This window comes from Anarhichas minor, unplaced genomic scaffold, assembly GCF_050575085.1.
Source record: "Anarhichas minor isolate MPS153535 unplaced genomic scaffold, ASM5057508v1 ptg000136l, whole genome shotgun sequence".
Classification (NCBI taxonomy): domain Eukaryota; kingdom Metazoa; phylum Chordata; class Actinopteri; order Perciformes; family Anarhichadidae; genus Anarhichas; species Anarhichas minor.
The window spans coordinates 2,840,828-2,971,256 of NW_027466582.1; the positions used below are offsets into that span (position 1 = coordinate 2,840,828).

At 43.1% G+C, this 130,429-nt stretch overlaps 1 protein-coding gene across 1 annotated transcript; it reads left to right on the forward strand.

Annotated features, from left to right (window-relative positions):
* Positions 1–1,586: 1,586 nt before the first annotated feature.
* Positions 1,587–102,799, forward strand: plcb1l (phospholipase C beta 1-like). The gene is made up of 32 exons (XM_076083928.1): positions 1,587–1,846; positions 6,211–6,288; positions 27,492–27,560; positions 53,757–53,897; positions 54,184–54,263; positions 56,542–56,595; positions 58,280–58,355; positions 60,757–60,857; positions 61,655–61,821; positions 67,412–67,558; positions 68,703–68,860; positions 71,447–71,529; positions 71,814–71,898; positions 75,751–75,925; positions 77,633–77,703; positions 78,304–78,400; positions 78,549–78,633; positions 79,728–79,852; positions 80,010–80,164; positions 80,318–80,482; positions 80,650–80,749; positions 80,963–81,067; positions 81,166–81,281; positions 83,287–83,425; positions 83,767–83,820; positions 84,555–84,774; positions 86,196–86,295; positions 87,495–87,571; positions 87,694–87,783; positions 87,918–87,975; positions 88,198–88,284; positions 99,946–102,799. Exons 1-32 carry the CDS (start codon positions 1,748–1,750, stop codon positions 100,168–100,170), a joined length of 3,582 nt encoding a protein of 1,193 aa, XP_075940043.1. The 5' UTR covers positions 1,587–1,747; the 3' UTR covers positions 100,171–102,799.
* Positions 102,800–130,429: the final 27,630 nt, after the last annotated feature.

The window sequence follows — 130,429 nt, forward strand, 5'->3', positions numbered from 1 at the left end:
CTCTCTCTCTCTCTCTCTCTCTCAGACACACTTGTATCCCTCTCTCCCTTTCCGGAGCTGCCACCCGACTATGACTCTATTCAGGGCCTGATCCCCAAACTGTCACTGTTCAATCATTAATGACAGGAGGCAAGCTCAAACCAAGTACTGTTACGTCTGACATGAAAAGTGCCAGCCAGACTTTGATGGGTTTGACATGTCTGTCGGTCAGGGCCGGCCGGTGACTGACCACAGACGGACACAGAGCGGAAACCGCTCGGAGGACTCGAATAGGCCTGCAGTCTCCTTTTTAGAAATAAACAGTGTGGGTGGTACAAAGCCCAGAGGGGCTCTATGTTTTATTTAATAAGAAAGTTAAACTTAAAAAAAAGTCCCAACGGCGGTGACGCACTCTTGACTCACAGAACTTTGAAGAAGTTTAGTCATGAAGAAGTAATACGGCCCACAGCCATGTGTGGGCACTGAAGCAGAAACCAGTGTCCATTCTAGCTGATGGGTTTGGACTGATTTCTTAAATTAAAGAAGCACCTGTTTCCGCCCATATGCAATTATGAATAATACTTCTTATTTGCCGTCTGATGACGATGGATAAATTGCATTTACATGATGCCAGGAACATAGCCAGGATTTTACAATAATATGGTGCTGCTTGCAAATTTTCAAAATACATGTTTGACTTGCATGCATGTATTTTTTTTTTACTATTCGATTATTCCATTATATTTTATGTAAATATCCCCCCACATTGCCTGAATATTTCAAAGCCTTTTTTTTTAAAGAAAACAAGAATACAATTCTGTTGGAAAAATATGAAATCCCTTTATTTTACATGAATGAAATCGAGTCCACTGCTACACTTACATTCTCCTCTCACTGCAACATAAAAAACGCTATATCCACATAATGATACATTTCTTGTGAGTTGAAATCTCGAAATGTTATACTAATCGATTGTTTTTGCCTAAAACCGTCAAAGTTCTTGTTGAGTCGAAATATCAGAATCAGCCTTAATATCCCAACACAGGAAACCTGTTGCCAATGGTCCTCTGCACCTAAAGGTGAAATCACAATGAGATATTTCTCATCCTACAGAGCAGATCACAAGTTCCATGTGAGGCTTTTTCAATAACAGCACCCAAACGCAACATTATAAAATATTCCAAGGAGAAAAATAATACCTAGCAATCTTACAGAATGCATTAATAATAATCTCCCAAATCAACAATAACCAAACATCACTGTTGCATGCACCTGCTTTGAGTATATTGTCACTTACAAGTTTTTTTTTCTCCACACCCTCTCATCTGCCTCAAAACTGTGGGGCCAATTTATTGTCATCATCTTGCCTCGGACGCACGGAGGCGCTAGATCACTTCAAGCATCGATCCTGTCCCTGCATTGACTTGTACAATGAGAAACCAGACGTGTAACTCATTGAGATGCCCCCCTCCTTCTCTCTCTCTTCCTCTCCCTCCTTCTCTTTCTCTCCTCGACTATGTTTTAGCCGCATGTCGCTCAGTCAGTGAGTGGCCCCGGTCCGCTGCGCCTGCGTCCGCCTCCACAGCTCTCCAAAGCCGAGACGCCAATGCGGGCATGACATACTGGCTGCAGCAGAGTGGGCTTCCGTCAGCCTGCTTTTAAGCAGATTACAAAAAAAAGGAGAAGAACAGAAAACAAAAGAAGAGTAGAAGAGGGTGTAGTGACTCATTTCTAGCCCTGCCGCGCGTCGAGAACAGCAGACGAGTCAATGGCAGGGGCACAGCCTGGAGTCCACGCGCTGCAGCTCAAGCCAGTGTCCGTGCCCGAGAGCCTCAGAAAGGGCAACAAATTTATGAAATGGGATGATGTAAGTAACGGCGAGAGAGGCCGGCAGTCAGCCTTTTCTTTTCTGTTCTTTGCATGCATATACCACTAGAATGCATCACACAGTGTATATGCTATACTCATGCAACAGTAAGCAGCGGGTTTAATGGTCAGGACGCTGCGCTGCCTGCATTTGTCTTAGCGGTTAATGGTACAAAGAATTGCAACGGTGTCTACTGACATGTGCTTTGTTTACATTTCCTAAATGTATGTGTGCGCGCGAGAGAGAGGTTGCGTGTTTGCCAGTGTTTGTGTGTGAGAATGCGCGCGCTGCTCATTAAATAAGGTTAAATATTTGAATTCCCCCCCCCTTCACTGGAAACGGTTTTTTTAATCAATTAACTGAAATTAATTGGCTCAACCAGATGTCAGAGTAACCAGCGGGCACGAGTTTGATCGTGCTTTTCTTCTTTTTGTTGTTTCGTTGTGTTGTCATTCGTCCGTACTACCGGCTGTCTAGACGTAGTGAAATGACCTTGATTCAAATTGATTGCACGCTCCTGTTGAGTGGTGGGCGAGAACATAACAGTAGTAGCCTTCTATGACGCACTGCACCTTCCCCAAACAACAACCAACGCATGCCTCCAGCTGTTGCACTTAAAATTGAATTGTCAACTGAGTGACCTTATTGTTTGTTATATTGTTTTATTTGTAATCTCCCGTGCTGTAACTATAATAGCTCTCTGTATTGTGTAAATGACTTTCTGTGATATGTGTTTCACACCTTTCCCGAAGCCCGTCTCATTTGAATGGCATTCCTCTGGTTTCTACAAAACCTTCACGCTGCATTATGGTGCGAGCGTTTGAATATGAGCACAGCATTGATTGCTTTCATTCTGGGAGACGGGTTACTGTTTTTCCCTCGCTGAGGATGCAAAGCTGGAACTGCTGTTTTTTTTTGTCTTGTGTGAAAGTATACAGGAGAATCAAATCTCATTAAAAGATCACATTGGATGCAACTCACACATGGTGATCAGCGTAGGCATTCAGGCGTTGGTAATAGGCCGTGCTGTTCGTTGTGTGACATTTTGAAATATAGCTTCACGAGTTCATCTTGACAAACACACAGTGAAATAGTCCTTATTCACAGAGCTCAGGTGATGCAAGCACAGCACAGATGGCACCAGTGAATGCGTGTTATAAGAGTGTGAATGTGGTCAGTGCAGATGGTAGAGAGGAAATTATGCACACTTGAAAACCTACCACTCTGTCAATCATCAATCTTATGCGCGGATAAGAGAACTTGAGTATTTCAGTAGTAATTACCAGTGAGCACTCGGCCCTTCAGCTCTCTGGTTGGTATGTTGTGAGAGGGGGGTGTGTGGGTCTGTTTCCCCTAACAGCCATGTTTGTGTACCGTAAATTTGTGCATGTGGGCCCGTGTCCAGAACCAAATGCCCACCAGGCCTTTCCTGTGAAAACACACCCCGTCGAACACAGACGTGTGCACAGATACTTTCCCATGCACTCCTTCCTGCCTCTTTCCTCTCTCCTTATCATTTCATGGAAAGAATCACAGAGGAGGACTGCGAGGGATGAAGCTATAATACATCGTCAGTGAGAAAAGGATTGAATTAAATCACTTTCTTCTTATCTCGGCCGTGGTTGTTCGTTCTCCACTCTAACCTCTCCCGACAGAAAATTGTACAAGCAATTCCAGCATTTGAATGCGTATGAGCAGAGGGAATGTTTGTTTTGTTTGTTTCAGCAAAAATGATAGATTTATATCTCACTGCTGGATAATATCTGGAGGCAGACAATGTGTTGCAGTTTGTTTACTGTGTAATGGGGGGGGGGGGGGGGGGGGGGGGCTTCAGACATGAGCAGACTGTCTGAAGCTCTGCAGACTCCAGCACAGGCTGCCTGCTCGCTGGCTGTTGAAACAGAATAGAGGAGCAATCAGACAACCTCTCGAAATGTTTGTGAGATCCTTCGAAGTCCCAGACCTCCCTAAACTCCCTCACACAGACGCCACTTGCAGACAGCTGGCTGCTGCTGTGGCTCATGAAAATGCCTGGTTGGGGTTTAACCGATTCTATACCTGTGTTTAAAAAAGTAAGCAAATAAATATACAGATATAAATGCACTCAATGTACTTTATCTATAAAATGGTATTGGATACCAGATCGGCATGTTGTCACTGATACCCAATCCAGCTATTTGAGTCAGTATCAGACCGGTACATGATATCAGCATCGGTTTATCTCTGATCGTATTATTTGTCAGTCAGTTCAAATGGCACATTTTGCACCAATGAGTGTCTAGTGCTGCTTGCTCGTAAGAAAGAGAAGAGGATAGGTGGACATCCAAAGCTTTTAGGAAAAACACCTTCTGTCTGACAGATCACTGACAGCGACTGGAAAGATGTGAAGGATGATGCTGGGTCCATGTAAACAGAGAGTTCTTGTAAGCTTATGTTTGTATGAGGCCATTTCGGTGTACTGCGTATTGAATGGGATATTATCGGGCTCCACAGGGGAGCCTAATATCCCTTAAAAGTAGTAGAATATGTCATTAGCATAAAAAGCCTAAATCTGCTGCGCTCAAATCTCCCCTCTAATAGACCCCCTCAGGTGATAGCTAATGGTACGAACTCTTCCCTTAAAGGATACGCAGCGTCTCCTGCCTGGGATCGGCTCCCTCAGAGTGTTTGTACTTTTGCAAGTCAGTGACTAATCTCATCTTAATTCAGCAAAAAAGCAGGCCGCTGCCGTCTAATGTCTTCCCATTAATGACAAATCCTCAATGTAGTCGGATGACAATAAAAAGCATGAGCTTCACCACTCCGGAGGTGGTAATCTCAGCAAATCGCTCCCAACTGTAATCCACAGTGTTATAAGTACATGTGTTTTTCCGTGAATATGCAGACCCATGAGAGATCTTAGCTAAGAGTCCATAATGGCTTAATGTGTTTGTGGTGGTGACCATGGAGAGTTAGGACATTAAGAAAGAAGCTGGTGAAAATAACTTCTCTCACATCATTAGGCAGATTCCCAGCGCTCTCAAACCCATTTCTCTCTGACATCACAGACGATCCATCAATTGCCACATCTTCCCCACAGAAGACGATCTGACTCATTATCATTTTATGAAGTTTCCCACGAGTACGTGATGTCTTCATGGAGGCTGGGAAAGCGATATTAATGTGTCAGAGCTAAATTGAAGAAATGGATTGGAACTGGAGTGAGAGATCAGAGATTTGGCGCTGCAGTTGGTTTGTGCAGTACGGTGTGTGAGTATGCTGCGTGCGTTCAGTGCGACGAGGTGATGCTTTTGTCGTTCAGTCTAGCCTGCGGAGATTGTGCCATCATGTGAACGGAACCAAAACGATTCCTCTCCAGTCTCCTCATAGATTTTCGTTGGAGTGATGGGTTGTCATAGCGAACGTCCCTATCGCCAAAACTCTCCCGATGTCGTTCCAGCATCCAAAGAGTCGCTTGTTGACTCTCCGCTCGCTTGCTCCCGTTTCTTTCTCTTTCTCTCCTTTTGGCAATTTCTCCGTGGGTTCACAAAGGGCCGTGTTTCAGCGTTGGTCTATCTGGGAGCCGGAAATGATTTCAGAGCACTAATAAGTCTGCTGCACCTCAACACAGACTCCTCCGCTGCAAGCCAGCTCCCAGCTCAACCCTTTCATGATATCCTACACTCCAAGTCACACAGGGTCACACCCAGATAGACCATTAGCTCCCTCTCCCAATGCTGCGAAAGAGACATCATTAGAAGCCTCATAAAGACACACTTTGAAGATTTTCTTGCTCTGTGCGGCAAATGCGGTTTTCATCTCTCTGATCTCACAGCCGTGGCTGATTGAGGAGGACAATATGCTACTGTTGTGCTGAACCACGGCTGCTGTGGACACACACACACACACACAAAAGCAAAGGCTCTTTCTTTTTATAGAAGCCTCCAATAATATCTGGCGTTGCCATGTATCCCTCAGGGTCAAACTGTGCTGTGCATGTGTGTGTGTGTGTGTGTGAGGCTTGGAGCCGTCTGTATGTGGGAGCTGTGGGAAAGCATTTGTCTGCTACTAGAGGGGGAAAATGGGAACATCAGGTGTGAAACAACCTGTAGTTCATGATTTCAGGTGTCTCAAATGAACACACACACACACACACACACACACACACACCTGGCTCCATGCACCCTAGAAGGACATGATTGTGTTTTTTATGTAATTTGAGATTCTGGTATGCATGTGGTATTACAAGAAATTGGCTGTTAATTGGCTTACACAGAGAATTTTCTGCACTCTTGTAAGCATGCACTCTTGTAAAAACACCGACTCAGACACACACACACACACACACATTGACTCCAGATGTCTTTTTCTTTGTTTTCATCCAGGATTCTACAACTGTGACCCCGGTGACTCTAACAGTCGACCCCAAAGGTTACTTCTTGTATTGGACCGACCAGAACAAGGTGAGACTCTGCACGATAACTCAACTGTTTTTCGGCTTTGAAGCTTGCAACCGTCAAGCTCACCTGAAACTCTTTTTGCAGTCTTAACTTTTGAACTCAAAGATGAAAGTCAAACCAAGAAGCCCACATTTAAACAGTTTATACTCCTTTAAGTCCAGAAACTTATGAAGGAAGCAATTTCTTTTTTCTTTTTACGTCTCAGTTTTGAAATGTTAACCACAAATTAGCACGTGTGCTCAAAGTGGTGAATGAATGAGGAAGTTTGTGTTTTTCCGCAGTGCCTGAATGCTCTTAGTGGGTGGAGAAGGAAGTAAAGCCCGGACTCAATTCAATTATAAGAAGCTTTGGTGTCCACCAAGTTGTTCACACCCTGATGATTGGCGAGGGGAAAGCACTAGTTTAGAAACAAATACGATAGATACAATATCTAATCCTGCTTCACAATGTGGGTCAGCTGTCGGAGAATTGTAGTGTATTTGAATTGTGTTGCTCTGAAATGTTAGAGCTGCTATATCACCACAGCATTTGTTCACAGACAGTCGCTTGAAACTGTCCAGCTTCATCACGTACTACAGAATTGTCATCGCACCATCACTCACAACCATGGCAACACCGTTACAATTCTGTGCTGGTTTAAGGTTTAGAGGACGAGCGTCTTCCACTTAGCTTGTCGCAGGTTGCCATTTTTGAATTTGTGCTTGGTTACACTGACCCAGCTTTCATTCATGATCTTAGTAGCACACCAGGTAGGGAGGTTCTCAGTTTTAAAGAGCAGCGCTGGAAACCCCCCCCCCCCCCCCCCCCCCACAGAAATCTGAACTGCTGCACCTGCAGTGCTTAACTCGACACCTGTGAGAATATTCCACCGAGCATTGTGTTTTTTCTTTTCCTGCCCAGTTATGTCAAAGACTTTCGTACTTACCAGGTACAAGGACATTTAAGATACCAGATGCTATCAGGCTCTGTAACCATGTCAATCACGTGACTTCCTCTCAGTTTAACCTTGAATGTGTGAGCACAATTTGTAGAGGCGGTTCCGGTTTGGTGAAGTTGTCGTTTACTCTGTGTTATTGTACGGACAGCTTCAGTACAAGTCTGCCTGTCCAGCGCCTCTGTTAACATGCAGTGTGGCTCCATACAGGTGGACGGGCGTATCGTGTTAGTCTGTATCAGCAAAGGCAGTTAGAGGTAGACTAATTAATAGCTACCATTGATTTAATGTTTTCCTAGATGAGGATATTTCACTGCAGCCCTACCAGAGCACACACAGAAGTGCTGACCGAGACTTTACCTCTGTACACCTACTGTAAATGAATACGTTGTATGTGGAAAGAGAAGGGATGTCTTCGAGGCCTATATACAGTTCTACTTAACATCCAATAAGGAAAGACTTCCATGTCTGGAAAGAGAGAGACAGACAGACAGAATGATGAGCCTTTCCGTATGTGTGTGTTTACGTGTGTCGGTCCGGCACGCAAACTTGTCCCCTTTTCCGCAGAATGCGTCATTTTGAATCCAAAATAGGGAGTTTTTGAATTTGGGGGGAGGAAATTGAACTTAAGAAGCAGCGTCTGCTCTGCACCGCTGAAAAAAAACGCAAGTTCCGCCCGCAACCTTACTAGCCGCACGCCGTTAGCAACATACGCTGAGGTCAGCACAACAAGCCGAGTGGCATGCGAGTCAGTCGCACGTAAGGCGAGCGCAAATCAAGCGGCAACCTCCGCTGCTGAAAAATGAAGCCAAGTTCCTCAAATGGCTACTTGAGGCCGGGTCCAAAAGCGAGTCCATCCCCATTGGCCCTCATGTTATTCATTAACCATGCTCTTCAGCTTTATAGCGTCTTGTGACCTGTAGCCTTTTGTGATTGTGTTCAGTGTTTGTTCAGTGTTTTTCAAAGTATTTGAAATGTTCCTTATTTTTATCATGAAAATGATTTACCAAGTCCCCAGCAGGAGGATTGTGTCTCTGACACTTCCACTATCTATTAGTAAAGATTGTCAGTATGCAGCCACATATGTTAATATGAAAGTGACAAGAATCTTGACTTATTTTTGTTTGATGATGTCGCCTTTAAAGTTGATAAAGAATGTAAGTACAACTATTCGTGTTATTCTTATTCTAAAACATAGCTGGATAGTTAAGATGAGTATTTTAGACAAATAAGACTCCTTCATTACTAGTAGCATACATTATGAAGGGGAAATGTTTTATTTTTTATTCATAAATTGGTGCCTTTGCCAGGGATGGAAATGATCGTCACACAGCACGCATCCTTGTCACCTTCTTCACCCCTGATGAGTTTGCATGCCTGGTGGGTGTCTGTTCTGTCTCTCAGCATTCAGCGCGGTCCGGCCGCACACATAATAACTCAAATTGATAACAAGCACTGCACTGACAAAACTCTATTTGGGCATAAAGAAAGGCTCTCGCGGCATTCCTCTGTGCCACAGTCGACTCAAAAGTGCGTTTGTATGTTTAAAAAGACGTCTTGTCTCGTGTTCCCGCTCTTGATGGTATTGCACATCTGCTCAGCAGACCAATTTAAACAAGCTGTGAAGCTGTGTCCAGTCGTTATGTGTGTGTTTGTTAGAGACTCCTGATGCCTGGTGGCCTGCGGAGTAAAAGCATTCCTCGGATTCTTCAGAAGCACAGCAGAACTGTACTCTGTGCCCGCTGCGCAAGCTTTCAAACACATGTTGTCACTGATGGGTACAGTTTTAACTTTTGACTGTATTTATTAGTTTTACCTTTTTCTAAAGGCTTTGAACCAGGACTCATACTTGAGAGTTAAAAACCTTATACAATACAAAAAGTGCAGCAAATCAACTTTTATTTTTTTCTGCCAATGGATATTCGCTGAATAAAGTTAGAGTCACATTAATGCGCGCGGGAGGGAAAGGTGCAGACAGATAAAAGATGGAACAATGGACTATCGCATTTAAATTTAAAGACCAAGCTGTGGGCAATGGCAACACTTACAACATACAGTTAAAAAACAACTGAACTTCATGAAATGTGAGGCTGCACAAACAACAGTAAGCTGAGGCTGACATTACTGTTCTATGGCCAGATGTGGCTTCAGCTAACATTAGCCAAGAGCTAAGCTTTTAGCATTAATCGGCATTGTCTAACATCGGTTACTTTACACAGTGTGTTGGCGTGTGTGACTGAAACACTGAGACAGAGAGAGGGGAAGGGTGATGGAAGGACATTTCTGCTAATCCCAAAGTCATTTTTCTGATCCAGCTGTGGAGTCCAGCCATGTTTTAAGGTCAGAAACGCAAAGTTCACTTTTGACAGCAGTGATGTCAGATCTGTTTAGCCGCGTTGTTCTTCGCCTTTTCTTCCCCACTGGCCTTTTAGCTGATGACTCGAGACTCATTCCTCTCGTTTCATATTGATGCCTTTTGTTGCAGTCACAGTAAGTCGTGCTGGCAACGCGGCCTCAACTTCAAACACATAGTATTCTGGGGAAGACTTGTCAGAAAATGCAAAAAAAAAAGCGGCCCAGGAGACGAGCTAAGACACCCTGGATTCAGAGATAAGCCGAATTTGATTTTTCGCTTCCTTCCTTCTACTAGTGGACGTTTGCCAAGACAGGAGTTTGAGCAACGCTGCTCAAGATAGTCGATGTAGTCTGATATAGTTGAAGGGTATTGCACAATCACTCCCTTTTCCTCTGAGGATGAAAACAGGTGCAAGCTGTGTAGATTACTCTGTGAGCTCTGTCTCCATTGCTATGTAAACTCCTGCAGTCATAACTCTCCCGTGTTTGTATGTGTTTGCTTCAGAGTCCATTTGTCCGACTTTTTGTGTCTCGGCATGCTCTCTCCTTCACCTTCAAAGACACACACACACACACACACACATAGCGTACAAACACCCTCACGGATAGATATAGGAAAATCTGACAGCAACAATAATTCTGATGAAGGGCCTGACAGCCACGATGATGCTTATGATAATAATAACAACATCAGTAACAATGACAGAATGACAAAAACGTGTTTAAACTCCGTTGTAAATGAATACCACGCTGTAACCTTTTTGGTCAACATGTTCCTACTTTAGAAATACATGAACCAAAGTGTCATAAATGTTGGAGGGAGGTCAATACGTATGATGGATTATCACTGTGAAGTAAGCTAAATTTGACGCCTTTGCTGCAGCTGTTATATAACCCTTATGTGAGGAAAGGTACAGCACACACTTAAGAACAGGCAACTTGAATATACTTCCTTGGGATCCTTTTGCAATAACACTTCCTTTTGGAGCTTTGCAACAGTGACTTTGTAATGGGCAATTACATGGCTTTTGTCAAACTGTGCTGGTGACGGATTAGCAAATTTGCACAGCTTCTATTTTCAGAGAACGGCTGTTTGGCTTCTACTCACAAAAAATTTCCTCAGAAATATTTTGCCTCTGAGTAACTTGATCACTAAGTCACCATTTCCAGCCACCGCCCTGGTTCACTACTTTACATATAGCAGTCACGGTGCCATGGTAACTAGAGATCCGCCTGAGGTATTCAGACCCAGCTCATTTGACCACATTTACATACATGTATATGTCATGCTTCAAGCAACTCACCATGCACCCAACACGCACACATGAACAACGCGCCCATTCACCCACACACAGTCACACGAGTGGGCACCTACACCGGCATACCAACATTCCTGCAATGTTCCAACCAGGAACAGGTGCATCTTTCGCAGGTTAAAAATAATCTTTGCTCCGGTTGGTTCAGCCTGCTTTCAAGGGGAGGAGCCATTCCGCACCGAGAGGTGGACCGACTCAGTCAAATTACCGGTCCTTTGGTTTAGTTGCCATGGTTGCCAATGCGACAGCGCACACCTTGGAAATGTCACATTTTCCTTTTTCGGCCCCCGCTCTTATTCTGGAAAATGTTGGCACTTTGAAACTGATATCATTGTTTCCTTCTGTGTGTGTGTGTGTGTGTGTGTGTGTGTGTGTGTGTGTGTGTGTGTGTGTGTGTGTGTGTGTGTGTGTGTGTGTGTGTGTGTGTGTGTTCTCCTGAGCAGGCTGTGGTTATAACAAAAGGTTAAATGATTTCTCTCAGGAGATTTATGTTTCAGCAGTGTGCCAATTTCAGGACATTCGCCGGACAAGCACTCAGCATATGGCATTGAATGATGTTTGGAGGTGAAAGACAGTTCACCTGGCCTGCATCGAGTGTGTGTGGGGCATTTCTGAATCGAAATAATCCAGAGCATGTGTAAGGCTGTCTTTAGGATCATCTTAAACCAAATACACACACACACACATACACCCTCTTCTCTCCGCTCTGTCATAGCGAAGTTCACACATCGGTTTCCCCCAACACAGCAGTTTTGTGTGATTACCGAGGCTGCTGCTCGTCCACCTCCGTCAGCACTATGTAGTGGTGAGAGACAGGCCATAAATCTGCAGCCAATCTACTGAAAGTGAATTGTGACCTCTGCCAAGTTATAGCGCGGCACGCAACAGGCTCTATTTCATCCGAACCAACGGTGAGAAACGGAGACAGAGGGAACACGGACAAAAAGAGAGAGAGAGAGAGAGAGAGAGAGAGAGAGAGAGAGAGAGACAAGAAGAAGAACAAGAAGAGGACGATGATCACGATGAAGAAAAGGACTTATGTCACGTGCCCTTTGTCAGCTGTGTTATGGTATCACTTCATTTACCAATAGACCATTTTTTTGCTTTGCTAGAAAGCTGTAAGGAGTCACTTTAATGCCACATTAGCATTTTTGTGACATCATTTAGGCTGACATTTCATTTTGATTGGCTTTTAGGACATTGGACCTATTGTGATGTAAAATTGCTATGTCGTTGTTAAAAATAGCCAACGCAACACACCTACAGTAATAAGTGGCTCCTAGAATGATGGGTTTGGAAACTTGTCATTGATAAACTATTATACTTTAAGAATCCATAATAATTTAAGAATCCATAATTCCATCATTTTTATACAGTGGCATTACTACAGTGGAAGTTACTCAAGTTTCACTCTGTGTGCAGAGTCTGCAAGTATACCTGTCATTTCAGTTATTTCTTTCTTCATAGCAGCACTGTTTTATAACTGCAAGTCACGGCCGATTCGGTCAAGATCTGCACTGCAGTCACAAACGCTGGCAAGGTCTCGTTTCATTTTGACTTGACAGATCTGCTGTCGGGTTGCATCCAAATGATGGACAATATTCGGGTCACAGAGTGAGTCTGAAGACTTCTGATGAGCTCTGGAGCAATGCACAGGTGATTCAACATGCATTTCAGAGGACGAGTGAAAACTCATAGTTGGTTAACTAGCACTACCGGGAACAGTACAAGGTACTCTGACAATCTCGTGCTTTTAAAAAAAAAAAAAGAAGCTTTTTGCTGAAGTTTGTCCCCAATAAAGTAAAATTGCAAAGATAAGGTGTTCTTACAGTACCATTCCCTACAGTAGATACTTTATCAGCCACACAGAGAGGGCTATGCTTTGCAATCAATCCTGAATAGTTCAAGCTTACAGCAAAAGGTCAGGGCAGGGTTATTGGCAGTAGATGTAGTTGTTTATGTAGTCTTTATGGATGTTATTTATTGATTTTTGTCAGCGTTGTCACTGCAGCGCTTAAATATTATGACAGTTAAGTTAGCCACTGCTGTTTGGGAACCGCAAATGTTTCCTACAACAAAGTGTAAAACAAAGATGACTTTTTTATTTCCATCTTTCACTTTTTATTAGGTGGCATGAACAACATCTTGGCTCAGAGCACCCCGACCCGAAAACACGAGAATGTAAACCGTCGATCTGCATCGCGGGACAGAGCCTCAATGTAGAAAGAACAGTGGCCTGCGTATGTGTGGACTTGTGGCGTGGCGTGGTGGAGTGAATCAGTCTTTATCAGAGCTGAGAGTCAAAAGCAGAAAAGTGTTAAAAAGAAGAACAGCGTTGCCAAACTCTAGCAGTTCCTGAGTGACTTCAGAAGGCTTTGTTTGCGCTTGAGTTGGTCTTCTTTTTCTCTTTGAATTCCGATTAGGACTTCTTTTCCACTGCCCTGTGCTGGTCTACGGGTAGAAGAATACACAGAGTAACGCTGAGGGGGAGGAGGGACACGGTTCTGTTCATTTCCTCTCCCGAACAACTGGAGTCCGCACACAAAACCGCAGATCCGGAAGGAGGAGTTTTCTTTGGCTGATTAAAGGGCTCAGTCGTTGCCAACGCTGTTCAGTGTGAATCTCAGCGCCTCCGCTGAGTCTGCCAGGGTAACGGAGGTGACTTAGTGATGGCAGCGGCTCTGGCTGGCCGGCTCAGACGCCCTGGATTCAAGTGATAAGCTAAACAATCACATGGCTCGAAACTGAGGTTAGGCAGCAGCAACTGAAGGATAAGAGTCACATCCCACAGTCAGTCGTAATCTGTAGTGATGCAGAGGTTCTGCAAAACATGTAACAAGATCATTGTGTGTGTATTAAGCTCTCACGTTGTGTTTGTGCTGAAGCACTTCACTGCTGAAAAGTGGGGTAAAAGAAAATGGTTCTTGAGTTTTTAATTGGAAGGCACTTCCATATTACTTTATAAGATAATAGTTTAACGGCTGTAATGTCCGTAGCATTATCACAGCCTGTAAACTAGCACAAAATATATGCTCAGCTCAATATTCTGGATTTATATTGTGCATTTTGATGGCACACTGTTGTAAAATGTGACTGAAGGAAATTAGACTATTAGAGAAATAAAAAGTACTCCAGTAAATCTAATTACAGTGACATCATAAGCAGGCAATCATCTGTAAAATGTTTATATTAGACATTGATGATATAATGACTTCATAACTAAATAAATCATATAAAATACGTATTGTTAGACTCAGTGCTTGTGTCCAGTACAACGTACCGCCAACAGACAACAGCACATGTTGGCCCAATCAGGAGTGAGCTCCGTGTGACTGAGCAGTTTAAAATATGACGGCAGAGCGAAGAGGATGATTAAGCTTCTCGTGGTCTCACGGGTCCAGGTATTTATAACGTTCATGCCGGCCTATTTCTAGGCGGCTTATTCAAAAGCGATTTCTACTCTGTTGAATCATTTTATTTGACACAGTTCACACAGAATGCTGCTCGGCATTGAGTGCCTGGCATTTGTATGACGGAGGTGTTTGCACGCAGTCACAGGAGTAAAAAGAAAGAGAGTGACGTACCTAGAATGAGGAGGACTCAAACAGTTACACTGCCTTTGCTCTTTAGCTGTCTTATTCTACTCGCTTGAACATTGTCAAGGAAGAAAAAAAAACCTCTCCTCCATCAAGCGTAAAAGATTTAAGGCTGCCTTTCAAAGAAAGGGCTTAATGAAATTTTGATGTGGAGCACTGAGATGTATATGGTTAGCGGTGATGCCGGTAAATTGACTTTATCTCTGCTCAATAGACTGAAAGGTCTGCTTCACTCTCACTCACTCTGCTTTTTGTTCAGTTCCGTCTCCGTCTCGTCTGTGCTCGTGTCTGCCTTTCTTGGCGCACTCTGTCATTACTCTCTGTGGACGCGCTGATTACCTCGTCATTATTGCCGGCCAGGTGCGTTTATTGGTTTCTGTGGAATAATAAGACGGCGTGCTCTGAGGGTAGCCACCCCCTATTTCACACCAGTCATTTTATTGTCTCGATGAGATGACAGTCTGAAGCGACTGTTGTTAAAAGCTCATTAATAGATCACCTTTTGCCGAGTGCCCACCAGATTGCTCTTTCTGATACCAAGCAATAAAACTGTAACATTCATATTGTTCACTTGCGTCATCCTCTTCATCTGCCACTGGGAGTGGTTCCATGGCCGGCAGTAAATAAGCCGAGCAAAACGTGAAGCTTTACCACCAAATGTCAGAAGTAGGGCCTCTGTAGCTTAACAGGCCTCCGGGCAGCGGATTTCGCTGGACTGTGGACTTGTCATTGTGACACAGCCATGATTTGAATAGATTTAAATGTGCAACGGAGGCCAGGCTGCTGCTGCAGCTGTCAGTTAGATATTTGCATGGCTGCGACAGTTCTGAGCTGTTGGTTGAGCTCTGCATCACAGCACACAGTTGAATCAGTCAGCGTCAGCTTGTTTATGCTTGTTTTTTTTTCTTCTTCTTCTCTTCACCGGTCTGGCAGTGCCAACAAGCTGAACCAGTAAAGGCTGCTTGTAGTGCACAAACAAATCATGTCAGAGTTGGACCAACCACAACGACCATTGAACTTGTCCTCGCCTCTAATGTCTTATATTGCGGGAACTCTGACTTCCCCTCGTGGCACCATTGCTTTCTCCTATTCGTTATTAACTCTATTGCCAATGATTTCACACTTGAGTGTTTCCCAGTTAGATGTGGGCTGGACATCGACTGTTATGGGCACAGTCAATAAGATGTGTAGATCAGCGGGAGAGCTGCATGTTGCAGTGGGATGACCTGACATTTGGATCGTGGGGTCAGAACTCAGAGGTTACAGTCGGTCACAGTACGTTATAGATCTCTGATAACTCTTTCACAGAGTAAGATAAAGTGCTAGCCGTCACAGGGTCAGAAGGCATGAATTCAATCTTTGCGCTGCCAGTTTTAATTATGTGATATCGATTACAGTAGAGAATTCATGGGAGAGACATTTAAACACCGATGCTTCTGGTGAGCTGATATTCAACATTTGTGAGGGCCGCGTTTCACGAGTCAACTGGTAAACAGAGACGCCGACTGACTCTGTAGACTTTCTTCTTCCGTTCCCGTCCTTCCACTTCAAATGCGAAACCCGGCCCAGTTGCCATGACAATCCAATCCCTGCAGCTTGTGTTTTTTTTTACGCTACAAAAGTACTCAAAAAGCCCCCTGCTGCTGCGATTTGACTGCCATCGCTGCACCAAGCCAGGTGGCTGCTTTCCTCGGGGAGCCCTTTCAAATAAATGCATTCAGCCAAAAGACTTTGAAGTCCCACTGCAGACAAGCTCTCAGTAAGAGAACACACTTCCTTCCTGTCTCGTCCCAGGCTTTGACGGGGAAGCTTAGCCCGAGCACAACCCTCGTGTTGCAGTGTAAACGCTGCAGAATAAATAAATACACATTACTGTACCTGACAATCCTCAGTCCAACTCATTTAAACTCCAAATACAGAATGCCACAGAGGTTTGGTTGTCAAATTGAGGGACTAGAGTGAAATCTTCAAAATGTGTGACCAAATGGCGTTACTGAAAGCTTGTCAGCTGAAACCAAAGAAACACTCTTGACTTTTCGTATTGTATCCAATCCCAGGTTTAAAGGATGAGACAAGCACTCATTTAAACAAACATGTGCACGCTCACACCTTGATTCAGAGGCATGCTAGAGAGAGAATATACCTCACTTTTGTTCAGCAGTTTAATTCACGTAGAGTTTTGTGTTCAGTGTGGTTCAGAAGTTCATCCGGTGATGAATCTCCCCCATTCTCTCTCTCCTCTCTTTCATCTCCACCGTCGCTGAGAACAGAGAGGTGAGAACTGAAATTAAAAGAGTATTGAAGACAAAATTGCACGTCTTAAATTATTCCTTTCTCCTCTGAGGAATGATGTAAAATTGACAAAAGGTGAAGTTCGCTTTGATGGCGAATTCATGATGAAGAGGGAGAATACTAAGTGTTCGGTCTCTCAATTCAGCTATATATAATTCATAATAATAATTCAACCATGTGATGCTTGAGATAGAAAATATGATTTATTATTTGAGAGTCAAATGAAATAAAATGTTTGTACCTCAAAGGACACACATGCGCCATGTTTGCTTGATTTGGAGGCAGCTTTATCTAGACTGCTTGCTTTTGTCAGTGCTACTTTCTCTCTAGGGCTGTCGCAATAACCACGACATTGCGATACCGCGCTATTGACAAGCCAACCGCAGCGGATGGAAAGCAACCGCCACAATGAGATGAGACGTCTATTCTGCGCTGAGCGCTGCACATTTCGTGTTTTTTTTTCTGCTTTGGGTAAATTGCTGCGCTCGTCGCAGTCACTTCTTACTCAGCCTTCCGATCGCGGTGGAGGAACCAAACGTCATGTCGGCTAAAAGTGGTGAATGACGACAACAGTGGAGGAGGAATGAATACACGCAGACGAGCTGGTCTGTCCTCTTTCCCCACGTGTTTCGGCCTTCCCATCATCCAGAGCAAGGACTCTACCTTGTGATGACATTTTCACTTCTGCAGAAATTCCATATCATAGCAACCCATAGCAACAGGTATTTAACTTGTTATCAAACTGTCATCTTTGTCATTTAAAGCATATTTATACAGTACTAAAATATGGAGAGATGAGGCAGTTATATAGCTTATTTCCCTGTTGAGATCATTACTACCACGGGGGGAAATTCCTTCTTCACTGTCAGTGTGTAGATTATTGAACTAAGAGACTTCCAGAAGCCCGCGAGTTGCAGGATGCTAATAGAAAAATCACAAATCGGCTTTCATGTCTGAGGGTTAGAGTGTAGATCAACATGATGAGCCTCACTCTTTTCTTTTCCCACAGCAGATTTAATAACTATGTGTCATGCTCATTCACTCTCATAACACTGCACATAGCACTCTGCATTAATTCATTAACCCTATTAATATATAACGAGCTGTCATTTGTCTTTCTTTCCCCTTCTCCCCTCTGTCTCTCTCTTCCCTCGCCCCCCTGATGTTTCAAGCTGGTTTTTCCGTATTCAGTAAAAGCCCTCGATGCATTTTATTTAATTCATTTTGCTGGAGAAATGAGGCCAGTGGATAGCTCTCACTCAAGTCCCATTTGCTAATGCTAATAAGGCAATTAAAGGCATTTTTGCTTTCGAGCAATTTCCAGTGCTTCCTGCGGATGAAAGGAATGACCAATTGCTGAAATGGGCGACTGGTAAGAAGAGGTTTTTAACTCCGTTTCAAAGAGAGACACAGAGTGGTCAATAGGATAGTGAGTAACGATAATCACAGAGAGCAAAGACTTGTCTTGTTCGTCATTTACAATTTACATCTTGTGTTCACTCTCAACTTTGTTGATCACTGAGATACGGAGTAATCGTGATCATTTAAAAGGGACATCGTTCCCACCAGCTCGGGGGCTTCTGTGTTTTCATGCCGTCCTGCTGCTTTTCATTTTAAGATGGATTCCAGAAAGCTTTACGGCGATGAACTCATTACGGCCTTAAGTGTAGATGATTAACATCTCTATACGGACACACGTTCAAACTAAATAAAAGTTAGAAAAGAAACAAACAAAGAAATCCTGTCAAAACCAAATCAAGTGCAAGAAAGGACCCTTGCCTCAACAAAAAGCTGTTACATTTTGAACCACAACCCTCTGTGAAAGACTCAATATTTTCCACTATCACAGCATTGTGCGAGTCTTTACAGTGCAGACATCACCTGTCACCTCAATCTGCTTTGACGGGTAAACAGAGCGTCGGGGTGAATTTAGAAAGTTTTCTGCTCAGGAATCATTATTTTGTCCATCCTCGAATTTCCCCTCAGACTCCTCTCTTCCTCCCGCTGCTCCATTTCCGCTCGAGCAGCTAAGTGTGTCACAAATGTGGGTCAGTCGCCTTTTCTTTCCCCAATAAAGTCACTTCAATTTGGTGGAATGACAAGAAGGTATCAAATTTAAACAGCTTGGATGGGCTCTGGGGCAAGACGAGAAGCGCAGCAGTCTGCCATAAAATACCAGCTCCTCTCCGAGAGCCTTCCGAGAGAGAGTTACATGACGGGAGGGAGACGAAGAGGCAACACCTCGCCCATTAGAAGAGAGGGACATGGAGAATTAGTCTTCATCAGTACATTAGCAGTCAAGCTGGAACCAGGGGGGCAGTGAAACCTTTTACACAGCTTCTCTCCGCAGCCCCGTTGGGCTCTGCTGACGCCCGTATTGTCTGTGCATCTGTGATTTCAGGACCTGTTGACTAACACACATGATTGCCTGTGGTTTCTTTGACACTTTAGAGTAGCAGCAGCTGACCGATACATCGACTAATAGTAGAGGCTGATTCATGTGCCGTTGCTCTCCAGGGATGCTGCCATTACTGCAGTTGAAATAAACGCAATTTGACTGACAGTGAAAGCATATAGATGTTTGGGTCGACCAGTTGGCAATCACCTCCTCAGACAGAAAAATCTTTTGTTGCTAATGATCATACCCTGAATGCCTTCATTGCGAGGTTCCGTCCAGCTGATCCTCTTCTCATGACGCCAACGTTGAACTGAGCTGTGCGTTTGGTTTCACTTCCTTTATGTTAACAAAACCAGTTAGAAATGTTAGTTGGATGGTAGAAACCAGACTAAATTATATGAGGATGAGGGTTATCAGTCATCGTCCATCACGGTCCAACACGTCACTTTCACGTGTCCGTGTCCCTACTGTCCTCTACGCTCTGGCACCACACTAAGTAAAACCTTCCCTTGTCAAAAATGACAAATGAGAACCTGCGACCATGTCACTTGCAATCCATATATTCTTACATTTTAACCATATGAATCATTCATTTAAAATCCGAAACATGTAACATGTAGACGTGAACGTAATTTGCTTGAAAGAGACTTTGCACACGTTTAAAAAAAGCTTTTTACTGTTTACACTGCTGTTTCGGTAAACCGTATTTATTAAAGTTATTAGTTTCATACTTACGCCAGCGTCCTGTCCTCTACTCTCCCTCCTTTTCCTGTATTTGCTGTTCACTTACTGATCAAACTGCTGTAGTTAGAGACAGAAGAGACGTGTGGAGAGAGGAGGAAGGATAACCAGAGGGAGTCCGAGGAAGGATGTTGGAGGAGAAGAGACACAGAGAGACAGAGAGCTTTGCCTGCTGAGAGAAAGTTAAAAAAAATAGGCATTTCTCTTAGCTGTCCGATTTGTCCTGACTTCAAAAGGCCCATGGATTGCACTTAGGAGGTGTCTAAATGAGGTGATGTGAAAGATGAGAGCCAGAGCTGCACTGTATGTGCCACTGGCAGTGGTTCTCAAAGGACTACAGTATAGAGAACCTCTTCACAAGCACACACACGGACACGCTGATCACTTTCAGCCCGTAGATCTGAAAACAGAGACATGGTGTTGTTGCACGAAAAATAAGATTCATTGGAATAAAAACAATATGTGACATTGAAAAGTTGTGCGTGTTTACAAGTGAATCATAGTCTGTAGTGTTTGTGTCCTGTCTGGCCTTTAATTACCTAATTAATCCTTTCTGGGGATTTATTGCAGAAGTTTGTGTATAGTATGTTTATGCATTCCTTCAAGTGTGTTGAAATGGCACAAGGACCCTGATCTCAGATGTTCCTCTGCAGCAGCTATGAGCCGTCCACAGTGTGCCTGAGGGAAGCCACACAGACTGAAAATGGTGTGGAGGAGGAAGGGGCGGAAGAACGTGGTGGAGGGGGATCAGACAAGACAAGATGTGAACTGTCATCCGTCAACACGGGAGCTGCTGTCAAGAAGATGGTCGGTGAGCGTGGCGGGAGGGCAGGGTGAGGAGGAGCGGAGGAGGCAGATGTCCATGGAGAGGACAGCTGAGACGGAGTGAGAGGATAGGCACATCTCCAAGACGGCGGAGGCAGGGACGTACAAGAGAGGACTGGAGTGAGCGAGGAAAGGGGGAAGCAGAAAACAATCCGGCCAGAAGCACAACAAAGACGGAGTGAGAGAGAACATCAGAGGATGATGGACAGATGAGGGAAGCGGCTTTGCTTTCTCTGTCATCCCACTGGGTTGTGCCATCTATCAGCGAGGAGTACACTCCCTGCAGTGTCCTCCTCACCGCGCTCCATCCGTCACCGTGCATGCGGGTGTGTGTCCGCACGTGTGTGTCCAACATTTGACTGGTCTCGCATGCTCCAAGGGAAAAATTTGTGACCAGCGTGAGCCGAAGAGTCGGTCACATCATCGCTCTCAGTCCCCCGAGTGTTTATGGTGGTTGAACAGGGCAGACACTGCAAATTGATGATAGAGAGGAGTTGGGAGTTGTGTGTGTGTGTGTGTGTGTGTGTGTGCACAAGTTTGAGTGTGTACGTCTATAGAGTTATGTTTGTGAGAGTGTGCTTTACCTGATGTGTGAATGTGCACGTGATGTATAGAACAAAGCTTCCTGCGGCCTTTATCTCCGCGCTGGTTGTTTTGTGGAGCGTGGCGGTGGCTGATAGCCACTATCAGCCACCGCCACGCTCCTCCATGGCTCGGCCTCAATGTTTTTTCCCACATAACCAATCCTCCCTCACACCTTCCTTGCTGCCTCTTCTCCTTTCTTCCCTCTGACCTCTAATCTCTGCGTCCTCTCCCCATCTGTCTGACCATGAGACTCAAAGTGGTTACATACATATCTATGACTGAATTCAAATTTGTATGACTTAACTCTACATGTATTTCTAACTGTCCTCATTCAACCCACTGAAAGAGGCACATGGAGATTCATGTTTATGTGCGTTGTTACTTGACAATGAGGTTATGGTGGAATCTGTGAATCTAAATCCATAAAGATCGATTTTTTTTAATTGCATTTCTAGACGTGCCTAGCGAATAAAGTTACGTTATACTGATTCTGACTCGACACATAACGTAAAGATCTTTTAAGGTGCGAGGAAATACATTCTGAAAGCAAAGCCTTTAATCTCTCCAGCTTGCTTGCATATTATCCTCACGACATTACCTGCTAGCGTTTGGGGAAGATCTCCACCTACGTTTAAAAAAACCTGCATTAAGCCCGTGAAGGCTTGGCTCAGCAGTCTGCGCTGTAGCTGGTGTCCAGGAGGGTAAACATGCAATTTTACCACAAAGTAATGGGACTGCTGAACCTGATTAGTTGAATACACAAGACAAAATAAAGAAATGACTGGTTGCAGCAAAACCTCTTTAAAAGGTGAGCCTACAAAAGGAAGTCGAGTCTGGAAAGACGTGTGTGGCTGAGGGGTGACTGCCCCTGCTAAAGGTGACAAGTGGATGGAGAACACAAGTGACACACTCAGAACTACAAAATAAGTGACTCTTTCTATGATGATAATAATAATTATAATACAATAATAGGGGACTAATCTCTATTGAGAACAGATAGCGGAAACAAGCGTCAGTTGCAGCCCCGACGGCAACCCATATTTAATGCTTTAGAGTGCTAAAGTGCGAAAGTCTTTTCACTTTCACTCATGTCACCAATCTCCAACTGCATTCACATCTTTTAAATGTCAGAGTAAAATTGGGGGCAGATGAAACTGGAGTCAAGCATGTCTCAACTTTGAGACAAGCTAAAAAAAAATAAATAGAAACAGTGTTGCTCCCACATTGTGGCTGGTGCTAGGGACGCCTGGCTGAGATCTCTGCATCCGCACCTCACATTTGTCAAAAGAGGACTTTACCCTTTTGAAAGCCCAGATTGTGCAGCGGCGAAGGTTACAGTGATGTCAAGGTGGCGACAGCGGGTGAAAGACTGGCAGGAACAGACGCTCCTGTTTTAACAGAATTTACGGTGGAGCTGTGGGAACTGTTTTCAAAGTGTCCAACACACCTGCTGATATGCAGAAGAAACTGCGTAGAGTAATTAAACTAAAGAAAACAAGTTTGATGTGCACATAAGCACGAGAGCTTCTGTGGTGATTTCATAATGATGACAAAACGGATACCTGCTGCCTTCAGATGGCTGTACAAATAATCACCAGTGTAAAAAGAAAGGCCTTTAGTATCATACTAAGACACACCAGAGAAAACAAGTGTTGATATTCACATGCTGAAAAGAACCCTACCCAACGCCTGCAAGCTGTTTCTATTGCCATGTTTAATCCAAGGCGGCCTATGAGTGCAGAAGATTGCTTTTACCTTTATATAACCAGTAGCCGTTGAGAGTTTGAGGAAAAATAAGGTGCGGTAAATGCTCTTTCAGTGCATTTCATTCACACTGTCGGTTGCTTATGACAGAGCTTTGATTTGTTTTGAAGATTTCATTGCATTTTTATGATGTTGCAGAGGAGGAGAGGGAAGAGAGAAAAACTGGAGACATGGAACAGAGTGGACGGATGAAAAACAGAGTGAATGAGTTGCTCAGTCTGAATAGGCCCTTGGGCGGCCTCATGGCAATGCCAGACTCTCCAATTTGGCTCAAGGCTTTTGTCGCATGCCATACCTCATTTCTCTCCTGCTTCTGCTGTCATTCTCCACTTCATAGCATGTATTAAAGCATTTAATCCAAGGAAAAAGGAAATGATTTACCACGTCATGGGGCCTCCTGTGAGATACTACATCATCTTAGACTACTGATAGGACAGGAGGCGGTCAATCAGAACCTCAGTGCAATGTCTTTACACACATATATGTGCAGAAATGTGTAAACAAAATGTCCCCACAGTCATCCTCCTCCTTGTTTTGTCTGAATGTTTGCATCTCTCTTTGCATCTCTTTAGTCAGCCTCTTTCAGGTTTGTAATCTAATCACAGTGGGGCTGTTATAGAGTCGTTCCACAGGAACCAGAGGACGGGAGCGGCAGAGCGGATGCAGCTCTCAACCGAGTTTAAGCACAGCTCTCCACGAACCATTTTCCCTCGTAACGGGACGTGTTTCCTGGCAGCCGAGAGTCGCTGGAGGGCCACTCACAGGGACGGGCACAGCACCTGTCTGGCTTTAGTGTGTTTTGTTCCGCATGAACATGATTAGGTTGACTCGTCCGTGCCCAGAGTCCTCTGACCCTGAGTCAGTGGGCCTTTGAAAACTCTTGTGCATAAAGAATGCAGCAGTTATTATGCAATAGTCTCATATAGCTCTGCATCACATAAAACCCCAAAAGTCCTCATTGCATTCTAGGTTGTGTATGTTGGTGTGTGTGTGTGTGTGTGTGTGTAGACGGAGCCGAGGCTCCCAAAGAGTCCTGGCATACATACTGTATTTATGAGAGCTTATTTTGGTCCGTGAGATGGCATGGAGGGGTGAGGGGCCACCCTGACATGTTATACCAGTACAGTCTGTGTGACCTCATGACACAAACCAGCAGCTTGTCAGCAGTCCTGTAAGCAAACCACATCTGACTGGCCAGCAACGGGATTCCAGACATTAACATGCATTGCAGTAGATGAAACATGACGCAATGGAATCGACCATTAAAAGCTTGTTGGCGGATTGATGTTTTGTTTGATCTCTGTCCTTCTGCTTCTTCTTTATTCAAATAGGTAAAATTCTACTATCGTGGAATATATATTTTTTTGTTATAATTATAATTATAGAGCACTCTTGACAATGTGACCCTTCCATGGTACACCATACATAACAGTCCGGGCTCAAAACATCTCCCCCTTCATTTTTCATTTGCTCTGTGCGTGTTCACCCCCCCCCCCCCCCCTTCCTGCCTTCACTTTCTTCGCTTCTTGTCTCCGTTGCTCAGCAGAGGCCCTGAGCCCTGCGGAGTGCACATCCATTTTGAACCCGGAGGCTGTCAGGCATGCTGTTGGTAAATGAGCAAGCTAACCTGTGGCTTTCAGTCTCCCCACTTCCACTTATCCTTTTCCCCGTCTCTACTTCCCATTCCATGTTTCCCTAACCCTCTCCCTTGCTTCTCACACCGGCACCTCCCTCCCTCCTCTGCAAGCCCCATCGTCGATATATTCAAAGCACCGTGGAACAGACCTTTTCCCAGTTAGCCTCGAGTCAAGTTTTGTTTTCAAATTAAAGGAAAACAAAGAGTAGTCCAACACAGGAACATAGTTTATTTATATTAGATGTAGAGCCTGAAGCAGAGGTGTATTTGACAACAGAATGACTCACACAGATCAATGATGAATTTCCTGCAAAGTTTTATACAAACACCGCCCTCCTTACTTGCTACTCGGAAAAAGGAATGGGTTTAACTTCAAAAGAGAGACAGCATGTTGCAGATGTTGCGTGAACAGCGGCTACACAGCAGGTATAGACAATCAGGCACAGAAAACAGAGCCCAGGGCCAGCGTATGTTAAGCATGTTCATTACTTTTCGGTACTTTCTCTCCTGCTGGCCCTGCTTGTTTCCTGGACGTGCCGTGGATCTTAATAGGCTTTGGATCCCCTGCTCGCTGTTATGATGCACACAGAAATGCCCAGAGAGAGGGAGGGAAATAAGGGAAAGGAGGCGCAAGATGCAGGGTCATAAATAAAGACAGAAATGAACAGATAAAGAACACGTGTCAGTGGAACAGGAGAAATAATGGCTGGACTGCCTGACTGAAAGAACTTTTAATTGACTAACTGTGCAGTGTCTGCACATATAAATACAAGACTGTATTAATAAAAACGTCACTGGCATCAACTTTAGTGTACTTCTGCACAACGAGCAAGCCTGCGCACACAAACGCTGACACGTGCCTTTTGGATGTCACGGTAATAGCTACACGTGTATAGTCTTAGTCGCACACTGTGTAAGCAGCTTGTCACCCAAACAGGCAGTTTGCTTTACCTTTAATGGGCCGGCTCTATAGGTTAAACAATGACGCTGAACCAGCCTAGAGCTGTGTTAGCTATGCAGGGCTGGAGGGCACTAAAGAGGACCCCATCAGCGAGCGGCTTCCTGTAGCCCCTCTGTTCCACCAGGGCCCCCATGCGGAGCCCCGTCTCTCCAGAGAGACTTCAAAGGCAGGCATTTGCAGACCTGATGTAGGCGTTAACCTTTGACTCAGAGGCTCTCTCTGTGCAAACAGGGACAGCCTAATTGACGCTATGCACTGCAGAAAATGAATAACTTGTCCTCGTGGATTGCAGCCATAGAATAGAATGCTTTAATTTCCGCCTCTTACAGTTTATGGAGACAGACAGTGGCTGTGCATCTACCGTAGCAAAGTGGCCACATTTTTTTAACGACCTCTATTTACCAAGAGTTTGCATCTAGAAATGCTGCTGTATATGACGTTCTGATTCCTTGGCTTAAATATGCCCTCAACGTATCCTCATACAACAGTTCGTATGATATTTATTATTTACTTGTGTGTTTTCCAAAGAAAGTCCAGCAACACGTGTCATTACATGCATATAGTCTTTTCAAAATAAACTTCCGTCTTCACAAGAAGCAACTCTAGGTTTAGCTAGCAACAAAACTACTCGGTCTAGGAACAAGTGCAATCATTTTTGAAGGTATATCTACAAACACTGTATGAGAACAACCTGCCTGGCTGCCTCTCAGAGAGGTGGGGAGATAATCCAGACTGATAAAGGGGTGTGGTGACTGAAAAAAACCATAGCAGGGGTCTTCTGCATGGACAGACGGAGGAGTTGACGGATGCATACCTGTGATGTGTCTCCAGGTTGCCATTCCTGAACTTGGCATACAGGAGGGGAGATAAGTTCAGATCACTAACAGGAAGTTGTTCCGAGTCACATGTTGTGACTGTGATTTTATAAAATGAATTCTGTAGCTTAAGAAGAAGGAAGGGAAGTTAAAAGAAGCTTTTCCCTGTGCACATTGCCTCATGGTGTCAATATTTCAGGGCTCTTATTTTGAATTTTGTCCAACTTTTCCTCGGCATCACTTCGGTGCCATAGTGAAATATTGGAGCTGTAAGACGGAACAAGAAGCTCTGACATGGCTTTCCACACTGCCAAATCAATAATGAATCAGAGGTGGAGCCATGGTTTCCATTTTCTGAAAATACTGAATACTTCCCTTTTTGGTTAAATGATGGTGTTTTCAAGGCTGTCTTCATTAGGGTCCCATCTTATGTGTCTTTGCCAGTCGACCACCACTCACTCACACAGCCGACTGCATCCAAGCGGTGGCGCGGTGTTGTGGCAGAGCAGCAGAACATTATGTATGTGTGGAGCGTTTTGCCAACAGTGATTCCAGTGGCGTGCTGCCTCGTGTATACGAGTTCATGAGGAAATTCAGATCCAGAACCTGTGTGTGCTCAGTTTGTGTGCTGAGTCATCAGTCAAAATGGGAACTTTACACGTTTGTCCTAATTTTGTGAGCAACACTACAATGAAGCTTCTGTAGGCCAGCGTGTCATTGGGGTTGCATCTATCTAAACTGAACGACTCCCAAATGTGTGTCCCGAAACACACACACACACACACACACACACACATACACACACACACACACACACACACACACACACACACACACACACAGGGTTGCTAGAATGTTTTCCTCCAGCCTGGATCCCAAACAGCTCCCTTGGGCTCTGAATGTCTTTGTGTCCCAAACTGCCATTGAAACCTTTGAATTGGTTGACATTGATACTGAATTAGCTGTTTTTCTTCTTTTTTTTTTACAGGATACGGATCTACTGGATATAGCGTACATAAAAGATGCCAGAAATGGAAAGTGCACCAAAATGCCAAAGGTAAGCCTGCAATTAACTGAAGTTATTTGCTTGCCCAGCCCAGAGTACTTGAATATGTTTATGTCTCTGTGCCATCCCATTCGCTTGACTGCAAAATCTAGTGAATGTCTTCAAATTTAGCACAAAGGATGAACTGATTAGAATTTGGTGGTCAAAAAAACACATTTTTGGCCATAACTCAATAATTCATATGCTTATAATCAAGATTTCTGATAAGATAAAATGACAAAGTGAACCTTACTGGTTGGTGGAGAGATACTACTGTGAGATAGTGATTCTAGTTCTTCCACACACTATTATGTGTTCAATCAACAACACTATTCACTATTGTTCTTGTTTTGGTCCCTTGAGGCTCTGGAAACACAACGAGCTGTGTACCGAGAAGACAGAGGAGGTCTTTTTTTGAGCGATGATATGCTTTGTAAGTGTTTATTTTTGCACAGAAATGAAAGCCATGAGTGGGTGTGAGCCCGACCACGAACTGTCTGCATCCATCTAGCCGTGAACTCGGTTACAGACTGGATTGTTTGAGGTGGTTGTATTGGTTGAGACTTGTATGTTCACAAACGGGTGTAGTTGTTTGTATGGGAGGTGGAGTTAGTGTAGTTGTCTTTCATACAACCTTGAGATCTTCATATTCTGCATTGATGTGACTTGTGGTTGATATGTATCGTGTGCGGCTCTATGGATGGTGTTCACAATTCATCTGCATGCATTGTATACAGTTCTCAGACAGTGATGTGAAGACAAACGCGAGGAAGTGAAGCTCAAATGACAATTAAGTTTGACAAACATGATTTGAATTCAAACCCACACAGTACATGGATGGTTTCCACTTGCCGGGGTATCCAAATTGCTATTTCACAGCTCATTAAAAGGTTTTTGATTGTGAGTGATGAGAGAAGAATTTGTACACATATTTCTTTTTTAATCTGGCACGCTGCAAACTGTCGAATGAATTTGGCACATTCTGGTGCCGTAACTTGCCAAGCAATGATTAGAACAATAACCTGCATTCTTTTCCACTTTCTCTTCATATATACCTGCTTAATGACAAAATTCCACATATCTGTTGGACCTATTTAGTCTCGTGAGGAGCTGCTGTTACATAGCAGCGGCGGTCTTCATCGTTTTGACTCAGTGCAGCGGGAGAAGCGAGTGGGGGTCACGCACTGCTGCTCTGTCGGGGGAGTGAGTAATGATGGAATGAGTACAATAACACAGAGAGGATTCATGCATTTCTAAACAGCTTACAGAGTGATGCTACCCAGGGAGAAGACATGGCCACGTGACAGGTAAGATGGTCGAAGCATTGGAAATCCATTACTGGGTGATGGAGCGGCGATGCACCCTGGGCATTGTAATGGCAGCACCAGTGAGACACATTGTCTGAAGAGTTGATGGGATGAGGAGAGGAAAGAGGAGAGGAAAGGGGAGAGGTAGGGGCAGAGGGATGGAGAGACTGGGGATGAGAGGAGAGAAAGCAGAGAGAGCAGTGGGGAGGATTTTATGTAAGGTCTGCAGAAGGATGAGAGGAAGGACACAGAGATGTTCAAAGGAAGACGTCACGCGAGAAGCACAGATAATACCAGACAGCACTCGCTGTAAGTGGACAGCGCTTTTCAAGGCTTGCTTCTCAAGTAGTTCTCCTTCACACGTTTTAAGGATCTTGCCTGAATGGTGAAGGTTGTTTTTTTTTTTAAACAATCGCTGTGCTGTTAACTTCCCCTAGTCAAACAAAAATCTTTTTAAATGATGGTGATGGTTATGCAGAACACAAAATACTGATTTAGACAAGTACAGAAATCTGAATAATAATAATGATAATTTCATTTCTATGTAACGATACATATCGAGACATAGCATGTTTTCTAGGAGGTCAATAAATAAAGAGTCCGTATGAAGTTACCACATGTTTTGTTATTCTTTTGTGTGATTTAATTACTTGTATTTTCTCATTTAATTAAGAATTATAATCAGATTTTCTGAAACATTTTGTTAGATATGTGCTTTATTTCAATCAATTAAGATGATGTAATTGTGTATCACGATATCTCGATATGTGATTACTCACAATATTATTCCATTGAAAGATGATAAGAACCATATGGAATTATTGCCGAGCTCTAATTGAAACATTTTAAACAAATTTGAATCCACCCAAGTTAAAGATGCTTCCTTCCAATGCATGTTACTGAAATTGGGAGCAGATTGAAAGAGTAAAATCTTTTTCCAGTCAGCATTTCAAGTTTGAATGTAATAGTTTTCAAGACATACTGCACATACTATGTTTTACCGTCTTGTTGTTGCGTCTGTTGATTTTATATTTATATGCTCTCTCCTCTTTCGCTCAAGAGCTCCCTTGGCTGCGCTCATTCATTCATGCAAATTGCTGGAAACCAACACACTCACCGAGACGAGACGTAGACGTTGAACTCGTGATGACATGACGGTAAAAAGCTTCAGAAGTGCTTTTATTGTGACACTCAAGAGTCCCGCGTCTAAGCCCAATGTTGTCAGGCTCCGATGCAATCATCCTCAACAGACTGGAAATGGGCTCCAGATGGAAAGGCTCTTTTGGCTTGCCTCTTTTGAGCTCTTGTTTCCACTACAGCTCAAGTTACTTCATATTGTCTTTGAGCGCCATATCGGAATTTCTGTCTGAACGCCATTAAGGTTTCCGAGCCCGCTGCTGTGTTCATCGGCTCGTCACAGCGTGTGGGCGGCATGTCTGCCCTCTGATGAACTTATGCCACCCTGCCCACGGGCTCCTGCTCCTCAGTTGTGATTCATACATTTTCACTGTCAAGACAGACACACACACACACACACACTAAACACAAATACATTCGATGGAGACGAACGCTCACTACCACTTGCACATTGCTGTGATGTACATACTGAACACACAAACACATGCTGAGTAGAACAACGGAGCACGGTACCAGTGGCCTTTGTTCTGCTGTGCTCACAATGATGGTGCTAACTAGCATGTGTCCACCCCATCACAGCTCAGGCTGACTCGATTGGCCGCATGTCAGAATGACAACCTTTGTGTGACGGATGGATCCAGAAATAAACCACACACCCTTAGGTCCGCAGCGCTAATATTCATCCACTTCATATAGACCCAAATAGCTGGCAGATTTGCCATATTCAACGCAGAGAATGGAGGGCACGACGCGTGCCTCAAATTTTGTATGGTTCTTTTCACATGCATGGATATCATGGAGTATTCAAATGGGTAGCAGAGCAGGTTTAACCACAAGGTTGCCGGTTTGATCTTATGCAAACCCATCTTATGCAAAAATGCACAAGATAAAATTTAATATTTGTGAATAAATGTTTTGCAGTTTGAATAAAGAAAACTGCTGGGCATTAGCAAGCTTTCAAAGGACATTTTAGTGAGAATTTTACACGACAAATAATTATACATTCTATGACTATAGAACCCCCCTGAAAATACGCTTTTGATGCTTTCAGGGGGTCTGAGGTGTCAATCAAAGGGTCTCAGACCCCTCGTATTTTGCACACTGTGTATGAACATTAATTTGTTTTTTTCTTTTACTTTGTGCACATCAAGTATTTAGCATTATTTAGTAATATTTTTTTTCTCAAATTATTAGTTTCAAAAAGGCACATTGCTTCTCGAAATGTAAATTGTTGGACAAAGAAAGGAACATCATAACAATCTACTTTTCAGTCCTAAATAGGACAAAGGTTTAATCAATCTCAAAAAACCTAAAAAGTACACAGCTGGTCCGTGGAGACACATGCAGTAGATATTATTCATTTCAGAACCACCTGAAATTTCATGAATGTTAGCTGTCCATTGGTATTTGTTAGGCACCTTAATACTGTCTTTATAAGGCTCAAATTTATTTCAAACATTTAAAGGGAAAGTGTCCTATTTCTAGTTAAATACAAACTGGTGATGGACATTAACGTGGCGCCAAACAGTTTTCAAGTTCAAAATGAAAGAGAAAACATATGATTTACATGCCAGATCATTGGTTTACTTCATACATGTGTATGGAATGTATGTGAGCATGTATGTATTTATACGTTCAATACATTTGGGGGGAAATGTGATGTGTCCAAACAGCCTCTGGTCACCGTACCAGACCCAACTGTTTCAAACCATTCATTCATATTGTCTCTTCATTAAATCTGCAGATTAGCTTGTTCCTCCCTCTCCTCAGCACCAACCAAACAAATAAAGTCACATCTGCAATCTCTCCATTACTGCACGTTAAATCAATCACAGACAACATGTTTTAAAACATATGTTGTGGTCTGATAATTCAGATATCCTTATCTTACCCCAGCCGGAGTCTGCCATATTCGAGGTGAATCATTCTGCCGTCCGCGTGTTCAATTAGACATGAGCATCACGTAGCTCATCCATCCCATGATGCATAGGATCAGGCTGAGGTGCTGCTGACTGACTGAGTGTAGCAAAAATGGCTGTATAGACTCTTGCATGCTCACGCACAGACACAGAGGGGCTGTTCTCAAAATAGCATTTTCTGGTCACAGTATTGGTGGATTTCATGCACACAAAGGCATGCTTGCTGTTGGAGGTTAAATTAATCAAAATCAACTGAGAGGGGAACAAAGGATAGTTAACAAAGGGGCATGTTATCAGCAAAGAAACACATGGAAATCTCCAAAAACAAACCACAATCCTGCTGCTACAGTATTCAGTTAAAATACAAAATGAGTGATATGGGTAATTTTAAAAGATGGACAATTCATCCTAGGTGCTTAACTTCAACAGCAACTGTTGATTTGAAAAACGGTATTCTTATTTGGCTTGACAGTGAATAAAAATGTAATGAATGAAGTGAGGTCGGCAGCAGAATCAAGGCTACGATATTTATTTCCTCCAGAGGTATCTGTTCCTTCAGACTTTCATTGTGAGGCGAGAGGAAGGGTCCGCCAGCTCTGTTGCAGTCTAAGCTCGCAGCAGAGAGGACTGCTGCTAAATGCAGAGCAGCTTGCGTGTCCCCAGCAGTGTAACAGGATCTGGGAGAGGCCAGCAGGCCATCATCACCACCGCTCTGTCTGGCCAACAAAGTCGGCTAAAGCTCCGTCTCCCCCAGCGGTAAGTGCTAAACACCTCCTCCGAGTGCACAGCGAGCTACTGTGGGGTTTAGATGTGCCCCGTATCCAATGCGCATTCAGAGCGGCTGTGTTGTGACAGTGTTTACAGAGGTGGTTGCATAGTTCAGACAGTAAACACAAACCTGTTCAGACAGTATCAATTCATTTTTTGGAAAATGCGGAGCGGTGCCTTTCTTTTCTTTAGTTACAAATCAGAAAAAAAGACCCAGATCGTCACTTACAGCTTCAGCAAATGTGAAAATAAATGAATATTAACATCTTTAAATGTAATAGTACAAGCGAGGAAGGCTTTTTTTTTAATCTTGCATTCTTTTTTGTTGAGCGGCACGAAGGCTCTCGCTGTGGCAGTGCTTGTTTCCATCATCTATGCTGTCCGGTGTGTATCGATGAAGGATGGGGTCACAGCGTGTGCTCCGGCTGCAACAATCACAGCCCTTCGAGTTTATCGATGTAACAGTGGGCAAGGGCCTTTGTCTGACCATGGACACAGCTACACTCCCGCGTGACAAGACGAATAGCTGAGAAAGCATGGAAATACTATGTAACATGAATTCGGTGACCAGTCGACTGTGCGCTTGTGAAGAACGCTGTCAAAGGAAGTGTCTGCAGCCGTAACGAACTGAGTGGCAGCCGGTCAAGATATACGACCTCTGCTGATATGTGGAACGTTCCTCAACAGTCCGCCGTAGCAGGGGAGATTCCTTTAGAAGCAATAAAATCTCCAAACATAGCCTCATAACAGCTCTGATGAGTATGCAGGTGCATCTGCCGCTGGTGGCATATTGTACATTGCGATACGCAAGTCCAGTTGAGCCGCGTATCAGCTTATCACAGAGCCGGTGCTTTATTTGTGTGTGTGTGTGCGTGGAGCATGATAATACCTGTGCTACGTAGAGGTGTTATTTTCACTGTGTTTCAATGACGATGTGTGCGTGAGTAATATATATGCAAAAAAACATCGTCTGAAAAGCAATTGAAACCTCGGTCTCACCTGCTGCACAACTACACAGTCCCCTGTAGTCAAAGAGAAAAAGCACTTGATCCCTGCTTACTGGCTGACATGCAGGGATCAGTGCTATGAGATTTACTCCGACGGATGTTTGGCAGCACGTCTGGCTCTCGCTGATTGCCCGTAGACTAGTGTCACGTATCAGTGTGTTGAAATAGTGGACTTGAGACCATTAGGGTTTGGTAGCATATTAATGATCAAATCCTTAAGAATAGCAATTGGGCAAAACGAGCACTGATGGTTTGAGAGATGAGCAGCTGAATGTAAAAGGAAACTGTGGGAGGACAATCAATGATAATGAGTCTCCACCAAGGCCTTTGTCTCAGAGAGGCTGAGAGACACATAGTGTGTGTGTGTGTGTGCGTGTGTGTGTGTGTGTGTGTTCAGGAGACACATAGAGATTGAAGGCATAATATCTCTGGCTTTTGTACTACAGTAGAGCAGAGCGGAAATTTTCTATATGCATATCAGTAAACTGATGTCATTTTCTGAACTTACCGGACTGTTCTGGCTGTCTTATTATTTGTCTTATTATTCGCCTTCTACCCACTTAGTCATTATGTCAACACATTGCTGATTATTTATCAAAAATCCAATTTTGTAAAAGCACCAATCGTCCAGATCGTAATATTGATTTCAAGGTATTTCATAAAAAACATATGAATGAATAACCATGAATAGGAGCGGGTATCCTGGACATTTTGAACAAGATAGTATTCAGATTTGAAAGGTGAATTTTGCTCAAAGAAATAACTTTAACAAGTAATAAATTCACTTTTACAGTTGTTATGGATTGGTGCTGTGGACACATTTAAGTCTGTGACAAAAAAAAAAAAAAGTTTACTGCCAAACAATAGTTATGACAATGACATGACTTATGTTAGCTATTTTCTTCTATTTCAAAGCTAAAGGCAATCAAGACTTTATGAAATGTCTATGCTGAAGACGAATGTGACACTTTTATAGTTTATTTTCATAAAAGATGCTCATGGGGTGGAATAGAATAAATAAAGACAATAATTGAATGGAAAAAAGGGTGCTGTTTGTATGTGGTAAATGTAAATGAATGGAAGTGTGGCTCGTCTTTCCTCCCCAGCGGGCTCAGAGACACATCAGTGCACAGAGGCATGACTGAACTGTCTGTCAGTTGACAGGGTCTGGAGAGAGAACTCCCACACACTCCCATTTTAGATTCACGCACTCATACACACACAACAAGCAAGCAAGCACACAGCATCATACTCATGACACTCTGTCTTATGGCCATCACTGAAATAAACATGCCATCACCGTAGGCCGTGTATAAGATGTTGTCACCGTTTCGAGGCCACGAGTTCGGCATTTTGGCTGTCGCCATCTTGTTTTTTGCGACCAGTCATGATGACAATGTTTACTGAGGTAATAAATCAAGTGAGAAGTAGAGTCATTTTCTCATAGACTTCCATGCAATCTGACCTATTTTCCAACCAGAGGTGTCGCCCCCTGATGGCCATTACAAAGAAGGCAAGCTTAAGGCACTTTCGCTTCACTTCTTAGACCCGTAGGTTGCTGCAATATCCTCTCTCTTGCTCTCTTTTTAGTCAATCAGACACTTTAGTCAATTCAGTGCAGCACCAATATGTGCAGAAGAGATTGGATACCAATCCCGTTGCTCCTAACTAGGGTTTTCATCAGGGGGATTAGCCGCAGGGCAAATGGCAGTTTGCAGTAAGAGGTGATTAAAGTAAACGGGTATATGGACTCATTGATTTTTATAAAAGAAAATTACAGCACCATTTGTCATCAGTCAAAGACAAGCAATTGATCAGCGTCACGCATCGATGTAATCTCCAGGCGAGCAGCAGCAGCTTCAAGGATTGAAAAAAGGCGCAGCAGAGAGAGAAAACCAAAAAGAAGCAAAGAGAAGGTAAGCATGATGGACACTGATGGGTTTAGGTTTGATTCTTTAGTCAATTACTTAGGTTATCCCTGCACACAGATGAATTCCCCCAGTGTGAAGCTGGCCATCTCATTACCGCTCATGGAGGAATCGAAGGCGATGCTCCCTCTCTCTCTTTGGCCTACCTCAGAAATGGCTTCCTGTTCCCAGCTAACGTGAGACCGGAGCTGCTGGATGAGGATGACTGAGGAAAAGAATGACTGAATGAATGAACAGATGAAATAGAGACTGTGATAAACAAAGCGGCCTGTGTCGCAAAGGGGAGAGTTACCCAAGCGCGTCCGGAGATGGCTATCTTGGTGAAAAGGCCAGAGGTAGCACAATGGCGCACCTGTGCAGGTAAAGTTCCTTTAGTAGATCCCCAGCTAGAATGTCTCAAACAATTTACTCAGGAAAAGCTTATTCTTCCTTCTTCTTTTGTATTATTTTAGCTTGGTAATGGTAAGAACTAAAAACAACATGGGAGTGAAGTCTGCTTTATGTTTCAGCCAAAACAAATAAGAATCATTTTTCACCCTTAGCGTCACAAACAAGCTGTTGCATCCAATAATATAGGACATTCACAGGGTTCTGTTATTGAATTTGGTGAAGTCAACTCTGTGCGCTGCACGTTGTATCAAAGAAATTCAAACAGAAGACTATTGGTTAGATGGAATCACAAAGTCTCATTGAATCACAAAGCAATTCAGACGCATGGCAACAGGAGAGGAAGACAAAAACAAAAGCAGTATATAACAAAACAATGGCAGAAGTATTGCAATTGACTTATCTAAAAAAGGACAACAATGTAATGTTTATATACCAATATAAAGGTTGCGTTGAAGGAGGTTTGAGATGTATGACTGGGAGAAGAAATTATTAGATATTATCACAACTGAGCTGCTAGTAGCTTTACTGGAATCAGAAAGTGTGACATTTTGTTAACACGCTTTCATGTCATGGCCCACATGTGTTTATATCAACGGATTTTAAAAGGAGACATGGTTATATTTCTTTCATACAATTAAGTTAAATCAGTTTGTGCTTTAAACTTGCATTCTTTCTAATAGCCATCCTCTTGTTGTAAAAATAAGTCAGATTGGTCTGGTTGCACAGAAAAACAAGATGGCGACGGCTGCAAAACAGTAGTTTACAAACCAATGGGTGAGATCACGGTCACTACTTTCGCTTCTTATATTTACAGTCCATTGGAGTGACAGAAACCAAATCTTTCAACCATTTATCCATTCATTATTTAAACAGTTAATGTCTTATTTTTAGCTAGCTATTTGAACTATTTATCCATTACTTTTAATTAATTATTTCAAATGTGTATCTACTATTTTTAGTTATGGGGGCATAACACAAGATTGACAGCATTTAAATAACCTCTCAACGGCTCTCATCATGGCAACAGCTGAGCCGCGGCTCATAGCTAACGGTGCTAACAGCGCTAAGGAGAAACTCAGATAACAACACAAACAGAGGGAAAACGACTTCATTCTCTGCTCAGGTAGACATTACTCCACTATATCTTTGCTTTAGGCTAATCTTTAAATATTTATCCGCTAACTATCTCTGTGCTAGCCTTCTAACTTGGTTTCATGCACCCTCAATGGCTTTAAGGTTGACTGTGTTTACTGTGCAGGTGGCGTATTGTAGCCGGTGGCAAGATAAAAGGTACATTTACTAAATACAAGTATCAGATCGATCTGACTAGCAGCCATGAATCTTGACTGTAGCTCGTTTAGCCTGCCACTGCCAGGTGACTAAAGTCTACAATCAGTGGCTCTTAGCAGCACTACTATCAACTGCGCTCTGTCTGGATTTAGCTGTTCTTCAATGCAGAACAATCAATCAGTGTGAATATATGGGACTGGTTGCTCTTTTCAGCCATCAATAGGATCCCAATAATCACTTAGCATCCAGATATTTGACTACACTGGGTATAGACCGATTCTTATTTAGCTTTATTCACAGGCCCTGATTGGTTTGTTGGTTTTTAGTTTGAAATGAGGCGTAAGTGATATCAGTCTTCTCAAATAGCGCCGTCTGTACATCAGGAAATTATCTAGCATATAAGTACAATAACATTGACTGGACAAAGAATGGAATTAACTTTCAGTAGAGACATTCGGGGGCCCCCGCACACACACACACATGCACACACATGCACACCAACATACAGTACATCGCCCACCTTGCTGATGAGCATGAAATATGAGGGGTTATGACCAGTCTGATGGGTCTGTTGCTGTGGAAACCATAAGGAGGAGAGGACGAAGATAGAGCTAACAAGGGCAGGAGAGGGCTCCCTGACACACGGTAACTTTACGTTTGACAGGAGAGCATAGGAGCGATCGCATGAGCCACTAATTAAGTCCCCTCTCACCTAGAAACGTTCACACCTCTTCTCTTCTTTCCAGTCTGTTTTGGCTGATATGTCTCCGTCAGTCTAGGGAGTTTGTTTAACTGCAGTAATTGGAGCAGCGTTTGCTGAGATCTGTCAGCGGTTCCAGACGAGTGATTGTCAAAGTGATTGAGGGACGAGAATTTAAAAACTCACAAGTTGTTTTTTTTCTGCTCGACTGAACACTTGATTCAGTTTCAGTACGAATCAAACTTCTCCAAAACACAGTCTATGGCAGCATCTGCTCTCCATCAAACCCAGCAACTGTGACGCTTGCTTGCTTTTCTGTGGACCTTTAAATGTTCACGAAATAGTACGCTGTTAGACGGACTGGGGGATACGTTTGGGAGCAAACGTCTCAAATGACTCATAACTTTAATTGGAAACTATAATCTTTGCTTATGATCAGGAATGCTAATGAAGCAGCGTTAACAGTCATTGATAGTTTCCGAACTGTAGATATCTTATTTTTGAAACCTGACTCTGCAATTGGATAGTTAATAAACATCCAGACAAGCCTGCCGGCAGAAGGAGGTTTCTCCCCTTTCCTTTCTAATTTGTTCGGATTTAATTGGGTTGATCAATATCTCATCCAAGTTTCCCCGCCATACTGTTATCATCCATCTATTCATAACGGATACGCGGTGAATGGATGCTTTGAGGATGGATGAGATGAGAAAGCAGCTCTTGGGAATTGTGTTGATTGCCGCCTCGGTCACACTAGTCAGCTCCTAACACCATTAATCACGTAGGTGAGACCGTGGGGACGTATAGCGCCCATGAGATGTGTTCTGCTGTATGTATAAACATGTGTATTTAAGGGACCTTTTCATTGCCGAGACATAAAGAGACAGGTGACCTTTCTCCCTCCCTCCAAAGATCCCTTCCAAGCACACACGCACGCCCAATCCTTAATTGGTTTTCGATAGTAAATCTCAGGAGGGTCAGTAAAGGAAATGGCTGATTCTTAATGTTGCCGCTCCAGAGACCACAGAGCTCTCACAAACTATTTGCCGGAGCAAATGGAGATGGAAGCCACGTTCACTTTTTTTCTTCACCCTCACTTGTTTTTCTCCATTAAATGACGACGGGACAAACTGAGTTTGGCTCCAATCACCTGGGAGACTCGGGGTCTTTATTCTTCTTGAATGATTTCACTTTCTGTGCATTTGTTTGCACAGGAAGTTGTGTTACATTTGTTGGAGCCATTTGTTTGGCCACTTCCATTCTGGACACCACATGGTTTTTGTAGTTGACAGACTGCAGGCTCTGTTTCACAAGTGTAACACTTACCAGAGATGCTCTCAGGAAAAACATGTCTACTTAACACGTATTGTAGCCTCGCGCAGTTTAATACATCCTATTAATTTAAAAGCAAGTGTAAATGATGATGTCAGTAGAATAAGCCAGCAATTTCCTCTTTTTACTCTTACACATGTCATTATACCAGCCTTTTGAAAGAATATCTTTTGTTAACATTCAATACTAAAGCAGACCCTTCAATTAGCACCAGGAAAAACACACTTGATTCAGAAATATCTTAACAGTTAAAAAACAGGTGCAATTATGTCACCCCGTTGTGTATTGTACTGCAATTATTGAAACATTCCTCCAAGCCAGGCTTTTCTTCTCAAAGTGTTATTGTTACATGCTGTACTACACTGTAGGAGGCTGTACTATATAGAGCAACTGGTGGGCATTAAGCCTTCGTAGGATATAATGGTCTCTGCCAGTAAAGTCATGAGTGCAGTCTCCCTCTGCCGATTTAGTTCTGTGTATATTGATGATATTTATAAAGTCATGACATTGATGTATGCACTCTCAGTATTCTGAGGCAGCTGTAATGATGTCCACCAAGCGTGATGACAGTTTTCACATGCTCTACTTCTGGGTGGAAAGGGACGTGCAAGAGGAGGCATGTCTGATTTGATTTGTCCAAAGTGTTTTGTCTCGGCACGGTACTGTGTTCTGACAATGTTGTGGAAGAGGCAGTGAGATTATGTCGGTTATGACAGTAAACACTTCATATTTGGGGTCAGGATGATATCCTGGAAGGATTGGTGCACTATTACCACATAGTTTGTTTCATGTTTCTTTTAAATGATACGGTTAAGGCTGTGTGCTCCTACCGTTTGTTACGGCTGTCAATTGTGACGTTTTTGGAGTGAATAAGAGGATTGACAAACACAATGATTATATGAAACCCTTTTCTAGCCTGTTTTTCCTCATTTGTTCTGTTTCTACACCTGAAGGACGGCCAAGAAACAAAGAGAGTGACTCTAGTGAGAGCTGAGGATTTTAAATGGTTCTCTCTCTTTCCGTCTCGTACAGAAAAGAAAAAAACATATAACTTTTAGCAGCGGATTACAAGTCAAAGGTCTCTCTGATAATCAGCTGTTTTTGGATTGTCTGTCTTGTTAACAGGCAGGTATTTTGTCTAGACGCATCCCCTGCACTGCCATTAGAGACCGAGACTGGCTAATTAGGCTCGGAGGTGAGATAGGTGTCTGTTAAACAGCCGTGAACTTAAAATCATCTTTTATCAGAGATCGGTCTCAACGAATCAAAGCCAATCAGATATGGTTTGTAGTTCCGCATGGGGTGCTGATTTTCTCCCATCATGGATGTCATTAACACCGTGGCATCTTGAAATGGGGTGTCCCCCCCAGATCACTCTCAGCTCAGTGCATTAGCTCGAGCAGAGGATCACACGGCCTTTTGAATATCTTTAAATATCCAAGCGCTTGTTTGAACATTCCGTAATCCTTTGTTGGCAGATCGCTGGAGCACACAGATGCCATACCAAATGGGGCGTTATTGCGATGGCGGTAGGCGGCTGGTCGGTTGGTGGCTGGCATGGCCTGGGCCGGCAGATGGTCTGGGGATGTTGGGACAGCAGGCTCTCTGTGTCATGGCGATGTTAATGATGGCAAAAGGCTAAATGATGACTACAAACAGAGGATAGATCACAATTATCACTGCACGATGCTTACCAAGGATCCTCAGATGTTTGCAGAGGGATTTGGAGGCCCAATTAGGGCTGTTTATGCACAGAATCATGTCAGCCAGTACATTTTGCTCTCCGTAGGCGGGACCAGTGTGTGAACTGGCATGGCAGTGTGGTGCTAAACAACTGTGTCCTCAGACTTTTTCTTTACATTTTTTATGAAGCCCTGAATGACCCAGCAGACCGTGCTGTCTGAAGCACACACCTCCTGACATAAGGTGCCCTCATGAAATAGTCCTCCTGCGATTTCACACAAAAGAATTAATGAGCTTTGAAGTGAGGAACATTCTGCTTTGAAAGCACAATGCTCTAGATTGTGGATTTGTCCTACGAGAGTCACTTTAATGGCAGCCATGAATGCCTCAAGGGTGTAACATTGATTTTGTGAAGCCACTTTAGGATATTCTTCAAGTTTGAGTACTGAGATGCTTTAAAGACACGGTGGAATTTAAAAAAAGACATATTTCAAGTTCAAATTTGAACAAAAAATGATTTTCATTTCCAAAGAATGAGGTTGAGGTCTAATTCATTAATTTCTCCCTCGTCCTCCTGATCTAACAATGGGGGTGAGAGAAGCGTGGGTGGAGGACAACAGTCCTCTTCTACTGTACATCGCAGTACAGCCCTGCATCTGCTAAGCCACCCCACTTGTGAGCCGTTCAATCAAATCTGAAAGATCTGATTTAAATCCCTCTCGTAACATCACGTTCAACCTGAGAAGAGGCATGCTGTGTTCAATTTCTCACTCGTATAATGTAAGTAAATTATCAGATATAAATAGCTTTTAATAGTCAGGGCAAGAAACGTTGTATCCTTATTTCCTATTTGTTTGATTTCCTGCAGTTTACAGCTGCCACATTGTGTTCCGTAGAGCTCATATCATTACCTGTCTGTCTGTCTGACTGACTCTGACTAACTATTAGTCAATGTATAAACAAGAAATGCTGATGATGCATCGCTTCATTTCCTGCAGGACACTGGCAATACCTTTTGTGTCTCTGTAGCCTTGTATGAGAGGCTGGTACACTTTCTATGGATTACAGGCCATGCACATTATTGCACAACTGCTGTGTGCGTCACATATTAGCCTGCGTCTCTGGGATGAATAAAGCCAGGTCCCTGCGTATGTCTCCATCAGCAGAAAGACGAAGCACAGCCCCTTCTCCTCAGCTTCACTATTACTTTACACAGCAGGTCGACTACATTTGATGCTGCACAGCCCTCCCCTCCTCCTCCGTCCTGCAGGAATGTCCCCCAATAAACCCAATTGGTTCTGGTCGGAATTACTAAATATGTCATTGGGGCTGGAGTCTGCTTAGTGTCCTCTACGCAGCAAGGAGCCCAGCATATTGGAGTGTTTTGTGAGGAAGGAAGGGGGGAGGAGGGGGGTGTAAGTAAAAGATGGCAAGAATGTGGAAACAGCTAGAGGGAGAGGACATATGCTGCTTCCTTACAGCAGCAGTAGTGGTAGAGCATCTACAGCCCGGAGGCTGCACTGTGCCAACAGGGAATTGTATAAATTATTTACTCCCGGACCCCATTGTGGACATTTTCCCTGCGGGGGCCTCCCTCCGAGGGTCTCCAGGCTCTTAGAGGGCCCGAGTAGGGTGCCAGAGGGAGGACTAAAGGCTGGAAATGGTCCTCTTTTCCAAACACATGGCCTGATATACTGTGAGTCTTTTTAGGCTGCTTTGAGGAATAAGGGGAAGACATAAAAGTGCACTTCATGAAAGAAGCTTGTCGGCACCAACTTGTTTTTTAGATGGTTTGGATTCTTGGGGTGTTGGGATCTTTTTATTTTTGTCACTTTTGTTAATGTGAAAAGTTGTGAACCAGGATTTTGCTGCCAGCTGGAAAAACAATCCACCGTTGTAGCAATCAAATTTGCAAATGTGAAATTCAGAGTTCCAAATCAGGGGAATTATCTACGGTGGATTTGTAAACCTTAAGCATGTGTTTACACAACTTCTAATACTACTTTATTATTGATCCCTTCTTAATATCCTTCCTCCTCGTGGAAGTAAGAATTCAGGGCAGACGCCAACCTCCGATTCTGCCGAGTGACTGAAGTGTCTTAAAACCTGCATTCTCTCCACTGACCAGCAGGGGGCGACTCCTCCGGTTGCAAAAAGAAGTCCAATTGTATAGAAGTCCATGAGAAAATGATCCTACTTCACTCTTAATTTATTACCTCAGTAAACATTATAAACATGAGTTTATGGTCTCAGTCTTTAGTTTAAAGTCTTCTTTAAAACAGGATGATGTTCATTTCGTAAATTATGGTAGATTATGAGTCAAACAGACCATAAAGCAGATTATGCTTTAGGGCGGGCTTACTGTGATTGACAGGTCTCTGTCGATACCAGAGACGTATAGATTTCCGCATTCCAAATGTGATAACTTGGTTCATTGGCTGCACAAAACCACAAAATGGCGACGGTCGAAATCGCCTAACTCGAGGCTTCAAAACGTCCAAAAACCAACGGGTGACGTCACGATGACTACGCCCCCTTCTTACAAACAGTCTGTGGTTCGGGGTCACTTCGAGAACACAGCAGGTGTAAGTTCAGTGTCTAGGGCCAGGATGCTGGTTCCACCAGTCCCTCGACTGTTTCTGCTCCGTGTTCATTTTTGCACTACGCATGATTAGAAATCTTTGTGTGGGCGTTTATGCATCTGTGCCTCCTTAGATGCCAGTGCACATGCCTGTGTCGCAGGCATGTGTCTGTGTCCATGCGTGCATGTACATGTACATGTACACTGTGTACCGCTTGCTTTTAGCTTGTTTTCTCGACATTTCCAGAAGTCTGCCCGCACTGAATTAGAGCTTTGGAATGACTACAGGATAATTACTGTAGTTATGTACCTGCCAGTATCTGGCACCCGGGAGCTGTTTTTAGTGCCACCCTTGAAAGACTGCCACTTGATGGACAGCCTGAACACAATGGGGTTCATCCACCTCACAAATTGAGGCGAATGAGTCACAGAGTGTGGGTGGAAGTAATGACCAGAATACCTGGGGCACGCTGAGATGGAAGAAGTACTTCGAAGTAACGAACAAAACTTTGTCTTTGTGTTTCAAATGACATGGTATCAAATGGGCATTTTATCAGAAGCTCCTTGCACCTTGTTTTTTATACCTTTGGACTCATTTATTCTCTCGTAAGATTTTTCTTTTTACAGTTTTTCATGTATTTGATTGAATGGTCTTGGTTTGAGATTGTGTTTAACCCTCAACTTCACCAGATCATTTGACCAAGAAGGTTTACTTCCCTTTCTATCTAATTAATTTAGCTGGTTGAATGTTCTCTTAAATGGCAGTAGCTACACTCAAAAGCTCTCCAAAACCCGTGAGCCCATTTTTATTCTTTTTGACAATTGCCTGTTTAAAAAACTTTTCATCTTCGTTTTTTGGCAGTCTATCATTTTATTACACACTCATCTCACTTCTCACGCTTTACTAAACTCTTCATCCAAGTGAGCCGCGCGTTTGAGTCGATTTCCAGCTCAGCTATTTGACTTGTGCGCCACCAACTTCCCGGTTTTGTTTGGGTGGTTCGCTGTAATGAGAATTGCCGAGCTGGTGAGTCACAGCGGTTGATTATTTCTCTCCTGCTGGAGTTTGTGCGGTGTATCTGAGGTCGGCTACCTCCTGTCTGTGCCTCTGCCTTCCTGTGTGACCAATGTGAGCTCAGCCAGCGAGAGGAAGAGCGCATGCCAGGTAGAGTGCTTCCACCTCATCAAACCTGCCCCTTGCCCCCTCTGTCTGTCTCACCGTTGTTCCCTCACAATGACTCGCACGCAGCGTGAACCGTCCTCTCGCCTCTTTTTCTTTGTTTCCTCTCTCTCACTCCGTCCGACTATCTCTCCCTCTGACACCGACCTGCTCTTAAGAGGCCCGCGAGTACCCATGAGTGCACAAGTGTACGAACACATGTAAGATTTACAACCTCATTTTGCCACTGAATACGGGACGCGTGCCCTTGTAGCAGATTATTATGCAGGTTACATTCCCAGGAATTGAGGTGCAAAAGGACTCTCTGTGACAGCGATACGGCTAGTCTCCTCTGTATAATTATCCTTATGTCCTGCCCTCCAAGCTTTTATGTTCCCTCCTAATCCATTCTGCCAGGCTGCTTCCCTACAGGTCTCTTATTCCCTGTGTCACTCCGGCATCTGCTACAGAAGTCTGTTTTGGGCCGTTAATGGCAGTATTATCTTGTATTCTTCAGTGTCTTGTCCAGGTGTTGTTATGATTGGGTGACTGTGAATGTGCACGTAAAGACTCAGCCGTTAAAGAACCTATTTCACGATGAAGTATTCAGAGAGATTACTTCACTGACAAACATCCTCCTTGAAGTTTAGTGCAAAACATCCATTTTCTTTATGGCTGCCATGCACTTTCTGGGTCTGTACCCATTATATGGCTTGACAACTACACAACAAATGTTGTCCTCAAGACCTTTTAGTTATTGAGATAATAAAAGCAGGATTGAAACCTGCTCATTGAGCAACAAGTAATGTTTTATGCAGGCTTATAGTATCATACATGATCAGACATGAAACATGAAAACGTTTCTTTTCTATATCTACTATAGATCTTATTAAGAGTGTGTTAGGGAGATGTGACTCTCCCTCATCTTGTATTTATACTTAATTTCATCCTTTCCTCGTGTGATTTATTATTCAAGATAAATAATACATTTAAACTCTGCGGTTCTGCTCCTCTTCTGCATATTTGCAAAGCATTGTCTGTGTCTTTAAAGGTGCAATGTGTAAGATCCGGCCAGAATTTTTGTTTTTATTTTATTCAAAAGACGAATTAACATTATCCTAAGAATGTAAAGAAGAAACAGTTTTGACGTATTGTGCTGCAGAGATATCTACTGCCAACTAGCAACATCTGGTAAAAGAGTTTCTTGTTATGCCACTTGTTCCTCGTGAGGCGATAGTGAGTCACCGTAACGTTTAGGTCTATGGGAGATGTGGTTGCCCTGCCAGATGTTGCTGTTGTTGCACAGGTTATTTAAATTAACAATGACTGTATGGACCCAGTAGTAGAGGTGAAATGCTGCCCCCTATTCCTTTGGGGCGGGTGGCTACATGTACATGTTACACATCGCAGCTTTAAAGGCCGATACACGTAAACCAGTCCATACACAAAATAACAGCACTTATTTATCCAACAGAAAAATAGGAGAAGTCCTTGAACAGTCCTTGAATCTTTAAACAAACAAATACAAAATGGGATTTGGAATCACAGCGATGCTCTCTGTGTCAGGTTCTCTCATTCAGTGGCTGTAATAAATGATATAACAGCCTTGTTTAAAATTTGACAGCGGCTGTTGTCTACTGCCATTTTGTTTAGATTGCCATGAATATATTGCTTTGCTTTTTTTGTCAAACTAAATATATTCAACCCCTCCTCCCCCAACCCCAACAACTTCTGTACCGTCCCTGTTATCGTTTTCATTGCTATATGGAATTTATGAGATGAAAATGTAGTTTATTTGGCCTGTAAGAATGATCCCAGCTGTAACGTGTGCGTCATATAACAATCCTCACGCTTCTTGGTGCCATTGCAAAACCGATTTCTCAGCAAGCTTGTCCAAATTCCTCCCAGTTTTTGGAGCATTATTCTCTTCAAAGCCCTGCGGTCACCATGTGCAGTCAGTAGAGATTCTTTTGTTATTTGTTTTTTGGAAAGATTGCGGTCACGTTGAGCGTGAAATACAATAACAAAACGTTAGTTTAGCATGCTTTAATAACACAGGTTATTTGAAAAGAGAAGTGGTATAGATGAATGAATTTATGTTGCAGCAGTTATGAAGTGCAATTTCTTGTATGAAGGTGTAAAAAGCAGACACACACACACACACACACTTATTTCAGCTCAGGAGATGAGTTATTGAAAGAAATGTGGCGGAGGAAACGTAGTGAGGCCGATTCTCTGTGACAGTTTCTGTCGGGTGACCGTTAAGTCAGACGGTTTAGTTACGGAGGGGGATGTGATTTGCAGACAAATTCTGTCAGGCATTCCTTTTGCTTCCAGAAGAATGTGTTTTCTCCTCAGCGACACAGCAGCCTGAATGAGATGTCAAGAGCTTTCATCTGCGAGGTGGCGCACGGACTAAATTAGGAGTTTCTGCCATTTTCTGGCCCGGGCTGCAGCCACAGCTGTCAACAGCAGTTTTACTCCACTTAAACACTGATAGTGGGCGGGGCACTTTTGACTTCCTTTCAGGCTCCCTCAAAATCTGTTTTGTTTGTACATTCCTGTGAACTGCTTCATATTCAGAAAAAAAAAACTGTCATCAGCAAGTTTGCATTACATCACATTTGTGCAAAATACAGATTGGCTACTGCTCCAGGCATGGAAATCCAATAAATAGTTTTAGTTCAGTGCGCCGGGTGGAATCAGGAGTAGTTCTATGAAATTGTGAGAGTTTCTGGAACGATGCATCAAACACACCTCACTCCCCTTCGATTTCTCTCCAACACATCTTTGCCTGGGGGTTTGGAGTCCAGCTGCCCTGCAGGCATAGTGAAGGTTTGACAGAAGTCTGGCCGTGCAGTAGAATGAGGTCGGATCTGTAATAAGTGTTCCTGCAGTCTACGATTCGATTATTCATGATAATAATGTGATATTCAGTGGTTGTATAACTGACTAAGAAATACGACATTTTTCACTTTCCCCTAAAAGTGTGTGATGCTCAGTTCAGTTCCACTGAGCATCGTGGGATGGTCAGCATTGGGAGTGAATGCTCGGCCACTTCCCCAAGACCAGAAAATGGGCGCCTGTCAACACAAGTTATTGCCGACGTGCTGGCATTTTGGAAATGACGTGATATCTGCTCTCTGTGCCCTCTCCGTCCACCCCTCTGTCTATCGCTTCATGTGTCACTGCTTCGGGGGTTAATGAAATGCCCCTCTTGAAGAGGTGGAACGAGGGATTTTTTAAGTTCCACGTGAGCTTCCAACCACCTCCCACTCATTTTCTCAACCTGCGCCTCGATGCGTGAGCGCCAACGACACATCGCTGCTGCGTTTCAGCGGAGAGATAATGATGATCTTAAGCTTTTGCTTTAATCAGGATGTGATTTCTTTACTCTATTCCCCTTCTTAAAATATTAAACCCCTCAATCAAACCCATGCTGTTTAAAGAGAGAGTATTAAAGGAGGATGGTTAACACCTTCATCGCAAAAAAAACTGTTTAAATCACTACATTTTGCCACTTGTGCACGAGCCTAACTGGCTGTCCTGTGTCCTTGAACTCACAACCTGTGTTTACTGATGCCTCATTGGTGGACAGTTGCCAATACATATGAATTACAGCCAAGTGAGCCAGATGGCTTAAAGAAAAATAAGTATCTTTTTAAGTAATCAGCATCCTTTTGGCACACTCAACCACTAGCCAACGGTTTTCCCATTTTTGAGAAGGTATTTTTTGGCTTTCGACACACACACAACTCCAAATGTGTGCACACTTCCATAGTCAGTGACGCATAACCTGACAGCTGACTGATGAAGCGCTGACCTTTTACTCATGGCCTTGTGGGCAATTCTCCGCCTCATGAAACTGTGGCGGTCGGTATCCACTGACACTTGAGTGCTCAAATGAATTATGACCGCGAAGGAGAATAATGAAACAGGAGCATGAGACAAAGAGCTTTACAGATGAGAGCAGGATGGAGATGGGAAGCCCCAGAATCAAAGACTCCTTCCTCCCGCGCACCTCCCATCTTCTGTTCTCATTCGCGTTCTCTGATCTTGTTTACAATGCAGCCGTTTGTGAGAGCTTTGTCCTGTCCAGACTGTCCAGTCTGTACACACTGCACCGGCCGAGTTTCACCCCGAGGTAGAAAAAAAATTGCGAGGCGGCTTCCAAGCTGAGGAAGTTTAAAAAATATAAAACTGCAGAGCTGTAATGGGAGCAGACAGCTCTGCCATCCTTAAATGAAAGGCTGCTGCTGCCGAGGCAGAATCAAACAGGCCGTTTGATCAGCAGAAAAGCTTTAAAGCTGAACTACATGGTGTCCCCCTGTAGCAGAAATACTCCTTACTGTAGCTTCCCACTGTGAGGGTGGGAAGTGTAACATTTTTTTTTTTCTTCTCAGAACTAAAGTAAGCAAAGAAACAAAGAGGACTATACAGAGGATCTGATCAAAGACGTATATTTGTTTTACACAACATATATACACAGTATATAATCCCACTGTGCTGAGATCTTTCACAACATTTCACAACAAAATATACATATTTTTCTTAACAATTCTCTTCCTACTATGGTTCTTACATGAAACTGCTCACAACAAGGTCTGTGGATTATCTTGAGTGACCCGGCCATGATTTCTCATTATATTGGAGCGAAGGCAGACATCGTTACCACTGATATCTCCATGTAAAGTATAAATATAGACAGTGCCTATGTGTTGACTGTAACTCAAGGTATCCGTATGTTGTAGAACAGGATGTCTACATTCTGGTGACCGTGCGTGTGCGTGTGCGTGTGCGTGCGGATGATGAGGAAGGCTCCTTTGCGGGAAACAACTCTCGCTTGGCCGTCTTTCTTCTAATGGAATCAGTGTTTCAATGCCTTCTGTGTGTGTAAGTCAGGATGTGGCTAATGTTTAAAACATACTCTGCAGATGCAGCGTGACCCTCTTAAATAAATGACTTCATCGCCAGGAGAGGGAGTCGTTTTAGGATTAGCTCTGCTGAGGGTGAAATGCTCCGTAGACTCTGTGAGTCATACTGGCTGATAAACAAGAAAGCACATGTAACGGCAAATAGGCACGCACAAACACACACACACACACAAAACACACTTGAACAAACTCCTTCACACAACAGTAAAATGACATAAAGGTAATTGACTAAATCCAGCCACCACTACAAATCTATTCCCACACATGGGTGCGTAAAAATGAGAAAACACCCGTCTGCACAGTATTTGTGTGGCAGAATGAGCACATCACCCCCCCAGCTTGATATCCCATAATTTCCTTCCAGATGCCCGAGGCTCTTTTCTGCCCCCACCAGCAGCGTCTTGCCGCTCTGTTAGTTAACAAGGCGAGCCAGCAGCAGGAGAAAGCCCCGCTCGTAACCTGCGGTGCTGCTCTGCGGTGTCACAGCTCCATGCGTTAACATGCCCTCCTTTGAATACTGATGTAAAGTTGTTTATAACTTTCAAGCCCTCCAGAGGTTGTGTTTATCTCCACCTGCGGTTCTCTGGGGTCGAGAGGGCCATAATTGGGTGTTTTGTTGGATGAAGGGATTAGCAATTCATGAGGAGCGAGTAAAAGTGCGAGGTCACACAGCAGATGATGATAGTATCTGACTGTTTACATCGGGCTCCAATTGCTAAATGTAGCTTATATAAATCATACTATATTTAATATTTTGAGTCCCAAAAATCTCAAACCCCGTGAAAATGAAGCTCTGTGCTTCTTAAACACCCTCTTCGTTTCACAAGTGCAGACGCTTTAAAAAGAAAATGTAGCGTGAACTGCTACAAGCTGCACAGCCTGGCAGGGTCAGCTAAAGTGCAGCCATCGTCAAGATGCCATCCAAGATGGCTTTTCTTTTCTTATTTTTTTTGTAACACACTACTCTGTGAACTGTACGTCTTGCGAGAGTTGGCACATTACGGAGGGAAAAAAGTATCTGTGGCATCGATTTGTACACCAGCAGCTGTCCTTGACACCTAATCAATTATTTTGTCGCCACCAGCATATTTTTTTAAAGGAAACGCTTCATAAAAAAGAAATAAATATATATTGTCACCACTACTTCCTTTGAGAAGCGTTGTCTTCTCTTTAAAGTGAATCTCTGTTGGGTCGGCTCAGGTTTTTCATTCCTGGCATCACATCTGTGGTGCAGCACGTTAAAGTGTTGAGTGGCGTGTGTGTGGGTAGTTGGGCCAACATCAATCATTCATATTGACATTTCCTTTGAGGTGATGTCCCTGTGTCTGTGTTTATGCCCACACACACACATGATGGTGTGTGTGTGCAGCTCGATATATTCCTACCGTGCATTTGTGACCGTGTGCGTCCTAGCTGGCGTGCGTTTGAGTTCAGACACGTGCTGCAGGTTTAACAACCTGAGGCGCGGCCGGCCCGCCTTTGCCAATCTCAATCCTTTTCCCTTGCGCCCAACACGGCTGATGACAGGTGGGGCCTTGTGACAAACTGAGGCAGGAAGAGGAGCTCTGAGCATTTCAACGGGCTGCAGCTTCACCTGAATGCTAAGTGACTGCGAAGAGCTCCGGCGCCGACACACTGCAGCTGCTAACGTGCGCCATGTATGCCTGAATGAGCACACTCAAACGACAGCAGCCGTTCACACGAGTGGTCAAAGACTGTGAAGTGTCCTCTTGCTCCAACCACACCGTCATCCCAAATCACATCCAACTTTTAGGCCTGCTTGGCTCTAAATCTCCCATCTTTGTGGTGACTGGGTCCTCAGGCATGCCTCCAACGGCTCCCACAATGCACCAGCACAAATTGCATTTCACTCACATGGCCGAGCCCACTCCTCTCATCTCTCCCGTTCTTCTCTTTTCATGGCTTTGCTTCTTTTTCTTTTCATTTCTCCTCCTCCTCCTCCTCCTCCTGTCCAGCAGGGTCTGCCCCCCCCCCCTCCCTGACATCAGCTCGTTTCTCTCCGACTGTGTCCCTTCCCTCCATCATAACTGCCGATGTTTCTCCGGTTGATGTGCTGTGACCGCCTGCAGCTCCCTGCGCTGGCTGCGTAGAAGGAGATGAGCTGTATGTTCGGCTAATGGCTACATGTAATGTCAAAACAGTACCAAATCACATTGACGTTCAAGCGCTATAATGACTGAAATATGCATCTCGCTGTCGTCTCGTCTCTTCTCAGAAGCCTTTCATCTTCGGCAGCATGCCAAAGCATCCCTCAAAGGTTTCTTGGGCATTGTGTGTTTTAGCAAATTGAAAGTGGCTTTTTTACGCTTTGATTGATGGGGCTGGTGGCATTCAGATTACGTAAGTGGACGCTGATGGATCCCCGTTCAAATCAGCACTCTGGGTTCAATAGATTGGTGGTCAAGCCCAGCGTCTCGCAACTCTAACCTTACGCGTCAATCGCAAAACACTGGGAGTCATTTTTGCGATGTAGAGTTATGTCTTCTTCTCTTCTGGAAATTATAGTAAGGCCTATTTTTAATATATTTAACTCTCCATGCTGCCATTCAAATTGTCAGAGGGGAGAGATTCTTCACTCGTGGGAAAAATGCATTGCCTCAGATAAGTTCAGCGTGATAATAATGGGCGCCACTAAGCCGCACAATTTGATTGGGGGGCGTGAGGGACGTGTAGAGGACATTCATCAGCGTGACACAGGACACAATGCTCTTTGTTTGATTGGTTAAATTAGTGGGAGCTCATTTGCTTTCACTGCAAAATCCTTTACAGGGCTTTTTTTTGTTGTGGTTAATTAAGCCGGAAGAAAACCGTTTTGTATGCTGCTTGCGCACTGGGCCGCAAAGGAGAGAAACAGATCATTGTTATTCCTCTCTTGCGCCTCAGAGGCCAGTTTGTTTTTTTATACCAACCGCGCCAAAGATGAGCTGCTTCAATGTGTATTTGCTCAAATTTGTTTGGTTTGGTTTTCCTCAGACAGTTACCTTCGCTGAATGCAAATTCTTTCACAGTTTTTCTCTGTCACCGTCTACAACAGGCTCATTTAACCTGCTGAATTTATTTGACGAAGACAGTTACCTGGAATTAAAGTTGTATTCAATACGAAAAGTGCTTCGCTCGCGGTGCAGATAATTCCCTCTAATGAATTTGCAGTCCTTGTAAACGCAATTTGTTAAAACCCTCCTCGAGCAAACACAGCATCCTCGTGGGATCTCCTAAGTTATGTGAATCCACTGATTAAACCTGGTCACGAGGCATCGCTGTGCATTGGCTGCTCTTCCTGGTGCCGCGTTCCACAGTTAAAACTGTGAATTTGAATTTAATATTGGGAGGATGTTTTCCAAACTGAAAACAAGCTGGAAAGCAATGTTTGAAAACCACGAAGCTCTCAGGGTTTGGAGAGTTGTAGTGGGCTCATTTATAGTAAATAACCACATAAATCCCCTGCAGATATTTAATGCCCTTCTGTGCTTTGAAAAAGTCTACATATTCTACCAGAAAGCTCACCGTTCCTTTAGTATCAGTACAAACCTCCAGCCTCCTTTAATTAGTTTACACTTGAAATGTCTCCGATCATAGCGCTGCTTCACCCACCTTGTTTGCTGCCTTCATAGACTGCAAAATCTACTGGGGCTGCAGCGCCTCACCTCGCTCCTCACACCGCCTGCCTCAGACAGCTGACCTCTCATTAATCACATGAATCAGCTGGCAGACAAGGTGCGAACTCCCAAATACTGGCAGGTCTAGCTTCAGTTCAGTGCATCCAGAGGGCTTCTTGTGAAGCAGCATTAGACCACAAACCCATGACACTGAGAAGTACTGTCTCTCACTTCCTTGAAACACAGCGCACCTTGTCGGTTTTTATGTCATTTGCCTCTTTTTGTTTGTGCTGCCAGGTTTTGGATGAACTGTATTCCATTGTTGTAAAGCTGGGCGGGTTTACTCTAGAAGCTGTTGTGATATTTTTAACAAAATGAAACTTTTACTTGCTGACTTTCATCGGTTTTGATCTTGGCGATAACGCGCTTTTTATGTCTCGTTTGTGTGTCGTTGTTCAGGAGGCCAAGCTGCGCGAGCAGCTGGATGTTAGCACACTGGCGGGGAAGATGGAGAACAGGATGCTGACGGTGGTGAGCGGCCCCGACATGGTCAACATCACCTACCTGAACTTCATGGCCTTCCAGGAGGAGACGGCGAAGGTAAATACTCTGCACAAGAACGACAACAAAACAATTCATAAGGTGTTCCATTTGGTGTTTATGGAAATGTTTCCTTTAAATAAGTCGGAATGAAACAAGTAAACTAAACGAGCAACAGCGTGTTTCCGAATCCAAGTGGACGTTATCAGCATACCCACATGAGCGAACTAACGTCTTCACTTATTCCCAACAGTACTATCAGACCGCCACATTCCAACCTCTCAGCACTTTGGTTTGCACTTGACTCTGTATGTGTGTGTGTGTGTGTGTTTCTTTGTTACTGCAGGAATGGGCGGAGGAGCTGTTCAACCTGGCATCCAACCTCTTGGTACAGAACATGTCCAGAGAGGACTGCCTGGAGAAAACGTAGGTCATCCGCACTCACAAGCACACAAACAATGTAAATCCCCAAGAATAATATGAAAATCAGGTCTGCTAGAAACAAAACAAGAAATGTCAGTCACCACAAGCATCAGGTATGTTCTGTACTTTACATAAACAGAAACAGCAGGAAAAGCATATGAGGCTTGTGTAAAAGAAATATACAATACAATACTTACATTAACTTACAAATGCAAGCAAGAACATATTTATAACAAACCCTGCAGCACACACACAGACACCTTCATGCACAGACCAAGGTGGGCTGCACTGCACTCACACACACACACACACACACACACACACACACACACACACACACACACACACACAAACAGGAGGTTGCTTTTCACCAGCTCCCACAAGGCCGCCTGGGGGTTTGAGTTTATAAAGGTCACTTCACCTCACATCAATGGAGAGAGAAAACAGACAGGAAGGACGAAGGAGGATAAATAAAACAGCCGGGAATATGTATAAGTTCGTGAACCCGACTCGGCTTTTCAGTGCAGGAGTGCGCGTGTGAGAGCGTGTACGTGCGTGAGTGTGCCTTCCTAAGGAAGCCTATACTCCTCCTGCATTGATGACATGATGACAGATCCTCAAAGAGGCCGAGTCGCCGACCTGAAATTGAGGTGGAGTCAAAATGTTAAAGAGGAGTCACCGTTCCTTTGGCTCCAGACTCTTTCATAAATCACCCCGAGCCCTCATCGATGGCTCTTTGTCCAGTGAGACAGTTGTCATCAATCGCCCTCACACCACCTGTGATCCAGTGCAATAACTGAGTCTAACGGCCAACAGCTCCGCGCTCGTATTGATCCGATTGGAACACACACGCTGACCTATGGCTCGCAGCTGATTTATGCGAGCGCTCAGCGGTTGAGCGAACCTAAAAGAAAAAGAATCTGCCGCGTTGCAATGAGAGAATATGCCGTATGCTGTGCTCAGTGACAACTCCCAGCTGTCTTGATGTTTATCAGTAAACAGAAGCCACTAACCCGCACCCCTGAGGAGTCTAATTGACTTATGAAACAATAAAAGTTGCCATCGACCACAAAGTACAACAGAGAGATGAATAGAACTGAACAGAGCAGGTTTCACAGTCACGCTGGTTGCAGCAGCAGTTGTTGTTGTGCAACGCTCGCTTACCAATAAGGTTATTCTTTGTCATACCACTACTACAGCATCATCTCCACTGATGTTGATGTGTGTGTGTGTGTGTGTGTGTGTGTGTGGGAGCAATGTTCCCAGCCACAGGAAATAAAACAGTGGCTGCTTGCTGCAAGATGTTCTTTTAAGATCAATGGCGTACGGCTGAGGCCACTCCTTGGATAAAAGGTTGCCTTTAGTGTTCGAACGGCATGCTTTACGATGGGATGACCTGTGACGAGGCGAGAACACTTTACCTGTCTGTGCTTTCTAGTTTTATGCTTAGCGTTTCATCCCATTACAAAAAAAGTAAGTGGCTGTTCAGAAATAGGTCTTTGTGTGTAACTGCAGGTGAATTAAAAGTGACCTCACCGTGGCTCAGCATTACCTAGTAGAGAGGAGAGAGAAAGTGAGAAAGACGGAGACAGACGCAAGTGATCTGTTTTCCTGTCTTGATGAATAATACAGGGAGTTGTAAGGTGATGAGGGCATCAAGAAAGACTCTGTTCCCTTCTTTCCTCACTTCAGATAGCTTCAGTGATCAAATATTGTCAACTTGCCCTTTCCCTGCCAACATTTTTCAAACCCAGTTTTGCCCCCGTTAACCATTACAGTCATCGGTGACTTTGCCCGTGGCGCACCCGGCCTGCCCTATGAAGTGGACACTGTAATGGATATTAATTATTAGCCAGCAGCCACTTAAAGCCCAGCCTGTAATGACGGCTCCTGTTGCAGCTAAGCTATTTATAGCCCAGGCTGCGCTGCCCGTGTGTTGCTGCTGCACGGCTCTGTGCTGCCGATGCCAGACTTCCAGGCATTAGCCGATCGAACATGTCACGTAAAACACAGCCCGAATATTCATGGCGTGCTCAGAGAACTGTTCACATGCAGGCCAGCCGCTTCGACTTTGCGGAGACACGAGCTTGCGTGCACTGTGAATTGGCATACACTCGCTCACAGACAGACATGACGAATGTTTGTGTATGTCATACATGTGAGCTCAAGCAAGCACGTACACACGCACACATAAATTAAATGTGAGCGAATACATTACTCACACAGACAAATTGTTGATTTCATGTTGTGTGAGGTGTGTTTGTGCTCTCGTCCAATGCAGATACACTCGGCTGAAGCTGCAGCTCAACCCTGAGGGGCGAATCCCCGTCAAGAAGTAAGTCTCTCTGACTCATCCTCCTCTCCCCAGCCGCCTCTCCGCTCTTTTGATCAATGCATAGCTTCCTCTGCCTTTTCTCATTACTATGATCATGTACACGCTTCAGTAGACACACATTCTCCGTTTATGTTTTGCATTCTGTCGTAACGACACCACCTTTTTCTTCTTCAGCTCTGCGGTAAAAATTCGCTGTCAGAACTGTCAACGTGTGTGAGAATTTCCTTTCACGAATTTCACTTATCTGGGAGTTTTGTCGTCGGCTCATTGAAAATCCAGCTCTCTCTGTCTCCATTAGTCAAGTTGAGCTTTTCAGGCAGCCAACAGTGAACTTCTGCGATAACCTCGTTCAGAGCCGCAGAGTAAAACAGTGGGTGTCAACGCAGACAGGCAGAGAGACACTCCTTGCCGTTTAGGGAATTAACCTCCGAGCTGGGAGGACATGTCAGCTTGACTCTGCTCTCCCACTGAGCATACAGTACGCGCTCATGGGTCTGCACAGGAATACCTCTGCATGTAATTAAAACCAAATAGCCAGCGTCGTTCATCGCAGTAAACCTCATGTATTGTCTGTATGCACAAGACTAACAGGACAGTAGTCCAACCACACAGGAAGTCTCCCTCTAAACTCAGAATGACGGACGATGAGGCATGTCCAGAGAAAACCGTGTATCTCCAAAAATCAAAAACACAGTGGGATACCTCACAACTGAAATGATGAGACGTTTTCACAGGCTCGCAATCATACACTCTTCTGTGTTGTGGAAACATCTTATCCGTACGTGTTATGTTTATTTATACGAGACAAAAGCGTAGTTTTGCGACTGGAGAGACGGGATGTGTGGAGTCATAAGGACTGTCTAAGAAATGTGATAACGACAATGATAATGGTCGTTGCAATGTTAATGATAATGGTAATGATAATAATAAGAAGCGATGACAACAGTATACATTTATGTGCTCATCGTTGCAAACTTGTCTGGGCTGATATCGTCTTTTTATGAAGGATTGCAAACATTATCACTTTTTATGTACATATGGTTTTGCCATCTGGAGTTGAGACGGTGTGAACAGCAGTATTCACATCGGCGTGTTCTTCTCATTGTCCCATTTACAATAGAACAAGTTCATTAAGCGGATGCAACTGTATACTCTTTACAGCGTATGTGTAAATATTATAGAAACACCTCTTGGTATAATGAAATAGAACCACCAGAAACTACAGCCTCCAACATACACAGAAGATAGACGCAGCAGCTCTACAAAAAAACAGTGTGAATATAACAAAACATTCATGAATAAAGCATTTATTGCAGGGCTGTATTAAACTGAATTAGTTTAGTTTTTCTCCACATTGTCTCTATTTCGATTCTTTTTGCATTCTGCATATATTACAGTTTCATTTTTCATCTTGGCGTTTTCTTTGTCTCATATTTGTCTTTTTGTGTCATTTTCCCTGCAAGTCTGCGGTTGTATTGTCTCCTAATTAGTTTATTGTTTTTCCTTCTATCTTTTTCACTGTTTGCTGCAACAGAACTTTCTCACAGGATGTCCTTAATAAGTATCAATTAGAAGCTGTGATGAATTCACCAGTATGACACAGAGGATCAGAGTGAAAACTCTGCTGTCTGTGTGGCATTTTCTGTGATTACTCATGCGGGTGTGTTTTTTGTGTCCCCCGCAGCATCTTCAGGATGTTCTCAGCAGACAGGAAGCGAGTGGAGACAGCCCTGGAAAACTGTAACCTTCCTTCTGTCAGAGTACGACACCAAAATACTGAATATCTCTCCCTCTCATGTCTCTGAAACGGCTCCTGTCCGTCCCTCTGTCTCTGCCTCTTATCTCAGCCTCCAAGCTCTTTCATCCTCTCCATCCATCCGTCAGGCTGTCCTCTCACCATTCAGCTCATTCTTTATTCTCCCGAAACAGCCGCCGATTGATGCTTCGCTCATTTGTTTGGAGTCTAATTTTCTGGATGTCCGCATGACTTCCCACTCAGAACTGATTTATCCTTGGTTGTAATGGAACAAATAGACTTAGTGGGAGCAATAGAGATGACTAAAGCTGTTTTATCTTTACTTCTCACCCATATCACTACAGAGTAGCTGCCCCGCCACCCATAGGGGTCTAAACAGCCCCACAACACAGCCAACAATCTCTGTATTCCAGCAGTAGCATGTTTACATGTGTGAAAATGCTGTTTAATGCAGTTCTGTACACGTGCTGAAACATATGCACGTACAGTAGAGCAGACGCACCATAGCTGTAATGAATGGTTCCAGAATATAAACAGAATGAATACATACACACACAATAATTAGAAACACACACACAATAATTAGAAACACACACACACACACACACACACACACACACACACACACACACAGAACAAGCTATACATACAGTAATTAGCAGAGGGAGAGAGAGCAGGAGGTACGAACGTGTTGCCGTACGACGGTCTGGTGGGATTTGCTGTTGTTCCAACGCGCAAGTTAATTACAGCTAAACGGTAGTGCTGCTAATCCCTCACACACACACACACACACACACACTCTCAGAGAAAAGCACATGCACAAGGGAGCTCGCACCGAGGCCTTCAGAATGACTTGTTGAGTTTTGGCAGGGCTTGACCTGGATCTCTCCCTCCCTCCCTCTCTCTCTCTCTCTCTCTGTGCATCCTTCCTCATCTCTTCCAGTATTTGGTTCTGCTCTGCTTCTTGCTGGCACAATGCTGTCGCCTGCTGCTGAGTGCACCGTATCTTTCTCAGACCCGTTGGCTCTCTATGTCGGGAGCCCTGGCCACAGTTTTTTTTAAGCCCATAGGTTCAAAATGCAGGCAGTCGTTTCTGGTTATTTATTTGCATTTTGAAGTTTATAAGCGTTTAACCCTTGTATGGTGTTCGGGTCTGTGTGGACCCGTTTTCATTTTTTAGCAAAAGAAAAATGATACACTACATTTAGTTTTTTACTCAGACTCATTGGCCTTGGCTCATTTTCTGTGAAGAACATATATCAGAACACATTTTCAATGACCACACACTGTACACACCCCCTGTACACATTTACATTACATACAGGATGTTTGGGTCCACTGGACACGGAGCTAATGAAAGTGTGGAAATTGTAGGTCCTGTGTACCTTCACTCTGTCCTCCTCCTGTCTGGGCCTGCTGTTACTATGTGTAGGTAAAATATGCAAAATATGGTAGGCTATAAAGATCTCGGCTGCCTGTGATGCCACTTCCTCATATGCTTGGAAGTTACAACTATACACAGGGAAGACTGATGGAGGAGCCCCTGAGAAAAATCAAGGAATGAGAGTTGGACACATCACATGCGACAATTTTAAACAAAAAACGAGTAGCACTTTAATTCATAAATGTGATCTAACAAAGGCAAAGGGCAAATATTAACCATATATGCTGTTTATATTGCTTGGGATGAAGTAAACATCTTTTGAGTATTTTAACATTAAATAGTTTGATTGTGTTGAATTACAAACCCAAAAATGCAGTGGGTCCACCAGACCCACGAACACTGGACTTAGGTAAAGTTAGAAAGATATTGAAAGATTCGGACTTCCCGGTTCAATAAATCGTTAAAGAAACGTTGCTAAAATACAAACGATACCTCCCTGTTTCGTTAATGATTTATTGAACCGGGAAGTCCGGATCTTTCAATATCTTTCTAACTTTACATAACCGAACACTGGCTGTATAACAACAATATGAACACCATACAAGGGTTAATGGCTTCCAGATGGAGACTTTAAGGTTTGGGTCAGCTGTAGAACATCCCATAGGATGAAAGACATGTCTTGTGCACATAGAAAGATCCATCCTTGCAGCTACATCATCCAACTTTGAATCCCAAGCCACAAAAAAGTAAAAGAGACTTAAGACAATAATAATCTTCTTGCATGAGGCCCATTGTGTGCAAACGTTACAGCTATATGCACAACCTGTGATGGTATAACACTACATTGAAAATAGAATTGTAGCAGTACTAGTGGATCGATTCTGAATTCACCGATGCTATAGATTTGTAGTTCCTCCTCTATCCACAAGGACAGCTTCTGCCCCGTGATTTGTAAGTGCAGTGTGTTTGTGTATGCGTAGACCGTGTACGTATGTGACCATGTTGCTGTTGTCTGCTGCAGAACGACTCCATCCCCCAGGAGGATTTCACTCCAGAGGTCTACAACATGTTCCTGACCAACATCTGTCCCCGGTCCGAGCTGGACCACATCTTCTCTGACGTGTAAGAACTATGTTTCCCTCAGTTGCATTTGCCTTTTATAAAACAGTCTGTCGGGCATGTGGGAGGGAGGGCAGTCTTTGTGTAATAGAAAGAAAACTAATAAAAAGAAGTTTAACAATATTTTAAAAAGTATTTCAGGAAGTAATCATCTTTTTCAACCTCAAAACAATGCATTAATTCTTTAGTTTAGACAAAAGGTTATTTGAAAAACTCGAAACAATGTGAGAGTGATTAATTTAATATTGTCTTTTTCGCAACCATCTGTTGCTCGTTTCAGACTGGCAGCTTGACAATGGCTGCCATCCTTCATAGGGCAACCTGTTTTTAACCGTTAGAGTCGTTGCGAGCAGTTGATTAGTAGAGAACCGTGTTGTAATGGCCCCGGCTGAGCCTGGCGGTGTGGCCCCTCGCGCTGTGCTGCCCCGATGGCCCCCGAGGGACTCAGACCATCGGCTGAGGCAGCAGGCCAAGCCACTCCAAGTCATAAATCTAGATTTTAATCTCAGTTAAGTGAGATGGCATGGGAGCCAGGATGATATGGAGATTATAATTTAGTGGAACAGGCTGAGATATGAAAGGCGTTTCAATCAAATCTCATAATTTACTCAACACAATATTTAATCCTCTGCTCCTTTGCGCTTCTTTTGCTTTCCCTCTCTTTAATTACCGCCCCCCCATCATCTTCTCCTCGTTACACTTTCTCGTATTTCCATTTTTGAATTCTGTTCTTGCGCTCCCCCCTGTTTGCTCCCTTTTTGTATACCCACTGCTCACCTTATCCTCTCCTCTCTTTGCAGGGGGGCTAAGAGTCGTCCATACCTCAGTGTGGAGCAGATGACAGAGTTCATCAACAATAAACAGCGAGACCCTCGTCTCAATGAGATACTCTACCCTCCTCTGAAACCAGAACAGGTCCAGGTGCTGGTGGACAAATATGAACCCAACGCTTCGCTGGTGCAGAATGGTCAGTGGCTCAAATGTCTGTCAGTATACGAACACAAGAACAAAGTGATTTATGTGCACATAAACACACAAAAGTCAACAGTTTTTATACATAAAGCAATTTTCACGATTTACACTTGCAACAAGTTTTGTAGTGAAACATTTTAGAAAACAAAAACAAAACATGTTAACACATTTGACCGAGATATACACAACCTCTTCCGACCCTACCGCTAACCCCGTCCTCCAGTCCCCACCAACAATGAATCTGGCACGGGTGTTTCCATAGCAATGCTGCTGCCTGGTGTCCCAAGCCCTCAGAAAGAGAGGGGACGTAGCGGGGTGCCAAGGAACGGAATGTTAGAAGTCTGTAAATAACACACACACACACACACACACACACACCAAAATGTTCAACCCACTTCAAACACTGTCAAGCTTAACAGAGGATATTCCCTGCCATTTTAGTTACAAGAATAGTATAACAAGAGTGGAATCCTTGAGTGGAAAGAGAGAGTGTGTGAAAGGAGTGAAAACAGAAGAGAGAGAGGGGGGGGGGATGCTGGTGTGTGTTTGCGCTTCATGAGAACTTGAAGAAAAGAGCAAGTGACAAACGGAGTGCAGCAGAGAACCTAATTGGCACTGTTGAAATTGTTTAAATTGACTAATCAATTAGTCAGAAATACTGTTGGTCAACTAAGAACTTCTTTGGTCGAGGACAGTCCCAATAAGAGCAGCCTTGGTGACTGAGAGAGCTCAGTGCACTGCAACTTAAAGCCAAACTGTAGGTTGACATTTTGGGAAATATGCTTCTTCGCTTTCGACAGTTAGAGGAGAAGTTTGACACCGCTCTCATATCCGTTTTTCTAATAAAAAACTACAGCCAGTTAGCTTAGCTTAGCATAAAGACTGGAGACAGGTGGAGACAGCCAGCCTCGCTCTGTCCAAAGGCAACAAAGCTCGCCTACTGGCACCTCTAGAGCTCCATAACTAGCACGTTATATCTCTTTAGTTTAAGCTGTACTTTAATCTGCCGTTCCATGGGGGGGGGTTGTAAAAAATTTTTTGTAAAACACTTTTAGTGTTTGTGTATTTGATTTATTCTGTGTACGTGTTGTCGAACTGTTGAATCATGTTGGCCTCCATTTGCATGTGTCGCGTCTGCAGGTATAGTGTCATCTGTCTACGTGTTAAAACTTAACATCAAAACAATAATAATGAAAGTAAGGATGAAAAGTAAGGATGAAAGTAAGGATGCACGTGTTGGAGCGTCAATCAGTGCTCTGGAATAATTCACTAACAACCGAGATGGATGAGCGCAGAGCATCCAACACTCCTGGACACGTTGTGCGTTGTGTCGTGCTGAAGAGTCGGTGAACGCAGAGAGCTGCCAAAACTGGAGAACATCTCACTCCAGATATCGGGCACTGAGGTCGGCTGTGTGCCAATTCAAATGGGATCTCTGCTGGAAACCGAAGTTATGAGTGTGCCAAAGTGGGTGACCACAGTCTGTTGATTCTCGAGCAAATCACCGGGGTGTTTTCTTTCCATTTTGTAAAGCTGAACCATTTTGAAAATAATGGAAAGTGGTGTGTATTTGATTAGTTTATACTTACTGTCAGTTTATTCCTCCTTCATGGCCTAGAAAGCACCAAAAAACGGTACTAAAGAGTTGTAGTCAGGACCACTCGTATTAATGTTGTTCTTATCTAAAGATTAGATCTGTGTGCACAAACATTTAAACAAATAGGACTTATTGATTACATGATATTTGTGTCCAGCCGATCAATACTACATGAGTTTAACGATATCACATTGTGCCACTTGATTTGTAAAATGTTTCGCAGCAACAGTGAGCGCTGCTCTATCTCAGTAGGATCATTGGGTTATTTACCCGCATTCATGAAAAACCTTTGTCACCACGCTGCAGGTCTGTAGTTAATAAATGGTTTAATATATATTTACAAAATATTTGGAGAGCAAACAAATAATCTGGAGGCTATTATTAAATGAAGGTTCTGCTTTCAAATTAAAAAATGCTAATTGTTGGTGCCAGGAGAGGCTGTTTATCTGTTCAGTGGATCATTACTATGCCAATCACATTTGCACATTTTATTAGTGATTACACTGAAACTAAATTGACCCTGAACTGGCTCAAGCAGAGCATGAGTGCTTCAATAGTCTGTCCTCCTAAAGTACATACTTTACCTTTTTATTTTTAAAGTGGGACAACAATTAATCACGGATGCCTAAATTAGATTAAATAATTTTTTTAACCGCATTGAAATATCCCGTTGGACATTCGGGCGTTTGACTCTGATCACAGCGATGTGCTCGTACAGTGATGTTGTGAGTTCAGCCTGTCTCAGGCTCTCTGGAAGCGTGCCCTTCTCTGTCCCAGTGACAGATTTCCCCGTGTGAAGTATTTATTTAGCCGGAGGAAGTGCTGCCATCTGCTCTGCAGAGGGGTCCAGAGCTCCACATGCTACCTTCGCAAACACTCGCTCACACTTTTTCCTCGCTCAAGGACACTCGTGCATATAGAAATACACCTTGTGCATACTAAGCATGTGCTAGTAGATCGCAGAGATAATGGATTGGGTTCCTTTACCTTACGTCTCCCTAAAAATAGCCTGTGTGATTTAGCACGAGGAATTGGAAAAAAAAAACCTCTTTGTTTGTCTTCTCTACTCGCTTTGATTTGTTGCACTTTTTCATTTTCCCTTTCCAGCTTTGATTTTGTGAATATTAAACCTTCCATTCATCTCTTTAGCGCTCCATCATTGTCTTTCACTGCTTTAGTCTGTGCTCGCTCAAACGTTCCTTCATTGTTTGAATGCAGATAGAATTCTAAATGAAACGAGACGCTTAAAGTGTCTTCCTTCAAGACTGCATGGTGGCTTATCATATTTATCTTCCCTGGTTGCAGAGAGTAGGCCCTTTGTCAGAATTTGTCAGTTTGTGTCCACTTTAATCTTACAGGTTATCAATAAACGTGCAATATAAGGGATTCAATGCATTAATATAGCAGCAAACAACTACTTACTGTGGACAAAGTAACAAATAAACTACAAAGATGGAGTGATCTCTACCTGAGCAGAGACTGATTAGAGCTTCTCCTGGCTTTGTTGACATAGCCGGGCCGTCCGGACTTGATTTTAGTGCACGTGAGCGTGCAACACTGGCAAGCTAATCTTGTGTCAAGGTTTCAATGATCATTAATTGTCATCATGCAACACAGGCATTCACAACAAAATGCCGTTTTAGCCAATTTGCTACACAATAAAAATAAAAACACAAAACAAAACAAGTTTTTTTTGCATTTTTAAAATTTGCATCAGGAGGAACGCAAACAGCAGCAACAAACTAATTATCCCGCCCTAAAGCATTATGGTCTATTTGACTTTAAATGGGACCATCATTTACTAAATGAACATCAAGTCTTGAAACTAGAGATTGAGACCATAACCTCATGTTTACAATGTTTACTGAGGTAATAAATCAAGAGAGAAGTAGAGTCATTTTCTCGTAGACTTCTGTACAACCAGAGGAGTCGCCCCCTGGTGGACAGTAGAGAGAATGCAAGTTTTAAGACACTTCTGCATCGGCTTCACTCGGCGCCTGGACAAAAGAGGCAGGGAACTTCAACATATAACATGAAACAAACTAAACTAAGTTAATGACAATAGGTCAATTAAGTCAAAAAAGCAAATAAAAAATCACCTTTAAATTTAGAATACTTTTACATTACAGTTTTCCTCTCAGCTCAGTCCTTATTTTGGCCAAAAGCCACACATGTATCCTTTTATACTCGCTTCCTTTGAGATCAATCTCCACCTTACGAATAACCTGTAGGTTCTCGCTCAGGCGCACCTTTAATCCCAGCCATGTTACATTACAGTCATTTTTAGCAGACGTTAGATGTTAACACCTATTTTCCCTGATTGGCCCACAAATGTCTTGGGAACTGTTGGAAAACTCTGTGTCTGTGTGAGTGCGAGCGGTACAGAGGTTAAGTATGAGTATAGCCTCCGCCTGGTGAAGGGAGGTCCCGGCAGTCAGCGGGGGAGTTAAGACGCTCAGTGCGACTGGTCTCACATGTCAAAGACAGCAGCCAGCCTTAATTAGTCCAGCAACTCTGCAGAGGGCGGCACCGCATTAATTAGCATAAAACGGCCGGAGGGACCTGCTGCACCCGTCGAGCTTGCATCACTTAGCATATTTAGCATTCCTTCAAGTGTGTGTGTGTGTGTGTGTGTGTGTGTGTGTGTGTGTGTGTGTGTGTGGGTGTGTGTGTGTGTGTGTGTGTGGGTGGAGGAATGTTTTGGTTTCGCTTTGAGCGCTTGCTATGTGTTGTACAAAATGTAATCCACGCAGGTGTGGTGTGTGTGACGTGTATGGTAATGTGTATGGAAATATTTTTATATCTTGTGTCTGGATGACTGGAGCTCTTCTTCTGCTGCTTATTACTTGTTTATTCAGCGTTATTTGCTTTCTCGAGCACGTTGAGAGGAGACATGAGCTCAGCGATGACAGCATAAAGGCAAACGCTTAACTTGAGTGAGCTTGACATACAGTCAGAACAAGAAAAATAACAACGACAAGAGCAGTTCAGCTTCTTCAGATCCCCGTACTGTACGACTGAATTATGGGCAGAAAGCTTAGTGGAGCCTGAAATTTAGAAGATCCGGTTTGTAATGTGAACTGTGAAAACAGGAGATTTTTTATGCATTTATCAACCAAGACTTTAAGATTTCTAATGAAGGCTAATAACTGACAGTATACACCCACAGGAAAATGTAAGAAACTGAAACACTGAGGTACAGGCTTGAAGGATTAACCACAAAGGCTTTCGGCAAACAGCGAATTATTGTTCCGGCTAAATTAAACCACTAATGTAATCTCAATATTAATTAGTGATTATGAACGTTATTGTAATGTAACCTTGGAAAACATTTGAACACAGTCTTCCGACTGCTCATTTAAATATACCTGCAGTGTGTGTACGCAGTATAATGTGGACACACAAACACTCAGAAATACTCTCTTTTTTCCCCCAAGACTGTTCCCCGCGGTACATGTTTTATTTCAAAGGGAAAATCTTCTTCCCATCCTTTAAAAATGGCACATAGTTGTGCACCACCATATGCCATGCAGCATGTTTTGGTTGTATAGTGTAAATAATAATGCTGGCAATATTCTATGTGATTGATGTTGCCAACAAATCCCATGAAAAGATCAAAACTAACAACGTGTTAGTGTGTCTGCCGATACATTTACGACTTCCAAAGCCTGTCTCTGACCCCATCCCCATTCATTCCATTCATGATTGTTTTAAACAGCAGGGCACTGTAGTACATTTCTCAGAATAGAAAAAATAGTGCATTTATGTCAAAATAAACTGCAGTCCCCAATATTTGAGAATGCTTGTTATGAGGTAAATTCAGTGTTGCTTTTGGTATTTCCGTTTGGATTTATTATCAATAAGAAACGCAAAGAATATCATTAGACTTATACTTCAACCCCTTAGTTACAGGATTTAGAGTTTTTTGTGCCGGAGGAGTCTGGACTACATCATTTTGACTCACCTGTGCTGTGTTTTGTTCGTGCAGGTCAGATCTCGGTGGAAGGCTTTGCCAGGTATCTGAATGGGGAGGAGAACAGCATCATGCCCCCTGAGAAGCTGGACCAGAGCGAAGACATGACCCTTCCCCTCCCCCACTATTTCATCAACTCCTCACACAACACATACCTCACAGGTACGCTCACATACACTCGACTCCATTTTTACTGACTGATTGCACTCGTGCATCATTTATTCTTCTACACATGGACGGATCACTCGTTCATTTAGAAATATCATTTTGGTTTCTTAAGTGAATACCCCCGACTTCATGCCTCGCAGGTCAGTCAATCAAACGCGCCTGTGCACATCAGGCCCGCTTTTCTTGTGTTACCTCTCTAGAGGTTATCCAATCAAGTCATGTCATGATACTCAATTCATTGATATTCATGAGTTAAATATTTCTTTGGACTTGGTAGTCACAGTAACTGGCTCCTGCACAAGCATGGCAGGCTTTATGCAGAGGCCATTTTCTCCTCAATGGATATTAGAATTCATCTATTCAAATCTATTCTGAGGGGAACTGCAGAGCATTGAATCTTTCAAGTGGATCAAATTTCTACAGCGAGGGAAAAAATTGAATTTTTGTAACAGGGCGGACTCGTGGCCTGCGAAATGAAGAAATGAGAAAAACAAACAGGTCCTTGATTCTCTCCTCACAAACACAGTTTTTCATTATGTATTTTGATAGGGAAATTGTGTTATTATTATCATAGGTAGGTACGGCAATACAGAATCCATTTCTGTCCTTATAATAAAGATCCCCACAACATAATGAGACTGACAGCAGCTTGTGCTGATGTATTTCCATCCTGCTAACTTAAAGCAATGTTTTATGCAGTGAACAACACACGACCTCAGTTAGTAAAGAAAGTGTTTGCCCCGAGGGCTTTGGACAAGGTTGTCTATCAAAAGAAGAGAAAGAACGAGCGAGAGGAAAAATGTAGGAAAGGACTGAAAAAATAAAATGGCGGGAATGATTGATGCCAGATGAAGTGAGAACACAGATCTGCCTCTCACGTTGACGAAGTCCCAGCCGCGTTGCAGGAAAAGCATGCTGCTAATGTGAAGAGATAATTGCTTCGCTAATGGTGACAGGGTGACGATGAGATTTGCCTGCTTCAGATAATTCCAGTTGTATTGTTTCTACTGGATGCTAGCAGGTGATGCGGTTAATGAGCTCTTGAAAGGTGTGTGGGGGGGGTTCTTTAGGGATCAACAGAACATTTACCTGAAGTGCTGTGTTTATGTGTGTTCGCTCGCTTACGTGCGGAGTGCAGCCGGCCAGCTCGCAGGGAACTCTTCAGTCGAGATGTACAAGCAGGTCCTCCTGTCCGGGTGCCGCTGCATTGAACTGGACTGCTGGAAGGGTCGCACCACAGAAGAAGAGCCGGTCATCACTCACGGCTTCACCATGACAACTGAAATCTCCTTCAAGGTAACACAAGGAGAGCAGATTGATCTGCACATTTTAATGTCTTTCGCTACAGATGGAGAGGGGGCTTCTGGGTAAACAGGATGGACGGATGGTGTAATCCACATGTTGTACACATGATCCACTTACTGCATTTAATACTGATCCATATTTGTGTTGGGCCAACACCCACAACTTTTCATTTGTGGTTTTAGATATTTTAGAATTAAAATAGGTTGCATCTTTATTTCCTGTTGATTACATTTTATATCAATTATTTTTCCTCGTAGTGCAAACTTTAAGGTTACATGCAAGTGTGTTGGCAGCCACCTATGTGAACATCTGCATCTTCAAACATGGCATCTTTATACTGTAGATGGTTAACTTTCTGTATTGAAATTGTAATGCTATTTATTTGTTGACACCATAACAGCAAGTGCAGTTAAATACTACAGCAAACACTCCTCGAGAAGCTACTTTTTGTCATAAATACAAAAGAAGAACAAGTGATGTATCCGTTTACTATTAAAACTCACATTGTTTTAATAATAATAATCAGCCATTAATAATTGCAACAGGGATGTGACTTCATGCTGCAGGCGGGGCAAATAGTTTTCCACGTAACAGCATGGCATAGCAGAGTGAAGCCCGTCACCTTCATCTCTCTTCACCTTCAACTCTTCATCTAACAGCTTAAGCGGCTGTTCCTTCTTGTTCTATTACTCCTGTGCCAAAATGAAAATATCATTATCAGTAACCGCTTCCAGCAGGGCTGCCCAAACTTTTTCCCCCAAAGGTGGCCAAAACGTAAGCTTAATGGTGAGCCAGAGTCCCACCTTTTATGTATTAAGTTTACTTAATTGAAATGCCTTTTTGTTTCTGCCACACTGACTTCCTGCACAAAGTGTCAGTCTGCCTGCCGTGCTCAGTTTACGATAAATAATGAATAGCTACATATTTAAAGAGCATCTTTACCTCCCAAAAAATTAAAACAGCATAAAAAATGATTTATATTGTAATTATTATTTTCTTAGCTAGAAACATCTGACGGACCAAACCTTATTGGGGGCCGACTTTGGCCTGCACCGCTCACTTTTCATTCCAGAGTCATGGCAGTGTCGAGCCGATCCCAGCTGACAAAAAAAAAAAAAAAGTTGGTTTTTTACCAACTGCTGTGACAAACAAATGGCATTTAGTGTGAACACCTTTATTGTGAAGCAGTGATGGTAGGAAATGTTCCCTTTGCATGAGCAGCAACTTAATACAGCTCTGACACAATGTAAAAAGAGTTATCAATGAGATAGCATAGCGCTGGATTACATGCAAGCATCTGTGAATGTAAATACAGTGTTTTTTTTTCATAACTAGTATCAAAAATGGAGTTTGATTTCATGAAAATTTGAAGGATTCAAGCTTAAATATGTAAACACAGACCGATTCAGAGGCAGACACTGAAAGTAAGAATGGGGAAAGTAAGAATGGGGAAAGTAAGAATGGGGAAAGCAAAGCTGGATACAAATTGGGATGAACCAAAAGTGGGTCATGTTTTCAGCAGATGGCAAATCGTAAAGGACAGGGAATCACTGAAGGGCCCTAAAACAAAGTGCTGAGGGGCGCTTAATAGAAGTCCCAGGAGATGAGGAGACAAAGAGAGAAAAATGCATTCCTAGCAGGAGGAAAGTGTGAAAATCTAAGGGCAGAGGAGGTGTGAGGAGGGAAAAGAAAGAACGAGGTGGGTGGATTGATTGATGTTCTAATGAGAGTAACAAAAGAAGTAGAACTAGCTTAATGGAATTACCCTGAGAGTGAGATGCAAAAAGAGTTTTGAGTCCCAGACGATGGAAGAGAGCTACAGATGGAGCGGGCTGAGTCACAGACAAAGATTTTTACTGGAGGAGACGGAGCGAATGGAAATGAATGCATTAACTGAACTGACACCGTTGTTAATGATGGTGTAATTGACTTAGACAATCAGCGGCTCAGAAACCCGATATCAGGTGTTGAGCTTGTCTCCGCCGGAGTCGAGCAGTGACACCGCTTCACGGCTCGGCTTCCGTTATCCACGCTGACGTTTTTTGCGTGACGTGAATGGCTGAGCACATCGAAATTTGCGATAAACTGAACCGGATTTCCTTTCACATTATTAACCAGAAAGAGAACCGCAGTGTGAACATCCTGCACACACGTACAGTGAGACGCACGTATGATTCCTCCAGCATCAGCAGCCGCGACGCACCACGCAGCCAGATAACATGTTGCATTTGGAGGAAGGCGGAGTGTCATTTATTTTTTGTAACGCTATCTTATCACTCTTGCTCTCTTCTATAGTTATTGATGTCAAAAGGTTTGGGCGTATTCTCTGGGGTAAAGCCGTTCTAGGAAATAAAAAGGAAACCATATCATTGTAAAGGGATGTGATCCTGGAGAGAGTTTTACAAATGCTTTATTTTATCCACATCATATTATCACATAAACTAACAGTGACATTCATTGTTTTTGATGCACATTACATTACTCAAATAACAATAACAACACTCTGCCCTTAGGAGTGTGTGTATTCCACATACTTTATAGATATATTATCTATTCTTCTTCTTTTGTGTTTTTTAGGAGGTGATCGAGGCTATATCAGAGTGTGCCTTCAAGACCTCGCCCTTCCCCATCATCCTGTCTTTTGAGAACCACGTGGACTCGTAAGTACACAGGACGAGTGTCGACCTCATTGATCAGCACTGTCTGTCATTGGATGGGTCAACATCGATAGGCGCCGAGCAACCATTTTGTGTGCATCAGCTGTGTAAACATCTCTTGGGGAGAAAGCTCTCATTGGTTGTCCTGTCCTCTAATGGCTCCAAGGGGCTTCTTAGGAGTAACATTCAGTGCGTTTTGTTATTCAGTAGACAAACCATGATTGTGTGTGTGTGTGTGTGTGTGTGTGTGTGTGTGTGTGTTTGTTTCCATCTGTGATGACTCCCAGACCGAAGCAGCAGGCTAAGATGGCAGAGTACTGCCGGTCAATATTCGGAGACGCGCTACTGACTGAACCTCTGGAGAAATATCCTGTAAGTACACAAGATGCTCCAACACACATTTGCTCACACATACATCCACACTTGCGGGGTCTCTCTCTCTCTCTCTCTCGCTCTCTCTCTCCCTCTTACACGCACACACGGATGCATGCGACATGGCCAGCAGTGAGGATATTCACCGGATGTTATCACACAGATGAGTGCACCGAAAGACGTGTCCTTGAACACTGCTGCCCGGCATGCTACACGTGTACATTCAGGAGCCTCGACATATATGTTCATTCCTTTGCTCGCATACTACTGCTCTTTCCCTTTATTTGTGTCCTCTCTCCCTCTGCATCTGTCTCACAGACAGCAACATATCAACATGTCCTCCAGCACCTGGCACAATGTGTTGCTGCTGTCCTTCCTCTGTCTGTCACTGCTGGCACGCTACAAGTTGGCCTTCTGGACTTTACCTCTCTCTCTCTCTCTCTCTCTCTCTCTCCAGTTTTCATTCTCATTTTCAGTCACACACACACACACACACACACACACATACCTGTGGCTATTTACGTGCCACGGAAGCCAACTTTTAGTTCGTCACCCGGCAGTCATTGTTATTCCCCTGCTTGTTATCGCGGGAGAGACCGCAGACGACAGCCGTGCAGGATGGAATGGAAGTGTTTTACGCCGTAATCCTAACGCGGCTTTTCTTGGCAGCCACCTATCTGTCTCTCCTCTGTTGCCATGGCTACCAGTCAAAAGCTTGCTTTGTCTCTTTGTGGCCAAACTCTTTTTTTTTTTCCCACAGGCGTCTTTGTGTGTAATGACGCAGGCACTTTTGGTGAGGCAAATGTTAGACACTTGTCGCACAAACTCGCGAGCGCGCGCGCTCTCTCGTAGTGTCTGGGGAAGCACGCATGAAAACGCGGCACATGGACAATTTTGCACACACGTGTGCTTTAACATACCCCCTTTGCACGTTACTCGCCCGGGATGCCTTGTCCCTGTTGATATAACACTGTGGAGCAGCTTAAGTTCCCAGCAGGCTTCTGACTGGATTTGACACTGTAGTATTATCTGGGGGAAGCCTTTCGAATGGAGTGGCTGAGGAAAGAAGGATGTCTGTCTCCTCATATCTCGCATGAGGAGACAGACACCGAGGGAGAGTCAGAGAGAGAGAGAGAGAGAGAGAGAGAAAGAGCTGTTGAGGAATCTGATTTCTACCACTGAGCATGTAATAACTGGGAAAGGTGAGTGCAATGACAACCACTCCCCTCTGGCATTGAGACAGGCGTGTGTTCAGCGTATCAAATGGGATATCAGCTCCGTTCGTCCATCGGGGCAGATAGGGTAATATAGCTCGATTGGTTTCGGCTTAGCCGTAGGTGAGAATAAAGAGGATTACAGCTTTCTGAGAAATTCAAGCTCCCCCCCATTTATCTGCTCTCCACAAAACTGTCATTCGTGGTGAATAGGAGAGAGTATTTGGTTGTTTTTTAAATTAAACTGAGAACAGTCTGCTCTTTCCAAAAAAATAAAAAATTGCTGAAATTACTTAAAAATTGGATTCACCGTGAACATGTTTCCTCGTTTGTTATATGGCTCTCATCACTGCATTCATTATGTTGATGACAGCTGTATGGCCAAAACAGATTCATTATAACTGCTGAAAAAAAAAAAGAAATATGTTCAGAAATAAAGCTATTTGTCTTGCAGTTTTATTCAGTTTTGTTGAGGCTTAGTTTTAAGCTGCAGACGTACCAGAACTGGCAAGACGAGATGTGCTCGCACGCAGAAAGCAGGCGGGATTGAGAATAATGTGGGCACAAGAGGAAGCATGAGATGCTGCAGCTAGCGTAGCTAGCAGGACAACAACCTTCCACACGTTTGGGATGATACACCTTTAATTAAAGGCTGCAGAGTCTTCTACTTGTATTATAACGTGCAATTATTCAAACAAGAAGATTAACAACACTTACAGGGTTCAACAACAATGTTTGTTTCACTTTCTCAATCTCAATTTTTACTTGCCAGGTTATCAAATAACAGCAAAGACTAAAGTTAATTGCCATGTTTAATCTTTATTTAAGTAAATGAATCTTTAGTTTTGCCCACATTCTCTCACGCCACCCAATTAAACTCCTGTTTACAGGATACTTGAAATGCTCAACTCATCAACTCCGAAAGAAATTATGTGTTTAATTATTTTTTTACCACTTGAGTTGCTAGATTTACAAGCCCGGCGTTGCATTTTACTCGCTCCAGGCAATCCTTATTATTGAGCCCTGTAATTCCAAATGGAAAAGTCTGTGCTGTCTGGGCTTTGCAATGATACACAGGTTCAAGTTTCCATAAAAGTGAACCATGACCTGACGGGTCTGCTGGAGGCGGCCAGAAACAATCAGAGGATGCACAACCAGCTGAGACACAAAGACGAATAAAGATCTGTTACATAAAAGTACTATTACTTGTAAATAAATAGGCATTCGTGGCATTACCTCAACGTAAAAATACCTGTTTACAAGTAAAAGTCCTGCATTCAAAATGAAACTTCAGGAGAATTCAGAATTTTTATTGGCAAAATGTAATTGTAGTATCAAAAGTAAAAGTACTAATTTAGCAGAAAATGACTCCTGTGAGTGTTATATCATTATATATTTTATTATTGAATCATTTTGACTTTTACTGTCCTAGTTGGAGCCAATTAACTGCATTTATGCCACACAAATACACAAATCTAATAAGAAAAGCTGTGACATAGATTTAGTGGCATAAAGTAGAAAATACTCAAAACTGAAGAACAGTACTTGATTGAACTTAGTTACATTCCACCACTTGCCAGATGTGTGTTTAAGCATTATCTGCTCTGTCGATGGCCTCTCTTCACTCCCTTTGTACAGCTGAGCAGAAAAGACCTCTGGGGATTTGGGGAGCTTTATTGAATCCATCCAAGTAAATTGTAGTTCAGTCAAACAGGTTTAGCGCTGTGCAGTCAAGATTACGTGCCACATCCAGCGTTGAACCGGTTCCATTTAAGAGGAACAGTTTGAGTGAAGCCAAGGCAAACAGGACGTCTATCTTCATGTTTTATCACTTCCCAACCACCGCAGTAGAAAGCTGTAGATGGACGTGTGTGGCTGCTGGGAAAGTGGCTTAAGTTTGATCACTGTTACAACTGAGAAGTAAAAAAATTAAGTTTTGTTCACAGTTGTAAACTCCGTTGGCTGTGAACTGATGTGTGTGTGTGTGTGTGTGTGTGTGTGTGTGTGTGTGTGTGTGTGTGTGTATGCAACATCACATAATGCATTATTGATATCTCTAAACACAGCAGTGTTCCCCATAAATAAATCAGAGATCTTCCTACTTCTTGCCAGCTCCCTTGAGAGGGCGAATGTTTGGGTTTAACGCCCAGGAAGCTGGTTTTAGTGTTGAAAGTGTAAACTTTTGAGCTGTTACATCAACAGAGTTTGTAATGCTCGGGGACAATCCTCGCGGCCACTAACAAGCTCTGCTCAGCAGAATCTTCCTCCAAACATTTTGAACAGAATGAGATTTTTGTTTTTGTTTTTGTTTCTAATTGCCATGAATTTACATTGTGAATGAGTCATTCGAGTAAACAACTGTAGTATTTCCTTCCTGTAATTAGCTAATTTGTCTCCAAACTGTTCTAATATAGGGCTGTGATGGAGCAATCCTCATTTGTATCAGAATGTTTCTTGCGTTGAAACATTTGTCAGAGCGCTTGTCACCAAAACAAATCCCACATTTCCCCGTCCCTCCATCCAGATCATACAAACATACAAAGCTTAATTTTAAGCCCTCTGTCTTTCTTTATTTAGATGACCGTATTATCATTTTTAATGACCTCTCTGTGTCCGCCGCTTTCTTCCCCCCGAGCAGCTGGAGTCCGGCGTGCCTCTACCGAGCCCGATGGAGCTGATGGGGAAGATCCTGGTGAAGAACAAGAAGAAACACCACAAGACGGACGGAAGCGCCAAGAAGAAGCTGTCGGAGCAGGTTTCCAACACCTACAGCGATTCCTCCAGTGTGTGTGAGCCCTCCTCCCCCAGCGCAGGTACGGCACGCACACAAACAGAGCCATCAAGTCTCACAGGGGCCGTTGAGTTATGGTGTTTCAGATGTAAAAAAGCAGCCTGTCCGTCCGTCCATCCGTAATACGGGCCAGCACCTCCATCCTGTCCAGAAACCGAATCGCTGGAGCGAAACAGTGCTATTGTTTATCATTCATCATTTTCATGGCCCTCTCCATCAGCTGACGGTATTATTGGCTGCTGCATTCACTGCCTGTCAGGCGCATTCACTGCCGGTCGCTGGGGCGTCTTAAACACCAGCCAGCAGTGTCCAGTAGAACTTTTATACATCTCAATTTATGGATTTTTATATATTTTCGCAGCTGCTCTCTGGTTTTAGTTTCCCTTAATCGTTCATGTCTGTATTGTTGTTGGCTACACTTCATATGTGTCCTTTCTGTGTGTGTGTGTGTGTGTGTGTGTGTGTGTGTGTGTGTGTGTGTGTGTGTGTGTGTGTACATGCATGCTTCTTCTTTTGTATTTTATATTTCCCAGTATTGATTCATGCAGTTGTAAATTATTGCAATCAATCACCTTTGGTTTTGTTTGGGGAGCTGAGCCGCGAGCTTCATTGTTACTCTGACACACACTGCCCCCTGGTGTCAGTAAATAAGCAGCACAAGTGTTTCGACCCCTTTTTAACTGGTGTGCATTGAGACAGTCGCCCATCGGTGGAGTAGGTTTGCGTTCAGAAGTGGGGCACAATGACATCTGTAGCTTTTCAAAACTATTTATTTACATACATTATAGTAACCTAGAAAATGATGCATTCATTTAAAAAAAGTCTTTGTGTCTTCCACAAGAAAGACGGCCTGAATTTCTGTATTATTAATGCACTAAACTTGAGGTTTTATTGATATTTTTGATACAGCTTAACAGTTTAATGATGTGAGGTATTTCAGTATGAAGGACGTATGAGTGTGTCAGCGTTTGTATGGACTCCTCTCTTCTTCCCTTGTCTGAATTGTGTCGGCTGGCTAATAACAGATCATTGCTTTAATAGATTTTATTAGAAGTTAATAAAAGAAATAGAATTTTGAAAAGTGTGGAGGGCATTCACTTGTTGTTCATTTACAGTCTTTTGATGTTTCCTGGTTATGAAGCACTTTGTATAATTACGATTCATGTCCAGTAATTAATTATAATTAATTACAGCATGCGCGGTCACATGACACACTGTGCTGTCTGACAGTAGACTAAACGCTAACAGAGGCTTTAGTTTGACCTATAGGGTTGTAGGATGCGTGTTTGTTGCTGATGACTCTGTTTCTTCCTCACAGGCTCAACCAAAGAGGAGATGGCAGATTCCTCGCAGCAGCCGGAGTGTGCCGAGCTCAGCCTGAGGCCGCAGGGCAGAAAGTCTATCGGTGAGTCACACATAGTACATGACCTCAGATACTGCAGGAGAGCTGTAGCAGAGCTCTCATAGAGACGCTGGGGGTCAGTTCGGCCATTACTCTGCTGAAATTTATTTCCTCAGTCACCCTGAGCTCGGTGGCTTGGGACCAGTCCGTGTAAAATGCGTTCATGTTCTTGCTGTACATGTAATGGAGGAAACTGATCCCAGAGTAAGACATGCTCAATAGTCTGTCCAACATTTTTTGCATTGAGTATGTGGAAATGTTAATTTGGCTCATTACGCTTTATTTATCGTGTCTTATCTGTGGCCATATTTGTGACTCGTGTTTCAGGTGAGGTGGAGGCAGAAAGTGAGGATGAAGATGATGATGATGACGACTGTAAGAAGGGCTCAATGGATGAGGTGCGTATTTTGAAAGTGACACTCAGCAGTCAGTTTAAATACTAGTTATAATGGCGATTTACAGCTCAGTGTGCAGTACTTGCCTCCCATGAGCTGATACTGCCCTCTAGTGTACATATTTGGTACTGCATTTTATTTCTGCTGATGCGTCTCCAAAGTCTTGAATCATAGGGCTCTTTTGAAATCTCTTAATTGCATTTTTTCACAAGTTTATAAGCATGCAGAACAAAATGTAGACGTCCCCCCCCCATGAAAACCAAATGACTAAAGCCCAAAACCCACACACAATCTCCACAACAGCACCCTGAGTTTTAAAAATACAACAAACAAAGGTTCTCCATGTCTTGTAAAAGGTTTCAAGGAGACTTTAAGGAAGAATCTAGTTTTCTCAAGTTTGACACTTGGGCCTATAAAATTGTGAAAGTCAGAACCCTTCACAGTGGTATGGGAAAGCTCATGAAACACCCTTCTCATTGTTTTCAAGCATTATAACCAAACCTTTTGTTAAAACATCGTGCTGCATTACACTTAGATATGTGTGTGTGTGTGTGTGTGTGTGTGTGTGTGTGTGTGTGTGTGTGTGTGTGTTTTCATGTACAGGGAACAGCAGGCTGCGAGGCGTTTGCCACAGAGGAGATGTCCAACCTGGTCACCTACATCCAGCCAGTCAAGTTCAACAGCTTCGAGGCTTCCAAAAGTATGTAAGACTTAGCTGAAGACATGTGTTTGCAAAATGAACATGCTTAATATCTTTGTTAGTAATATTGGAAAACAACCTTTTAAACGTAAATGGCAACTCCGCACATCAGCGCCGTAGAAATGAAGTCTTCAATCTCCGCCCACAGAGATCAATCGCAGCTACCAGATGTCGTCCTTCGTGGAGACCAAAGCTTTGGAGCAGCTGACCAAATCTCCTGTGGAGTTTGTGGAGTATCCTTCTGAGTTTTACTGAAGCAGTGGTTTGTGCTACTAAATATACTCACAATGTTTGAATGTTATCTGCGTTCACGTTTAAATTCTGCAGTGCACGTACTGCATTACTTCTTATTGTATTTCTTATGTCAGTCTGCGCTTCATCACTCCACTCATATAGTTCATCTTGTCCGAAAAGACATCTTTATTGTCCACTTGCAGAGAACTTTGTCTTTGGCTTCACAGACATACGTACACTGAAGAACTCTGTCTGCCGAGAGTTAGAATACCTGAGATTTATAAAAAAAAAAACAATAAATGAATAATAAGTGTGCCGAAGGGCTGGGATGAAAGTGCTAAAATGTTAACAATTAATTTGCCATTTGTTCACGTCAAAGCTATTTAGTTTCTTAAACACGTGTGTTCATTAAGATTTAAGTTGGTGTCTCAAATAATTTCTAAATATATAAAACGACCTACTCTCTCTACAGCTGCGTCCTCAGTTGTAATTGGTCGACACGTTGGTCGTTGCCAACCCTTATATTTGACAACGAGTTCCTCGGTCCTGTTAGTCTTTACGAGCGAAACTCTCTCGTGACACCATGTTAATAGATTGCTGATGAGATTAATGTAGGAACGCTCTAATTCATCATTACCCTTGACATTTCCATGTCATCTGCATACTTAAAGAGACGCAGATGACATAACAGTGGTGGGTTTAATGGTCGAGGGTAATGATGAATTAGAGCGTTCCTAACAGGAAAGTGTTAGTAATAAATATTAAAATTAATTCTAGTTTTACAGTTGTGATACAAGTAGAGGTAGAAGAAGAAAAATAATTTACATTGTCAAATCTGATTGGTTGAGTCTTTGATTCATCCCCTTCTGTTCAATTTGAAATATCCATTTTATTATTTATGAATGATCTTTTATTCCACCACCACATCTTCACATCACTGCGACGCTTCTATTGAGAGATTGTCAGTCGATTCAGGCTCCTTAGATCAAATAGTCGACTATTCGGAAGTAATTAGTAGTTAGTAGTAGTCACAGTACCAGCTGTGCTTTATAACGCAGGTCGTGCAGCGTTTTCCTCAACCAGCTCCGTTCAGGTACAACAAAGTGCAGCTGAGCAGGATCTACCCTAAAGGCACCCGAGTGGATTCATCCAACTACAACCCTCAACTCTTCTGGAACGCCGGCTGTCAGCTGGTGGCTCTCAACTTCCAAACCATCGGTGAGTTTAATCGTGTAAATCCTTTATTCCCTCACACCTTCATTATTTCAATGCATGATAAGTAGATAATAATAAATAATGCGTTTTGAAGTTTGTTTTATTTCAGTGTTGTCGACTCACCCAAATAAACTTTTGTGATTCTGTCCTCACTCCACAGATCTGTCCATGCAGTTGAACCTGGGCATGTACGAATACAATGGCAAATGTGGCTTCAGACTCAAACCTGAGTTTATGAGGCGGCCGGACAAACACTTTGACCCTTTCACTGAGAGCACAGTGGACGGGATAGTAGCCAACACGCTCTCTGTAAAGGTGTGTGTGTGTGTGTGTGTGTGTGTGTTGGTCTTTTTTGTGTCTGTAAAGCTCTCTCTCTCTCTCTCTCTCTCTCTCTCTCTCTCTCTCTCTCTCTGTCAGATCCTTATTCTCTCTCTCTTTTGCTTTTTATTTCCTGCTCGGTCACTCCAGATCATCTCAGGCCAGTTCCTGTCAGATAAGAAAGTAGGCACGTACGTGGAGATCGACATGTTCGGCTTACCGGTGGACACCAAGAGGAAAGCGTTCAAGACCAAGACATCTCAAGGCAACGCCATCAACCCCGTCTGGGAAGAAGAGGCCATTGTCTTCAAGAAGGTCAGACTCTGTTCTCAGTAGCTCGGTGACACATTTGATGGCAAATACAAATACGGGCTCACATTTGTAATCGCTGTATCTTCTAAAGCCTGAACCTTTCTGTGAGGAACTGAATCAAATAGTTCATTTTGATGAACTAATGAGTGCATCCTATACATTTTCCTCAGGTTGTTCTGCCCACGCTTGCTTCGTTAAGGATAGCTGTGTTTGAAGAAGGAGGGAAGTTCATCGGCCACCGTATCATCCCTGTGTCAGCCATCCGTCCAGGTGACAACGTTTTGTTTCAACAGTTTAACTTGATGACTTATTCCACTTTTCTTAGACGGGTTAAGAATAGAGGAAATGTGAAAAGTCACACGAGCCTTTCAATCTTTGAAATACACCATCAGAACAATGTTTAAATGTTAACAGAAGATTTGGTGAGTTGGATGCTTTGCTGCTCTGTTACTGTTATTTGTGACGCTTAATCTGACTCTGCAGGCTATCACTACATCAGTCTGAGGAACGAGAAGAACCAGTCCCTGACTTTGCCGACTCTGTTCGTGTATGTGGAAGTAAAGGACTACGTCCCGGACACATTTGCAGGTAAGTCAGGAGAACATATAAAAAAAACAAAAGTAAAGGTTTTCGTCCAGAAAACACTGCAGGTCCAAAAGCTGATCTGTCCTCCTGCTGTTCCTCAGATGTCATCGAAGCCTTATCCAATCCCATCCGCTATGTCAACCTGATGGAGCAGAGAGCCAATCAGCTGGCTGCTCTCACCCTGGAGGAGGGAGGAGAGGAGGAGGGTGACAAAGAGGTGTGTGTGTGTGTGTGTGTGTGTGTGTGTGTGTGTGTGTGTGTGTGTGTGTGTGTGTGTGTGTGTGTGTGTGTGTGTGTGTGTGTGTGTGTGCGTGCACGCTCTTCTCTCCATCACATATGCTGGATAGCTCATGTGTGTGTGCTCTTATTTGTTTGATTTTATGTGTGGAAAGCTTTGTGCCACCGATCAGTCGCTGATTGAGATGAGCGGCCCCCTCAGCCAGCTGGCCACTCGCCTCATCATCAGGACCAAATTAAACCATATGGTAGAGAGAATGAGAAGATAAAGACAGAGTGGAGTGCCCTTTCTTCAGTAAAACCCTATTAAGATGCAATTTAGAAAGAGACATAATGAGGAGGGATTGTAAATTTCACCACACTTTAAAACACAGCTTGTTTCCAGCACAGATCCCCATAGATAACTCTTGTTTGGGGCCATTTTTCACTCCCAGTCGCTCCACGATAAACAGCACTGCAGCCACAGCTGTAGCAGGATGGTTGCTGCATTTCATCAAGTCCCTTCCAGCGTCCACCCGCAGGCTGTCGGGGGTTTCATTGTGTGCTTTCATGGTGGTGTGCTTTATCGTGTTTGCTTATGGGGAGTGACGAGTTTAGATGCTAGATGTCAAAAATCAACACCATTTTCCACAAATCTGTGGAGAAACTAAATTTGTCTGGCTGAAATGACACGATAGCTGATAAGACTGTAACATGGTTACTCCGGCACTGGTCTGGTCTCGGTCATGACTTTGTCTCAGTCTTGACTACAACACCGTCAGGCACTGAGAATCTCAAACTACTGACTAACCAATGACTAACTGAAGTGATGTGTCGTGACTCACATCGTTTCTTGAGGCTGTGTTTCAGAAATTATCCAACTATATGACTTTCAACTATAGTTGGCAGCGACCTTTAACTTTATCACAGGCTTCAGTTTGAACGTCACCTAAATGCCGAGCAGCTCAAGTCCTGGCTGCTTTACACAAAGCTTTGTTCCAAGTGGCATATCTAAGGAGAGGTTACACTGCAAACACGTCACGCTAATGAGCCGTCAACACTAGCAGGAGGACGGCAGGCTTGTAAGTGCTGTACTGACAGCGAAGTGGCAGCAATCTTTGTTCATGGTGTCATTTTGAAAGTACTTGAGGGAGAGCACAGGTAGCCAATGATGAATGTAGGCGCAGTGCAACAGGGAGCAGACAGAAGGGTGATATCTGAGAGGCAAGGCAGGACACAGGGTTATCCCGGGTTATAACAAGAGGGGACTGCGGGGGGGGGGGGGGGGGGGGGTTGGTCCCGAAGGGCTTCTTTTATCTGATTTGCCAGCTGATATGATTACCCGCGAGGATGGCCCACGGGGCGCTGTTTCATGTTGTGACCATGGCAACAGTCACCAAAAGTGGTCGAGCGTGGAAAGGCAGAGCACAGTGTGCAGAGATGAATTCAGAGTAGAGCGAGTGGAGAAAGAAGGGAGAGGATCTGGCCAGTGTGACAAGAACAAAGATTATTTATAATTGCGTTAACGCTTCAGAGATAAGAGTTTGTACTGCGAGATTCAGCGGAGCCTAGGGGGAAATTAAAATTTGCAATGTTGAGAGTGGGTTACCAAAGCTATGTCTACAAACTCTCCTGCAGGACACAGGTACGACAAGAGACTTCCGAAAACAGAAATCCCCACTCGAGGAGTGAATGTATTTGACACTTCATAGCAGGCTCTTGGTGGCTCTGTGACACAGACGAAGGAGATATTCAGAGAATTTGTATTCAAGTTTAAACAAAGAAGAGGAAAAATATGAATATTTGTTTTATTTTCTCAGCTGATACCAGAAAGAGAAATGTGTTGTGGGTGTTTGTGACAAATGATGCAATGTTTGATTGTATGTGTGTGTGTGTCTCTGATAAACACTGACACGGTATATATGTTGCTGTTCATTTTACGGTGGTTATGTGGCGATGTGTTGACTGGATTTATCCGCGTGTTGAATCTTTCATGTGACGGACAGGTGGAGGCAGGAAGTGATGCCCCCTCAGAGTCTAAGGTGGACCAGAGGGTGACGTTGCCTGCAGAGAACGGACTGAGCCACACACCCATCATCGCCCCGAAGCCCCCTTCGCTGGTCGGCCACCAGCCCCAGTCTGCAGGTACCGTATGAACCCCTCAAATTATGTTGAAACATCGTATTTACTTTAAACAAAACTTCAAATATATTGTTAATATATTATCCTATGAGGTGATACTTTATGTATTTTTCTTTAGTAAATGTTCACACCTCACATTTTGCACCTTTTTATGAAATGTTTATCTGCCAATGTAGAATATTTGAATCTTCCGCTATGATTATATTGATAAAAATATGAAAATATGTGTTTACCTTTGGCTCATGTTGTTTGGCTCTAACTTTGTATTTTTGGGGGGATAAACACCGTTCTACTCTTAAAATGAGATGTGAAACTCAAGATGTGAACTTGTCTTTGGTAACCAGGCTCATTGAAACCATCAGTGAAGACTGAAGACATCATTCACAGTGTCCTCACTGGTAAGGTTTGGTTTTCAAACTTCACCCTCGAGCATTGACTCTTATATCTGTGACTGTAGAGAGCTGCAGGAATGACTCCTCAAACTTGGAAATGACTCAGCATTTCTGCACTTCTGGTTCCCTTCTCTCAAAGTCAGTGTGTTTTTTGAATGGGTTTTTGGTTAGATGCCTGAAATACCATCTGTGGTGAACACAAGCTTAGGAGATGTTGTTTTGTTCTAAAGTGTCTTAAAAAGCCGTTTGCTAACAAGTGGCTCAATGAGGTTACAAAACGTCATCACAGACCAGTCTGCCTTTGCAGCCCTGTCGTGTCCATACTCGCGCTCATGTGACCGTGGTGTAGTTTGTTTATAGCCTAACATTTGCTTTTTTACTTGGTGTTCATTTGTGCAGATTATCGTGCTGAACAAAACACTTAAGAATCATTAACTTGTGTTTACCACGGAGCATATTTTATGCAAAAATCCCATTGGCTTTTTGTGGAGGGAACCATCCCTGCAGATGTGTGAATATTTTATTGCTGTCAAGTTTGCGAGACAAAAGTACTTTTTGGAGTTAATAATTAAGAGCATTCATAACCATAGAAATCATTTTAATAGCTCAATAAGTTCGTATTATGCAAATGAATTGTAATTTTAAAGATTGCTACTGTTTACCAGAAATGTCTCATGTTATTTCCATACAAAAATGTTGTCACCCTCCTTCATTGGTGCTCCATCCCCCCCTACCTTTAGAATTCGAGGCTCAGACAGTGGAGGAGCTGAAGCAGCAGAAGGGCTTTGTCCGAGAGCAGAGGAAGCAGTACAAGGAGATGAAGGAGCTGGTTCGGAAGCACCACCGCAAGACCAGCGAACTGATCAAGGAGCACACAGCCCGCGTGTCCGAGCTCCAGAGCCAGCATCAGCGGCGGCGCTCTGCTCTGCAGAAGAGCCACAAACGAGATGGTAAGAAAAGGTAGGTAGCCCTCCTCTTCTCCGCTTCTGAACTGTCCTGCTATTGGTTTACCGCTTCACCTCTTTATTTCCCTTTTGATCATTCTATCTTTAAAGAAAATCCCCCCAAAAACACATCAACAGAAAAAGAGGCTATTGGCTTTTAGCTTTTGTTAGCAATAGACATTTTCACTACGTAATAAAAGAAAAGAGAAGGCATCAGTCTCTAAGAAGTTTTTTACTACAATAAGACTTTTTGTGTAAGCAGACAAAGACTGTACATAGAGTGGAGGTAGTCACCAGGACGTCCCCCAGTGGTTTGTAGACTACTGTTTTGAAGCCTCACGTTCGGCATTTTGACCATGACCAATCATGGTTTTTAGGCGTCGCCATCTTGGTTTTTTGGCAACCAGAAGTGACACGATAGGCGACCAAAATATTACAATTAACTTTATGAAGTGAAAACAAACTGTGAAAGGGTTAAAGTTCTAAGAAGAAAACACAGACCAGACAACGCCGTGGTAGCGACCTGTCAATCACAAGGTAGCCCCGCCCTAAAGCATCCCCTGCTTTATGGTCTATTTTACTCTCAATAGACCATAATTTACTAAATGAATGCTGTTTTGAAAAATACTTGAAACTAGTGATTGAGACCATAAACTCTTGTTTTTGATGTTTACTGAGTTTATACATCAAGTGAGAAGTAGAGTTATTTTCTCATAGACTTCTATACTATCAGTATATGACATTTAAATTAAATAACAAGCACAACACATCGTATATATTATGGTGAATTCGTTTCCCATCCGTCCTTTCCTTCTTTATTCCTTTCTTTCTCCATCTACAGAAATACACAAAACATCCTTCACTTTGAATACAGACTAAAAATCCGCTGTTGCTTGCTCCAAAACAAACAGCACGGGGAAGGCATCGCCCTCTTCAGAAAGAAAAACAAGGAGAATGTTAAAAAAAGCTATGTGTAGAATTAGAAAGAGGGGATAAGGTTTCCTCTGAGCCTCAGGGACTCGTTCAGTCCTAAGGACCCTTAGGACTCCATCACACACTGAAGAATCAGTACCCACAGCAAAGATTACAGTCCTCTCAGCCAGTGTGGACCGCAGAGGGCCACTGCATAAGACAGATAACACATTTCAACCAAGTTACTTCAAGGTAGAAGATAAGTGCTCCTCCTGATGTCTGGAATAACGTCAGACGTTTTAAAAGACGTTTTATTTTATATAAAGGTGCATATCAGAAACATGAATTTACATTTCCAGTTATCGAATGATTTAGGACCACTCTACTGAAAGTGGAGCTGCTATCTTCATTTTGCAGATGTTCTGTTTTTTGTGCGTGGCTTGTGTGCGTCTCTAGCCGGTCCGAGCACTCTCTGTCGACCCTGGACCAGGAGCTGTGTGAGCTGGATCAGGAGTACGGCCAGAGGCTTGCAGAGCTGAAGGAGCAGCAGCAGCAACAGCTCCTCACACTTCGCCAGGAACAGTACTACAGCGAAAAGTACCAGAAGCGAGAACACATCAAGCAGGTACGCACAAACACAGGTGTGCCTCACACAGTCACGTAGAGTTTGTAGATGTGGGAGGGGGGAGTAAATGGTGAGTAACAGCAGTGCAACAAATCTGTCTCGGACTGCCTGTTTTACCTTCTCTTTCAAGAGATTTCATATCTACACTTTTCTTGTCAACACCTGATTCCAGTGTCCTCTTTTACTGGCACTACTGACAATATACAATTTCTTTGATTTGCCATTTGCATCCACATGTAAAGCTCCAATTCACTTTAGGGCCTTAAAACTGCTTTCGCAATTAGTAGCGAAATGGCCTAATAATTAGGACATTTTGGAGAATAGTAATTTCCCTATATGCCCTTTCCCAGAGTTTATAACACCAGTTAGTTGGGCTGTACCAAATGTAAATGTTTGGCAGTCAAAGCTTCTATTGGGGTTTTCAAAAAGAAGTCTGTCGTCGTATTTTATGATGTGGGATAAGTCGATTTTCGTTTGTTTGTGGTTATATAAATGTAAATGATGGTGCTGTTAGATTGCTGCTAAGCCGCCCCTTTAATACAGGTGCGTTTCTCCCCTTGTGTGCGCCAAGCAGGAGAGAAAACTGTTTATTTTTCTGATCTTTATCTGCAGCTATGCAGAAATACTTGGTTTAAAAAGAGTGAATAGGCAATAGCATTCAAATGTGGTTCAAATGTCATCGTTTTGACATTTATCAACATATACTTATATAGACAAGTCCATATTGTAGCAGCGGGATAAACAAACTTGCCCTGACTTGTGTTAGACTGGATGAAGCGCTGACTGTCTCCTGCTGTCCGAAGGCGTTCACAGACTAATGACTAATGAATGAGTTAATGCTGCTGTAAACTCCAGGTCACCCCCCTGTAGGATACAACAGCCATCATGCTGCTGCCTGTGCACATGTTCTGTTGTATGGTGTGGAAATATGAATATCTTCTGCTCCAGTACACCTGCGCAGTGAGCACAGCTGAGGTGTCCGAAAGGTTTATTCAAGCAAAAGACAACAAGCCTAATGGAGATTGTGTTATTTTCCTGATTAAAAAAAACGCATAAAGAAGGACTAATCATCTAAAAAAGTCTTAGTCGACTAACACCAAAACGACCGATTAGTCGACTTAGAGGGGGCAGTTCTAGTTTCCCGTCTCGTGACTCTGTTTGGTTCTTTATGATTCCCTCTTTGTCTCTCTTTTTTCCAGCTGGTTGAGAAGCTGATTACATTAGCAGAAGAGTGCCAGAGTGCTCAGCTTAAAAAGCTCAGAGACATCTGTGAGAAGTAAGACCGTGCTCAGCATACAGCACACACACACACACACACACACATTCACACAAACGCAACATTTTCTCCTATGTTTTCATTCTCTACATCGTCCTCTTTCTCCATCTCTCCATCTGCAGAGAAAAGAAGGATCTCAAGAAGAAAATGGACAAGAAAAGGCAAGAGAAGATCAATGAAGCTAAATCTAAAGACAAGAATGTGACAGAGGAGTAAGTATCTGGTTTTGAACGTTAATAACCAACAGTTGTTGAAAGGTTGTTATATTTGTATGACCACTAGATGTCACTAAACACTAAAGATCTAGTTGCTTGGTTTTAATGCTGATGAAAATTCTCCCCCTCAGAGAGAAATTGGAGATCAACAGATCGTTTGTCAACGAGGTGGTGCAGTACATCAAACGGGTAAGAGAGGATATGTGTAGTCCATAATGATCATTGCCATATTATATGCTGGTAATATAATAATTCAAACGTGTATTCCATGATACACCTCTGCCTACAATACTAAACATCTGTGGGCATGGCAATATGTCATCGATGATATGCAAAGACCTGATAGTATCTGTATGTGTGTGTGTGTGTGTGTGTGTGTGTGTGTGTGTGTGTGTGTGTGTGTGTGTGTAGTTGGAAGACGCTCAGAGTAAAAGACAGGAGAGACTACTGGAGAAGCACAAGGATATCCGCCAGCAAATCTTGGACGAAAGGCCAAAGGTAAGACATTTATTTAAAAGAAATCTTAAACGAAACTCAAATATTAATAACTCTTTACTTCTGATGTGTTTGTTGATACTGTACGCTCTTGATATGTTTCTTTAATTCCATCACATTCTCACCATAGCACATTTTTTAAGTTTTTAAGGTCCGTTGCATGGCAGGATCTACCGTCAGGGCGCTCGGCCCTGCATGTCTTTGAATCCTTGCATGTGCACTTAACTATCGTTATCGGAGGAACTGGGCTCTGATATCGGCCGATGGCGGCGCAGCCGGTACTAGTCACGTACATATTATGGATGCTCCATACATATTATGAGGGCCACTATTGCTAAAAACATCTGCGTTCATGTGATTAACACCTGATAATAATCTGAAAAACCTTTAAATGGCACCCGTGCTCTGAGACCAGGAGAGAGGGGGGACAATCTCCAAAAACCTTCACAGCATGATTCTCTCTTGGGATAAGGTTAGAACATGTGGGCTAACCCTTTGAGGTCCTGGTTAACAGCTACTTTTGCGGCAAGTGTTTTTTTTATGTCATATCTGATTTTGAGTTTATTTCTCCAATCGAAAGTTATCTCGAAAAACACACAGGGAGTAAAAGTAACTGTTTCTTTAATTGACTTACCAAAGCCATAGAACAGCACATCGCCCATTTTAGTATCGGCCGATTAATCGGCTATCGTTTTTTCCCACTCAAAGTTTTGAGATCTTGAGAGTGGTTCATGTTTACTAATATTTTTGGACTGTCACAGACCAATAACCTGTGTGAATTAGTTGCCCTTTAACTGGTGTGGCTACAAATTGCGTCCAGCAACAGACATTTTAAAAATGACAAGAATTAAAACATGTCAGTTGGTGCAGAATGTATACATGGATTCGACACAGATCTTGGGACAGTATTTTGCTCACAGACAACATGAATGTTTCATAAGCTGCGACTAGAAACATTACTTTGGTTTAAATCTAAATTGTCCTTGAACCAAATTTTATCTCAAACTGAACACGCTCTATGGATTCACACCACTGGGGGGCGACCTGGCCCAGGTTTAGTGAGACATGGCTCTGGTACATTTGTGCAAAATAACAAGATGACCTCCAAAATCAAAGAAAGTTTTTTTCCACCTCAACATTTGTGCTGATATCAGAATATATGTTTAAATATACCTGCTGAACTGTATGTGGTCGCATTCAGTAGAAACAGTATCGCTAAGTGAAAGAGTAGTTTGGTGGTATATTAGTGAAAACTGGTTAATTACCGTGTAAGCTGGAGCTCTCTTGCTGTGGCTGCATCAGTTCTTGGCTGTAATGCATTTCCTGGAGGCAGGATGTAATACCATCCTGCCTCTCTGCTGGAAGTTTTAGCATGACTGCTTTTCCTTTATGAGTTGCGCATTGCCCAACGTTGTCATTGTGACTGTCATTGTAGGACGACTGTGCAGCTGAGGAGCATGGTAAGCCCATCGTTGCATCCCGGTATTAATATAGCATCAGTGCGGCGGCGTATTAATATGCAAGCTTCTACACACCTGGGACACTGACTGGCAACAAGTGACTGCGCGTTGCATCTCTGTAACAGCTGAGACCCGACAAGCATTATTGCCACAATGCAGAATGCTGTTATGAATCTTTGCAAATGCATTATGGATTTTTCCTGCAAGAACGTCAAATGTGGCTGTAAATGTGGGTGTAATCTGCACAGCATGGCAGCGTCACAATATAACAGGGACAGCAGATTGGCCTGTGAATAGTGAGATCACACCCCAGTCGGAGGGCTCGTATTTGATCCCACGTGTGGATGTGTCCTTGAGGAAGAACCAGAGGGAGAGAACATCACCATTTTGGGTTACTAACAAGGTATATCAAATCAACTTAACAGTTTGTTCTGTTGAAACCATAAATGTCTCAGGCACTGCTGTAACACAATGTTGGACTCTTATCAGCATGCATAGTTGTCTCACTTGTTAGATATTTGTAATATGTTACCATTATTCTAATTATGGACATGTAGTGTGTCACAGTCATAGCGCTAATATAATCTCATGTGGTACTACTACATCCACTAAACACAAAGACAGTAACAGTCATTTTTTCTTCTCTCAGTGATTTTCAATGATCTAATGCAGTACTATTGTATTGTAACACACTGCCAGCGTAATCAAGATTACATCTGCTTGCCAAGGAGACACTCCGGTGTGATCCCCTCGTTATGTTTTACTCTTGTTGTCAAATGGAGAGCATAGTGCACATGAACCATAAGTTATTTTTAAAGACATAAAGTGTTCTGTTGGAGACAGCCCCGTAACCACTCACTCTCAAAGTGACGGCTCCTCGTTCCATCTGAGACCACTTGTTGTTGAGTGTGGGAGGTGCAGTGCAGACCGCCAGCCCAACACCTCACATTCAACATGGAGAAACGAAGTAGTGAGACTAAAATGCTGACCAGAGGGCAGTGCTCCCTTTTAAGGAGATCCTGTGGGGACTTTCATCATCTTTTGATTGTTGCAAGAGTATTCTTGTCAATAACAGCAGAATTGCAATGATTTTAAAGTGAGATGAGCCGTGTGAAAGATTATCATCAGGGTCTAATCAGCGTGGATTTTCCCCAGACGAGAGGAAGAGGTGCTGCTGTTCTCTCCTCCAATCAGATGTTGGCCACCGTCATTTCCCACAAAATTGTAACTGATTATCCATCGCTCAACCGTTGTCGCAATCACTTCTCTAAATTGACATCCGGACATTGGCAAATTGAATTCCCCCGAGGAAAGGCTATTAAATAGTAATCAACCATCTCTGCAAAATGTGTTCTCATGCAAAGACACTCATTTATATGCAAAATATGCAAGAGATGTCAGAGAACACGACTCCGGAGACAGCCAGCTGAGAATGCCCAGGGTTATGTTCGTTAAAAAATTCAGGATGCTACCCACAGTGCTGCGATATCAACCAGTTAAGGATGCATTTCTGTGTGGGATTTTGTGCTTAAAGAGATCATTTTGATTTTTTTTTTTATTTAACCTTCAAGATGTTTTTTCTTAGCCTTTTAAAGGGTCCATTCGGATTCACCAAAGTCGCCCAATAACACAAACAAACTAACCGATCAAGGCAGCTGTAGACCAGCAACTTCCGTGTTCTACAAGGTAAAATTGCTGTTTTTGTCAAAGAAGTCTTGTGGCTTTGAGAAGAGCATAGATAACGGCTTCAGTTCCCCATCAGAAAGGGCAGTCTGTCTGCAAAGTAAACCAGTGAAATATTCTAAATATAGTGTAAACTTAAATTGACATTGATTTGTTTTGCTGTCGACAACGTGCTGATACTTCTTCCTATTTCTTCAAACTTGGGGCGTGCCGACCGCCACCTACTGTCGGTAATACACTGAGTTTGGATAAGTACCTCATACAAACCCACTTCAAAAAGTCCGAACTGTCCCTTTAAATGGTATTAAAGTGAAATCCTGTGATAAAACAATGTTAAATAAACTTTCAGGAAAGAAGGAAACCAGGATGTAATCACTGCGACTCCGGGGTGTCTGTTTTCTTACTGTAGAATACAAAGGCCATGACTATCCTTATCAGCGCCAGTCATGGCTTTTTTGTTGTGCCAGTTTTTGGCTGCCCTGATTTCATGTTACAGTTGTTTTTTAATCTTTAACCTTGTCAGATACTCCTCCCAGAATGCCCTTTTCTTTCTTTTCGATATAGCTTTGGAGAGTCAGCTAACAGGAGCTCAGCTCTTTGCATACATGCTCTGAACTTCATTCCCAGCAGCACTTACATGTTGGTTACATACAGCCGAGTTAAGTCTGTTTTCCATCTCTGCCTATTAGCATTTGGAAATGTCCTTGAGCAGAACGCTGAACCCAAAACTGCTCCCACTGAGCCGGTCATTGACCTTGCGTGGCGGCTCCGATACCATCTGTGTATGTGTGAGTGTGATGAATATGAACCCTTGTGAAGCACTTGGCTCTCGGATTTGAAGCTCTTTGTGAATGCAGTCCATTCAGCATGGTTGAACCCAGCTCTCTATTAGTCATTTAGTACATGGCATGAATGTAAACAACAACACACATGTAAACATAGAATGCATTATGGGCTGAAAAACAGGATGTAGAGCGCTCCAATGGGGGCATAAATAGCCAGGGCGGGGCTATTATAAAAATGCTTTTGTTGTGAGTTCCTACGTTAGTCTTCATGGATCAGAGAGAGGAGGATACAACATACTTCTCTCACACAGTTCTGACCCAGTTTCTCCATTGGGCTCAGAGCAGCCACTAATGGACAGCTATAACTATCCCTGGTGGAGACCCTGAGAGCTGAGCAGCCTATTACAGTGGTAGAGGTGTGTGTGTGTGTGTGTGTGTGTGTGTGTGTACATGTGCATGTGTTATACCAACCTAAAGAACTAGCTCAGACTTTTGTTAGTAAGATTTTAAAGTCCTAGCTTGTGATGGTTTGAGGATCACATACTAAATGTGAATGAGAAGGGAGAGATGGAAAAAAAGATGTGGAGAGGTTTGTTGTCACTTCCAGCATGGGTGCTCAGGTGTCACTGTTGTGCTAATGATCCAATCAGAACGCCCACCAGGAGACCAATGCTGTTCCTTCCAAGCGGCGACCTCCAGTGCTGAGAAATGAAGCCAACACGGAAAAGACTGCAGTTCCTCAAATGGCCACTTGAGGCCGGCTTCAAATGCCAGTCAATCTCCATAGACCTTTACAGCAGAAATAAACTGGCTGGATAAAGCTGATATCTTTTATCAATTGGAAAAGCCAGTCATTGAGATCGTTCGCTCAGCTTGATTAAAATAAAGGCTGTTTGAAACCTTCTCATAACATAACCATTTATTACATTAAATTGGACTTTTCAGGAGCTATTTTGGTTTGACTTTAAGCTTTTTACATCCGACCTGTTTAGGCTTTTTTCTCCAACAATCCCAAATGTGGTCAGATCCCACCTTCTTTGAACCAAAAATGGACAGATAAGATAGCCGTCTAGTGACAAGGACTCCGTCTCAGCCTCCAGACTAAAGACTTACCAGGCCATATTGTAATTCCTCTGTAGTAGTCATCCCCTCACACACACCATTTTTGGCTGTGAAAGAGAAAATTAAATAGTGATAAGGCCATATGTTTCACAGCAGTGTGCGTTGGTGTGTGTGTGTAATTGCACGTTATTACGTGGGAGACTTTCTGATTCTTTCTTACTTGGATAATAAGGGAAAAGAAATCTGATGGTGTCTCCCCACTGTGCAAGCCTTGAACCAACACACAGAACCAAACATACACGCACACACACACACACACACACACAGGCTCGTTTGTTCGACAAGCAGGAGTCCTGTGCAGTCGTCATGGAAACTCGGGTCCCCGACTCGTCCGTCCCCCCCCCATCCCCACCACTCATACCCTCCTCTACTCCCCTATCCTTCATGACTCTGCAATCTGTTAATTTGGAACTGAGTGCTTGTGACGCAATCCCAGGGATGGTTACTGGAAGTGGAAGAAAGCAGCAGGAAGAGGAGGGAGGGATGAAGAGAGGGGGAGCAAACAGGTTGGGGGAGACATGGAGGTCTGAGGTGTGAGTGGCCTCTCTCTCTCTCTCTCTCTCTCTCTCTCTCTCTCTCTCTCTGTCTCTCGCTCCCTCTGTCACTCTCTGTCACTCTCTCACTGGGTGATGTAAGGGTGACCACTATGTTCCGTCATCACAGACTTTGATCTGCATCATCTCTGCCTGGTGGGTTTGCATCAATAATGTACTTGTGCCCATACACACACACACACACACACACACACACACGATACCCACAGGGAACACTGAGTACAAACCAGAGGTAGTGAAGTGAAATCCATTGAGTATGTGTGAGTGCGCCTACATGTCGCACGCTTGGTTACTCTTCTGTTCTATTGTGCTAGCTGCTGTTTTAGATCAGTGCTCGAGTGATCGTTATGTATCGCCCACATGTGCTAAAGAAGCTCCCCAGGGTTATCCTCCGTCTAAAGAACATTCCCTGGAAACTGTCCTCGATCGAGAATATTGGACATAAACGCATCAGGTTGCCATAAACGTGTCTCCAAATTAATGCTAATGTTGTTTTGTGTCTGCAGGACGTGTTAGGGCCTGTGTGCATATAGCTTACCTATTATTACTTCATGAAGTAATTATTACTTCATGAAGTAATAATATGTCAACAATGTGTTTACAGCTTTTTCCACGGCCCCCAAGTCGCCAAAAAAGAATCAATTAACACAGGTTTGCATGAAAAAAAATAAAAAAGCTCACTTTATAAACTACCAATCACTCTTAATTGTCCACAGTAATTATATATTCATTCACAATGACATACAAATGCAACATGTAGCATCTTTCAGTTGTCCTCCACATACAAATATCAAGACACCACCGACACATTTCACAGCCGGCCTTCCCTTTGGAACCGATCCTTTTAAGGGAAACACTCATTGCTCTACATGCATTGTGGAGGTATGCAGGAGTGTTTTTTTTTTTTATTCCTGAATCTTAAGCGAGGAATCAAAGAAAAACTCCTGCAAAGCAATGGATGATTTATTTGAGAGGATTCAGGAAAGGGCTCTGACACACACACACACACACACACACACACACACACACACACACTCAGAAAGAGTAATAGTTTAGGGATTGTAGCTACTCTTGCGTCTCTCTTTCATTACCTGTGTCGCTCTTCCTCTTGCATTGGGCTGCCGCAGTTCATTTTCATAGTTATGACCAATACAGTGGAAAGAATGTAAATGAAGGAATGGCGTTTCCTTTCCTTGCAGCTCTCTCTCACTCTCTCACTCACACACACACACACACACACACACACACACACACACACACACACACATCTTACATGCACAGCACGGCGAAGCTCCTTTTTCTTCAAAAAAGCCTGTGGTGCTGACAGGGTGGTGACCCTGTCTCATCTCTTGGACATGGGATCTTGGTTTTAGCCTAATTAGGCTGTGTTTGGATAGCAGTGTATCTGAAGGTCAGGAGCAGGAGCTGGATAAAACATGCGTACAAAGACAGAAAAGCACCTTTCCCTTAGACCTCCTTAATGTGACTGCACGTCGAGGCAGAGCTAATGTAGCCACACACTGAAGCCGTTGCCGGTTGAAAGCTTTTTTTGTGGCGCTGCAGCAGGCGTTATGTCACGACTCAAAGCAAAGAATTAATTTGGCTCTTTGGAGGCCCTCTCTGCTTCCCTTGATAGCTTCTCAAAACGAGGACAGCTGGTGAAGAAGGTCACTGAATGCTGTATTTTAAGAAAGGCAGAAGTGTGCGTGTGTGTGTCTGTGTCTGTGTGTGTGTGTGTGCATGTGGTTTGTTGACAGATGACAGGTCTTCAGAGATGAAGGACAGATTTAAAAGCTGGTTGGATAACCGCTGCTGGTTGGAGTCCAAATGGAAACTGGACCACACACACACACATGTATATACTGCATGCATGCAACACAACACACTGAATAAACGAGCAAATGTGCGATTTCTACCGTTGTTTTTGTGTGTTGGGTGCTGTTCAGTTTCGAAAACAACCATTATTTTCTGCCAGGTAGTTGGCTAGTGTTAAAGCGTCACAGTTGACCTTATTACGGTTTAAAATGTTGAGGCTTTTGGAAGAAATTAAAAAAAATTCTGTAAATCTGAACTGTATTCCAATCTCCTCACTGCCCTTAACTCTTAAGATGTCAGATGGAAGTTGTAGATCATAAAGTCATAAATTAGGGGAAGTCCTCCCTGGTTGTTCTCTAATCCATCTTTCTCTAAGATTTCTTTTATAACTCCAGCTGTCCCCTTGGTGAAAGTAAAGGGCCGTCCTCATCGCTCAGCACCAAAGTTCTAACAGAAGACCGTTGGTGTTCGCCTCGGAGCCGTTGATTACATGCAGATAGACACATGCGCACGTCTGAGATCTGCCTGGCGCCCCTTAGACTCATCTGCACCCCTCCCCCTCCAGCTCACTCCCACCTCCTTCACATGTGCCAGGGTGTCATCGGATGGGAGAAAGATGACAGCTTTAATCAGAGGGTGTTTGTGCCTCAGCAGGCAGGGTAGAGGCAAGCTCCACATGTACACACTCACACACACACACACACACACACACACACACACACACACACACACACACACACACACACGGTGTGCAGACTCTCCCACCCCTAAGTAGGTCATGCGCACTGCAGAGCTGGGAGAGAGAGAGACGAGCTGTGGAGCATCTTTAGCCATCTGGCTGTGATGTGCTGGATGTCCGCTCCGTGAGACCCACAGAGAGAGTGAGAAAGAAAGAAAGAAAGAAGGGAAGAAAGAAAGGCAGAGAGAGAGAGACTTGTTCGAGGGAAGGTGACCTTAAGATGCTGTGTTTGTGGGGGCGTTATCAGGCTCTGCTGTAACCACTCAAAGCATTATGAAGACACGAGTCAAGAGCTCCTTCATTTCCCACAGAGACAGACAGTAGCCATGAGTGTTATCTGGCCGTCTGCGCTTCTCTCAAAGTTTGGCATTTTCACTTGTCGATGCACACACTTTTCATTTTTGAGAATATAGTTTAATGCTGAGATTTTAGTTTAGAGACAAGTAAGAGTGGCAAGTTCGTCAGACAAAAGAAGGACCCTGTGGGTGTCTGTGGAGTTATCTGTGTGTGAATGTTCACACAGATATTTATTGTACGAGGTGAAAATGCTTTGCTAAAATTAGAACTCAGCAACAGACAGACAGACTCAGACAAGGCAGTCAATCAGTGAACTTCACTTTTTCGGCATGCAATTCTGCTCACAACGTTTTTCCATTTGAGCTGAAGTCTCTATAAAGATCTGCTATAATTAGAGGAGGTCTTCTTTTGACTGAGCTTTCTGCATGATATACTAAAAACAACACTTTTTTAAAAAGCTTTATTTTGGTATTATGAACATATTTTAAACAATGTTTCATTCTATTGAACAAAATATGCCAAACTGCTTAATTCAACAGTATTAGAAACATTAACAAACATTACATTTTTAAAATCCTGATTTAGATCAGGAAGCATAAGATCAAATAATAAGCGCAGGAATCTGAGCAAACGTTGGATGCCAGACATGAGAGACGGATACCCAGCCCACACTCATCGACACGTACATAATCATAATCTACAGGATTTAACATCAATCTAATTCACAGCAGAGCACTGCGTTCAAATGCTGTGAAGGCAAGTACTTTGTAACAATCAAGTTTTCTCATTTTGCAAAGCAGCACTCCAAAACGAATTGGATGTGCCATCTCATAAAGTGAAGTCGAGAGGGCAGAACATTAGAAAGTAGACTAAAGAGAGGGATGACAGTCCTTGACCTTCATTCCATCTCCTCTCCTCTCTCTCATTGTTGAGTGTTCTCGTGAATATTTCTCGGACGATTCCAGGCTTCCGCTGCATTGATCTGAGGCTGGGTGCAGATGAGAAGTTGTGTTTAGTAGCTTTCTCTATCTGACGTTTGTGCAGGAGTTTACAGCGTCGATCATCCAACCTTGTCTTTTTCCTCCGTGATGCTTTTTCTATTATGATTTGTTTCCTTCTGAGTTGGATGTTGGGTGTGAGTCTGAAGTGGGCCCTTATTGGAATGACAAAGGCCTCTAAGATGAAATATGGATCCCGGATATATCCTCCCAGAACTCGCGGGTATTTTTCGATCTCTCATAATGCTGACGTGACTGTATTGAGCTGCGAAACTCTTGACACCATTCATCTTACCGGCTTTTCTTTTAATTACTGCTCTCCCGTGGGAGCCAGCCGAGTAGTTAAACAGAGAAATCAGCATTACAGCAATTATTGGCTTACAATGAAATGAATACAATCTTGTCATCTGTAATCATTGGAGGCGTCTATGCCTGGGAGAAAATAGGTCCTCCTTTCTATTTCTCAGTGAGGGGAGGGGAGTGTATTTATATCTGCGGATGCTGTGGAGGGTTGAATCTCCCCCACCGAGAGAAGGCCGGAGAGCACGCTCCACTGTTATTTTACAGTAGAGTTGCTTCTTAATAAATCTACCCTAAACTGGTTTACAATTAAAAGTATTTAATCCTACTGAAGCTAATACAATTACAGAATGAAGTACACTACTAACAAAATATATAATAATATGATCCGCGCGGAAAAGCTATTCACTCGCGACTCAGCCTGAAAACACAGATGCTTCCACGCTGAGAGCCGAGTAGGAAGAGAGTGAATACCTTTCCAGCACTTCCTCTTACAGTTTGAAATCCCCTCCCTTTTGTCCATCTTAATTCCTATTGGCTAATTTCGGTTGCCTCCTCCTGGCGTCAGGCTTCCGAAAACCCTCGCGCGGGCACAACCTGCAAATGTCTGTCTAGAAGTCTGACTTTCCCTTGGCTATTCTTCACAGTTTAATACATTCAATGACTGTCTTTTATGGCTTAACACTTCTTTGGTAAACATTCTATATAAAGATTAGGATTTGCAACTTTTGGCAAAAACCTTCACAAGTTTCACAAGCAAATATTAAGGTGCTACAATTCTACTAAGATACACTTCTAACTACAAATTCTAAAACACTTCTAATTATGAATCTTCTAATTATGTATTCCAACATACTTCTTATTATGATTTCTTAATTATGAATCATTAAACACTTCTATTATAATTTCTTAAAACACACTTCTAAACCCCAAATTTCCTACAATGCAGGGAGGATCCTTGTCTACCTGCGAGGCCCGAGGTACCTGAAGGACCTTTTTATGGCGTATTTATTATTGAAAGTCATGGAATAAAGCCAAATTCCTATGAAAATAATCTTTAACTAACAGTAATGGGAATAATCTACAGGATGGATTGTACCTTAGCACATGCAAAACAATGTGCACTGTGTTGGAGTTCTTGTTCCTTTAATCAATATTTTTATATGGACAATGGGTGAATTAGAATATGCATATGCATATCTTGTAAATGGAAAACATATTTCTTTCTTTTCTTGCAATAAAAACAGCCTGATTGTTGCTGATGTCCCTGGATTCAACAGGTCCATGACATGTGGTGGTTACTGAGCGCTTTCCATGGCTGATTGTTCACGTTATTCTCCTCTGAGAACTACTTTGCCTGCAGAGGAGTTGATGCAAATAAGTGAATTGAGCCGTTCAACTTTCAAATCTGCTTTTATAGCTGTTATGTACGCTGGAAAGGTCAAGTGATCATGCTTCATATTAGTGTTGTCACAAGACTTTCTGTCATACAACACTTTGAAAAAATATCGCAACTCAATACCCCAGGGACAAATTGAGCCTAAATTATAATTATTTTAATTAAAAGATAAATAGCACTGTGTGCTTCCCAGTATAACTACTATCTTCTACTTTTGGCTGTTGAGCAGCTCAACTCAAATACGTGACAGTTAAAAGTCTTGCTCGAGGGAACATTGGCAGTACTGCAGCTTGTTAAACTTTCACAGCCACTGCAGGGATTTGGTGTTCCGGTCATAAGCTAATGTGACTAGCAGACTGAAAAGTTAGGTGTGTGATCATATGGACACAATCTGCTCTGTCTTCTGTCTTCTTGAACATCATTAAATGTATCTAACACATTTCAAATCACAGCTTTGATCTTATGGTTGTGTTCATGTAATAACTCGTGGCTGACGTGTTTGTCCTCCACAGCTACAGAGCGATCTGGACCAGGAGTACCAGGACAAATTTCGCCGGCTACCCGTGGAGATCCAGGAGTTTGTTCAGGACAGCAGCAAGGCCAAGCTTAGCGACGGCGGGGTCCACGGAAACCTCGTCGCCTCCTCAACGACGGAGAAGCTCAACCACAAGGCGTCGCACTCGGAGGACGACACGGAGGAGGGCTCGTCGGAGCGAGTCTACGACACGCCCCTTTAGAGGTTCAACCTCGGCGTTTTGCTTCACACTGGGACACTGATTGGTGGATGTGTTTGTGACCACAGCTCTAGGATGAGACTGCCCCGACTTTGGTCCTAATTTTAACCAATGGGAGGATTAGATCAAATCTGAGCCTGAACTGGTGAGTAGAGGTCCTCTCTGCGTAGACTGCAGTCTTGTCCGGAAAACCGTTTCATGTAAATAGTAACTTTTTTGTGTATTTATATTTTACCTTTATGTTGTCGTCTCTTTCGGTACGGCCACAGGATGTGTTACAAAGCACTAACTATTTGCAGGAAATAACTTACTTGAACTATTGCACAGAGAGAGTAGTTTCTGTTTTTTATTATTTTTTATTCTCATGATATTGACAGTAGTGGTGGTTCGTGAGGTGTGTGGTGCCAAGGTTTTTAATTTACTTACAGTGGACATTGTCATTGAAGTGGAGTCAACTTGTACTGTAAAGAAACCACTGCATATTCAGCCTTTAAAGCTTCCATCTTTATAAGATTTAGATTCCCCCTCACTTATTTGCACTCCCTATGTAACTCCGTAACTCTCTTACTTTAACCCAGAGGCCCTGGTAGCTTGCTGGTTCTCCATTTTGTTCTCACAGAACTAAAGCCTATGTGTTGCTGCTATTCTACTTTAAAACCCATCACTTTTTTTAACCATGATTTAGTTTTTATGATATTTGGCATGGTAATATTATGCAGTGTCATTCTTTTTTAAATTTGTTTTCGTTTGGCTAGTTTTTAACAAGTTTGCATTGTTTGTGGGTGATTCCGCCCCAGAGAGGAAGTGAAGAGAAAGCGTGTTGTACAGTACCTGCATGTATTTGAACAACTGTAAACGTTACAGTAGCTCTGTAGCAGAGATGTGTATTAAATGTAAATCTATTTTCTCGGAAACATTTAAACTAAACCTGCAAAACAGTGTGGACCCAGTGTGGCGTGATACATCACTGTGACATTTGCTAGACGGCACTAAAATAAGTTACAACACACCCTTCTCATAGATCCAAGAGAAGCTGACTCGAGTTAACAAACACGTTCTCATCGCAACTCATCCCATACCGACCTCTTAGCGTCACTTTGTAACGGACTGAGTAGCCCAGCTTAGGTTTAGGCAACAAAACCACTTAGTTAGGTTGAGAAAAAACATCACGGTCGGGCTTGAAATAACTAAACAGTGCAACATAAGTACGGAAAACACGTCACAAACATCACTTAATTAAAACAGTGTCTGGAACACCGGTCTCCTGGTTGAAAGTGTTTGTTGACTAATCCACCTTCCTCCCGTCCCCCCTGTGCGTGTTTTTATGTCTTTATACTACGTTATCTTACTCCCGGAGCATGGGGTTACATTGCAGTTACTAGAAAGCCCGGCACGTCTCATACGGACGCCAACGGTCGCCTTGTGCGTTGGTATCAGACACCGAGGGTCGTGACAAAGCGGTGGTATTTGGCGCCTCGGGCATGAGAGTGGGCTGAGTTTACAGGTTGCACGTTGTATTCTGTACCTTCCTCGCCGTGAACTAAAACAATCAAACCAGGATATTTAAACAGAAGAAGAGGATCCTGCTGTAGTTTTATAGAAGCGAACTTCCTCTTAACTGGTTCATTGTCTACAGTGGAATGTGTGTTCAGTTCCTCAGTAAACAGAGCAGATGCCCGAGGATCACAGGAAGTACAGCAGTTGGCGCCCGCTGGCCTTCACCCACAGTTGGTAGCTGTAGTTTGAAGCGGTGGAAATAGTTCAGTTGTGTTCAAACAGACGCCCAAATGTTTGTATCTATGAAGCACCAGCGTTGATCTAAAGAGTAATTCCACTATTTCCTCTTTATGTAAGACACTGTGCCCATTCAGTAACCACGAGGAAGTGCTTTTAACTTCCCTAACTGTGCAGTGCCATTTAACTCACGGGTGCTTTGATATCAAATCATATTTCAGCTGAAACAAAAAAAAAAAAAAAAGTTGAATGTGAAGGATTACCTGACATGTAAGTACAAACTAAAAAGACGATATTGATGTGAGAGTCCTGTGCCTTTGAATAGGTTTGCCTTGTTTGATGTTGAATGTGTGAAATGCATCATTGTTTAAATTGCCATTATATAATATGAAGCTGTCTGATATTGAATAGGCCGTGTGCACTTTTAAGTACAGTACCACTACTGAGTAATGCTTGTGATGAGCAGTATTTGACATGCGTCTCATAAGAAATGCGATACATCCTTCTTTTTAGAAATGTACTCTGGAAATGTAAATGTATGTATGACATAAAGGATAAAACATGAAGTTGATTAAAAAAAAAAGATATAGTGTAAAGGGAATTTGCCTGTAATTAAAATAAATGTGGCTATTATTGTACTTTTCTGGAGTGGAATTGTGTGTCTTTTGATTTGTTATTGAATAGAATTGTGTTTTCATTTTTATTTTTTACAGCGTAACCTTTTACGTCTGTGTATGTGGTATGTTTTTACTGTCATTCACACATCTCTTTATTTTCTCAGCTTTTCCGTCACCTTGTTGTATTCAATCATTTTCTCTAGTTCTTAATTGTGGGTTGCATTTGCATTTTTGTTTGCCATCGCATTTGTCACGTCATTGTCTCCTCATGGTTTATTATTTTACTTGAAACAGAGACTTCAATGTCAACCCACCGTCTTTGTAACGACTGGATAATGATGCTGGTGGAAGAGAATAAGAGGACAACATAGAGAAGTGATAAAACTACATTAGAAGAAAGCAGGTCACATGTGTGAGAAACCCGGCTACAGAGTGTGTTTGGCAGCACCTGTGGGGCGACTTGGCATGTATGTACTGTATGTATGTCGGTGAGTGTATATGTACAGTATGTATGTCACACTCAGGGAAGCGGGGGCAAGCCTCGACGACCTACTTCCTATCATCTCCTAGGAAACAGTTTCTTTGAAATAACCCTAAGAGGGACATGAAATCAAACACTTCCATGACTGAGTCACTGGTCAACGCTTTAAAGGAACAGCGTGGAGCATAAGGATCTATTGGCAGAGATGGAATATCATATCAATACCTATTCTTTCTTTACAGGAATAGTTGTGTTTCCATTACCTTAGAATTATCCGTTTATATCTACATTCAGCGTTTTCGCAATTTTACGTCAGCCTACACGCTCGGCACACGGGAGAAGTTTCAGTTGGTTGCAATCTGCAACCTCGCCACTAGATGTCGCCCAATCCTTCACACTGCACCTTTAAGTAAGGGAGCACTAGGTCAAACAGGATTATTGTTATTTATTTCACAACATATGTGTTATGCAAGTTTGCCACGATACTACTCACATGTCCAACATAGTGGACTTCTTGTCTGGCAATGCATGAGTATTTGTGTCATAACTAAACAAGTGGGAATATACAGTATTTGCACATGTTTGTTGGCATGTTTGTATTATACATCTCGTGCCTAAAAGTCAAATAAATCACTTTATTTTGGAGGGGGGAAAAATCCCTGCAAGCCACACACACAAGTATGTCTGCTGCCACTATTTTGCTGTGAGCATGCCCAGTGATAACACGTTTTTTAATCTTCAACACATTTTTACACAAAGCTTGTTACACGTTGTGAGTGTTGGAAACTATGCCCCCACAGCTCGCCTTCATGTGCTTTAGAGTGGGATTTTTCAGCCGTGTGTAGTGCATATGTTGGTGGTGTGTGTGTGTGTGTGTGTGTGTTCTCCAGACTACATAAACACTGTGTCCTTCTCAGTCTCAGCTCCTCAGCAGAATCCCAAAAGGCAACAGGAGATAAGACAAGCCCGGTCGCCCATAACAACCTCTGTGACCATTCAGAGGCCTCCATGCATACCGGCAACTAGGAAGTGAGCTAATTAACCCTGAGTTCAAGACAGAAGGAGAGCGATTTTTTTAATAACATTCTCAGGGTTATATAAACAAACTCCCAGGAATATTACCACCCTGCGTCTGTCCATCTGCTGCTGGGGAAGAGGAGGAAGAAGAGGAGGTGTCCTGTAACTGGGCTTTAATGAGGCACACCAGGACAGAAGAAGAGGAGAGGACCCCGGGATGCTGCTTGGAAGGTACACTATGCAGACACACACATACACAGATAGACGCACAAATGCATGGAGACATTGACAAGCATGCTGTAGTACTACTTGAAAGGAGCTTCACTGACTACGTTCAGTCCTTGGCCTTAAACCCTAGCCCCTTCCACTTTGCCCTAAATGTCCTAATCTAAACCAAATGCAAGTATAATGCAGTATAATCCAAGACATAACCCTGAAGTAATGCTAACATTAAACCTGACCTTAATATAGGGTCCAATTCTGATTGTTATTCAAACATGATCTTTAAAACCGTGTCAACCGTGGTGAGGAAAAGCACAAAGCACAGTGTCCCTTTCTGTCCTCGCCATTCTTTCACCACATCTTTTCCAGACCATCTTCATAAGCACAGAAATGCAAGAGCACGCACTGTATCAGATGGATTTTCCTTCTATTGTCAGCGGGGATCGGCTCCAGCGCCCCCGCGACCCTGTCCAGGATAAGCGGTTAAAGATAATGGATGGATGGATAGTCTACTATCGTATTCGGTGGCACAGGGATTGCAAAACAATAAATTAATCAGGCAGTGTTTGCAGGGGTACTCCATCGATTTTACAAATAAACACCAATTTACTCGTCATGGGGGGTCCTACTTAGTTATATAATTTCTTCCCTGGCTCTGGAGGAAGAAAAGATAACCCTGATAAAGACGACGACTTTTTAACACAATGGCGGTGCTATAAACTAGGAATATAGTTTGAAATATGTACGCTTCGACCTGACAGGGAGGTTCTAATGCCTAAAGGGAAATTTAGGATGTCTCTGCCTCTGCTGCATCGGTTTTGACCATTCTTTTTAAGACAACTTTATACTTTGATGAGCAACACTGAATCGCTGCAATAGCCTTGAAAGAAAAATGCGTCACCATTTTGTTCCACTGATAAAGATATATTTTTATTTTACTAAAGCTTCCCAAAGTGCACTTTCTTGCCACTTTAACACTTGCAGTTATATTTAATGTGTCCATCCTGTTGCTGATTTACACCAAAATCTATCAAAGCAAAAGTCTTATGTTAATGAAAAACGGGTAAATAATAAGTGTGGAATTTTGATTTGTCACTGAATAGGATTGTGTTTTTATTTTTATTTTTGCAGCTTGATCTTTTACGTCTGTGTATGTGGAATGTTTTTGAATGACTGTCGTTCAAACATCACTTTATTGTCTTTATTTTCTTTGCTTTTCCGTGACCTTCTTGTATTCAATCATCAAACAGTTCCTCCGTGTTCCCATTGTCTTCATCTTTTTTTTCTTTCTCTCCAGTCCTTTTTGTTTGTTTTGTTTGCCATCGTATTTGTCACATGTCATTGTCTCGTCATGGTTTATTATTCAACTTGAAATAGAGACTTCAATGTCAACCCACAGTCTTTGTAGACTGGATAATGATGCTGGTGGAAGAGAATAAGAGGACAATACAGAGGCTGAGAATGTGTTGAAAATTATAAAAACTTCGTTAGAAGAAAGCAGGTCACATGTGTGAGAAACCCGGCTATAGAGAGTGTGTTTGGCAGCATCTGTGGGGCGACTTGGCATGTATGTATATGTAGGTGAGTGTATATGTACGGTATTGTGTATTGTATTTAATGTGTCCATCCTGTTGCTGATTTACACCAAAATCTATCAAAGCAAAAGTCTTATGTCAATAAAAAAGGGTAAATGATAATATTCTAAAAATATATATATAAAAATCTTCTAACTTTACCCTCTTATATGGTAACTGACTTTATTCTGATTCAGCTTAACATGACTATGTAGTGGTTGATGATCCCACTGCTACATTACTACAATAAGGAGATTAATATTAGCCTACATGAGGTGATGCCATAGATAGAAATAAAATAAAGTGCCATGAAGTCACTGCTGAGAGTCAGACACACAGTAGCCGCTATAGAAAACAACAACAGAGAAGCGTTTATAAAGGGAGGCGGAGGGGGAGGCGGTGTTTGTCCCGATCAACGCATGGCAGTTTCGGTAGTCAGCTGTTGGAGAAGCAGGGAGGAGCTGGGTCTGGTTCTGCTGGATGACTCACTCTGTCAACGCACACTCATTCACTCATTATAGCGCACACACACGCACACAAACGCTTACGCGCAGGCACGTTTGGTGGTGGTGTGGGGAGAGGAGGAGGAGGAGGAGGAGGAGGGGGGATGCGCTTGCAGCAGCTGAAGAGGGCTTCCTAATCAGAGTTTACCACCAGGGCCGTTCATTCTCCACTGGAGGGCGAGTGGTACAAGAGCACCGGGACACTCGGGCAGCGGGAGGGAGACAAACGGAGCAGACAGTCGGAAGAAGGGAGACACGGGACAGAGCCGCAGCTGGAAGACACACAGACCAGACACTGAGAGGAAAACCCCGGATCCTGCAAAAGCATCATTTCTTTTCCGCCCCGTCGGATTAAACCCTGTCCCCGTCTCCGACACCGACATCACGTAAGACCTTCTGAAATGTCTCTCATATAGCGACTAACGTAACATTCAGAGTTTAAACGGTGGGCTGCACGCTGTTGAATAGACTGTTTGTTTTGCTGCTGCACGGATGCAGTGTTGAGACGGGACCTTTTTCTTTTTATTATTTAAACTCCATCACGCTAGCTTTTGCAGCGGCTCACTCTCCAAATCCGGCTCTCATCATTCAGACATCCTCTCAATGCCTCTCTCTCTCTCTCTCTCTCTCTCTCTCTCTCTCTCTCTCTCTCTCTCTCTCTCTCTCTCTCTCTCTCCCCCTCTCTCCCTCTCTCTCCCTCACACACACACACAGCTGGAGACAGTAGCTTAATTGCTAGCTAGCTAGCCAGCCGCATTACAATGGACCCTTTAGCAAATTGATATCGAATTTACTCTCGCTCTTTGCACGTCGCTGCGGCTTTCTCTCCCAGGTAAATACGACACAAACGGAGACTTTGTGAAACGCAGCGGGGTTATTGACGCTTGCAGCGGGCTGGGAGGGTTAGCCGGTGGAGCTAGCTGTAGCGGGACAGATCACACAGCCAGCCCCGGCCGAGATGACAGCCGCACGGTGCCCACAGCTGCACCGTGGCCATAAAAAGTCAACGGACCAATGTATTTTTATTTACATAAATGTGTGTGCATTATGGCTTGCTGCACACGTAGCATGCACACCCTATTGGCCTGCAAAATAATCTTACTGTAATGTTAATTAAATCTGTTAAAAACTGGTGCATTCAAAGACTGCTGCCGGTAGTCGTGCAGGCAGTGAATCTTGGAGCTGCGGATGCCATGTATGCATGATTCACTGTGTTTTAGTGTTTATTCTGCATTAATATAAGTCTATCTTTAAGGTAATATCAATGTTTGACAAATGAGCAGTGGGATGTTAAAAGTATGAGATTATATTTGATTTGTTTTCAGTCCATTTGCATCAAATTAATTGGTGAGAAAGAGGTGAGACTATTGCATTTCACTGTTGATATCATGACTTTGTTTCTCGGTTGAATCAATATCAGTTTATTGTTTTTGGGACTTCCCGTTCCTTTTATTAAGGGGAACACATGCTCGTAAAAAAAAAAAAAAAAACAGTACAAATGACAGCGTTGCTTAGTTTAAGAGTCAGAAAGCAGATGTCTATTTTCAAAAACAGTTTTATCGCACACACCCAGAAGGCAGAGAGGGTTATTTGTTCAGGAATAACCTGCTGGTAACTCCGTAGGCTTATTTACTGTGCAAATAGCCCATAATGTTTTATTTTGTTCAAGGTTTCACTTGACTTGTCAGCTTTTAAAATGAATTAATGAACGCGTGTACAGTAGATGATCCCTTAACGAGCTGGTTCACACTGACCTGGTGTGTCTTCTTATATATTATGAGCCATATTTGCAGAGGAACCCTGTTTTGTTCTTATAATAATGTAGCACAGGTGTGTTACAGTTCATTTTAATGTTGTTTGGCCTCCATCTCTAATCTCGCCGGGCTTTTGGTCAGGGACCACAGAGGCTGTCATTATTGTAAAAATGACTGCAGGTTGTCTCCCACCTCTCCTTCAAACCTGTGTCCGCTGCTGCCCATGAAAGATCACAACTATTATGTGAAGAGAAACGAATTCGCCTCTGGCTTATTGACTTTGCCGCTGAAACACAGGAGCAAACATTACCCTCCCTCACAAAATAACAATCCCTTACCTGAGGCTTAAACATGGACTGAGGCATTTTGATGAAGAGCGGTGGCCTAAGAAGCTTAAAGGCTAACTGAGGGGTGTGCAGGTGTTTTATTATTACATTTGTTTTTGGGACCAGATGACGTAAGTGTTATATATGTGGTCCACTTATTTTTCAGTGCCTTTGATAGAATTATTTGGTTATTCTCAGGAGGCACTGCACAGCACAGTGCCTTCCTGTTGCACGCTTTCTGGTAATAGGATAGCTGCATTATTAGGGCTTTAATGATAATCCCGATACTTTTTAACCTAATACTGTATTATGGTCACGATTATCACCCGTTAGTATTCGTGTTAATGATTAGAGGCAGTATCATGCTGGAAAATTATTACATTTTAAAATGATTGTCGCTTTTGGTATTGCTGATATTTTTAAAGTTTTGCGTGGCTGCTGTTCTGCTCCAAACGGAGTGAAATCATCCTGGCGCGTCTGGCTTAAAGTGAATAGCCTGTACGTGTGGCAGTGGGATTTAATTTACTGCTCAGAATTGGAGAGATTGAAGGTAAATTGCATTATTTTCTTCAATAGCTCTGTGCATTTAGCCAGAAAGAACTACAATATCTTTGCTTTGAGTCACCGAGAGGCGAACGACAAAAAATGGATTTTGAATCTTGGATTAAATGGACAGCGTGTGATTGAGATGGAGGAAAGTAAAACACATGCCAAGCTCGGCATTTATTACAGATTCAGTGTTTACACATGCGAGTGTGTTGCAGCCATTGATACAGTATTTGGTTGATTTGGCTATGAACTGACTCAGGCACACATTGTTGTCTTTTGGGGGTCGTGTGTTTCTACGGGGAGTCTGATTGTAGCTGTAGGGTTTGGTTCAAACGGTAATGAAGTGAGAACAATCTCTTGTTGTCTCTTTGTACGCTTTCACATTGAATTGCTTGGCGGTTAAAGGTTTGTACTAGAGGGACTTTGTTGGAGTCCATCGCTCTGCCTGCCAATTTACTGTACATCTCGATTGCTTGTTTCTCTTTTGACGGCTGGCTGGTTTCCTTTCATTTATTTTGCACTTTAGTTTGTTCTCCATAACTAGGAGGCTCTGGCCTTGATTAAATTGGCTGTCCTCAGTTTCATCCCTTTTTGTTTTGACGGGGCTATCGGGTTTTTATCACAGCATTCTTGACGAAGCTGTCCGTCATCCTCGCGTATGTTTGAAGCCCTCACAGAGAGATCTGTGAGTGTGGAAGCGCAGACACAGCCAGCCAGATGGATTGATTGGCCAACAGACGAGCAACCTGGCACACCAACTGACAGGCGAAGTGTTGATAGTACGTCAAAAACATGTTGAATCACAGCCCCCGACATGTCTGCCCTCATTGTTAAAGTCTGCTGCGAAGCCGTTTGTCGATATTGTGATTTACTTTATGTTTTTCTTGGCAGGAGAGTAGCGGGACGTGGTATGTGTTCGTCTCTCTGTGTGGTTCGTCTCTTCCTACTGTACGGCGTTTTAGACCTCGTCCAAATAAGTCCAGATACAAGCCTCTGGAATTATGAAATTCTCTCCCCTTCTTACCGCATGTCCTTTTTTGTCTCTGCAGGCCAAGACATGAGCTTCTCCCACTGAACCTTATTGATGCTGAACTGGTGAGTTTTTGGGGGGTTGCTCGCTGCTATTGGTCTCTGCAGCTATACACACATTTCTTTTTCTTGGGTTATTTTTATTTAGTCCCTGTTTGTCTAACCGCACAGCTGGCGACCATCTAGTAGCAATTGATCACAAGGATCTGTTCCCACAATTTTGGATAACACAGGCTGCCTCTTTTATATGAGTTTCTTATTTCCACAGCATCTGGTTCATTATTGCATATTTATAACTTAGTCTGCATTAAAGTAATTGATTAGAGCATGCATAATGTGTATGAAACGTATGGCTTCATCCTGCCTGTAAGCCTACATGACAAGTTATGTAAACTAAAAAAACGACTCAAGAAGATGAGGAATGCTTAGGATATTTGGCTCAGATATCCATCCGGCTCTTATTTTGCCTCTTTGCCACTCAGGCATTCAAAGTGTTCGACGTTGCATCGTGAGCTGGAAACGACAGACATTTTATTGGACTCGCGATGAATGATGAAAGCAAAGAGTCTCCATTGTTTCACCGTATCTTTCACACGAGACTGATGTGCAGCTTTGTCCGATCGACAGCCAGACATCGCTCATTGATAAGTAGATTGCATGGCTGCTGCTGCTGCATGCTCGCTCATGCCAAGCTGGAAGCTGTAATGGGGCTGAGAGGTGATTGCTCTCTCCAATATGTTCTGTTTTAATGATGCGATCTGTATTAATAATGTAATGTGTGTAGCATGCAGACTGTCTGTTAGCTGGGCCTGATTAATTTAGCACTAAGCTTTATTTTAGGAGAGCGGTATACATTTTCATCATCCCAAATTATATTTGCTTCATTGCTAGTACCCTATAAGTATTTAAGCATATGACATAGGATGATGAATAGGAAACTACCACTGTAATACTGTCGGGTGGAGCTATTATTGTTTAAAAAAACAAAAGATGATTTTATTTTAGAAAGGTTCATAAGAAGTCTAATCTAATAGCTCGAATCCTACAAGTAACCAACTTACACGTTTTACAGTTGCGAGATCACTAACATGCAGCTATTTCTATGAAGAGCAAAGCATCAATGGCAAAAATACGATATTTCCTAAAGCATCACAGACTGTATAGACGGATTTCACAAATGATTTCATCTGAAATTAATATGCTGTATATGTGAGATTCTGCTGATGACTTTTTAAACGTCGGAGTTCTGTTCTTCAGGCTTTATTTGTGGATTTGGAGCTCGTCACGGTTCAACACCGTGTAGTAGTCGTACTCTTTACTCGTAGAGGCTGGAAGGAGACGTTTCTACGTTAAAAACCTGTGGAGCTAACGTTATCAGAGTACGTTAGCACATCGTTAACTAGCAATAGCACTTCTATGCTACGCTAGGTACTGAAGGTAGGCTGAATGCTGCTTTTGCTTTTAAATGAGTGTAACAGTGAATAAAGATCTACCCGGCTGTACAGGAACAGTCTTGTTCCTAATTTCATTTTCTTCCGTTTCAATCATCTGGTGATGTGGTGGTTGACTTTGACACTGATCTGTAGCTTTATAGTTTGTCTTTTATCTTTTTAACCTGTTTCTCACTGCTGAATCAGTTTGACATCCTGTATCTTCAAACACACACCGTGAACCCTTCATGTCTGCTTCTCTCTGAAATCGCTTTTTCATTTTCCCCAAAAATTAGATTTTTATTCAGTGACAGGGTGGCTCCATGGTGACATAGCTCTGACAGCTTGACGGAGTAGCAGCGGGGGGGGGCCTTAGCGAGGGGTCAATTTAGAAGAAGAAAAGGCAGTCACTGCAACGCTCCCGTGCTGTTTCCCATTAAGTTCTGATGTGGCTGCATGGTAGCAAAGATACGATGGGCGGAAACAAAGTTCCCCTCTTTGTAGTCAATAAGGGAGAAAATGAGGATGGACTTGCTTCATGTCCGGTGCTTCCTCCGTTGGATCCTTCCAACTGTGAAAACTTAAATGCGATTCATAACAGCAGCAGTCATGCACCACCAGTACCTGTACTCGCATAGATTTCTATTGCGAGTGTTTGCACGGATCCAGCACCCTGAAACGCTGTCCGACCCTCGGCTGCATTTTCAGACCGTGACATTCATTGAAAATATGGATGTGACAGTCACTTGAGGCTGCATCCAGACTGAGGAGGCTGTCACCATCAAAGGAACTGCATCTTTTAAATGTAATCCAGAAGCAGAGAGAAAATGGCTCCTCCAAAATAGCAAAAACCAAAAACACTTTTGTGTTCATCTAAATGTGCTGTTTTGTGATATAAAAAGGGAAGGAATGAGTAACATTTCTGATTAAGTGTGCAATTCAATCATCAAGAATATAGCTTCAACTACTGTAAAAAGTCAACTTAAGTCGCACTAAATACAGTAGACTTGATTCAGTCTTAGTTTAATGTTTTGTAGAAGGACATAGTTATTCCTTGGTCACTGGGTGAGCGCTTGCATATAAAGCCTACTACATGCTACACTTTATCAGCACGGACGCTCAGTTCTGCTGGCCTGTGACACGACTAACCGGCTCATTGAAGGCCCGACATCGTCCTCTGCTCTCTGCGCCGATAAAATCAACTCCGCTCCATCAGACTCTCGGCTTCAAATACAACGCAGCGGATCAAAACCCGGCCTCAACCCTCACTGGTCCAGATTTATATGTGAGCACAGCGTTTGCTGCTTAGACAAAGAGGGGGATCAATGATGAGAGAGTGTGTCTTCACAGCAAGGGTAAGTGTGGCTGGAGGGTGAATACAATGACAGGGGTATTCTCTGCAGACACTCAGCCAGCAGCAGAGACAGAGAGGGAAAGGTCGAGAGCAAAAGAGAGGGAGCCGCTTACTCTGACACCAACAGATGGGATCTGCCGCCATCAAGTCAATATTTACCGTTTCTTAACAAAGAAATGGGCAGCATTAGCTTAGCTGGTTCAGTAGCGAGCAGCGGAAGCGTCCCGGTTGGTGTGAAAGACGCTCCGTCGAGTAAAAACAACACTTCAGTGATGATAATTGTTGCTCCGCTCCAGGTGTGGCTCTAAAAATACATTGCAACTGGAAAAAGAGAGCCATTAGCCACCCCCTACCCTCTCTGAGTCTTCTCTGCTTCCATCCTCCCTTCCTTTAAATGCACACCCTTTACCCATGGCTCAATCCACTATGGGGATACGTGTGAACGCAATTTGCACTTCCAATTAAACTGTCGACCTCTGCTCCAGAATGCAAAACTTGATTTTGTAACATCCTCTCCAGGATAGCTATTATTACCCAGGCAGCCCGATAATGGAGAGAACAGGGCTACACGATGCACTGATGAGGAACATTGAAGTCAGCACTTATCTCACCGTCAATATTTGAGACACTTTTGAGGCATATTTGATTGATCTTTGTGTCTACTGATTTATTTAATGATGTGAGAGATCAAGCCATCTTCAGATCTTCCATCTCTAACTTGGAGCAGGTTGTGGTTTTCTCCAACAAATATTTCAATAAGCAGAGAAAATCAATTCATTTCATGAAATGAGAAAACTGTTTTCCGATACATACATAAGCATTTTCTCAGCAACATAAAACCAGTAAGCTGTCAAATGCGAAGATCTGCAGCGTTTCTGTGTTTCAGGTGTATTCACATTAAAATAGAGAGCCGTGTGAAAGAATGACTGAAAGCGTAGCAGATACATTAGGCTAGAGTTAGCCTACAGCATGCTGCCGAGCCTGCAACACGGCTCCAACACATGACTCGCTGGTCAGATCAGATGACTAGATAAACAGCAGGAATGTTGCTTCTTCCTCATTTCTACAGCACTGCTCTTGTCTGACTGGGCAATGAGAGAGAAGTGTGTGTGTGTGTGTATACACAGTATATGCCAAAAGAGCATCTTTAACCAGCCCACTACTGTACCAGATAGAAAGTCCACGCAATTATGTAACATTTAGCTGCTGAGCTTATAACTTGTCCTGCTCAAGATACGTTTAGAAATACAGAATACAGAGCAAGGCATAATTGTCTCTATGTAGTTATTGACTTGCATAATGTAATGGCTGCGAGGGAATGCCTGGTTTTATGCTGCTATCCCAGAGTGGACCACAATGAAGTACTTAATACGGGCCTTATTTATGTATATTTGTGTAAAGACAAAGTGAATTTTAATGCCAATTTTCCGACGTTTTTATGAGTTTACAACTCGTAAAATAAATTTAAAAAAGGCTCCCTGAACTCTGAGTGAGGGAAACAAACACATTATAAACGCACAGTATGAAAGACAAACGGTTCGCTCACATGGATTTCCGACCAGTGCCAGATATTTGTCAAAGGCCCCCGAGCCATTTCTCTTCAGACACTTCTCGCATGTCATTTAAACAAACGTCGGGGCTTAGCACATGAATCCATTAGAAGGCTATCATAACAAACTGTGGAAGTAATGTAAAGTTTAGAAGAGTGTCACAATCAAAGCACATCAGAAGTAGAGTTTTGTAAATCTTACATTGGCGAATAATGGGACATTTTTTACCCAAATGACACCGAATGACACACGACTATTAGAGCACATAAAGGAGAACAGGGAAGGTTGTATATAAACTGTATATATCACATATTATATATACATTTTTTTCCAAGCTGCACTGTATTAATCCTAAATGCAGTTACTCAGTGAAAAGCCTTTCCAGCTGCTTCAACATGCTCTTCATGCCCCGATAAAGAACCAGGTCTGTAGAAATTAGTTAAATAACGAGAGAGGTGTAACATTGCCATTCATCAAACAAAAAAGGTGGTGGATCAATTCATTATTACTTTTGTTATTGTTGGCTCAGTTATACAAGTCGCCAGAGTTTGAACCATCTGTGAAGTCAAATTGTATGACTCGTGTCATCGTCGTACAATGGAAAACATTGTTGTAGTTATTTCCACCTACAGTAAGGCCAAATATCGTGTCGGAATTCCAGCTCCATCTGCAGTGGTCATGTCATGTTTGAGTAAAGTCATAATGGAATATTTATGTAACAACTTGAGACTTAAATTTGAAAGCCACAATGGCTTTAATTAAACCGATAGATTGCACACATAACGTGCCTGAGAAGGGCTCAAGTAACACTGATCTAGACGTGGTTTTCGTGTCACACCAGCACACATTATTCTGTGTAATAGCTGTCCGTATTAGCTGAGGTTGAATGGTTTCCAATCAATGGTAGTAAAGAACATGTCTCCCTGACAGCGCTGGACTCCATCACTGCTAAATAATGTAATCCACTAATTAGCCAGGAGGTTGTGTGAGGGGAAGCAGAGCTCTCCCACTGAGAGCAGAGAGACCCAAGCCTTATTTTGTCCTCCTTTTTAAGACGGCCTTTCATCCTTCTCCAAGGCAAAAAGAGTGAAAGTCACTCTGTGACTCACTAAGTAGAAAAAAAGAATCTCCCTCTCACCTTTTCTATCTGCCTGGATGTTATTCTCTCTCCTTGGGCCTCGGGGAGTTGGCTCCTGACAGCATCACAGAGGAAACAAAATGTGAAAAGTCAAAGTGTATGTGAAATGTTTTTGTGCGTGTTCATCTCTCTCTCTCTCTCTCTGTCTCTCTCTCTCTCTGTCGCTGTCTCGCTCTCTCTCTGTCTCGCTCTCTCTCTCTGTCTCTCGCTCTCTCTCTGTCTCGCTCTCTCTCTGTCTCTCTCTCTCTCTGTCTCTCTCTGTCTCTCTCTCTCTCTGTCTCTCTCTCTCTCTGTCTCTCTTTCTCTCTCTGTCTCTCTTTCTCTCTCTCTCTCTCTGTCTCTCTTTCTCTCTCTCTCTCTGTGTGCGCTGAAGGAGATGGTGTTTCAATCCATTCAAGCCAGTGCTGGTCTTATGGTTGTTTGTTTTTTGAATGTATCTTTGCATGAAGAATGTAAATCACATATTTTATTGTGTAATTAAAGATGGTTTAAAAAGGCTCACCTCTTCCCATAATCGCAATTATACATAAAACACAAGTATCATCATACTGAATATAAAAACAACTACAATGTCTACATGTCTGGTTCTATAATTAATTTAGGATAAGTTAACACTTGACTTAGAACATTTGACACGTAGCTAAATGTATATCAGCTGCAGGTAACAGGAGCAGCTGCAGATTATGCAATATTTGTACAAAAGTAGTGGCCTGTAGTTTATTTAATTACTTTACACATGCAAAGTGATAAGCCCAAGTACAGATACAGAATGTCACTGAACTGTGACGGGCAGTAAAAATGTAAAGAAAGAATAGTTTATTTTGGTAAATCCACCTTTTCACTTTTTTGCCAAAAGAGAAGCACGAAGACTGAAAACAGGAGCGCATTAACTTCCTGGAGTCTCAACTGGTTTCCCAACAACCTCACAGTGACGACGAGACAATTTGTAACCCACCGTAGAACCACAACACGACGTTTTTAGACTTTGGTATGTGTACGGATGAAACAAATGAGATGTAATGTGTTAATTAGTGACAAAGCTAAGTTAGGCTAACTGGCTGCTGGCGGCTGCTTCGTGTCTTCTCATGTTTACTAAGTTGTTCACTAAGTTGTTCACTATGTCCAATGTCGTTCATGCAGTTCAATCATTCTTTACTGTTCCTGTTTCTCTAGATTTCCCTCTGACAAAGTCATGCTTCGAAATGACGATGCAGTGAAAAATACCCTCCCTATTTTTAGGCCCCAGAATCATCACTTTCCAATCTGGTGACCTGACTTCGACCCGCCTCAGAAAGCCCGCCGCCCCGTGGGACACAGCTGCATGGTAAACAGGAGGCGGGCTTTCTCCGAGTGCTCGGTGTTGTTTGATGTCCCCATCACAGCGACTCTCAAAAGAGCAAGACATCGGGGTAATTCTGTCACTACCCTGACAGGCGCTGCTCATGGCAGCAAAGCAGCCAACAGTGAGTCCCTCAGAGAGCTGCATGTCGGGCTACGGGCTGGGCCAATATCCTGAAGCGGGGACATATGCTTTTATCTCTTTATCCCACCCGGTCATTCTCTTCACGTCTAAGCCAGCTTATGAGAGGCGTTTTGGTGAATGTCACCCCCCTCCATTCATTGTGGATACTCTTGTATATATGTGTTTATTTTTAGATGGCACATTACAAGTTATGCTCTTGTTTTATAACCATATTTTTCCAGAATGTGTGTCATTGTTTTCTAGATGAGGCTATTCCAGGTAACATGGATAATGTCACTTCCCCTGCCATATCCCATCTTGTGATACGTGTGTGTGTGTGTGTGTGTGTGTGTGTGTGTGTGTGTGTGTGTGTGTGTGTGTGTGTGTGTGTGTGTGTGTGTGTGTGTGTGTGTGTGTGTGTGTGTGTGTGTGTGTGTGTGTGTGTGTGTGGTTGGCTGCGTTAACAGTGCTGTCCTTTTAATCAGCACCCCTGTGTGTTCCCCCGTAGAGCTGTCATTGGTTGAGTGATGACAGTAGAGCTGCCGCTGTTTACACTGTTTAAATCCGGCAGGCGGGGGTGAGATTACCAGCCTCTCACCTGTTGCCCTAATCAAAGCAGTTATGACTGCACCGCTGGATGTTACTCAGAATAGCTCCTTCTAAAAATACACACATACTGTAAAACACACACACACACACACACACAACGAAAGGGTAGAGTGAGGGAGCCTATCGGGTAACAAAGTACGTCCGTTCTTTGTTTGATATTGTCTGTCCATCACTGAACTATACTGGCAGTGGTGGCTGCTGGGAGTGCATGGCTCCACTTTTGCGTTCTAGTTTGCTAGTAAAGTTGTGTATAGTGGTTACTACGATATGTGTTTTTTTCTTATAAAAAAATCAAAGGTAACTGAAGCAGTATACGTTTATATTATTAGATTATTGTGAGTAGAAGCTGGACTTAATCTAAATGTTCATTATGCTATCATGTGTAGTCTGGGAAATAATGAAGAACATCTCGTTTCTATCGTCAGAATGTCCTTCCAGCACTCAGACTCAATGATATATTTATTTGACATCTTTGGTACTACATTGGTCCACATTTTGCAAAAGATCAGCGCCGTGATATCCTCCCTATTATGGGTGTACATGTGATTCAGATAGTCATGAAGACGGCTCCTCAGGGAAAGTCATATCCTCCAGGAAACAGCTATACAGGAAGTAATAGGCGGAGAGCTCGTGTAAATGACCAATGAAACAATGGAAATGACCGAGTGTTAAGTGTCTCCAGCATAACATTGTTGGATCGCAGTATTTGATGCAAAAAGCAATTTTTAAATTACATATCGCATATAAACCCCTGTATTTGATTTTGTTGTTGTTGTACCACCTATAGATGCTTTTTCTCTGGATCCTACTGTCTCTGTTCTCACCAAAACGCGCATCAGAACATGAATCCCGATCTCCGTGTTTGTATATTCGACATGGCCTCCCTGTTGTTGGTGCAGAGCGCACCCACTGATCCTCTCCCCTGGCTGAAGAGGCCTGTGAACAGCTCTCGGCCCGTGAGGCCACTTGACATGTAGAATATATTTGATCCACATAAGCTGTGCCGCTGTGGGACAGGCCCATCCACGTGGAGAGGAGAGGGAGACAGATGGGTAGATAGGAGGCCGAGGACTCCAAAGACGGGATGGATGGAGCAGGGTCAATATGGATCGGATCAATGGGACATTACCTGTTACAGCTTGAATCAGTTTCTCATTACCAATCTCTGATTTATTTATGTGTTTAATTCCCTCATGAAGTAAATCTTTTTTTCTGTGAAAGCCTGTAATCCAAAACTATTTATCATATCCTATCTCTTTGAATGTATGCAGCTTCCCCCCAATAGTCCTTGTATACACATTGATGTGTCTGCTCGGCACGGTTTGTTCAATTTACACCATTGTTAGATAATTACACACTCCATCTACTCAAGTCCTCAAACAGAGCCTAATAAGTGCCCTTTGGACCAAGTGTCTCACAGAGAGACGGAAGTGATCGGTGTGTTTGTTCATCTACAAAATAAATATTAGATTATTGTGAAAGCTGAACTTCATCTAAATGAGATCATGGTATATTAACAAAGCAGTTTAATTCATAGCCCTGTTCATTATGCTATCATGTGTAGTCCGAGAAGTAATGAAGAACATCTCGTTTGTATCCTCAGAATGTCCTTCCAGTACTCAGACTCAATGATATATTTATTTGATATCTTTGGTACTACATTGGTCCACATTTTGCAAAAAGATCAGTGCCATGATATCCTCCCTATTATGGGTGTACATGTGATTCAGATAGTCATGAAGACGGCTCCTCAGGGAAAGTCATATCCTCCAGGAAACAGCTATACAGGAAGTAATAGGCAGAGAGCTCGTGTAAATGACCGAGTGTTAAGTGTCTCCAGGATGACATTGTTAACATGCGTTGTTGGATCGCAGTATTTGATGCAAAATGCAGCTTGTTAGGTTTCCAAAATGCCTGGAAAAAGCAACGGAGACCGGACAGAAAAGTAAATTATTGTGTGACTAAAACATTTCAGAAATACTAGCTCTTTTTTTCTGGACAACAGCTGTTGAACAGCAACTTTCTCTCTCTTAGTGGTTGAAATCCCGCCTTGTCTAAGCTCATCTGCCAACGTTTATCTTGCAAAGTGACTGCAAACCATTACCGCCACAGTTCTTGTCCTGCTCTGGTCAAAGCGAGCAGTGATGAGGAGTTGAAGAGGGACACAAGCAGAGTCACAGTCACTGCTAAGTACAGGAAACGTCCAGGAATCTGTCTTGTCCTCTGTGCGGACATAAGGATATAAGATGGCTTGCCAAGTGGAGGATTATCCTCCTTTCCATCAAGAGCCGCTTTGTTCCTGTTTGGCTCCTTCTCTCCGTCTGTCCCTTTGACCCAGTCTGTATTTTACATTTACGTTTGGAGCTTTTAGGAAGCGCTCCTCATTCTTGGTGACATTCCTACTCGCTTAGAAGCTACGGCGGAGCAGATGCGGAGGTGTTGCCGTTCGTCTAATTTGCCAGCTCATTTCCACCACTCTCTCTGACGAAGGCAACCCTTCTTAAGGGAAGCAGCTTCCTATTAAAAGTTTATTAAGCAGACGCCAGAGGAATGATTAAAATTCTCCACAAGCCAAATAGGATGAGAGGGGGGGGGGGGGGGGGAGTGATTACACCCCAGTGTATGTCGCGCAGAGACGTGTGTTTGTGTGTCTCCCCTGAAGGCAGAACAAGCATCTGTAATATTACTGTAAGTGTACAAGTTGAGTAATGAAGTCAGAAGCACAGTGGATGACTGCAAATTACACTTCACTAATTCGTTTTTTCCTTCCCTTTTTTGTTCTTCCTCTCTCTCTCCTCTTCCTTCTGTGTGTCTCTTTTTAGAGTGGTCCAGTGCTGTCCTCCAGTGTTACCCCTCCCCTCAATTTTCTGTCCCTCTGTTTGTCACCTGGTAAGTACTCTCACATTCACCTCCCACGTATACAGTTTACAGGCTTTCAGTGTTTTTCAATCCTGTACGTAATCACCGGCTCACTGCCCTCCCTCAACTGCAAATTGTCGTCACCTTTATGAAACGGCATCGTTTCCTGTAAATGGACACGGAGAGGCATTGTGTGAAGTGTTCTGGCCTCTCCCCCAGATAATATTTCATGTCATGAATCTAACCCTGCCTCTAAAAACCTGGGAAGGGTTGGGAAGCCTCTCTTACTGATCACAGAGCAGCTTCACGGATCAAATGATGGTACAAATAGCCACTTTCAGATCTTAGATTGGCCAAGGAGACAACAGTTGCTCTCTCATTACAACCACAATTCAGGTCAGTTAAAATGACATCTGTTTTGCTATTTTAGAACAAAGGCAAGCACATCAAATCAAAGGTAATAAGAAATGGAGCACGCAGTAGCCAAGGACACCTGTTGACAACCTCCTTCAGTTCTGAATGAAAACTTGTGCAGAATTTGAACACATTGGTCAAAGAAAACCGTCTTCTGTATCTTCTCGCAAAATGTAGAGGCGTGTTATCAATGTTGAAATGAGTGTATATCTTATTATTAATCAGTAAGTGCTTTTTGCACGTACTCAGGAAAGCAACAACACGAGCCAGCTCTAATGTAACAGTCCCAGCTATCTGTCATCGCCAATTAAAGGGCTTGTTTACTAGATGTGTGTGTGTGTGTGTGTGTGTGTGTGTGTGTGTGTGTGTGTGTGTGTGTGTGTGTGTGTGTGTGTGTGTGTGTGTGTGTGTGTGTGTGTGTGTGTGTGTGTGTGTGTGTGTGTGTGTGTGTGTGTGTGTGTGTGTGTGTGTGTGTGTGTGTGTGTGTGTGCCAGGGCTTTTAATGATGGGTGTAGATGGCCTCTGTTTAGACATGTGTGTTCTCTGGCCTGATGGGATGGCTGGGTGGGATAGTGAGTCCCTCTGTCTCTAAAAATACACACTGGGATCCCATTCAGTGGCTGGTATTTGCCGGTTTGTGTGTGTGTGTGTGTGCGTCTTCGTGACGCTGGAGGCTATTACTGGCCAGCAGGGTTGCTATGGAGACCAGTAGTGTCGGACAAGAGCAACATCTGCGGGGTGTTTTGTCCAGACAGGTTTTCCTCTCCCTGTCTTCTCGCTCTGCTCCTCTGTCGACCTTCTCTGTCAAAGCCTCGCTGACTGAAAAGCTGTAGAGCCTGATGAAAGAATCTCCAGTCTCTCTCATCATTGGTGTTTTGGCTGTGTCACTCAGCGGGGACTCTCCGCTGGGCTCGCGCCAGTGGAAAGCACAAATTCAGGGGAAGCATTTAACCCCTGCCCCCGTCCTGCTCCCTCTCCTCACAGCTCCCGTCTCTATATGGACATGTTCTATTTCCACAGCTCCTTTCTCCTGAGCCTTATCGGCAGCTCAGCGGGGCACAAGTTCTCTTTTCATAGGTACTTATTTGGGCAAAGGGAGAAATCCCATATATTTGAGCAACCCCTACTCCCTCCCACTGTCCTCCTCCTGCCCAGTTCCCCTGGTCTCAAACTCTCAAGCCTCTATTTAGGACTCTTTTTAGGTCTTCCTTTGCTGGGTTATCCCTCATTCACCCGTGTCCCCCTCTGACATGGGCACCAGTAAGGCGAATGGGTGGAAGGCTGCATCTTATGGCTGGAATTTCAGATGTGACAAATTGTCCTTCCGTAATGTAGTTTGTTTTAGTCGCCATTCATTCTAAACCCCCTTTAGGTTCTGTATCGGGTACCCCGTGGGGTCATTTTGCAGGAACCAGCACAAACGGTTAACTACAAGTTTACTGAATTCATCTGAGGAAAATGGAATCTTTTTTAAATGAAATTCATAGGCTTCTCAAAAACTTCGTGTGCGTGCGCATGTGTGGCTATCTTCAGTATTTTCTGACCATGTTTGGGCAAACCTGGCCCCTAAAACACCCTCAGCAGAGTGTGTGTAGCTGGGCAAAGCAGACCTTCGACCCCCTAATCTGGTCTAAATGAGACCGTCGCACACAGCACAGTCCCGCACAGCGCAGTGCCGCACAGAGTCTGTGATGTAACAGTAATTTGGGGATAATTTGGTATTTCCCCTCTGAAGACATCGCTCTGCAGAAGGCCAGTTACCTAACTTCCATGCCCAAATTAACCGGCTTTTGCAGGTTGCCCTGCACCTACCTCCATCACCTCCGAGTGGAACATCAAGATTAGACTAAGCCTTGAGATAGAGACCCGCTGTGTCCTCTTATGCCTCCAGGAATATAACACGGGTATCAAATGGCCTTCTTCGTTATGAAGTGTTTCTGTTATGGGACAACTCAGCAGGCAAATGATGCAGTGTCAATATATTAAGTAGGAGAAAATTAAAATCTCATATCTGAAAATAGCCCAACGCTGGTGTTACTTCCTGAGCAAGAGCTCTGATGAAAATATAAGTGAAAGAAAAGGAAGTCCTGTTTCAGAAGCAGTTGAGATTAATGTATTAGTCATCGGTCAGAACAGTATTTCCTTTTACACCGGCTGCTCTCAGGCTCACTCGTATCTGTGCTCACACGGTTTGTCCAAACACTTTTTAAAATCACCTGCCTTGACGTTAAAGTCTTTCTAATACCAGTGTTCCGGTGGGATGTTTCTATTATTAATAACCAGACGCGGATACCATCTCCTCACCATCACCTCCATGAGAAATGTTCTTTTCCATATTCCCTTTGGTGGCTTCAGCTACACATATTCATCACTGTGCAAAGACTGAGGATTTCTAGTTCTATTGTAAACTCCTCTTCCCCATACAAAGCCACTGACTACATCTCTGGTATGGAGAGTGCCCCAGTTCTGCATTGATACAGTTTGTTCTCGGCCTAAAATGTTAATTTGATTCCGCTCTCCTGTAGTTTGTCTTTCCCAAATAACTCAAGTTATTCCTTGCTATTGTTATTCACTCGTTAAGCGGTCAAATAACAGTAGTTGTGATGCAGATATGCTGGCAGGGGGAGGTTTGGACCAGAGAGCCGTGTCTCAGTCGCAGGGTAGGTTAAGTGTGCTAATGCATCAGCCTGGCCCATCTACCTCATTACATTCAGGGAACTCCCTGACTAAGTGCCTTTTTAAACAGACGCACAAACACACACACTCAAGTGCAGTGCTCTAAATACCTCCGATTAAGATGGCTGATAACCCGGGGACGGCCCTTACCCCTCTCTCCCCTCCTCCCCTCGTGTTCCCGCTGAGGGGCCTCAGTATTCCTCCAGTGAGGGTCGTCATTGGCCCTCGGGTCAGCAGCCTCTCTCTGACATGCACTCACGCTCACTAACATCCACCATTTGGCAGAGGCTTCAGGCCATCATTTATTAGGTGAACGCTCGGTCCATTAGGCCTTGTGTTAAATTCTTTGTGTAACTTGATTTGGCAGAGGATGGATGTGGATGACTACATATAGGACTCTCTCAGCATGTGGATCTCCCAGTATGGCCGTGTTTTATGTGAACTCATTTACATCTTCAGCTGCTCTTCAGGAGGAATGAACCCTGGAGAGAGTGACCTGAAAAATGTCTTGTGTGTGAAAGTGAGTGAGATCCTGGGAAAGTCTTATTCTTATTGACGCCCATGCACTCGGTATAGGATATTTGTGTGCCTACATGTTCAGTCGGACACTGTAGTCAATGTGTGTGTGACTGAAAGACGGACGGTTTCCAGTATCCCAGGCTCAAGTTAATTATGTAACCTGGGACCAAGGAGCGTGAGTGAGCAGGGTGATCCTCAACTATAAAAGGCAAAGACGAGGGTGGAAGAGGGTCCTTTGGCTCGGGAAAAGACATTCAACAGCATACCACTTCCTCATCCGTAGTCCCAGAGAAACAGATGGTGATAACAGATTTTTGTACATACAACACAAAAAAAGCGTACGTCAGCCAACTCGCATAAGAAAGTGTTTTTTTTTCTCGTCTCTCCCCATCAATTCTGCACAGAGGGAGCAATTTTGCCATCAACGTGAGATCAGAAACTTGCTTAATGACCTTAAGAGGGTTTCAAAATTGAACTTTTACACGTATTGGAGAAAAGTCAAACTTTTCAAGCTTTCTTTTCTTGAGAATTAGATTTTACCTGTGTGAAAAGATGACAACTAAATAGGGCCACACTTCAATTTCCGTCTCAATGAGTAGTTATGACTGGAATAGAGAGGGTGGTAGCGAGCTGGAATCCATTTAGTTTTAAACACCTCTTACCTTTCATTTCCTCCTAACCCTTCCTTTGTGTGAGGTTGTGCACTGTGTGATTTACCGCAGTGTTCGCTTGTTGTTTTTCTCACGTTTACACCTGGGACCTGCCACACATGCGCTGCCACAATCTACTGGTAGATTCACTGGAGCAGCTGTATAAGTCAAGTTGTGTGCCTTGCACAACGGCATTTCTATGGTTGTTTTTAGAAGGAAAGATTCTTGTCCTTATGAGTCATTGGTCCAAACAAACTCTTAATGCAGCAGACCTCCTCATTGTGAAGAAGTCTCTCCAAGGTTAGTTCACAATAAACAGAAGAATTGTCATCGGTAATAGATTTTGGAGCGATCCACTTGTTTTTGTTGAAGTCTGTAAAGAGCCTGTAGCAAGCTAAAGGAAGGCCACTGGTTCTTATTGCTCCCGTTGTTGGAGGAAGAAAAATGTTGCTTCTTGCTTTTTAATGCGCTCTTGTTCCAACAGTGTAGAAGATTAAGAGTTGTGATCTTTTCATCCCGGCTCCCCTCCTCTAACCTGTAGGCTAAAAATAGTGATGTACATTCCTGACTCTTTGGGCTGAGATGGTTTTGTGGTCCAACAAAAACAAACTTAAACGTGCCTGGGTTGACAAAACGCATGGATGGAAACAGGCGTGAGAAAAAACATGGAGACTCATACGCAGCCACATGAGCACACAAAGTCACTCGCTGCTGGAGGGGCCACAGAAACCTCAGTTGACACTCAACAGTCAGTGGAGCCCAAATGTGGATCAATACAAACGAGGGGAAAGGGAATTCTGGTAGTGATTAGCGGCTGGTCTCACCATTCAGCTTTTCCACTCGCTCTCTCCTCAGTCCTGCACCTCTCCACACTGAAACTGTTCCTTGCATGCCAGGTTTTCGTGTAGTAACACGTAGCCCACAAGTTGGCATGCTGCATTAGGCTTCAGTTGAGGAGGTGTGAATTCAGAGATCGTACACGGGACACACAGGATCTCGATCCTTGTTAAGGTAAGGACATGTTTACCTAGCGATCATACACCACCCTGCAATGAAATGACTAAATGACTAAATGAAATGTAGAAACAGATGCAGGCGGTAGTAACATTGATTTCACTGCCATATGGTCTTCTTGGTGTAATAAAAACACTATCTTGCTTTGGGCTCTCGTCAAATTTAAGACTTCTTTTATAAGGTGTAAACAGAAGCAGTTTTATGGTTTAGCTCTCTGTCTCGCAGCATGAGCTGTCATGAGCATGAGCTGTGTGTAAGTGTCGTGTGCATCAAAGTATGCTCAAACGTCATCCCTTCTGCTAACTGGATTCTATCTGATAGAGCAGAGTTTAATCTAATTCATGGTAATGCAATTGAACAAACCTGCCACCACCAGAATGCTGTCATCCAGTCTACGATCTCGAGTCAACGTCTCCTAAGAAGGGCAACCTGCTAAAGTTTGCTTCCCGGGATATTGTGCATGTGTGTGTTCTTTTTTTTGTTCTGTGCATCCTGGTGTGAGGTTGTCTGCCGGAGATCATGACATTGTTTGACTAAACTAAAAGCCCTGCAGAACTACTGCAGCTTTTATTACATTTCTTATTAAATTTACACATCGGTTATGTGCAGACGGGTTTCACAACAACAGGACCACCTTACGATATAATGCAGTTGAATACACGTCGTACATTTAAAAGGATTAATGTAGAGATGGGAATGTACTGTGACAGTCACGTACACATTACAGTACAGGACTACATGGCTACTGAAGTGCCACCATGAACTTGTCAGTGTTGTGTGCCGTCTCAGGGAGTTGGCTCCCTGTGGCCTCTGGGTTTGTCCTCCCCTTTGTGCTCATCTAAGCCCTCGATAACCACACGTACCTTTGTGCCTCTGCACACGGCAGACTGGTCCGGTATAACTCGTGACATCCATAGACAAACTGGACATTCATTGAATAGTATCTTCTAACAATTAAAGGTTCACTCCCTTCTTCATCTTGTTTTAATGCTTCTCCAAACCCCGCTCTGTCTCACTTTTTCTCTCCTCATCCAAAAACAACAGGAGCAGGGAGCGGCCATGTGCGTCATAGCTTTCTTTCCAAACTGTCTGCCAAAGTGCCGTTTCATTTTTAATTCTTAAGATGCAAGTTTAATTGCGATATGATGTGATGCTGCAACATAATGACTTTGATTGTTTTATTACAATGTGAGAGGGAGGGAGTCATGAAGTAAGGTTTTAGACCTGTCAAGTGCCAAAGAAGCATCGTTGGAAGAGCGGCCCCGGTGGGATTTGACCTGTGACCCTTGCAGTGTTGGCGTTTGGCTCTCGTGCATTGAGATAAACAAGCTGTTTGTGTCGACTGACGAGGCTGGCGGAGAGATGTAATGCGTGGGGAAATTATTAGCGTTACCTGTACAGGAGCTGAATATGATCTCCAGCGGAATACGATGCATTGAGGAACATCTGCCAGAATGCATAACAATACGCTGCATGAGAAGTCATCAGTGTGGCAAACTTCTGTGTTACAGCATTGGTCTTCTGTATGTAAATAGATAGGAGAGGTGTGTTTCATAACGCAATGCAAATATCCTCGGGTAAGAGGACATGGTGACACTTTGTCATGTGTACAGTTTAGATTAGAGACCCGGATGCACTGAGGAAGTAGTGTGCTTGTATTGTATGTACAAGTGCAATAAAACATCAGCCACCGTGATAGACATTACGTTACAGCATGTTTGACTCGCACACATACAGCTTGTTCTTCCTGGTATTTATTTTTCTCAGACTTGGTCAGCAGCATGTGGAGCAGCAGCCTCGTATAAGAACATTGAGAGATGTGTGCGGAGTATGTAAACAAAGCGTGGCTGGTGTTTAAACAAACATAATTCTCTTGTACACTCCAAGTTTCTAGAATCTGCGGCAAGTGAAAATACTATAATCCGGTCGGTATGCACGCATAATTGATTTCCTATATTGTGTTTCAATGATGAACACATCAAAAGGAATGTTAAAGTCTTGTTTCACGCATGCAGGCTGCTCATCAGATTAGGAAGACAAATAACATTAACTCAGAACTACATTTTGGATGGAAAAATGATGATTGTTATCATTTGTCAGATTTAGTTTTCACTGTATTGTAACAAAAAAAAAATAACAAGGCTGCTTGAGCATTACAGATAATCAGAATGCTGTTTTGGACTTTAATCTTACTTCAGAAGAGGCTCCTTCTTTCGGCCCCGTTACCAACATTACACATTGTTTGTGTCAAATCATTACATTTTGAGGTTCAGTTTGTCTTCTACTCGCTTATGATCTGTTGAAAGGGGTCAGCGCTACTGTGGTGTTCTACAAATTAACCCTTGTGTACAGCATCTGCTCAAGTGGAGACAGCTGTGATTATTATTTAAGCAGTCAGTGAATTATATATATAATAATAATATAATATAAAATGTATGTTTTTTGTTGTGTGCTCTGTGGATGTTTTGTATTTATCTATCTCGCCCTGTTCTTACATTTCGGACAGACGGATAAAACTGCAAGGCGCTTTTTCTAGTTTACTTCTGTTTCACGGATATTTTTATGCCACGGGGCTGTTTGCTCTGTCATTAGCTGTGGCTTAAAACCAGTTTAAACCAGTTTAAACCTTTGTTGTCTGGCTTAATCACATGATCACTTAAAACTCTTTGCTGTATCCTCAGAAGCTGCGGTTTAAACTGCACCTGCAGTTTAGTCTGAAATAAACCTAGACTCCTGTAGAGTCAGAAACAGAGTTTATAAACATACCAACCAGTTATTGATTAATGCGTCATACCATGCCCGAAATGTAAAAGTTACAGAAACAAATAATCATGGTTGACTGTAACCATAGTTTTGGTGTTAGCTAGTACTGTGTATTTGACAGCTGAATGGTTCCTGTCTTCTAATCCACAAATCCTGTTCAATATTTAAATAGATTAACAATCTGATAGCAGCTAGAGATGGAACATTTCACCCAACTTCACCTGCTCATTAATGCTGCGACAGCGGCAGGTGGGCCCAGCATTTGGTAAACCAGAAACGGTTGTGTCTAAGAGAGGACAAAAACAAAACAAACACTGAGTCCCAGGTGGAAATAGAAATGCAGATGTCTGGAACCAGACGTGAAAACAAACGACATCTGTTCTTAAAATGGTCACACGAATCGGTACAGTTAAAGATCACTACATGATGATATTTATTCTCCTACGATGCGAGACAGCCACGTACACAAAAGGAAGGCTACGCTTGAAAACATCTACAAATAATAGATATGAGTGAGTCAAAGCAGCAATACTCCTGGGCGTAGTATTGTATAATGAAATGGAGCATGTGAGTTAATGTTTTGATTTGAGACGCCGGCCTGTGGTTGAGAATCGTGGGTGGCAAAACAGAATGATGCGTGTTTGTTTATCTCAAGATGCCCCTTAGCAAAGCAATTACAAGTTAAGTTTGACATTATGGGGAAAGTACATTTTTCATACCCACAGTCAGAGGAGGAGAAAATGTGTTGTTGGTGTAATCTCTCTGCTCGCTACAGAGATCCAGGAGATACCTGCAGCAAAACATCACATACGTAACAAACCATCACATACGTAACATTTATCTTGTGCTCTAACGCCGACCAGCTGTTCAAGATAAACACTGAGCAAAGGAACAATGTGTTTCCTGCTTCTGAGCCTACAAAAGGAGAAGACTGCAGAAAAATGATCAGGGTTCAGTGGAGCCCATTGGCTAATAGACTAGTGACTACTTCACCTACAGTATTGCACGTGCATAGTGTAGTCTTCTGGCTACCATCCTAGTCAAGGCAACATTCAAGGTATTACAAAAATCAGTTATGAACAGAAATGGTCTTGATTTATTATTATTCGGTATTGTCTAAAGTTTTATTGTCATGGTAATGTCAGTACTGTGTCTAGTAGCCCATAAATCTCAGAAAAAGTATCGTCATCGTTGTGAATCTAGATCATTTTGAGAGATTGCAGAGATGTACTTTTATAAGCTTCTCCATAACTGAATATCAAAAAAATAAAATGTGAACTCAAATGGGTTGGATGAGGTCAGATTTTAAATTTGTGCATGAAAGCTGTGTCACCATAAACATCAGGAGATAGTTTTTGCTGTAAGATCAAGTGAGGCCGGTTTTCTACTTCGGTTTCATTTGGCTTCTCTTGGTTAGACAGAGCTGCAAAATGTGCTATTTTCAGCGTTGGAGCCCTTTACTTAATACCTGTTGTGGATTATGCATTAAAGCAGAGCTTTGGTTATTGTGCCAGCCACGTCAGATGTGCCTCTCTGTGTGTTGTCCACTTGAGTGTGTCCCTAGTCAACCTTCCACCGCTGGCTGACTGATGCAGCCTAAATTTAGTTTATGAGGTGTGGGACCGCTGGGTGTTACCCTAGCTGCCATTCTAGATGAGCAGGCCGGAAACGGTGTGCCTCCCGGGGCTCCTATCTATCGTAATTATCTCACTGTCAGGGGTTGGACAGGGGACTCGGACCTCACTCGCTTCCTTCAGCTTCCCTCTGCTCCTCACGTGCACGCTCGCACGTCCGGGAGCTCAGAGGCCCGATGTGGGCGCTGGCATGACCTGACAGAACCTCAGCGTGCCGCGCTGCAATTGGACGGATTTTATCCCGCTGAGGAAAATGTTATCTAATGCAAACTGTTGAGAGTGGCAGGATCTAGGCTAACATCAGACAGGACAGCACAACCCAATTAGTCCAAATTAGATATAGGATTTGTCATATCATTTTGAACCCGGTTTACGAATTTAAAA

Coding starts and splice junctions, on each gene's coding strand:
- plcb1l (XM_076083928.1), top strand. CDS start 1,748: ATGGCAGGGGCACAGCCTGGAGTCCACGCGCTGCAGCTCAAGCCAGTG. Junction 6,289..27,491: donor ATTGGACCGACCAGAACAAG/GTGAGACTCTGC, acceptor TTTTTTTTACAG/GATACGGATCTACTGGATAT. Junction 81,068..81,165: donor CGTCCCGGACACATTTGCAG/GTAAGTCAGGAG, acceptor GCTGTTCCTCAG/ATGTCATCGAAGCCTTATCC.